General features: G+C 36.2%; 6 protein-coding genes across 10 annotated transcripts; 3 read left to right on the top strand and 3 right to left on the bottom strand.

Moving 5' to 3' along the window:
• Positions 1-18,802: 18,802 nt before the first annotated feature.
• Positions 18,803-29,447, bottom strand: LOC106073723 (mitochondrial fission regulator 2-like). The gene is made up of 9 exons (XM_013234356.2): positions 29,294-29,447; positions 27,293-27,424; positions 26,854-26,961; positions 26,612-26,736; positions 25,125-25,366; positions 23,635-23,942; positions 22,502-22,623; positions 21,100-21,268; positions 18,803-20,271 (listed from the first exon to the last, which is right to left on the bottom strand). The coding sequence occupies exons 2-9, from the start codon at positions 27,368-27,370 to the stop codon at positions 20,185-20,187; spliced, it is 1,239 nt and encodes a 412-aa protein (XP_013089810.2). The 5' UTR covers positions 27,371-27,424; positions 29,294-29,447; the 3' UTR covers positions 18,803-20,184.
• A 6,161-nt stretch (positions 29,448-35,608) lies between these two features.
• LOC106073722 (pikachurin-like) lies at positions 35,609-73,930 on the top strand. 3 transcript variants are annotated; one of them, XM_056028957.1, is made up of 15 exons: positions 35,609-35,720; positions 40,620-40,832; positions 45,650-45,772; positions 56,773-57,180; positions 58,068-58,269; positions 59,085-59,229; positions 59,901-60,093; positions 60,720-60,845; positions 61,709-61,946; positions 62,787-63,015; positions 64,049-64,229; positions 65,100-65,178; positions 65,704-65,937; positions 66,193-66,296; positions 66,745-73,930. In XM_056028957.1, the coding sequence occupies exons 2-15, from the start codon at positions 40,727-40,729 to the stop codon at positions 66,888-66,890; spliced, it is 2,514 nt and encodes an 837-aa protein (XP_055884932.1). In that variant the 5' UTR covers positions 35,609-35,720; positions 40,620-40,726; the 3' UTR covers positions 66,891-73,930. The 3 variants fall into 3 exon arrangements, with proteins under 3 accessions (XP_055884932.1, XP_055884931.1, XP_055884934.1); XM_056028956.1 differs by having other exon boundaries at positions 35,672-35,817; XM_056028959.1 differs by lacking the exon at positions 35,609-35,720 and adding an exon at positions 36,016-36,034.
• Positions 73,931-74,229: 299 nt separating this feature from the next.
• Positions 74,230-76,136, bottom strand: LOC106073719 (histone H2A). The gene has a single exon (XM_013234351.2). The coding sequence runs from the start codon at positions 76,052-76,054 to the stop codon at positions 75,617-75,619; it is 438 nt and encodes a 145-aa protein (XP_013089805.1). The 5' UTR covers positions 76,055-76,136; the 3' UTR covers positions 74,230-75,616.
• A 1,804-nt stretch (positions 76,137-77,940) lies between these two features.
• LOC106073721 (uncharacterized) lies at positions 77,941-92,074 on the top strand. Of its 2 annotated transcripts, XM_056028568.1 has the most exons (9): positions 79,435-79,705; positions 79,925-80,108; positions 80,841-81,009; positions 84,545-84,628; positions 84,747-84,830; positions 85,128-85,211; positions 87,431-87,638; positions 88,195-88,348; positions 89,316-92,074. In XM_056028568.1, the coding sequence occupies exons 2-9, from the start codon at positions 80,029-80,031 to the stop codon at positions 89,728-89,730; spliced, it is 1,278 nt and encodes a 425-aa protein (XP_055884543.1). In that variant the 5' UTR covers positions 79,435-79,705; positions 79,925-80,028; the 3' UTR covers positions 89,731-92,074. The 2 variants fall into 2 exon arrangements, with proteins under 2 accessions (XP_055884544.1, XP_055884543.1); XM_056028569.1 differs by lacking the exons at positions 79,435-79,705; positions 79,925-80,108 and adding an exon at positions 77,941-78,068.
• Positions 92,075-95,426: 3,352 nt separating this feature from the next.
• On the bottom strand, positions 95,427-110,896 carry LOC106073720 (galectin-4-like; the record flags this gene model as incomplete). The annotated part of the gene is given in 7 exon segments (NM_001311283.1): positions 95,427-95,543; positions 96,984-97,203; positions 97,552-97,640; positions 100,260-100,271; positions 101,522-101,638; positions 107,444-107,645; positions 110,805-110,896. Coding segments are annotated over 7 exon segments (849 nt in total), but the record flags the coding sequence as incomplete, so codon positions are not given.
• A 1,968-nt stretch (positions 110,897-112,864) lies between these two features.
• LOC129926186 (uncharacterized) lies at positions 112,865-120,357 on the top strand. Of its 2 annotated transcripts, none has more exons than XR_008777841.1 (2): positions 112,865-118,902; positions 119,679-120,356. XR_008777841.1 is itself a non-coding variant. In XM_056028567.1 (2 exons), exon 2 carries the CDS (start codon positions 115,220-115,222, stop codon positions 118,121-118,123), a length of 2,904 nt encoding a protein of 967 aa, XP_055884542.1. In that variant the 5' UTR covers positions 112,865-113,508; positions 114,285-115,219; the 3' UTR covers positions 118,124-120,357. The 2 variants fall into 2 exon arrangements, 1 of the variants encoding a protein (XP_055884542.1); XM_056028567.1 differs by having other exon boundaries at positions 112,865-113,508; positions 114,285-120,357.
• The last annotated feature ends 9,987 nt before the right edge of the window (positions 120,358-130,344 follow it).

Genomic DNA, 130,344 nt, shown 5'->3' with positions numbered 1-130,344 from the left:
AACAAACAGCTCTAAGCTAAGACAAACAGCAATTTAACAAACAGCATAAGCTAAGACAAACAACAATTTAACAAACAGCTCTAAACTAAGACAAACAACAACAAACACCTCTAAGCTAAGACAAACAAATACAAACAGCTCTAAGCTAAGACAAACAACAACAAACACCTCTAAGCTAAGACAAACAACAATTTAACAAACAGCTCTAAGCTAAGACAAACATCAATTTAACAAACAGCTCTAAACTTAGACAAACAACTATAAACAGCTCTAAGCTAAGACAAACAACTATAAACAGCTCTAAGCTAAGACAAACAACAGCAAACTACTCTAAACTAGGACAAACAACAACAAACAGCTCTAAGCTAGTAGGCCTACAACTACAACAACTATCTAAGCTAAAGAGTCTAAGCTAAAAAATACCAAACTCACATGCAAACCATAATTGCATATCATACATACATGTTTTACTTTCATATATTCCCATACATATAAACTGCCCTAAGCTAAGACAAACAACAATCTAGAGACAGAGTCTAAGCTAAAAAAAAAAAACATACAAAACACACATGCATATCAAACATACTTGTATTACTTACAGATATTCCCTTTCATACAAACATACATACTGTATTACTTACATATATTCCCATTCATACTTGTATTACTTACAGATATTCCCTTTCATACAGACAGTCTAAGCTAAAAAACAACATACAAAACACACATGTATAGCATACATACTTGTATTAATTACTTTCATACATTCCCATATATACAAACATTCATACATGTATTATTTACTTTCATACATCATACACACTCAAACCAAACATATATAGACAAAACAACACAAAACTAATAGGCCTACTAACAACATTCTAAGCTACACAGACTACAACACTAAAGATGAGCTACGTTTGGGCCCTAAGGTGAACATTTATCTGGGTCTGAATTGTTTTGCAAGACCATATTTAATTGTCCGTTGCATCGGGTATAATAGTTTGAGATGCCTGCATCGATTGGTTTTTTATCACCCCCCACAACCCCTAGACTAATTAGTTTTCCAGCGCGTTAAAATAAAAACATGGCGCGAACTTCCGAGAAGCATTGCTTTTTTTTTTATTCACGCTGAAATACGCGTTCATTTGAGCTAAGTTCTCTTTTTGGTGCACTCTGAAATACGCGTACATTAGAGCTAAGTTCTCTTTTTGGTGCATGCATTTCAAATGAGTATTTGTGTGTAAATCATAGCCATAGACATAAATAAATATAGACTGGCCGATTAAAGAGTTTTATGAAACGAAAATTTGTGACTTGCAATTTAAGTGTACTTTATTATACAGCATTTATGAGCAGTATAAAAGTTAAGTATTCATTTCTATTTCAGCCACACACCTATATATATTGTAAATAAGGAGGCAGTGTAGTTTTATTTAATCTCTAAGAATGAAGATCATGGAAATTTTCATAATTCGGAAATCCGAATACAATAGATATACATGTTTTCAAGTTACATGAAGTTACTTCCAGTCTATATTTATTTATGTCTATGATCATAGCCTCAGCTCACTCTAAATATCTTGTTAACTATGATATAAAAAAAAAGTTACAAAAAAACAGTTATGCTTGCTGTAGCCAGAGTTACAGTAATATTATATTTGATAGGATTATGTTTGATGCTTTTAGATTTTAACTGGCCATGCAGAAAACAGGAAGAAATTGTATATCTGTAACACTCATCAATTTAAACTAATCTAACCATAGTTCTTTGCCTACATTTTAATTTTTGTGCTAGATATTTCAAAACAAAATACACTAAATTACTCAGCCTCTTCTATATTCTTTGTAACAGATCATTAATAAAATGAGTTATTAGGCGCTTCTACGCTGTGTCTTATGCAGATAAATCAAACGGAGGTAACACTCAAATAACGAAATGCAATACCGCAGGCAAAAGGCCAACACTAGAAGATGCTGAGAGTGAATAGGGAACTATCGATTGTCGTCAAGCTAAATTTTACATCCATAAAAACTGTTGTCTTTTTTTAAATTCAACTTTTAAAGTGTTAAATTTGAAACAACAAAACTAGTTTAAATTTAAATTACAGTACAAAGTATTAGGCCAAAAATATAACAGAATTATTATCAGGTTTAAGGCTTACATTATATTCTTTGTCTTGAGTAGTAACAATTTAGAGTTGGCAACAGCATCCCTTATGATCATATAACTTTAGTGGTCGGATATTAAATCTTATAAAATAAATTATTTTTGGTACAGAAAATCTAACTTTTAGTTGTTATTATCCAAATGTAATACAATTTTTAAAAAACGTGTAGATTTAAAGAATTAAAACATTCCCAACTTCCCCCAGCTCTATATTTTGATCCAGCATTTAGTAGTAAAGTTTCCCCTTTCAGACCTTGCGATCTATGGGGCAGATGATGTAAAGATCATCTTTTTCTGTGACCCACGGTTAACAAGCGTGTCAAACAACCGGCCTTTACTTTCCCTAACTAATGCCATGTACCCATTAGAGCTGGGTAGACTCAGAGGCTACCAAAGATACCGAAATTAAAAATCCCTGTCTTCACCAGGATTCGAACCCGGGACCTCGATTCGGAAGCCAAGCGATTTAAGGTATAGCCACCGCGCCTCCGATCCAGCATTTGCTCTATAAACTATTGTATTTAAAAAAAAGTTCTTTAACTAAATAAAAAGTTAACCACGTTTAGCAATATTTTCTAACAAGTTCAAAACCAAATTTAAAAAAAAAAAAAAAAAAAAGCCTAGTCCATCTCTATTTGGGATGCATGTTTTGTTTTGGACGTATGAAATGTTGCAGTGTTTTTGTAAAGTGCAAACTTGAGCATAGCTACGAGTAGAATTATGTTGGTGGAATGTTTGGTTGTAGGACTAGGTTTTGTGACTAACAGCTCTAGGACAAACAGCACAAACAACTCTAAGCTAAGACAAAACAACAATAAACAGCTCTAAGCTAACACAAACAACAACAAACAGCTCTAAGCTAAAACAAACAGCAACAAACAGCTCTAAGCTAAGACAAACAGCAATTTAACAAACAGCACTAAGCTAAGACAAACAACAACAAACAGCTCTAAACTAAGACAACACCAAACAGCTCTAAGCTAAGACAAACAGCAACAAACAGCTCTAAGCTAAGACAAACAGCAACAAACAGCTCTAAGCTAAGACAAACAGCAATTTAACAAACAGCATAAGCTAAGACAAACAACAATTTAACAAACAGCTCTAAACTAAGACAAACAACAACAAACACCTCTAAGCTAAGACAAACAAATACAAACAGCTCTAAGCTAAGACAAACAACAACAAACACCTCTAAGCTAAGACAAACAACAATTTAACAAACAGCTCTAAGCTAAGACAAACATCAATTTAACAAACAGCTCTAAACTTAGACAAACAACTATAAACAGCTCTAAGCTAAGACAAACAACTATAAACAGCTCTAAGCTAAGACAAACAACAGCAAACTACTCTAAACTAGGACAAACAACAACAAACAGCTCTAAGCTAGTAGGCCTACAACTACAACAACTATCTAAGCTAAAGAGTCTAAGCTAAAAAATACCAAACTCACATGCAAACCATAATTGCATATCATACATACATGTTTTACTTTCATATATTCCCATACATATAAACTGCCCTAAGCTAAGACAAACAACAATCTAGAGACAGAGTCTAAGCTAAAAAAAAAAAACATACAAAACACACATGCATATCAAACATACTTGTATTACTTACAGATATTCCCTTTCATACAAACATACATACTGTATTACTTACATATATTCCCATTCATACTTGTATTACTTACAGATATTCCCTTTCATACAGACAGTCTAAGCTAAAAAACAACATACAAAACACACATGTATAGCATACATACTTGTATTAATTACTTTCATACATTCCCATATATACAAACATTCATACATGTATTATTTACTTTCATACATCATACACACTCAAACCAAACATATATAGACAAAACAACACAAAACTAATAGGCCTACTAACAACATTCTAAGCTACACAGACTACAACACTAAAGATGAGCTACGTTTGGGCCCTAAGGTGAACATTTATCTGGGTCTGAATTGTTTTGCAAGACCATATTTAATTGTCCGTTGCATCGGGTATAATAGTTTGAGATGCCTGCATCGATTGGTTTTTTATCACCCCCCACAACCCCTAGACTAATTAGTTTTCCAGCGCGTTAAAATAAAAACATGGCGCGAACTTCCGAGAAGCATTGCTTTTTTTTTTATTCACGCTGAAATACGCGTTCATTTGAGCTAAGTTCTCTTTTTGGTGCACTCTGAAATACGCGTACATTAGAGCTAAGTTCTCTTTTTGGTGCATGCATTTCAAATGAGTATTTGTGTGTAAATCATAGCCATAGACATAAATAAATATAGACTGGCCGATTAAAGAGTTTTATGAAACGAAAATTTGTGACTTGCAATTTAAGTGTACTTTATTATACAGCATTTATGAGCAGTATAAAAGTTAAGTATTCATTTCTATTTCAGCCACACACCTATATATATTGTAAATAAGGAGGCAGTGTAGTTTTATTTAATCTCTAAGAATGAAGATCATGGAAATTTTCATAATTCGGAAATCCGAATACAATAGATATACATGTTTTCAAGTTACATGAAGTTACTTCCAGTCTATATTTATTTATGTCTATGATCATAGCCTCAGCTCACTCTAAATATCTTGTTAACTATGATATAAAAAAAAAGTTACAAAAAACAGTTATGCTTGCTGTAGCCAGAGTTACAGTAATATTATATTTGATAGGATTATGTTTGATGCTTTTAGATTTTAACTGGCCATGCAGAAAACAGGAAGAAATTGTATATCTGTAACACTCATCAATTTAAACTAATCTAACCATAGTTCTTTGCCTACATTTTAATTTTTGTGCTAGATATTTCAAAACAAAATACACTAAATTACTCAGCCTCTTCTATATTCTTTGTAACAGATCATTAATAAAATGAGTTATTAGGCGCTTCTACGCTGTGTCTTATGCAGATAAATCAAACGGAGGTAACACTCAAATAACGAAATGCAATACCGCAGGCAAAAGGCCAACACTAGAAGATGCTGAGAGTGAATAGGGAACTATCGATTGTCGTCAAGCTAAATTTTACATCCATAAAAACTGTTGTCTTTTTTTAAATTCAACTTTTAAAGTGTTAAATTTGAAACAACAAAACTAGTTTAAATTTAAATTACAGTACAAAGTATTAGGCCAAAAATATAACAGAATTATTATCAGGTTTAAGGCTTACATTATATTCTTTGTCTTGAGTAGTAACAATTTAGAGTTGGCAACAGCATCCCTTATGATCATATAACTTTAGTGGTCGGATATTAAATCTTATAAAATAAATTATTTTTGGTACAGAAAATCTAACTTTTAGTTGTTATTATCCAAATGTAATACAATTTTTAAAAAACGTGTAGATTTAAAGAATTAAAACATTCCCAACTTCCCCCAGCTCTATATTTTGATCCAGCATTTAGTAGTAAAGTTTCCCCTTTCAGACCTTGCGATCTATGGGGCAGATGATGTAAAGATCATCTTTTTCTGTGACCCACGGTTAACAAGCGTGTCAAACAACCGGCCTTTACTTTCCCTAACTAATGCCATGTACCCATTAGAGCTGGGTAGACTCAGAGGCTACCAAAGATACCGAAATTAAAAATCCCTGTCTTCACCAGGATTCGAACCCGGGACCTCGATTCGGAAGCCAAGCGATTTAAGGTATAGCCACCGCGCCTCCGATCCAGCATTTGCTCTATAAACTATTGTATTTAAAAAAAAGTTCTTTAACTAAATAAAAAGTTAACCACGTTTAGCAATATTTTCTAACAAGTTCAAAACCAAATTTAAAAAAAAAAAAAAAAAAAGCCTAGTCCATCTCTATTTGGGATGCATGTTTTGTTTTGGACGTATGAAATGTTGCAGTGTTTTTGTAAAGTGCAAACTTGAGCATAGCTACGAGTAGAATTATGTTGGTGGAATGTTTGGTTGTAGGACTAGGTTTTGTGACTAACAGCTCTAGGACAAACAGCACAAACAACTCTAAGCTAAGACAAAACAACAATAAACAGCTCTAAGCTAACACAAACAACAACAAACAGCTCTAAGCTAAAACAAACAGCAACAAACAGCTCTAAGCTAAGACAAACAGCAATTTAACAAACAGCACTAAGCTAAGACAAACAACAACAAACAGCTCTAAACTAAGACAACACCAAACAGCTCTAAGCTAAGACAAACAGCAACAAACACCTCTAAGCTAAGACAAACAGCAACAAACAGCTCTAAGCTAAGACAAACAGCAATTTAACAAACAGCATAAGCTAAGACAAACAACAATTTAACAAACAGCTCTAAACTAAGACAAACAACAACAAACACCTCTAAGCTAAGACAAACAAATACAAACAGCTCTAAGCTAAGACAAACAACAACAAACACCTCTAAGCTAAGACAAACAACAATTTAACAAACAGCTCTAAGCTAAGACAAACATCAATTTAACAAACAGCTCTAAACTTAGACAAACAACTATAAACAGCTCTAAGCTAAGACAAACAACTATAAACAGCTCTAAGCTAAGACAAACAACAGCAAACTACTCTAAACTAGGACAAACAACAACAAACAGCTCTAAGCTAGTAGGCCTACAACTACAACAACTATCTAAGCTAAAGAGTCTAAGCTAAAAAATACCAAACTCACATGCAAACCATAATTGCATATCATACATACATGTTTTACTTTCATATATTCCCATACATATAAACTGCCCTAAGCTAAGACAAACAACAATCTAGAGACAGAGTCTAAGCTAAAAAAAAAAAACATACAAAACACACATGCATATCAAACATACTTGTATTACTTACAGATATTCCCTTTCATACAAACATACATACTGTATTACTTACATATATTCCCATTCATACTTGTATTACTTACAGATATTCCCTTTCATACAGACAGTCTAAGCTAAAAAACAACATACAAAACACACATGTATAGCATACATACTTGTATTAATTACTTTCATACATTCCCATATATACAAACATTCATACATGTATTATTTACTTTCATACATCATACACACTCAAACCAAACATATATAGACAAAACAACACAAAACTAATAGGCCTACTAACAACATTCTAAGCTACACAGACTACAACACTAAAGATGAGCTACGTTTGGGCCCTAAGGTGAACATTTATCTGGGTCTGAATTGTTTTGCAAGACCATATTTAATTGTCCGTTGCATCGGGTATAATAGTTTGAGATGCCTGCATCGATTGGTTTTTTATCACCCCCCACAACCCCTAGACTAATTAGTTTTCCAGCGCGTTAAAATAAAAACATGGCGCGAACTTCCGAGAAGCATTGCTTTTTTTTTTATTCACGCTGAAATACGCGTTCATTTGAGCTAAGTTCTCTTTTTGGTGCACTCTGAAATACGCGTACATTAGAGCTAAGTTCTCTTTTTGGTGCATGCATTTCAAATGAGTATTTGTGTGTAAATCATAGCCATAGACATAAATAAATATAGACTGGCCGATTAAAGAGTTTTATGAAACGAAAATTTGTGACTTGCAATTTAAGTGTACTTTATTATACAGCATTTATGAGCAGTATAAAAGTTAAGTATTCATTTCTATTTCAGCCACACACCTATATATATTGTAAATAAGGAGGCAGTGTAGTTTTATTTAATCTCTAAGAATGAAGATCATGGAAATGTTCATAATTCGGAAATCCGAATACAATAGATATACATGTTTTCAAGTTACATGAAGTTACTTCCAGTCTATATTTATTTATGTCTATGATCATAGCCTCAGCTCACTCTAAATATCTTGTTAACTATGATATAAAAAAAAAGTTACAAAAAACAGTTATGCTTGCTGTAGCCAGAGTTACAGTAATATTATATTTGATAGGATTATGTTTGATGCTTTTAGATTTTAACTGGCCATGCAGAAAACAGGAAGAAATTGTATATCTGTAACACTCATCAATTTAAACTAATCTAACCATAGTTCTTTGCCTACATTTTAATTTTTGTGCTAGATATTTCAAAACAAAATACACTAAATTACTCAGCCTCTTCTATATTCTTTGTAACAGATCATTAATAAAATGAGTTATTAGGCGCTTCTACGCTGTGTCTTATGCAGATAAATCAAACGGAGGTAACACTCAAATAACGAAATGCAATACCGCAGGCAAAAGGCCAACACTAGAAGATGCTGAGAGTGAATAGGGAACTATCGATTGTCGTCAAGCTAAATTTTACATCCATAAAAACTGTTGTCTTTTTTTAAATTCAACTTTTAAAGTGTTAAATTTGAAACAACAAAACTAGTTTAAATTTAAATTACAGTACAAAGTATTAGGCCAAAAATATAACAGAATTATTATCAGGTTTAAGGCACTGGCGGATCCAGGGGGGGGGGGCGGTAGGGGCGATCGCCCCCCCCCACTCGGCCGCCCCCCCCCCCCGAAGGGGGGGGCGGACGAATTTTAGTATAGAAGTCACACAATTTGTATTCGAATTTATTACTTATGTTAATAATATATACTAATTATGTATATTTCAAACTATTTTTAGATTATTTCGCCCCCCCCTCTAGTATGTTGGCCGATTTGGTGGGGTCGGGAGGGGGCGATAGCATCAAGCCGCCCCCCCCCCCAACCATAAACTTTTGAGTGGGGGGCGGTCCAATTTATTTGTAGAAATCACAGCTTGCTAAAAGAATCAATTAAATATCTATATGATTAAAACTTGTTGATATTTTAACCGATCTCTATATTATGTCGTTCCCCTGTTGTCCGATTGGTGGGGGGGGGGGCGAAACCTCTACTGCCCTTCCCACCTAAACCCTTTGAGTGGGGGGGGGCGGTCCTACTTTTAAGGAGAAATCATAGTTTGTGAGCAAGATTAGTTGAATTGATATATAAATTTGATATTATGTCGCTCCCCTTCTGGTATCTTGGCCGATTCCGTGGGGTAAGGGGGAGGGCGATTGCATGTACTGCCCTCCCCGCTCTAGCCCTCTGAGTGGGGAGTGGTCCTATTTTTATGGAGGAATCATAGTTTGTGAACAAAAATAGTTGAATATCTATATAATTGATATGTGAAACCATTTGTATATTATGTCGCACCACACTCTAATCTCAAATTTTATGATTAGTAAATATAAAAGGAAAAAGGTGGGAGGGGCGATACATGCCATCTCCTTTCCCTTATCGGACAAAGCAATAATTTTTCTTTTTGTATTATAGTTAAGAAATTACAAAATGTAAAAAAAAATGAAAATGCAAGAAATTGCTTTTAGCGTCGCGGCCCCGAACTCCACTGATTAATAATGAGCTGTAGATGTCAGGAGAATGCGTTTCTTCAGTGAAAAATGCATGAAAACGCTTTAAGCGTCGGGGCTTCGCCCCGAAACTCACTGATGAATAGTGAGCTGTAGATGTCAGGAGCAGGCGTTTCTGCAGTGAAAAATGCAAGAAAACGCTTTTGGCGTCGGGGCTTCGCCCCGAACTCCACTGATTAATAATGAGCTGCAGATCTCAGGAGAATGCGTTTCTTCAGTGAATAATGCATGAAAACGCTTTAAGCGTCGCCTCGAAAATCACTGATGAATAGTGAGCTGTAGTTGTCAGGAGCAGGCATTTCTGCAGTGAAAAATGCAAGAAAACGCTTCTGGCGTCGGGGCTTCGCCCCGAACTCCAATGATGGATAAAGAGCTTTAGATGTCAGGAGAATGCGTTTCTGCAGTGAAGAATGCAAGAAAACGCTTTTGGCATCGGGGCTACGCCCCGAACTCCACTGATTAATAATGAGCTGTAAACGTCAGGAGAATGCGTTTCTTCAGTGAAAAATGCATGAAAACGCTTTAAGCGTCGGGGCTTCGCCCCGAAATTCACTGATGAATAGTGAGCTGTAGATGTCAGGAGCAGGCATTTCTGCAGTGAAAAATGCAAGAAAACGCTTTTGGCGTCGGGGCTTCGCCCCGAACTCCAATGATGGATGAAGAGCTGTAGATGTCAGGAGAATGCGTTTCTGCAGTGAAGAATGCAAGAAAACGCTTTTGGCGTCGGGGCTACGCCCCGAACTCCACTGATTAATAATGAGCTGTAAACGTCAGGAGAATGCGTTTCTTCAGTGAAAAATGCATGAAAACGCTTTAAGCGACGGGGCTTCGCCCCGAAACTCACTGATGAATAGTGAGCTGTAGATGTCAGGAGCAGGCGTTTCTGCAGTGAAAAATGCAAGAAAACGCTTTTTGGCGTCGGGGCTTCGCCCCGAACTCCACTGATGGATAAAGAGCTTTAGATGTCAGGAGAATGCGTTTCTGCAGTGAAGAATGCAAGAAAATACTGAGAAATACTGCTTATTATTATTATTATTATTATATATATATATATAATATATATATATGCTGTACGCACGTTTATGTATAGGGTTAGGGTTTCCTGGGCGTTAGGGTTAGGGTTTGGAAAAAAATCGCCCCCCCCACTCCAAAGTTCTGGATCCGCTAGTGGTTTAAGGCTTACATTATATTCTTTGTCTTGAGTAGTAACAATTTAGAGTTGGCAACAGCATCCCTTATGATCATATAACTTTAGTGGTCGGATATTAAATCTTATAAAATAAATTATTTTTGGTACAGAAAATCTAACTTTTAGTTGTTATTATCCAAATGTAATACAATTTTTAAAAAACGTGTAGATTTAAAGAATTAAAACATTCCCAACTTCCCCCAGCTCTATATTTTGATCCAGCATTTAGTAGTAAAGTTTCCCCTTTCAGACCTTGCGATCTATGGGGCAGATGATGTAAAGATCATCTTTTTCTGTGACCCACGGTTAACAAGCGTGTCAAACAACCGGCCTTTACTTTCCCTAACTAATGCCATGTACCCATTAGAGCTGGGTAGACTCAGAGGCTACCAAAGATACCGAAATTAAAAATCCCTGTCTTCACCAGGATTCGAACCCGGGACCTCGATTCGGAAGCCAAGCGATTTAAGGTATAGCCACCGCGCCTCCGATCCAGCATTTGCTCTATAAACTATTGTATTTAAAAAAAAAGTTCTTTAACTAAATAAAAAGTTAACCACGTTTAGCAATATTTTCTAACAAGTTCAAAACCAAATTTAAAAAAAAAAAAAAAAAAAAAGCCTAGTCCATCTCTATTTGGGATGCATGTTTTGTTTTGGACGTATGAAATGTTGCAGTGTTTTTGTAAAGTGCAAACTTGAGCATAGCTACGAGTAGAATTATGTTGGTGGAATGTTTGGTTGTAGGACTAGGTTTTGTGACTAACAGCTCTAGGACAAACAGCACAAACAACTCTAAGCTAAGACAAAACAACAATAAACAGCTCTAAGCTAACACAAACAACAACAAACAGCTCTAAGCTAAAACAAACAGCAACAAACAGCTCTAAGCTAAGACAAACAGCAATTTAACAAACAGCACTAAGCTAAGACAAACAACAACAAACAGCTCTAAACTAAGACAACACCAAACAGCTCTAAGCTAAGACAAACAGCAACAAACAGCTCTAAGCTAAGACAAACAGCAACAAACAGCTCTAAGCTAAGACAAACAGCAATTTAACAAACAGCACTAAGCTAAGACAAACAACAATTTAACAAACAGCTCTAAACTAAGACAAACAACAACAAACACCTCTAAGCTAAGACAAACAAATACAAACAGCTCTAAGCTAAGACAAACAACAACAAACACCTCTAAGTTAAGACAAACAACAATTTAACAAACAGCTCTAAACTTAGACAAACATCAATTTAACAAACAGCTCTAAACTTAGACAAACAACTATAAACAGCTCTAAGCTAAGACAAACAACTATAAACAGCTCTAAGCTAAGACAAACAACAGCAAACTACTCTAAACTAGGACAAACAACAACAAACAGCTCTAAGCTAGTAGGCCTACAACTACAACAACTATCTAAGCTAAAGAGTCTAAGCTAAAAAATACCAAACTCACATGCAAACCATAATTGCATATCATACATACATGTTTTACTTTCATATATTCCCATACATATAAACTGCCCTAAGCTAAGACAAACAACAATCTAGAGACAGAGTCTAAGCTAAAAAAAAAACATACAAAACACACATGCATATCAAACATACTTGTATTACTTACAGATATTCCCTTTCATACAAACATACATACTGTATTACTTACATATATTCCCATTCATACTTGTATTACTTACAGATATTCCCTTTCATACAGACAGTCTAAGCTAAAAAACAACATACAAAACACACATGTATAGCATACATACTTGTATTAATTACTTTCATACATTCCCATATATACAAACATTCATACATGTATTATTTACTTTCATACATCATACACACTCAAACCAAACATATATAGACAAAACAACACAAAACTAATAGGCCTACTAACAACATTCTAAGCTACACAGACTACAACACTAAAGATGAGCTACGTTTGGGCCCTAAGGTGAACATTTATCTGGGTCTGAATTGTTTTGCAAGACCATATTTAATTGTCCGTTGCATCGGGTATAATAGTTTGAGATGCCTGCATCGATTGGTTTTTTATCACCCCCCACAACCCCTAGACTAATTAGTTTTCCAGCTCGTTAAAATAAAAACATGGCGCGAACTTCCGAGAAGCATTGTTTTTTTTGTTTTTTTTATTCACGCTGAAATACGCGTTCATTAGAGCTAAGTTCTCTTTTTGGTGCACTCTGAAATACGCGTACATTAGAGCCAAGTTCTCTTTTTGGTGCACTCTGAAATACGCGTACATTAGAGCCAAGTTCTCTTTTTGTTGCACGCTGAAATACGCGTACATTAGAGCCAAGTTCTCTTTTTGGTGCACGCTGAAATACGCGTACATTAGAGCCAAGTTCTCTTTTTGGTGCACGCTGAAATACGCGTACATTAGAGCCAAGTTCTCTTTTTGGTGCACGCTGAAATACGCGTACATTAGAGCCAAGTTCTCTTTTTGGTGCACGCTGAAATACGCGTACATTAGAGCCAAGTTCTCTTTTTGGTGCACGCTGAAATACGCGTACATTAGAGCCAAGTTCTCTTTTTGGTGCACGCTGAAATACGCGTACATTAGAGCCAAGTTCTCTTTTTGGTGCATGCTGAAATATGCGTACATTAGAGCCAAGTTCTCTTTTTGGTGCACGCTGAAATACGCGTACATTAGAGCCAAGTTCTCTTTTTGGTGCACGCTGAAATACGCGTACATTAGAGCCAAGTTCTCTTTTTGGTGCACGCTGGGCAGGGCACGTATCTGATGGGGTTCGTATCTGCCAAAGCCTTTTTAGTGTGCTGAAGGGTGTTCTGCGTAACAGAGGTGCTCCATGGAAACGCGTCTTTAAAATACTGATGCTTATAAGTCACTTAGGAAAAATGCGCCATTTTACTTTGTTACAAAGTGTATGTTACAAGGTAGAGATTTTGCATCACTTAATGTGCCGTACTAAACCTATTATTATGTAACCTACTAATTGCAACATTAAATGCCTGAATGTAACCATTTGAGAAGTTACATTGCGAAGACTATCTACCAAGCCAATTTAGGCCAATAATCTTACGCAAAACGCAAAAGGCGCTGCACTGTGGCGACATTCAATTTGTGCTTTCAAATTATTGCTTTGATGGATGTATTTTGGATGTTCATTTGTTATTAATTATGTATATGAAGACTTCTGTTTTCAAGGTGGGCTCCACAATGAGTATTTACATTAAATGTGTTACTAGATCTAGATTTTTTCAACTTTGGTTATTCTAATATAAATAAAAGAAGAAAATGGCGACCCAAGATGGCGGCCGATCTAGTCCTAGATCTATTCATTAAGGTAGAGACCAACTCCTCAAACTTCGTTGAAAGAGGAAGCCTCTTCCACCATGTTATGCACATATAAATTGTCTCTACCCTTGCTCTGTTATTACAAGGAAAAGAGGGGGGAAAAAGGAGGACTACGGATTATTCTAGCTAACGTCCGCTCAATAAGAAACAAAGTGGATGAGATCTGTGCCCATGTACGCTACGACCACGTTTTTAGGGAAAGTTGTTTATTGTCTTTTACTGAGACATGGTTAGAGGAGGATGACAACGACAACCTGATTGCTATTGATGGTTTCTCTTGCGTGAGATCTGACAGAACGGCTGAGTCTAAGAAGAAGAAAGGCGGGAGGCTGTGTGTGTACATCAACATCAAATACTGTACCAACTGCACGGTTAAAAAGAGATAGTGCTGTCCGGATCTAGAACTACTGGCGCTCTCATTGAGACCTTTTTATTTGCCACGAGACTTTGGTGTTATTTACATAGTCCTGGTTTATGTTCCACCTACAGCCAAGACGGAAGTCGCAGCTGCAATCATCGCTGACGTAGTGCATGAGTTTCAGACAAGGTCACCGGACGCACCAGTATTTATACTGGGTGATTTTAATAAATGCACCTTGAAGGTTGACCTACCCACCTTCTATCAACACATCTCATGTCCGACAAGAGAAAACAGAACTCAGGACTTATGTTACTGTAACATCAAAGGAGCATTTACATCTCGTGAAAAGCCACCACTAGGATCATCGGACCACAAAACAGTACAACTGCTGCCTAATTACCGCACAAAACTTAAAGAAGGCAGTCATTCATAAAACCGTACAAGAGTGGACTCAAGACAACATTCTTAAACTACAGGGTTGTCGAGACTGTGCCGACTGGAAATTGTTTAAAGAATAATCTTGGTAGTAATTTGGACCTTTTACAATTTGCTAACCAAAAGGGTAAAGGTGTAGACCAGTGGTTCCCAAACTTTTTTGTCTCGTAGACCCCTTGCCATGTTTTCTGGTTTTCGGTAGACCCCCTGCTTAACTTGTATTGCAATTTTTGCAGATTCATAAACTCATTTTTAAAACTAATTTCTAACTGTATTGAGTCGAAGAGTGAAACAGTAATTGAAAGCTACAGCAAAAGTTACAGAAATCTTTTTTGACTGATAAAATATAAACCAAAAAAAAAAAAAATATGTATTGCTGGAATCACCAAACACACTAGAAATGTTTTTGTTTTTTTGCATGTTCATCATTCGTTATTATGGTTATTATGTTTCATATAGAAATTTTTTGTTCTATGAAGTAGTCCTTCAAACATTAAATATTAATTAATTAATCAATTTGCCTTAATATCGTTTTAAAAGTTTTCGAAAAGAGCAGTTTCTAGTGTATTTCTTGATTTTTCACATCTGGCCCAAATATTGGGCCCGCGGAGCTGTTTTCACTAACATGAGAAGGGTCAAAGACGAGTTACTGGTGCCTAAATCAGTAAGCTTTGGCAGGATGGACTCATTAGCCTTGGCTTGCAGCCCACCAAGCCAAAGGAAAACAGAATTCAATAATCTGCAGCTTTGCAGCTATACTCAAACATCGGAAGGGTTTCGTGGGTCAGCCCTGGGGATAAATATGGAGCAGAAGACCATTAGGCAGTTTGCAGCTTTAATGCTCATCCCACCGATGTGCCCTTGAACTATAGTGTTTCTTATAGAAATTTGTTGCATAATAACAGATTTACGTTTATGTAAAACAGTTTTTAAAACTACTTCAATGGCTGGTAAAATCAATGTTTTAATTATAGTGTTTTCCATATTTGGCTATAGGTAAAGAGATCTTATAAGACACTCACAAATCACCATCTTTTCTATATGATGTTGAAGAAAGATTGTGTGGGTTTATTCCGAACTTTATTTTTGAGTTTTTGAAATTTTTTATCACCTTTATTTTTTTAACGAGGGTAGCATCGTCTCAAATAATCCTCCAGTGTAATTGGTTTCATATGGTCATAAAAAGGCACTTAGACAACCGCTTATTTAACCAAGGAAATAAATAATCTATGATGTAAAATCTAGATTTATTTTTGTTAAACATTAGTTACATGTAGACAAAAGTAACTATTTACATAAGTATTGAAATTAAATACAACAATTTTACATTTCAATAGCAGGACAAATATTTATAACTAAATTACAAATTATTTATACGTGCTTGAAATAGTTACATTAACGGAGTGTGAAAATTAAAGTTATAACTTGCTTAAATGAAATCCACCACCGTAGACCCCCATGGACATCTCATAGACCCCCAATTTACTTTTTCACTTTCATGGACCCCCTGGAGGTCTTCGTAGACCCCTGGGGGTCTATATAGACCACTTTGGGAATCACTGGTGTAGACGATGCCATCCTAAATATTTTAAATTGTGTCTACAAACATCTGGACTTACCAAACACTTCTGTATGATTGTTCTTTATTGATTTCTCATCAGCTTTTAATACCATACAACTTCATTTACTTATTGAAAAGATGAAAGCGTTGAAGATTAGTCCATATATAATTCTATGGGCTAATGAATTTTTGGCCCAGAGATCTTAGAGGGTTATGGTAAACAATGTTATATCAAATGAACGCATAGTTAACACAGGGGCGCCCTAGGGTGCTGTGACATCGCCATTGTGGTTCATTTTGTACATCAATGACTTTCAATCCGATAGTCCTTTTTACTCCTTCACAAAATTCGCTGATGATGCGGCTCTACTTGCCCTGCTCTCAGAGAGCTCAGACGAAAATGAGTATTTCAGAGAAATAGAACACATTTAAAAATACTATTAAGTTAATTTTTATTATTAAATGTTAAAAAAAATAGAAAAGATCGATTTTCGTAGGGAAAAAAGGAAAATGATATTGTTTCTGTAGCTGGAGATATTATTGAAATAGTGCAAACTTTTAAATACCTTGGTACTATCCTAGACTAGACAATAAACTAATTATTTTTTTTTTAGCAAATACTGATTATATCAGCAAAAAAGGGCAGCAAAGATTACGATTACTGAGAAAACTGTCCTTGTTTTATGTTAGCGAAAAGGCCTTGGCTATGTTTTATCACGCTCACATCTGCAATATTTTAAGTTTTAGTATTACTGCCTGGTATGGCAATCTGAGCATTAAAAATTTTAAAAAAAATTATAGAGTCCTAAATGCTGCTGGTAAAATCATTGGCAAAAAACAAACACAATTTGAGCAGCTGTTTGAGACAAACATCTATAATAAAGCTAAAAAGATTCTAGATATAAAAAATCAGCCTTTGGGTCAGGATTTTGTGATTTTACCATCACAAAAGAGATACAAGACACTGATATCAAAGGCAAACAGATACAAACAATCTTTTATTTCCCTGGCAATCAAATCATTAAATAGAAACAATCTGATTTAAACTTTTCGCATGTAAATTATGAGTGAGTCTGGTGTGAATGTACACTTTGGTTTGTTATATTTCTCAATCATTAAGTTTTTTGTTTGGTGTAATGCACAAACTGTAAGACAAATTTCCGTACGGACAATACAAAATTATTATTATTATTATTATTAAAAGATTTACTGTGAGCTGTGGTTTTTCTAGAATATGGGTAGACTTTAGAGACTTTCTATTCGAATCGCCATGTACAATGTTATTCAGAACTAAAAGAACACAAAAGCAACACTTTGGATTTTTACCCGTTCGCTCATTTTCGCCATTACAAAAAAAGTTTCTAAAATAAGTTTAGGTAGATATTTTTCATAAACAAATTATTCATCCGAGCGAGGCTTGCACTGTTTATGTTTGTAAACGAGAGCGTTATTAACTGTTTATGTTTATATTATATTGTGCATGGCAGTTCACGTGTATATTATAACACTGCTTTTTAATTGTTGTTAAAAAATATATTCGACTTATTTGCATAGATTTTACTCTTTTTAAACAAAAGTTAACATTTTGTCCACCCAACTCTAATGGGTACATGACTTAAGTTGGGGAAAGTAAAGGCGGTTGGTCGTTGTGCTGGTCACATGACACCCTGCTCGTTAACTGTTGGTCATAGAAACAGATGACCTTAACATCATCTGCCTATTAAATCGCAAGGTCTGAAAGGGAAACTTTACTTTACTTCATACATTTTCAATTCCTTTTCTAGTTTTTGAGATCTAAATGGGACGGACGGACAGACATATACCACACAAACCTAATAATGACAAGCTAATGCAAAAAGGTTTTGAACAGACTGTGATTTAAATAGCAAAACTTGTCATGGGCACTAATCTTTTAATTCCCACTCAAAATGTTTTGTTTGTAAAATGTTCTACATGTTTCGGATGTTGAAGATAGTTTACTTCTTAGTCCAAACCTCCCGCAGGACGACGGGGATGGGAGCAGGCAGGGTTTGAACCCGGGACCTTCAATAAATCCAAATGACAGTCCAGCGCGCAAACCGCACGACCAGGCAGAGATGTGTTTGCTGAGCACACAAAAACAGATACCCCCCTCCCCCATAGGCCACTGAGAATGCTATAAGCATGAAACTTGTCCTATACAAAAGCAATTGAAAGAAGTAAAGAGCTGCCTATATAAAACTAAGAGCAAAACCAAAACACTTTGAAAGTTCAGAATTTCTGTTACTTCAAGTAAATAAAACCTTTTGAAACAAGAAAAAAAGACTCCGGTATAACTGTATCACACTTATTGTTAACATTTTCAAAAATACAGACATGACCTAAGAACACAGAAAAAACATTTAAAGACAAAAAATTTTTAATAAAAGAACATAAAGCATATTAATTAGCGAATCAAGAGTTTTTATTTGCATAATGCTTATTGGGTCCTACTGGTAATGTACAATTCATTTAGTCTTATCAGAGCTTATTTCTCTGTGGACAACAAAAACAAAGAAATAAATGCTGAGAGTAACATGAAAAATGTTGTCAGCAATGACAAGAGATGAAAACTGTCGGTGCTTGTATAACTCTAGAGTGTGTGTCTACTGTCCTGACATGTTAGGAATCAACAGCAGTTGACTTTGTGTCTGGCAGTGCAGGCTGGCAGACAATGTGGACTCGTTCAGGACTTAAAAATGTGAGCACCATTTCATGACATCCTACATTCTAGACTCTTTTCTCCTAACATGGATCAAACAATGCAAGTAGATGTACACTCGATGACCTAAAATTTTTAAATAACAATCTGACTGGATGCTACTGATGTCAAATGGAATGATTATTGAATGATTAAAGAAGTTTTTTAAAAAAAATGTTGTATAGCTTTTCACAACTCTCCCCCCCCCCCCCCCCCCCCCCCCGCCCCTAAATGTCATCAGGTATAGTAATGGGAAACCATGGAATAGAAATTCAGAATATTTTTTAGATGACAGAAGAGTTTGACCACATGAATGGGTGAATGGCTAGGTTTTTGAATTAAGTAAGGCTACATTGGTTATGCAGAACAGGTAACACATTTTTAAGCTGTGACAATCACTGATTGATCTAGTACACTTTATTACTTGTATAATAAGAAATGTACTATTCTTGACACTTTGCAGTTAAAATAGTTTATGCTAAGAATGTCAAAACAAAGTTAATCAAATAATACTCAGCCTCTTGAGTATTCTTTAAAACAGATCATCATTAACTATAAAATCACATTTCATAAAGATGTGCAAACCTCTAGAAAAGAAAAGAACTTTTATATTTGGTTAAGGAAACATAACTGAAACCTCCAGAAACAAGGGAAGGTAATTAATTAATTTCAATAGTTATATCAAACCAGAACCTCTTTAAAAAAAAATAAATCACAAAATACAATGTAGACAAATCAAAATTTAAAAAAAAAAAAAAACAAGGGCTCTAATTAAACAAGTATGATGTTTACTCAACAAACTAGGGCTGAGATCTTCAAACAAGTTGTTTTAGTCAACAAGAATTATTTCTATTGTGAAATACAGCTTTGATCAATTATGCTGGAGTCTCCAAGGCACAGACATATGCAATGTGAGGCAAAATAATCCTCTTACAACAAATGAATCTAAGAAAACATGCAGAGTAAAGTCAATTGATTCACACAAATCAATCTTTTTTGGACAGCGGGACGAAATCCAATCAATTTCATATGAAGCCTAGCCAGCGTTACAGTTTCTCCTTCAATGACTTTGTATCATTCTTTGTTATCTGTACAGTTTTAGTGGCGATGTTGCAGGGCTCCAGCCGTCTGATGTGTTGTCAATACTCAACCGTCTCTTGGACTCTCCTGTCTGAAAGAAAATTTTAATTAAAATTGACAACAGGTTATAATTTCATATACAAATTATTAGATCTTAAATAGTTCCATTACCAAGACTCTAATTGCATTCAAATATTTCCACTATCAAGATGTATTCACTAAAAAAGGACAATGTTAAGAGCAATTTTATCTTAACCAAGGGGTATAGAGTTTGAATGTGAATTTCAGGATTTTTAGCGCAGCCAACTTTAAATGGTCCCTGACATTAGTTAAGGATTGTAAATGTGGTTGGTCATTATGCTGGCCACTTGATACCCTTGATAATGCCAACCATATGAACTTTACATCATCTGCCCCATAAATCGCAGAAAGTAGGAGTAAACCTTAAGCCTGGTAGATAATTTAGAGCATTCCCAAATTCACCAATTTATAATATAAATGCAACATTAGATGGAACCCTAGCTCCTTGCTGATCATATATATATATATATATATATATATATATATTTAGTTGACTTAGTTAAATTCTATTTATGAGGTAATTTGATAATTCTCTTTAATTTCAATGGTATAAAATAAACAACAACCGTAGAAGAAAAAAATGATTGATCTAAAGGTACAGAGCATGATTTCAACTTTCATGCACTGTACTAAATGAAATTAAATTACAATTTAAGCATAATTTCATCCTAAAAATATTCACACTATAGTATACATTAATTGAGTTGGCTCCACCTTGGATTACTGAGTGTGTTGGATTATGAAGTGTCAGACACTATCATGAGTCAATTGTGAATTCCTTTACTCCAGACCAAAGGAAAACTCTCCAATGTTATTGTCAAAAGGTAATAAAGCTTACCAAACTGTTCTGATCTTGTCTAAAAGAATGGCTATCATTTTCCAGATCAGAGTCAGAGCTGTAGCCTTTGTGACTGGCAAATTTCTTCTTCAGTGCTTGAGCAATGATTGAAGCAGGATCAGAAGGAACAGAGAGAGGTTTCCTTCTCATGGGGGTACCCCCTGGTGACCTACAAGATTACAACAAGCTAGTGATAAAATACTAACTTTATTCCATTGAATTTCACAGGACTTTAATAGAGGACTGACTCGATTCAAGAAAACCTATGTTCTAAATGTTGCCTCCCACCATAAAAAAAAGAGCAGTAGTCAATTTGATTTGGAATTATGTTCTTAACATTGGTTTAGCACACATTATTTCAATTTCAATTATTAAAACACATTTCTTTCTTAAAAAAAAAAAAAGTGGGGGGGGGCAATATTTTGTGTTTCCGGGAAATGTAAGAGCTGCAGATAAAACATGCTATTTTGACTTAATACCTTTCAATCTAATTGACATTAAGTCATATAACAGAATGTGTTGCTGTTATGTTGGCTGGAGAGTTTTATCTTTTCAACAATTCAATTGGGTACAAAATATAGTACCACAACATTTCTATTATAATAATTAATAATACAAAAACAAAATTTAATAAAATACTCTGAAAGACACAAAGATAAAGGCACATTCCTCGTCCCATATGCTAGGACAAATTTGTACAAATACTCTTTCTTCCCTAGAGCTATTAGAGCTAGCCAGGAAAACCAGTGACTTGGCAGAATTTAAGTCATTGGTTAATATGCATGACTAAATGCATGACGCGTAGGATGTAATCATCTTCTTTTTTGAAGTAACGTCTGTATTATATTAGATAAGATAATTATCTAACTGATGCATTTAATTAGAATATAATATCTAAAAGCTATCTATTATTGTCACAGAGTATCTCTATTGTTCTAGACATGGTCTATTTCTACTAGATTACAACTAGGTCTTTAAAATTAATATTATGCCCATAATAATACCATAGAAACCAACTTGGATCAATTCAGTTTCATTCTTGCTTTAAGACCAAATTGTTTCTCAAGAGAACTAATGATGGCTCACAGGACTTGTTTAAATAAAGTCAAAAGTGAGACTTACAACAATGCTGAAGCAGTTCTTTAAATAAATAAATCCAAGGGCAGGTTTTGTGTGTTCTTTATTATGTCCTAATAGTTCATTGTTGTTTTTTTTAATTCCACCAAAACAGGCCAAATGTTGGACATTTTGCTAAATACAAACAATTTTGGTCATAATATATGAAACAATAAAACATGAATTATCAAACACTGATGTCAATCTTGTTACATTTCATTTTTTTTTTTACTAATGACCTAGATTTTATTCTAAAAAGATTTGAGTACACCAATAATTGCCTCACCTCTGTACAGCTTTCAGCTTGACATTACTTAAATCCTTTAACACATGGGCCATTACGTTAGGTCTGTGTACACTTTGGCTGTCACCTTTGAACTGATGGCAGGTATTGACTGTAGTCTTACTCTGTTGTAGGACACGAACATATAAAGTGATGGTAGGTACATAATAGACACAATCAACAGAACACTGTGGCAGCCAGTACCACATTTTAGGGGGTGAGATTAACTTATAAAAACTTAAATGGGTATATGATATTAGTCATAGAAAACTAATGTTTTAGGTCATTGTGCTGATCACATGAGACCCACATTAACATTGGCTTTATATCTTCTCCAATGAACCAAAAGGAAACAAGTTATTTATGCCTCATGCAGTTCACATCTATGTCAAAGATAAAAAACAAGATACAAATCTGCTTAATTGACTCTAACAGGCCATTTTTTTTAAGTAGCTTTTTTTTATATAGCCCAACTTTCATTTCTTATAGCATGCTTAGAGCACAAAGGTCCAATCTCATTTGTGGACCAGTGAGGGGAAAGGGGTAATTGAAAGATGGTTTTCTATGCTTTCTATTGAGGCTCAGTAAGCTCAACTCTGAATGAGTGAGATGTCAAACCTAGAGCCCCGCTTGATAGGTGGCCATGCCAAGGTGAAGCATACTTAGCCTCTCCGCCACACATCCCACTTTGTCAGTATTTAGCAAGCAAATGACTTACAAGCCAAAGAATGTAAACTTTATAGTGTTGAATATTTATACAGCATAAGAGATCCAGTGTGGTTTCTAAACAGAGAGATCTCAGGCTTGACTATTGGACAAGACTGGCATTATGAATTATGGGATTTTTAGGACACCTCTGAGTCAACACAACTCTAATGGGTTCCTAACATTTCCTAAGGAAAATAACTGTACACCATTTATAACTGTCAGCTATAGAAATAGAAGATTTTTACATTATCTGCACCACTGATCACAATACTTTTCTTAGAGGCATATATTCAGTCATAAGTCTGACAGTCATGGTTGAAAGTTAAACATGCATCTGAAACAGTTTAAATTTGATGCAAGTGGAAACCCAAAATGATGCTTTTGTTGTGCTCTTCAATCAAGGAAATAAAATATGCAAGCTCAATTACCTGTGACTTGACAGATGTAAGCGATGAAATATTTGAAGGCTTTGGTGGCAAGGGTGGTGGGGGAGGTGGTGGCGCCACACTGCAATGAGAAAAGCAGCCGGCCAAATCATCTCTGCTGGCCTGGGTGTTGGCATTGTAACTTTGATTCCCTGGGTGGTACGCCACAATGTTGGTAGTGCTGCGCTGCCAAGCTGACTTGGGTAGATTCTCACTCTCACAGCCCGAGTCTTCCAGTGATGTGTCAGTGGAGTGAGGCAGCTCAGTGCCCACAGCTTGTTCAGTGTAACTCACTGCTGGTCTAGCTTCATCTAAAAATAAAAACAGAATTAAGAAATAAGAACAAAAAAAAGTGAAGAAGTTTGTTTTTTAGTTAATGTTTGTTAAATGCTAAAACAAATAATGAAATATAGAATTGATAATTATTTATTAGTTTTTTTTTCAATTTCAGTTAATGTTTGTTAGTTTCTGAAACAAATGTCAAATTAACATGAAAAACAAACAATTATTTCAGAACATTGTTCAACCAAGACAACTCACTTATGTACCTTTACCTAAATTCTACTATATTTAGAATGGAAGTAGCCAATGAGCATAACCTCACAAGTATTACTGTATACCTTTTTGTACAATGTTCAAGATATCAGACAAAATATTTGTAAGAAATACTACTTTATGGAGCAGAGACCTGGAGAACCACCATCACCACCATGAAAAAAAATCCAGGTATTCATCAATGAGGAAGATTCTTATGATCCGCTGGCCAGACAAGATCTCGAATAAGGAACTGTGGCAAAGAACAAAGCAGCAGCCCATCAAAGTAGATATCCTTCAGAGACGCTGGAGATGGATAGGTCACACCCTTCGCAAGCCTGCATCCAACATAACAAGGCAAGACCTAACCTGGAACCCCCCAAGGAAAGAGGGGATGGCCTAGGAATACATGGCACCTTGATCTGGAGGCAGATGCCAAGCAAATGGACAAGACGTGGGGACGGTTGAAGAGACTCGCCCAGAACCGAGATGTCTGGAGGAAGCTGGTTGGTGGCCTATGCCCCAGAATGGACAACAGGCAGAGATGAGATATTTGTAAGAAACCAACCTAAATACACTGTTTTGACAGTGTAGCCTATGAGATAGTATTGCATGTAATGGTGAGTTAGAGATACATGTCAGAGTTGAGAAATACAAAATATTTTTCATCAAAACAATTTAATGTACTAATAATTTTAAATACTAAAGTAAATTTGTAAAATATATTTCATGAAAATGTGAGAATGAACAAGATGATGTATATTGAAAGGATAAAAAAATGAAGATGCCTGACTAGTCCCAATGTGACCAACCCTACAAAATCACTATTACATATAGTATTTTAAAACTATACTGCAGAAAAAAAAAATTGCATACACATTTTTTTTTTATGTTCTTATGAGTTTTGAAAGACTTTATAGGATTCAAAAATGTAAATATTTTGAGCAAATAATAACAACCTGTTTGCGTCTGGCTTACAGGTGTTAACTCTTGAGCCATCACCAACATTGCTATTTGTTTACGAAGAACTGCAAGCTCGTCTTCCATTTCAGCTAGTTTCAAGTTGGCAGTCAAATCGTTGGTCATCTGACTCGAGCATGATGATGCATTCATGTTTGGTGTGGACGTCAGGCGATCTTGGCTGTAGCGTACAAACTGTGGCTCCTCAAAACTGTCAGAATCTTCATTGTCTTGACCTCTCCTGACATAGGGGAAAAAAAACAACATAAGTACATTTCTGTACTAACAATAACTCCACTTTTCAACTCTTCAGTGTGACATATATCATGCTTGTTATGGATATAATTTCTTATTCTGAAAATAAATTCACTAAATTTTTGTTTTCAATTATCCACATTGCTATGTTTTTAATAGGTTCAACTCACTCTGTCTACTATTATAAATGTGAATATTTTACTGCTATTATTTGGTTTAGATGTTTCACTGCTATTATAAAGTTTTAATGTTTTATTGTCATAATAAAGTTTGAATGTTTCACTACCATTATAAAGTTTAAATGTTTTACTGCTATTAATTGGTTTAGTTGTTAAGCGGAGAGGGCATTCTGGCTGTAGATTCTGTTTGTGCTAGTTTTCACTCAAAAGTACATAAGTACAGAAATGCATCAATCAGGTTGATTTTCAGTACGGATGTCATAATTAACGACATCGCTACATCTAAGTTATTCTTTGTTTCAGGGGCTACGATGGAGTACATGGTTTTTAAGCTTGCACTTGGAGCTGTGACTGACCCTTGATAAGTTGGAGCCCTGTAGTATTTGAAGAGGTGTGTTCATTTGTACAATTAATAATGCATTAACCTATCACATGATAAGTACATATTCTGTATTTGGTATGAAATTTTTTTACTATTCAACTATCATCAACCACTTATTTACAGTTTGGATATTATGCAACCTGGTTTGCAGTTGTTCTTTAATTAATACATTAGTCTGGCAAGGAGATGAACCTGGTTCATTATATCATCCCCTAGCTATACCCGTAAAACCCACCTTGACAATATCTAGGGCTGGTTTGATTTTTTTTTTCTAGAAAAAGAAAGTTCCATAGTTTTATAGTATATTGCACGCCAGCAGATCTAACTTCATCTGATTACAGTTATTTTGTTTACATTTTTGACAAAAGTGAAAGTATGGAATTAGCGCTTGTACCATAATTTATTAAATAACTTCCTGTCTTTGTTTAATTTTGACTTATTATTAAATTATAGTTGTTCAAAAGCTGAAAAGTCTAAAAGACAAAAATTGTATTTATGGCAAGTGAAAAAATATAAAAATCCAATAGCCACAATCAGTTGGACTGGCTTTTACCATCAAGTTATTTCTTTTAGAAGTAATTTTGCCTGCAATCTTGCATCAACACATTATCACTGACCAAGTCTGCTTTCAATTGTGATTACACTATTACTACATGACTAATTCTCTAACCTGAATCTAACAAAATTGTTGCCCAGATTTTCTTGAATGACCTCATTTAAACTGACAAATGATTCCACTGAAAGCAGACTACCACAGCTTGCCCATCTGTCCAGCCGGTCAGGTTGCAGATCAGACTGTCAAAGAACACAAATTTTAAAAAAGCTACAAATAGGAGACACTTACGTAAGGATATAACATTATAAAATTGCTATACATAAAAGTTAACATACTACACAATTCTACTACCACACCAGTAATTTCAGTCTTGGATCCCTTGGCTTTGGCATAAAGACAGATATCCATCTGACCAAAGTCCTTCGGTTTAAAGGTCGATGTTGATTTTGGAGTATCCGCTGATGCTAAAAGAAAAATAGATAATTAATGTAGACATGTAATCTGCAATTATAATGAACTATGTAAATAGCTGTTAAACATGCAATGCACAGCTGTGTAACATGTGTAATACGCAATGTATAGATTGTATAACATGCAATGTGTATCCGTGTAACATGCAATGTACAGTTGAAATGTAACATATGTCACATGGAATGTGTATCTGCGGAACATGCAATGTACAGTTGAAATGTAACATATGTCACATGGAATGTGTATCTGCGTAACAAGCAATGTACAGTTGAAAGGTAACATTTGTAACATGAAATGTGTAGCTGTGTAACAAGGAATACTAACTATTTCATTGAGGATCCAGCCAAGGCAATTTATAGCTCTAGCAAGCAGTATCTCCAAATCTTCTATAACGTCAGTCATTCTTGACAATGTTCAAACACTTTCATTGCCATCTGATGTATCACATCTAGAATGCTGAAAGAAAAAAAAAAGTGGAGATATATGAAATGTTGAAATGCCTGAAGAGGTTTCTTTTCAGAACTTAAGGGCAAGTTGGCAAAAGTTAGCTCATGGTTAATGTGGGTGTAGTGTGGCCAGCACAAATGTTTGACAGCATGATTAGGGAGGGAACTCATGTCCCTTATATTATCCTCTACATTGTCTATGATCAGATCTGAAATGATCAGGACATTGACAGGGTGACAGAAAGTTAAAAAATTGAAATTGGAATAAATACGCGAGAGATTTTCATTCATGTCACCAACATACAATAGTGGAGAGAGAGTTTTTATTTCTCAATTTCTCATATTGGCTTTACTTTCAGTGTTTCACTCAATTTAAATCTAGACTGTCTATAGATCCTAACTAGACTTAGTCTCTACAGCATCTAACTATTCTAATCTATTATACATAGATTTAGACCTACTTTTATAGCCTACTGGAGTGTTGCGTTTACTAGTCAAGTTTTATTTTTTTAAAGATTCTTGTTTCATTTTAGGTCAAGGACCAGGCTTGAGTCAGGAAAGTTGAGGCTATTGCCTATTATATTATTATAGTCTAGATTTCTAGATTAAATACTATATAGATATTCTTTTCTTATATTATATTACAGACGTTACTTCAAAAAAAAAAAAGAAGATAATTACATTGTACCCATTTCATGTGTCAATCTAGTCATATTAATGACTTAAACTCTGATAAATCGATGATTTTCCTGGTTGATTCAAGCAACCCATTCCATTCTCTAATGGCTAGTAATGGCACTATATCTAGATCTAAATCTAGGGAAGGCAGAGAACTTTTGTATAAATTTGTTCAAGCATATATGAATATATGGAATAAGAAATGTGCCTCTAGATCCTTGTGTGTCTTTCTGAGTATTTCATAGGGTTTTGTTTTTCTTTTAAGTTATGGTTTAGTGTTTTACGTATTATATTAATATAGATTATAGATCTAGACTCTAGTATTTATTTTATAGTATTATACTTATTATAGCTAATTTTTTTTATTCTTCTGTCAAGAAGTAAGAAGTGTCCGTCTGTAACTCTAACTTAACTAATCTACATGGTTTTACCAACTACTCTAACTCTAGTGATTTTACTAATGAATGGTGTTTCTAGATAGTAGACTAAATCTAGTTCTAGGCTCTAGGGAATCTAGTACTAGTTACTAGATCTAGATATCTAGGTCTAGGAGTAGTAGGAGTATGCATGGGACTACAGTAGTCAGTACATCTATCACTATGATTATGATTTATATAACCTATCTAGATCTATTCTAGATCTACTACTAGTTATTCTAGACCTAGTAAGCCTAGTAGATTATTGCCTGATATTGATATTAGATCTAGAATAATCTAGCTAGAATAATCTAGAAAATCTAGAGATAGGATATTAGGATCGACTTAAAACAAAAGGGCCGAAGCGGCGAAGGCTTAAGTTTAACTAGATCTAGATGTACTACTACTAGATCTAGATCTAGTTAAATCTAGTAGTAGTAGTAGTACTAGATTTAGATTAAGTAGTCTGTAGATCTAGAGATAGATCATCTAGATCTAGATCTACTCGTCTACAGCCACTGCTGGTTGGAGTCGAGTGGTTTCTATTTAGATTTTAGATCTTTAGCATTTTCATTCATTAATTGTCTGTATTAATTGTCATTACTTTAGTTTTTAGTGAAAAATGAGTCGAAGTGGGGTCAGTCAGTGACTCGACTACTGAGTCACTGACTGAAGATTAAACTATTCTAGACACCGTGAGTCGTAACCGTAGATGCGTTGATCTAAATTAGCCTAGAATCCTCTTGATTTAGATGTATTATAATACGCAAGCTTCTTTATCTAACCTGAGTTAGGATACAGTCTTACAGTGATCATGAGTGATCATACACTGGATACAGCCATATTTATTTTGAAATTCCCTCGGATCACAATCACATGAATCGCGAATCGAATCCTGACCCTCTTTGCCAAAGAATAGAAGAAAAGTTGCATGCCAGATTTTCTTTCGTACCTAGAGTCTAGATTTTAGTCATAAAAATTACATATTAGGGTGGGAAGGAAGAGGGTAACAAGGATGTAATTAGATCTATTAAAAATAAAATAAACATTCAAGGGCGAATCACAATATCATTTATCTACACATAAAGATGAGTACAATTTTTTTTTCGTATACAAAGATGAGCAAAATCTCATTTTCTAAATCAGTGATGCCCAAAATATCACCTGCGGACCAGATCCGGCCTCCGACATGGTGTTATACGGCCCACTTAAACATTTGTCCAAAGTCACACACACACACACACACACACAAAGGTGGAAAATGTATCTGTCCCTAAGCTAGAGCTCTCACTCTTTCTTCAATGGATTTCATGCTTTGCTATTCTAATATTCATTTAATTATTATTAATGTTTGTTTTCTTGTTAAAAAAAAAAAAGCTTTTGTTTTAATTTTTTGGCGACATGAATCTTCTGTTACTATGCTTCTGTTATGTTTTAATCATAGACATAAATAAATATATATATGTCTATGGTTTTAATTCTTTGAAATTTCCGCTGCTGTTTTGAGCTAGCCTTGTACTTGATATAGGTCTATTGTGCGTTTAGCCCAGGGCATCATTTTCGCATCATTTTGTGTTGTCTTTTGATATCATCGCAAGTGGTACTGTACCATTTAATATGTGTGCGTTAGTGAAGTGGGAGATCCCCATATTGATGAAACTATTAAAAATAAAACAAAGCATTAGGGTCATAGACATAAATAAATATAGACTGGAAGTAGGAAGTTATTTTTATTTGGGGGGAGTCAATATGTTTTATGTACTATATCTATGTGAAAAAAAAATGGCGGCGATTGAGCTATAAATTCTAGGACTAACATTTCAGCCAATATATACCTTTGATCTTTAGTTTTGAAAAGTGCAAAACTGCCATATTCCCAATATTTTGTCTTTGTTTTATAATCATAGACATAGGCAAAGATATATAGGTTTGTGATGTGGATCTACAAACTGATCTTTTCCCAAATATTTCCGATAATAATTTGTTCTTTATCGTCCAGTCTATATATATATGTCTATGATTAGGGTTTATTAAAAGAAATTTTTATAAATCAAATAAAAACAAACTAAAATGTTATTTAACCTTGTTTAGGCCAACAATAGAATATGCATTCTCTGTTTGGGGCCTCAACTAAAGAAAACATTAAGAAACTGGAACAGACACAAAGTAGAGCAGTGAGATTTATAACAAACGAATATTCACATTTGACTAGAGACTAAGACTAAGACTGCTTTATTGATCCTTACGGAAATTTGTTGTGATTACAAGGACTCGTTTCTCATATAAAGACAACACAACAGAAAAATACACATAAATACAACAGACAACATAAAGAGTTCATTCAGCGACTACACACAGGTATCTTGGTGCATTTCATGTTCCCTGATCAATGAGTGGCGGTGATAGATAAATTTGGAAAGCCTTCAGGATAGTTCGGAGACTTAAATTTAAAGTAGAGTAGCAATTTTACATAAAACACTGAACCATACTCTTCAAATACAAAACCAAAACCTAATAAAATACTCAGAAAGACTCAGACGCTTAGGACGTAGGCCTAATCATATTTGTTTTTTGTTTGAAGTAACGTCTGTATTTAATAATAATAATAATAATCTTTATTATCCGTAAGGAAATTTGTCTTACAATTTGTGCATTACACCAAACAAAAAACATTATAACTATAAGAAACCAGAGTGTACATTCACACCAGACTCACTCATAATTTACATGTGACAAAGTTTGTACCAGATTGTTCTTATTTAATGATTTGATTGCCAGGGGAACAAAAGAGTGTTTGTGTCTGTTTGTCTTTGCTATCGGTGTCTTGTATCTCTTTTGTGATGGTAAAATCACAAAATCCTGACACAAAGGGTGATTCTTTATTTCGAGGATCTTTTTAGCTTTTTTTATAGATGTTTGTCTCAAACAACTGCCCAAATGGGGTTTGTTTTTTGCCAATGATTTCGCCAGCAGCATTTAGGATTCTATTAAGTTTATTTTTATTTTTAATGCTCAGATTGCCATACCATAAGATAAGATCCATAGAAAAAAATTAGAATTAAAAAAGTGGAAACGTAGGCCGATGGTTGAATGTCACAACGGACTTGAAGCAAGAGTTATCAGAAAAGCTCATTTTGTTTCTTTTCGTTGATGTAGCCCGCGACATGAGTGTCAGAAATTAAAATGGCCCGCGAGTCTATCTGGGTTAAGTATCACTGTTTTAAATCCACGAAGATCACTGCAAAGTCAATCTTCAATGTAGGAATCCGATTACATTCCAGGAACATGTATTTAAGCCCGTCTTTCGTTTTTCAAAACCAGAAACTTTTTTAAAATTCCCGTAACCCAAAATCTTGAAACCGGCATGCGTAATAAAGATAAGATGTTCGTCCTTAATTCATAAAAATTAAATGAATGATCCCGCTACAATTTGTCCAGACTTCTTCTTCTAGCCATAGCCTGCCAAGTCAAAGAAAACAACAACATGAAACTAGATTGCATTCGGTATCCCAGACTGACTGACGGACCTGCACTTTGCAGACGATATAGCATTACCCAGTAATACAATCAAATGTAGCCTATACAAGAGATGACGATAGAGACGCACTCAGAATCAGCCTCCGGACAAGCCTTGACAAATCCAAAATTATGCATATGTCTACACTCTACAAGTCAACAAGTATCCACGTCAAGGTCAACATTGGGCATAGGCTACACAAATTGAACCTATTTAGGCAAAATTATCGCATGCGATGGCGATGCATATCAAGATGTTGCTTAAGGATAGGGAAATCAGGTCCCATATGCCAAAAACTACAGCATATCTGGGCAAGCAATTCAATCAGCCTGGAGATCAGGATTCACATCATCAATAAAAGCATCGTCCCGACGGCCACATACCACTGCGAGACGTGGAAGCAGTAGCGGCCTTAGGGGGTGGCAAGTGGGGCAACAGCCCCAGGCCCCGCGCCTAAAAAGGGGGGGGGGGGCGGGATAGGAGATTTCATTTCAACAACTTCGAAAATTAAATCAGTTCTCATAAACTATGACTTGTTACTCAATATTTTCTCAATATCTTACTATACTAATTACCATTTAAGCTCTTCATAGACACTTTTGGTTTCGAAATACCGTTCACTTTCGATAAAGACAGCATCTTGCGAACTGCTGATTCTAAGAGGGTATCATCGTTTAACAGTTCACCTTGGCATCAATAAAAACACGTTGGAGAAAGCAACCAATCCAAATAGTGTATTTCGTAGGCCTATATAAACATAGACGTTTTATTAGTAAAATGTGTAGTCATTGAGTTTGCAGTTTCTTCAGAATTATGAAAAATTGTTTATGAGTCATTTATAAGATTTGTAGTAGCATAAATGTAGCTTTTGAAAATTTGATTTTTTTGAATAAAATTTAATAAACAAATATACAGTGTTTTATTGACTTTGGTGGGTGAAAAGTTTTAAGACCGCAGGAAAGGTCAAATTTTCTCAGTATTTAATTTCACATACGTATACTACTTTTGGATATAAGCAGTATCACGTGACATCCCCAAACACTTAAAACCTCTAGATAATCATTTCCCTTTCCATTAACTTTTACAAATGTGTCATACAGCACTGTTATGTCGCATTATCGTATAAAAAGAATTGTTACGTTTTGTGGACATATCAGATCCAAAAGTAAAGGTGCTGCTGGAACACGTCATCGAAGTTCTAGATGTTGACAATAGGAAGAGTTTGTCAGAGGCTCTTCTAGCCGTGCTGGAGAACCTTGGTCTAGACGGCGCCAATCGCCGTGGCAAGGGATACGACATTGGTGCAAACATGAAGGAAAAGCACCAAGGAGTTCATGAACAGTTGAGCTTTTTACTCTCCTTAAGACTACTATAATCTTAACCTTGTTTTAGGAGACAAGGCTTAATCATATTAATGCAACTCTCAAGCATTGACCTTTTTGGTGTCATACAGAGTCACCATACATGCAGCCTCACCTGCAAGGTGGAACATTTTGGAAGAAGCTGTGCCTTTCATGACAACAAAATCCCTGTCAGAAACACGTTAGGAGTGCCGCCTCGAAAGTTGAAAAGCTATACGCTATCGGAACAGGATATTTCTTAGCGATAGCAGATCAAGCAGTTACCTCAATGAAAAAAAGATTCGAACACTTATGGGATGCTTCAATCATTGGATTTCTGAACAACTTGAAGAATCTACGGGCTTTGAACTACGATGAATTGTTGAAGTGCTGCTGGGATTCGGGCGAAATTTTACTTGGGTGCAGAATTGAAGATTTTTCATTCCACGCAATTGACGAATGTCCGTGCGAGAAAGAAATTCTCTATAGGTGACATATGATATCGGTGAATTATTCATAGGATCGGATCCTTCGCAATCATTGCTGTTGAGCCACGTTTAGTGGGGGTCGTATATTATAGCCGCTATATGATGTCAGCGGGACATATATTTTTTATGGTCTCATGGTCTCCAAAGTCATTACAACGACCTCTCCATTTTTTTTTTCATAGACCATTTGCTACCAGCAGCTTTCCTCTTTGACAGTGTCGACAATCTACAAACATTTTTTTTATTAAATGCTACTGTTCTTCGATCAAAATCTAGTCAATCCTTCAATTTTATTTTTTTTTGTGTTAGGCTGATTCATATTTTAGTATAGTGTCTAGATCTAGACCTTCACATTATGGTAAAACTTTACATCGATTAAAAAAAGAGTTGAATCATATCTAGATATTATAGAAATCTAGACATATTACACCTATTATATCTATACTACACTGTAGCACCTACACTGTTCAGTATCATGTTCTCCGCTATGCTGACAGATGCATTCACAAATAGAGAAAACAACGGGATAAATATATCATACAGATTTGATGGTGGCCTATTCAACCCGAGCCGGCTTAAAGCAAAATCAAAAACAAATGCAGCAGTAATTAGAGACTTGCTATTTGCTGATGACTGTGCCCTAAATGCCTGCTCTGAAAACGATCTGCAGAGCATCGTCAGTGACTTCTCAAGAGCATGCTCAGACTTTGGCCTTACCATCAATACGAACAAGACTGAAGTCTTATATCTACCTGCTCCTGGGAAAGCCTACTCGGATCCAAGCATTACTATAAATGGACAGGATATAAACGCAGTGGACAAATTCACATATCTTGGCAACACACTCTCCAGAAATGGAAAAATCGATAGTGAAATCGACCTGCGTATCGCCAAGGCCAGTGCATCCTATGGCAGACTGTCAAAAAATGTCTGGAACAGACGTGGTATCACCACAAACACCAAGCTAGGGGTCTATAGAGCCGTCATCCTCCCTACATTGCTCTATGCCTCAGAAACATGGACAGTGTACAGTAAACAGGCAAAGAGACTAAACCGCTTCCACATGACATGTCTGAGAAAAATACTAAATGTCAAATGGCAAGAAAAAATACCAGATACAGAAGTCCTTCGAAGAGCGTGTCTGCAAATTTAAGCATCCACACAATCCTGATGCAGTCCCAGCTGCGATGGGCAGGTCACGTCTACAGAATGGAAGACCACCGCATCCCAAAACGACTCTTGTATGGCCAACTAAGCGAAGGAAAGCGCTCGCAAGGTGGGCAAAGAAAGCGCTTCAGGGACACCCTCAAAGCTTCTCTGAAGGCGTTCAGCATAGACCCTGGCACCTGGGAGACAGAGGCACACGACATAGCATCATGGCGTCACGCTGTGAAAACTGGCGCACAGGTTGCTGAGGAAAAAAGAACAACGCAGGCAGAAGAAAAACGTCAGAAAAGAAAAGCAAGACAAACGACACTAGCTCCAGCTGGAATAACCTGCCCAGTGTGCAGCCGAACATTCCGAGCTCACATAGGTCTCACCAGCCACATGAGGAGGCATAAAACCCCACCAGTGCAAAACCCTCAGCCCCCTGGATGACTAAGTGGTCATCATCGAACCACGATGGACGAACTATATATATATATATTATATCTATACTATATAAAATCTAGATCTAGCCCTAGGTATTCAAGTCAAGTATAGAGTCTAGATCTATATAGAATAATATAGATCTACAGGCCTAGTACGTTCTGCCTATTTGGATCTAGATTTAGATCTAGAATCTATATTTAGATTGTCTCCTCTTGTATGTTTCTGACAACAACAAATGTCCGAAAAGCGGAAATGGAAACCGTCATTATCCACAGTAAGCTTCAGCAACACAGTCACAGTGCCAAGAACAGAGCACGGATGAATTTAGACTAGATTCATTTAGATCTAAACTATTTTACACTCTAATAGATGTAATTGAAACGTAGACTAGATCTAGAAATATAGAATCATAGATCTATATAATATATGATAATATAGATCTAGATCTACATCTAAAAATGATCTATTCTAAAAATAATTCTTATTGAAGTTAGATCTATATCTATAACTGAAACTGTTATCAGTGTTATTCACTGTTATTCTATCATATTCTATGACTATCAGTATCATTGACTATGATCTACTGCAGTGAGACTACTGATCTAGATTATATAATATACTAATACTTATACGACTTAGACTTATACTTATATTTATATTATAGTCTATTAGATATGATCTATTCAGACTATTCTCAGTCTCTATCTATATCTATCAATATTTTCATTCATTCATTCAGAATTTCAAGAATTACCATTCATTCTAATATATAATTATTATAATAGTACTATTAATACCGTAATATGTAATAAAACATTAAAACTTTTTAACTTATACTGCTGTAATTAATATTAATATAGTATAGATTAGATTCTAGATCTAGTAGACTTGAAGACTTACTAGAGCAGGCATGTCAAACTCATTATAATCATTTTTTTATTAAGTTGATTAAGGTGTTTGGGCCGCATAAAAACTTAGTATGACCTGAGGGGACGCAACCAAAAATCAGTTGCAAAACAGCCTACTAGGTTTATGTAAATTAGAAACAATACAATAGAATACAATAATTAATGGCATACCTGTCCCTTAGCTAAATTTGTAGTACTATTTAGTAATTAAAAATTAATATGATTACATTACGCATTATTTTCTTTGTTCTGATGCTTGAAATCTTTTATAGGATACAAGCTTATTAATGTCATGTTGAAGTTTGTTTTCCACTGACACTTTCATCACTGATGACAAATATTGATGAGATAATCTCGAACGGTGAGGTTCCTTACACGTTGAGAAGTGAACAAGATTTTCTCGTCATATTTGGTTAATCCACACTCGTAATTTTGCTTGTAAGCACTTCACACGATTACACGCAGTTGTGACAATTTTGTCTTTACTTTGAAGTTTCAAATTCAAGTCTAGCAGGTGACCAGTGAGATCAACTGCTAATGCCTAATCCCGAACCCATTCATCAGTTTGGAAATGTTCAACAGGTTCACCTTTCATATTGAGAAACAATATAATTTCCTCACACAGTGCAAAAAAGCTCAATACTTTATGATATGAGAGCCAGCGGACTTCTGTGTAGTAGGGAACACAATCTAATTCGCGTCCAATGCCATCCAGAAACATTGAAAATTGGCGATGATTTAATTAAACTAAGGGCACGAATAAAATTGAGAGCGACTGAAAACGGTCTTATGACATGTTGGAACTTTAATTATTTTGCGCAGAAGGTTTCTTGGTGAATGATGCACTGAAAATGAGGAAATTTAAACTTAGCATCAGTCTCTCTTATTTTTTGCAAGTAACTTTGCATCAAAACCATTTCATTTCATGGTTGGTGCGCCATCCATTGTTAGACTAGCTAGCTTTACCAAAGATAAATTGTAGCCTACTGCAATATCACCTCCTCTAATTTCTCAAAAACATCCTCACTTGTTGTGGTGTTATGCATAGAACAGAGCTCAAGTAGCTCCTCGTGGATATCAAAATTCCCGTCACAGGCCCTTATGACTATAGCCAACTGTGCTACACACGTTACATCAGTTGACTCATGGAGAGCCAATGAAAATAATTCAAAATCTTTAACTGTTTTTAGCAAGCTGACTGACATGTCATTTATTCTATCTGCCACAGTGTTCCTAGTTAACGCTATTTCCTAAATGCTTTCACCTTTTCTAGGCAAATTACTTTGGCTTAGACTCCTTCATAAAATCACATTCACTAAATGATTTGCCATGGCTGAAATTAAATTTGACAAAATGTAATTTAATTAAATCGCTTTCACTGCAGACTCACTCTCGTTGTTCAGTTTAACAAATACTATTTTTCGATTCAAGTAGCTTGTCATCTCTTATTTTCCAGTGTAACAGTTCAACATTATTTTGATAATTTTTAGGTGGCTAAGCGGGCTGCACACAAAGTGGTCGCGGGTTGCATGCGGCCGCTGAACGCAGTGTTTGACATGCCTGTACTAGAGTAACTTTTAACTAGACCAACTAGATTAACTAGATTTATTATAAATCTATATTATATAATTATTATTATAATTATATTATATAGAATAATATTATAATAGATCTACTAGAATTAGTAGTATTGAGTACTAAATTCTAGTTAAGTCTAGTCTAGTTAGATCTTAAAGATTATCATCTAGAATTCTACTATAAATTCTAGATCTATCATCTAGTAGACTAGACACTATGACTATACCTAGTCGTCCTAGTAGTAGATTATAGACATAGATAATCTACTGTCTACTCTACAACTGTAGTGTAACTTCACTCATAACTGTCTATTTTAGATACTTATTAATATTTATATTAAATATAGTTACAATCAATATAGTATTTTACTCAATACTGTCTACTGTCTGTAGTACTACTAGAGTAACTAGACTCTAGTAATAACTAGACTTACTAAGGACTTACTAGACTTTCACTGTACTATAAATATAACTAATAAACTATAGATGTCTATAGTTATAGTATAGATAATATAATTTAATAATGAATAATGGCTAAGTGGCTAGATACTGTTTGCCACTTTGAGTCGGCGGCGTTGACGTGTAGGATGTAATCATCTTCTTTTTTGAAGCAACGTCTGTATTATATAAGATAAGATACTCTCTATATTAAATAGAATTATAATAGATTAGTCAAAATAGTCAAATCGAGAAATAATTTAATTAGACTAAATAGATCTTCTAGTAATACTTCAATACTAGACTAGTACTAGTAATACTAAATACTTCTAATCTAGCTAGATCTAAAAGTATTCAACGATAAGTTACTACAAGACTATAGACTAGAGTCTATGGATATTAACTTATATATATATCAATTCTAGATCTAGACTAGAGATCTTAAAGGGTAACTCCGATGGTTTTGACAATTTTTGATATAATATGTGTTTTGATTTATAGATAATGAATATATTATTCTTTTTTTTTTATTTGCAAGAATAACTTAGTAATTGATGTTTTTGTGACATAATTTTTCTGCGCATCCAAAACAGTCAGATTTTCACGGAATTTCTGTGTGACGTCACGACGGTGCACTCAAATCCTATTGATACTCATTGATAGGGAGGCGAAAAAGAAATTATCTTTGATAAAAAAAAAAATTTCGTTATTACATCATTAAAATACTTTTAAAAAAATTTCTAATGGTGTATAAATTATGACTGTATGTTTGACCGTAAGAAAATTATGATTTTTTTGTGCTGTTTCGACCTAACATTGGTTGACATGGAAAAAGTGATGAGAGAGCTTGACGCTGGCTCAGCCGGCGAGACACACCCCCAAGGTCAAAAGTTAAAAAGTTGGAATTGAGTTTCGTAGACGATAGATCTACTTATTAAATAAGAAATTTAATAGTAGATCTAGTATTCGTAGTAAATTTCTAGCTCACAAATCTGATTTCATTTATATTTATGAACTTCAGTTGTTTAAAATGTCTCAGTAGTATCATTAATTGAATTCTTTGGCCTGGAAATCCAATGTATTGTTGGTACTGCACCTGGTATTAACTTCAATTTTTTTTTTAAATCCCATTTCCACAGTCCACAGCAATGAAGTTGCTGAAACAGCTTCTCTCAAAATGGTTTGAGCATAAACAGGAATTAGCTAATGCCTTTGTAAAATATTTGCTCTTCAGGCAAATAAATTTTCCCTTTAAAACTTCATCTCTTGGAAACAAATGAAAAGAGACACTAATTTCTGTATCAGCATACTTGCTGATTTTATCTTTGTGATTGGAACTACTGCAACAAGCTGAAGAACAATATTTAATTTTCTTCAAGTAGAAATAGAGGTTTATAAACAATGACCGATTATAAATCAACGTGGAGACTAGATCTAGCTGTGAAGCGTAACAATAAATGCGATCCGATAGGTCTAGATCTAGACTAGAGAGTTTATCGGTTATATAGGTCTAGATCTATATTTAGCCAGCACCTTTGTGACGTCACGTTTTTAAAAACTAAAAACATCTCGCAGAACCCCGTTTTTTGGGGGGCGTGGAGAATTTTTTGTCTAATTTATTAAATATAAAATTTTCCGAGCATTTAAATAAAAAATGATATAATGTTTACTATTACAACTTTTTACGCAGAATTTAAATATGTCAATAACTAAAATTTGAAAAACTATCGGAGTTTCCCTTTAAGAGTCTGTAAATTTACTAGTAACTAGATCTACAACTACATTCTATATCTCTCTAGAATTTAGAGATAAAAATATAAAAATAATTTGGAAATATAGATAGATTAGATTTTACTATAATAATAATTAATAATGAGTAAATCATTAGATTTAGATTTTAGAGTAAGTAGGCTTAATTAGATCAAGATCTTGATCTAGTAATCTAGTATACATTTATTAATTTTTATACTGATATTAAGCTTTTTTATCTATAACAGTAAATCTACTTCTATTAAGATTTAAAATCTAGTGGTGAAGAAATTCTAGATTTTAAATTATAAAGATTATTATGTTATATTTTAATTATAATTTAAAAAATTTTATAACAATTTTTGATTATGTAAAATTCTTAATGCCTGTGTTCCTAATGCCTTGATATCTAATTGTTTACAATGTGACCAATTACAAAAGTTATTTATAGAAAGGTAGAAGCTCTGTCTCATTTTTTCAATCTGTTTCAACTAATTGTAGATTAATTCACTGTGGATGTTTCACAACATTTGCCTCATGGTGCTGTAGTGACATACTGGATATTTATAAAAGGAACTGACATAAAGAAGCACATCTAGACAAGGATCATGCCATCACAAATGACTCTCTCTATCAAATTGTACTTGGCTGTTTTGTCCATATGGTCTGTCTCTGCTGGACAAAGTCGCGGAAAAATTGTGGCATTTTTTCAGAGTAAGTTTATTGTACTATTATATTAATTTACGTTTTATTTTGTAGATGTCTAGTATTTTAGTACAAGTTATTCATTAAGCTTAGCTTAGCTTCCAAACTGAGTGTGTCTTGGGTTTGAATCTTGGTGAAGACTGCAATTTTGTATTTTTGGGATTTTTAGGATGTCATGAGTCTAATGGGTACCTGAGATAACTTGGGGAAAGGAAAGGCGGTTGGTAGTTGTGCTCACCACATGACATCCTCATTAACTGTTGGTCATAGAAACAAATGAACTTTACACCATCTGCTCTATAGATTGCAAGGTCTGAAAGGGGTTCTTTACTGTACTGATTTATAAAAACCTTCAGCATTTATATGTCATACGTTTATAAAAAGGGGTAATGTAGTGCTGACTTGTTTGAAGAGCTTGATTGTCTAGCTGGAACAGAGAGATTTGACATTGAGTCCCTGTAGGCTTGGGATTTTAAGTTGTTTCTGGGTCCACTGTATTCAAGTGCATATCAGAATCATATTTGGTAGGGAAAGTAATTATTGCTGGGAATTTTCGCTGGTGACAGAGTTGACCATTTGGATTTTTTTTCTCTTATTGTGATGATGAGTTGCCTGAATGCATGTTTTCAATTTTAAATTATGTCAGAAGACTATTACGAACATTTATGTGTCCCTTTAAATGGCTTGCTCTCCTCAGAGATCATTTCCATTTAAAATACATATTCGCACCGCTCTACCTTCATAGCTCTTGAAACTAAGTGCACAAAACTACTCTCTTATAAACAGATTATCACGCCCAAGCTGCTAACTCAACTGACAGTGAATAACTTTTGAAAACTAATTTTAATAAAGTTTCTGTCTGCACATTTGGCAGTAATTGATTAGAAAATCAAACATCACAAATAATTTGTAAACTTGTTAACAGGCAACATGACTACAAAATGTGTTTACAGATAAGCTAAAGTAACAATGAAAATCTTGTTCAAACAGGCCAAATGCATTAAATGCAAAGAAAAATGAATACATCCGCTTTGTGTTTCCACCAAATACTGTGCTGGACTCTTCAGCTATTAATGTCTTCGAAGCTGCTTTCGTATTACTTTTCTTGAATTTCGGGTGTTGGACATCTTCCTTGATGCCTAAAGAAATCAATCCACACTGACTGCTTAAACAATCTAATGAACCAAAGGAGGGAAACAAAAAAGTGTAATAAGCAAAACATGGCTGCAGCTTATGATTAATTTCATTTATATCTAGACAATGTAGGCTCAGGGAACTTTGAGACTTAAATGATATAACACAAACTAATTGAAACGAGTTTTGAACAGGTAAATTTTAATGTTATGGGAAGTGTGTTCTGATCTCAATGGAAAGCAAGTTCTAAGCTTCTTTGTTGTTTGTAGGTATGGTCACATCTGGCCTGCTTATCTAGGCATGGGCAGATAGAGATCCTTGTAAAGCTGGCCTATGTGTGGATCAAATGAGACAGTTACAAAACAAAATTAACATTATTATTAGTGCTCAATTGTTAGTTTGTAGCTCCAAACAGCTAGTACAACATAGCTGATGAAGGTGTACTATACTTTTAATATAGACCTTCAAATAAACTTGAACAAACTTTTTGACTGAATACAACTGAATGTAGTTTTTATTAACAATTTACACAGTTTCAACTTGAAAGTAGATGAATTTGGAAAAAAGTGAAAAGATAATGAAAACAAGAAATAACTCCCTTCAAATACACATCTTTTCTGTCTCACTTCTCTGGTTAGTCTCCTCTTCAACTTTCCCATCAGTTTTATTTCCTGAAATTTGTTTTGTGGACTATTGTAACAATATTTACGTTATTCTGCTAACATTAGTTTTGAAGATGTATTATTAATGGTGTTATCAGGGTATATCAAATTGTAAAAGGAATGTAACAATGAGATTCAATGCGAAATGTTATACATTTATGGATTGCTTGTTGAATTCAAACTAAGTTAAAATTGATAGCAAAACAAATTAAATATTAAACCTTGAAATTCATTTTAAAAGATCTCTAAATAATAATACCACAGAGCTTATTGTAATAATTTTTTAATTTTTAGTAAAAAAAAGATCCCCCCCCCCCCCACTTTCTTTTTCTAGTGCATTTTTTTTTTAGAGGAAGGGGAGATAAACAAGACTACTAAAAGATTTTTTTTTATTGCCAGCTATCAGTTGTTTTAATTTAGAATCCCAATTAATCAATAACTGACTCTGGTGCTAGTAAGCACTCTAGCAAGACGAACTCCACAAACTCAAACCAAGATGAATTGCAACTTGGCATTTAAAGGTTTCTCAGTGGGACTACATCAAATTATAATTCTATTTCTCATCTACGTCAAAACTATCTCTCTGCTGGGATATAGATTATGTCTGATGTGAAATGTGATCTGTAGGAAGACAAATCACAATAAATAGTTTACATCATTTGTTTCCTATTCTTTGTTGTCGTTTTTTTTTTTCCTGTATGTGCTTTGGACGCACAAGTCAAGAAAATTTGCTTGATTATTGAAGTAGACATTGAGATGGCTCTGTCTATACCATGTATAAATTATTAGTGTTTTTGTTGAAACAAGAATGCAATCTTATCTTGTAAATTAAGTTCTACATGTGTTGATGTGTTAAACTAGTCATGCATGTTAATTAGAGACTTAAACTCTGCTAAGTGGTTTTCCTCGCTGATTCATACTACTCATTCTAAGCTCAATGTGGAAGCAGAAGCACTTGTACTCATGTGTCCTAGCGTGTATGGAAAAAGAAATGTTTTTATTTTGTGTGTGTGTGTGTGTTTTTTTTTTATAGTATTTTGAAACATTTTTTATTATTTATTGATCTCAGATAAATTCTGTGTAAGTTGTATTATAATTAACAATATATACATTTTTACATAAACTTTACTAGAAAACAATTTTTTTTTATCAGAATCTAAATTTGTGTGCACCCACCCCCATCACATTTCTAATTACTATTCTAGTTTTCATGTGCAGTTGTTTTTTGTTTTTTTTTAAATATTATTCAGTGCTCTGTTTATTTGAGTGAAAATAATGTCTTTCATGCCTTCAGGCAGCACAACTCTGCAGAGTTATCCCTCTTGTGTTTGTCTTGGCCCTGACTTGGTGGAGGGTCATAATTCCCATAGACCCAAGCCACACAGTTTACTTGATCTGGTACACATGTTGTCTGCTGGACACCAGATCAATAAGTGACCTCCTGGGTGGAGCTGTTGAGTCATCTAGACTTTTTGTCTGGTGCACAGATTATTGCAATGGGCTTGCATCTAATAGCCCCCCCCCCCTTATTAGGCACAAAAACCTATTGAGTGAAGGTCTTATATTAAACCATTGTTCTTTTCCCAAGACATGATTTCTTTTTGTTGAATGTGTGTGTGTTAGCTTCTTCTTTACAGCCTTATTCTATTTCCATATAATCTATATATGTCGTGAATTTGCTTATTTGGTTGTCACCCCTTAGTGTTTGTTTACATTTGTTAGCCTGTGTACTCACTGTATTCCGTGTTGTGATCTCTACTATGTGTGTAGTTGTTTGTCATTCATTGAAATAAAGCTTTGAATGTAACATGGTATTGTTATTATTAAGTACAACAATATATATATATTTTTTTTTTTTTACATTTCAACCATTTCTAACTTTTATTAGAATTTTCATTTTTGGTAAATAATCATCTCTTACATATTTATCTTACAATCAGATATATATATATATATATATATATATATATATATATATATATATATATATATATATAAGAAAAGATAATTTTTGTTTGGTCCAATGAAATGGAAATTAAAGTGGAAGGTTATCACATATATATTTATATATATATTGATCTTATTCTTAAACAAATAAAAGCAAGAATTATTTTTAGCATCAATGTTAATATCAATTTCTTATTAACATTAGCAGTGACATTGACATTTTTGCTAATTTATTTTTTATATAAGTGTTTAAAAAAAAGCCAGTTATTGTTTCTTCTTATCATGATTACTAACAAGTTCAGATTATCAGATTCTCATTCCATGGTTCAGTGACACATGGTTTCAAGAGCCCTTGTATGTTGTTTGTCTTGGACAATTGAACAAGAATTTGTTTTTCATCTTTGTGCTTCTTTGAAAGTTTTTTTTTTTTAATGGGTCACCAAAAAAATTATTATTGAAAATTTTATGAAAGAATGTTAACTTGTTATAATATTGATGCAAAATAATTGAATCCACAGAATATACTATCATTATATAAAGTCCAACATCAAGACTGTTAGAAATATTATGTTTTATTTTTTTTTAAAGTATTAAGTCACATACTAACTTTGTAACTTCACTTGTACCATGGTCATATCACTGAGTCCACTACTTGGCTTCACAACACTTTTTTTATCAACTTAATTTGTCACATGAATTCCAACTTAATCCTAACATTAATTACTTCATCAACTGACTTGTTACAACTTCTTGACTTCATCAAGTCATTTCCCCACTTGTTCTAGAGACTGAACTACTTGACTTGCTACAACTAATTGCTTACTGCATCATCATTTTACCTCTTTGACTTGCTACCACTACTGACCAGACTCTTGATCTCTCATACGACCTTACTTCCTGTCATACATGACCCATGTTCTCTTTTTACATTTTCATGATAGTATGATTGGCGTGTGTGTGTGTGTGTGTGGGGGGGGGGGCTCTCTGAGTTTGTGGTATAACACAAACTCCTTTTGTCATTTTATCTGTGACACTTGTTGCAACTGAATCTCTATGTGTGTACTCTGTTTGATCTCTGTCCAGCTTCTTGTGCTACAGCCGCCCCTAATCCCTGTGAACAAGTGTGTACAGACATCAGAAGTGGTGGTTTCTACTGCGAGTGTAATGATGGGTACACTATTAACACTGATGGCATGACTTGCACTGGTAAGTAGCTGGTTCATTCGTGTACATTTGTTGATTCCCCCTTCCCCCTATTCTTTCAATGAGGGCTAAGTAGTAAAGTGCTTGGCTTCCAAACCATTTAGGTTTACAACACTTTGAGATAATGATTAATGTCAGGTCACTGTGTTGTAGAGAAAGTTGGTATTGCAACTTTGCTTTCTCTTGGTGCCTTAAGACCTTCAGGCTTCATCTAGAGAAAGTTGTTACAGGCTTCATCTAGAGAAAGTTGTTACAGGCTTCATCTAGAGAAAGTTGTTACAGGCTTCATCTAGAGAAAGTTGTTACAGGCTTTATCTAGAGAAAGTTGTTACAGGCTTCATCTAGAGAAAGTTGTTACAGGCTTCATCTAAAGAAAGTTGTTACAGGCTTCATCTAGAGAAAGTTGTTACAGGCTTCATCTAGAGAAAGTTGTTACACATCAGTGTGTGAATTCATTGTTCCAAACTGTCACAGTCTTAGTTGACATTGCATGATCTTAAGTTCACGTCATGTTAATAGTTTAAAAGACACGTGGAATTCCTGATGTAGAAAACAGGAAGTAGAATGAAAAGTTGACTTTGAGTTCAGTCAAAATCAAGTAAGTAAGGTCTTGCTCCCGGTACAGGAAGGTTGGACGTTCCCTCCTGGACTGGTGGATATGTATGCATATAGCATGAGAGTCGAAGGACTAGTCATTGTTGATTAATAATATTTGAGAGTTGACTTCATTATGTGCTTATTGAATATTAAGGTATTATTCGTATTTCAATGGATATCTATAGTTGAAGCTCCAGTGTCACTAGTAGTAATTGTTCTTATTGTTACCCGCTGAGATGCGGACGTGATTTGTTGTTAACGTATTGGATACTTTTGATACCGCTGTTATGCGGATATGATTATTATTTCTTGACTTGTAGCACTAACAAGGAGTGCAGTATATTATTATTATGTTGTAAATAAAATCTTCATGTTGTCTGCTGAACGGACTTGAGTCAGTCGTATAGTGTTTGTCTCGTCACGTGTCTAGAGCACTTCAGGAAGTAAGAACCCAGTATTACACCATTCAATCAGTCTCTGGTATTCGTCATGTCATTCATTGACATTTTTGGTGGCCAGTATGTTGTGTGCTAGACACGCACGGACTCAACTCAAACACCACTCAAGCGAAACCAGTCACAAGTATTCAAGTAGATCATCATTGAACTAACCTGAGCCTGCACTTTTTCACCGGTTGACCTGACCCGTATTTACTAGAGTCCACTTTATCATTGACCAATTCGAACTTAACATCAATAGCGTGTATATTTTAAAGCTGGTCAATGCTTATTTCTCCACTATTGTCGACATCTTGAGATTTAGCACGGCGTGACATCACCATCGGCAGAAACCGAAGACAGTTGATACATTTGTGTGGATGAAAAACTGAAGGCGTCGCTCGAAGACAGCTGATACATTTGTGTGGGTGAAAAACTCAAGGCGTCGCTCGAAGACAGTTGATACATTTGTGTGGGTGAAAAATTCAAGGCGTCGCCTGAAGACAGATGATACATCGTTTCCACGTGAGCGCTCGTCACCAACGTTTGACACGCTCTTGCATTGTCGAGGTCTCACCTTACATTGCTATACAGAAGGTCCTCCATTTAGACCTCTGTTCACTTATGGTCATTCTGTTTTTTCAGAGACGTTACATATTTGGATTATCTAAGCTGAAGTCTTCCACTTAAGTACTGTTGGATTTATTGGATTATTTATACGAATGTTCAAGTACTTTTGGATTATTGATCTTTGACGTTGAAGTTGGACTAACTTGTACCTATTGGCGCTCTCCTAGTCATCGTTGTACACCGAAGAAACACGTGCCTGCATTACTACACTTAACTCTTGGATTATCTTATTGGATTATTTGGATTACCTGTTGGACTTGTGTTAATTGTAAAGGTCAAGAGAAAATATTTTTTGACATTACTTGAGCATTTGAGCCATCTTATGGCATATGACTGGATTATTTTACTACTACTTTGATGCTCACATTGATGTGTATTCTCAATCGGATTACTTAGTTACCTTACCCATGGATTATTATGGAACTACTCAAGCTGTATTTGTATTTGACAAGCTACAAAAGAAAGAATCTGTAAGTTATAATTAAGAATTGGATATATGATTAATAAAGTACATTGATTTTGCTGTGGTATAGCAGTAATTGAAGTTGATTATATAGAGAGTTAGTGATAGATAACTCTTGGAACCATATTAAACTGATTTTCATTTTTTATATTTGTTACCTTAAAGGGCGGTCGGCGTGGGTCTGTCTTATGTTTTGAGACTGAAGCGGCACAATTTATTTGTTCCGTTCCATTTCACTTCATCTGATAGGGATCTTTAGGGATTTTCTTTTCATTCTCCTAGTCCTAATAAGGTCCGAGTAGACCAGCCTTGTTCGGTAGGGACTTCTAGATCATTTAGAAATTTTTCGTTTAGTCGTATATAGTTATGTTTGTACAATCGTAGTGTAATTTCTCTTCGCATTCATATTGTTTGTTTGTGTAAGTCTTGTATTTACATATTTGTGATTCTCCTGTCAAAGTCTTCTATTTATTGATTTCTTTTAAAGCAGACTGTATTGTTATCTATATTGTTTTTGTGTTCGTCACTTATCCTTTAATTTATCTCTTTATTCTCTCATTAATTTTTTTTTTTCATTTTTTCACTGCACATATAACATGTTACAAAGATATATTTGAAGTAATAATATTGTGTACATATATACTATCACTTGAATTAGAGCTTCATTTTTTCAGCTCTTGTACCTATTTTGTATTGATACATTTCTCATACTATGATCACATTTTGTGTTGATACATTTTGACGCAACACTTGTTACTATTGACTAATTTGTACATTACATCTAGCACAAATTAACAACAAGGTTTACTTTGTTTTGTTACATTTTTTGAACTTGATTATTTTGTGAATATAATTTTGGCACAGCATTTGTCACTATTAATTATTTAGTACATTGTATTTGGCACACATTGATTACAAACTCAACACATTTATTGGCCATCTATTATTTAAATATCAAAGATACATGCAAAGTGAGACATTATTATTTGTATTTTGATAACTAAGCACTCACTACACAGTTAATACTACATACAGATTGGAATCCTATATATTTGTTGACTTTATACACGTTGAAGATTATTTAATATTTATTGACATTATACACACTTGAAGCCTAAGCCCATACCTATCAACAATGTCTACCTATGATAAAATCTTGGAGTTGGCCAGAGAAATGGAAGGGTGAAAAGAAAAGAGAATTTATCGAAAGAGAATTGGATGAATTAAAGAAGAAAGAACGTGAAGTAGCGGAACGAGAGGAACGAGCGGCAGAAAGAGCGCATCAGAAAGAAATGAAAGAAATAGAGGGAAAAGTTGAGTTAGCTAAACTGGAAGCTGCAAAAGTGAATCCGAACGTATTACAACTGACACAGCAAGCCAAACCATACGTTTCAAAGTTCCATAAGTTCAATGAGAAAAATGAAACTCTTGAAAACTACATCGTGCAATTTGAGCACATAGCCTCAACGTATGACATGTCTCCCAGAGATATGGCCAAGCACCTACTCGCCAATCTCGCAGGTGAACCGCTGAACATAATAGCCACCCTGACACCTGAACAAAAGACTGACTACAAGGCTGTGAAAAACAGACTCCTCGAACACTTTGGCAAATCCGAGGACCATTACAGAAAACTCTTCCGAGACATCAGATTGCAAAAGAACGGTGATTACAACAGAATTATTTTCGAAATTAAGCAAAATATCTTAAAGTGGCTCGAACTCTCCAACTGTGACATGAAGAAACCAGACCAAATCATTGATATGTTCTTAATTGACAGTGTACTATTGAATGTTACAGACAACGTTTTCACTTTCCTGAAAGAGAAGAAAATTAAAAACGAAACAGAACTCATAACTAACCTGAATTTATTCAAAGACAGCCATCCTAATCACACCATCGACAGAAGAGACCATCAAATAGCTGCCACCATTAACACTGATTCAAGTAAATTCAAGTACAGCAACAATAAAACCTGCTTTAACTGCGGCATAAAGGGTCACATAAAGAGCCAATGTAGATCAATCAACAGAAGCACTTTCCAATATCGAAGTGGCACATATCGGGACAATAAACATGACAACAGAAGAAACAGCAGAGCAACCCAGAGTTACAGCCCTAATGATAGAAGAAGGCAATACAACACCAACAACGATAATTACAACTTCCAGAACTATCAAAGAAGACAGCAATACAATACCAACAACTTTCAGAACTATCACAGACAGTCCAGACGTGATGGCCACGAACGAAACAGATACAACAGAAATACTTCAAACAGATGGCAAAGTAACAGCAACAATAGAATCCATAGCAGTTATGACAACTCAGCCGCAACTCTTAGAACTAATAGACAGGAACAAGTAGCGTTCATGAACTCATCCATGTCAAAGCTAAATTTTTATCCTGCATTTGTAAATGGAATGGTTACGAACTCACTACGAGACAGTGGAGCTTCATGCATAGTAATCAATGCAAAATTTTTGAAGCCAGGCCAGAAACTTAAAGACAAAATCAAGATCACATACGCAAACAAAGAAAAATTTGACATCTGTGAAACGGCCATTGTTCACATTGACTCACCATGGATCACTGGTGAAAGAAAGGTGATAGTTATGGACACACCAGCACAGGACCTCATTATAGGGAATGTGGATGGTGTAAGAGACATTAGTGATAAAGAAATAATGGATTGGCTGGAAAATAAACGTAACCAATTGGAAACATGCCAACCAATGACAACAAACATGTATTATACTGACGCCAAACAGAAAGAAAATATGTATACCCAAGCCTCACAAACTGATTCCCTCAATGAACTCATCAATTCAGAACCAGAGAGAGACACTGAAATAGCAGCAGTGCTAACAAGAGGTCAAATCAAAAGAATGAATAATCAGGACAGTCATATACACCCTGAAGTACTCAATATCTCAGAAGTCGGTGTAAGTAGAGAGGAACTAATCGAGGCACAACACAAGGATCCTCTGATTCCAATTCTATTAAAAAATAGGAAGAATGGAAAGAACAGCCATGACTGCATTAACGGTGTAGCTGTACGCCATAACACCACAAGGAATCAGAGCAAACTACAAATTATCATTCCACAAGTATTGAAAGGAAAAATATTAGCAATGGCACATGATGACCCCTTGGCTGGTCACATGGGAAAAAGAAAAACATATGACAGGATCATTGATAGATTCTTCTGGCCCAAGATGAAAAAAGATGTACAACACCACATCAACAGTTGCACGAAATGTGCACAACAAAGGACCGCAACCAAAGCACCACTACAAAAGTCAGACGCATCAAGACATTTCTGGGACAAGATTGCGATAGATATAGTTGGCCCATTGAACATTAGCAGCAAGGGAAACAGATACATCCTCACAGTCATTGACATGTACACCAGATGGGCAGAAGCGTACCCCCTGAAAGACATCAGCGCAGACACTATTTGCTCAACACTTCGACACCTGTTTTTAAGATTTTCGTTCCCAAACAAGTTGTTATCCGACAATGCCTCCAACTTCACATCTCAATTGAACAAGGCATTTGCCGAAATGTGCAACATAAGGTTGATACACAGCACGGTCTACAATCCGCAGTCTAATGGTTGCATAGAATGCTGGAATAAAACAATGAAAGAAATGGTCAGAAAGCTGCAAAATGAGAGTATGGACAACTGGGATGAAGTCCTGGAATATATCACATCGGCCTACAGAACAACACGGCATGAAACCATAGGATTCTCGCCTTACGAGCTGGTCTTCGGAACAATACCAAAAGGTCCACTCCAACTATGGGCTGAAAATATGCTGAACCTAAGCGACAGGAAAACATCACACCCGTGGATAGTTGAAACAAAGGAGAACCTTAGACACGCCCTAAAAACAGCAGAAATAAATATGCAACGTAACCTAGACAGACATAGAGAAATCAAAAATAGGAACAGAAAATTAAAACAGGAGATTTGGTTTTCGCAAAGGTGGAAGGTATAGGTAGCAAATTGAAATCTGATGGTCCATACACTGTCGTTGAGAGGACTGGAAAGAAAACATACAAAGTCAAGAAAGACGACAAAGAAAAGCTTCTGAGTGTAGACAAACTAACAAAATTCGAACAAAGGAATGTGGAAGTAAACAGTATGCTAGTCGAAATTGTAACCCAAGATGACATAGAAACACAAGGGAACCCCGTTAATAACCTAATTTGTGCCATATACGACGAAGACAAACAGTATAAAATGAGCTTGGATAACTTCACCACTAAATTTCAGGATGTCATCACTGACAAGCTGGGTACAACAGACATCATCACACATAGGATAAAACTATGCACAAGCCTGCCAAAAAAGAACAAAGCCTACGAGATACCTCTGGCATACGAAGAACAAGTGAGAAAAGAGATGAATGATCTAATAGAGACAGGCAAGATCGAAAGATATGAATACAGCCCATACGCCTCTCCCATGGTTATAGTCAAGAAGAAGACAGGTGGTGTACGTGTTTGTTGCGACTACAGAGAGCTGAATAGTTGCACTGTTATTGATGCCGAACCTCTGCCTAATCCAGATAACATCCTTACCACACTCAGCAAAGCATCCATTTTTACAACAATGGATCTGAACCGGGGATTCTGGCAGATCAAAATGGACGATTGTTCAAAACATTACACAGCTTTCCAGTGTACTTTATCAGGCATAGAAGGACTGTACATCTGGAACGTGATGCCCTTCGGCCTAGTCAATAGCACAGCCACTTTCCAGAAATGCATGGGCAAGCTGCTACAAGGCATCCCACATGTGCTGTCGTACGTAGATGATATCTGTATCTACACTAATAGATGGGCGAAACACCTAGAGACACTTGAAACAGTATTGCTAAGACTCAGATCACATAACATGACACTAGCACCTAGCAAGTTAAACATAGGCCAGAATAAAATAGAATTTTTAGGGTACAATGTAGCACATAATACCATCACACCAACATCAGCAAATATCACCAAGATAGCTAAGATTAAAGAACCCAAGTCAAAAAAGGATATCAAATCAATTTTAGGCCTGTGCAATTTCTATAGGAGATTTGTACCAAAGTATTCTAGCATTGTACAACCTTTAGTAGAACTAACTAAGAAAAAGTATAGGGGAAATAAAATTAATCTAGATGACAACAGTAGGAAAGCACTAGATAGACTTAAAGAGATATTCACTGAGAAGCTAGAGTTAACTACCCCTGACATGAGCCAAAACTTTATTCTATACACAGACGCATCTGATACAGGGATAGGAGCCTGTCTGTTTCAACAAGTAAATTCACTACTTAAACCCATCACTCACATCAGCAGATCACTAACTGAGACAGAAATAAGGTACTCGGTAATAGAAAAAGAATGCCTTGCCATAGTGTGGGCAGTAGTTAAGCTAAAGAGGTATTTACTTGGGAGATTTTTTACAATCAAAACTGACCACAAACCTTTGATAGCTACTAAGTCCAAAAGGTCTGCAAACAATCGAATAAACAGATGGATGTTAACTCTGTTAGACTACAAATTCAATATAGAGAGTATACCAGGTCATGAGAATGCAATTGCTGATTATTTGTCAAGATACACTGTTCATGCCAATGACGCATTTGAAAACAATGACATTGTTCACATAAGTCAATAACTATAATTATCACACTATTTTACATAACACTAGCACCGTTAAGGACTCATTAGCCAGTACAAGTGTAATTCATTGAATCTGTTGATGCCATATTCTACATATAACTTTAATTGTATTAGTACAGATGACACTTTAAAAGGTCATATGTGTCCAAATTTTTGAAAATATGTAAATTATTTTTTCATAGTCCATTTGAACAGAACTCAGTCATATTGGAACCTGAATATGTGACACTATTTATTGAAATGTATTTTTCATTTTTTTCAAATGTACATAACCTTTGTAAATTGTATAGATTTGATTGTGACATTGATCTTCACTGATGAATTTATTTTCCCACATATCAGTTTTGAAGACTATTTGAGCTTAATCTATGGCTTGAAACGATATACTTGATGATATGTAATGCAAACAATGATTTTTTTTAAAAGAATATTGTATTTAATTAGTGAGATCTATTTGAGCATTATTGATGGCTCGTGAAGCAATACATTTGATGTGTGTCGTAGACACTGACTTTTTGAGAAGATTGTATTTAATATGAGAAAATTATTGGAGCATTATTGATGGCTCGTGAAGTAATATATTTGATGATGTGTGATGTAGACACTGATATTTTTTGAGGAGAAGATTGCATTTAATGACAAAACTTTTGGAGCATTATTGATGGCTCAAGCAGTATATTTTATATTATGTGATGATAACACTAATTTTGAGAAGAATATTGTATGGATATGAGAAAACTATCGAAGCATGATTAATGGCTCGAAGTAATATACTTGATTTTTGAAAGAACATTGTACTTGATTCATGAAGACTATTGGAGCACTATTAATGGCTCAAAGTAATATATTTGATTTTTGAATAGAACATTGTATTTGAGTGATGAAGACTATTAGAGCACTACTAATGGCTCGAAGTAATATATTTGATGTTACATAATGTGAAAAGCTGATTCATTTTTTTGAGAGAAGATTGTAACTTATACATATGTTAAAGCAACTTGAGTTCACAGTAAGACATATGAGCCAAATGAATATCAGGATAACGACCTTCACGCTTTAGTATGCTTATGACTTTGATGATTTAAATATGTTCTTCATAAATCATTATTGAAGAATATATTTTCTTGACTTTCATGATTTAGTTGCATTGTCAAAACATTGTCATTATTTTCGTACACAAACCATTGAGACAACATACATAGTTATTATAGAGATATTTCACTTGCATTGATTTATTTTAAAGAACATTGTCAATATTTTTTCATTTGACCATGTAACCATTGTCAATATTTTTCATTTGATTATGTAACCTGATTGGATAAACTAAGTATATTAGTATACGATCATTTTTCACGGCTGCTCTCACTCTGTTGTAAAATTAATATTGAAAGCATTCTATTGATGAATTGAGAATTTACTTTGAAATTTTGTGTAAAAAAAACAAAAACAAGACAACTTGCTTTTTTCAAATAATGTTGACAACTATAGTATAGTCTACACAGACAAATATTTTTTTTCAAATATTGTAAAGCCAAATGAGACCACAAATAGTCTCATCAAAATTTTTGATAGCATGATAAGACATGTGCAAGAGATTATAGCACATATTGTACATTTGTATATATTATTTTTTCTCTCAAAAGATGTGACTATACATTTAATAGTATTATTACTTAAATTTTTTAAAAGATTTTTACAAAATCTTTTTTTGAGGGAAAGGGCGTAATGTCACAGTCTTAGTTGACATTGCATGATCTTAAGTTCACGTCATGTTAATAGTTTAAAAGACACGTGGAATTCCTGATGTAGAAAACAGGAAGTAGAATGAAAAGTTGACTTTGAGTTCAGTCAAAATCAAGTAAGTAAGGTCTTGCTCCCGGTACAGGAAGGTTGGACGTTCCCTCCTGGACTGGTGGATATGTATGCATATAGCATGAGAGTCGAAGGACTAGTCATTGTTGATTAATAATATTTGAGAGTTGACTTCATTATGTGCTTATTGAATATTAAGGTATTATTCGTATTTCAATGGATATCTATAGTTGAAGCTCCAGTGTCACTAGTAGTAATTGTTCTTATTGTTACCCGCTGAGATGCGGACGTGATTTGTTGTTAACGTATTGGATACTTTTGATACCGCTGTTATGCGGATATGATTATTATTTCTTGACTTGTAGCACTAACAAGGAGTGCAGTATATTATTATTATGTTGTAAATAAAATCTTCATGTTGTCTGCTGAACGGACTTGAGTCAGTCGTATAGTGTTTGTCTCGTCACGTGTCTAGAGCACTTCAGGAAGTAAGAACCCAGTATTACACCATTCAATCAGTCTCTGGTATTCGTCATGTCATTCATTGACACAAACACAGAATTAGGATTTTTACCTTTACCTATCCCTTAGTCTGTTGGACCGTTAGGGCACCAAGCAAGACTCGTGGACCGTCTTTCTGCATTCCTCCCTGTGTTTAGCCTTGTTTAAAACCTTTTTCAATGGCAGGCCCATCCATTCTTGAATGTTGTCCTCCCATCGCTTTCTCTGTCTGCCTCTTCTTCTTTTTTCTTGGTACTGTTCCCTGAAGTAAGGTCTTTGCGAGTCCCACAGATACTGAGCATAAATTATTAGGAGAAAACATATCTTATATTTAAAAAAAAAATCATAAAGTAAATATATTTCCTATTTCTAACCCTAAAACAAATAGCCTAAAAGAATTCAACCATTGTTGTGGCCAGGGACATAGCTGGCTAGTGAGTGTGAGGGGTTCAAAGGTCCAGATTTACTCCTTTTTTTTTTAACTCTGATATCTGAGAGGTGGCTATAAATGGTAAACAAAAAGTCATGTGGCCAGTGGTCATTTTTGACAGACTGTTTATACTTCTTCAAACATATGTCAGGTGTCCATTTGGGTCTTGTGAACTTCATAATGTTCTAAATCCATACATACATATCAGAATCTAATCCAGAACTAGCTTGCTGGTCTTAGTCAAACTGAGGCTGCATACGCCATACTATATTTGTCAATTGTTTTACATGCTACAGATGTTCCTTCAGAATTGAAGATTATACATCTTAGCCCAAACCTCCTGGAGGATCGTGGGGGATGCCAGTCCAGAGCGCATATCACGTGACTTAAATTTTTTTTTCTGTTGTTGTTTATTTGTAGATGAAATAGTTATTTTGTGCTTCTGTTTTGTCAGGTCCTGCTAAACTTAACAAGCCAGGTGATAAGGCTGTCAGCGACAACGACATTGTCCAGGTGAAAAGTGTCGACTTGACCAAAGGTTTGCCTCCTTTGCAGTCCAGCGCCCACACGATGTGGCTCAAGTCAGACAGTAGCCTTGTACTGGACAGAAACACATACAAAGGGGGCTCCTCTATTTATAACATTCCAGAAGGAGGCAGCAGCAAGCTGGACTCGTACATGGACTATGACATCAAGGAGGGTGGGGATTATATTGAGGATTTGAACCAACCGCCGGAGCAGAAGAGCCCCATGACATCCTGTCATGGCATTGTGTGCCAGAACAATGGGACCTGTACTAGTGTCGATTCTAAAGGCGCATGTCTTTGTCCCTTAGGAACATATGGAACATACTGTGAGAGTGGTCAGTATTTGTGTTAGATACTTGGGCGGTCTTTACTTTTCTTTTGCTTTTTTTTTTTTAATTAACATAATCCCTTTAGTAGGATACAAATGGAAAAAGGTTCCTCAAAATTGAAGGCATTGCCATTGATAGTCTGATACATATTCTAAGGGATGATTTTTTAAGTAAGTGGAAGTTGTCCAGGAAAGTCATACTGAATTTATTTGCTTTTATATATATTAACAAAATTTTTGTTTAAGATATTATTTGTTTTGACAGCATATTAATAAAGGTTTTACACTACAGTCGGCAGACAGCGCGATTAAACTATAAATAATTAATATGCTAATAAACGATTTAAATAGATCAATCAAATTAAATAGGTCTTTAATAATTAAAGCTTTTATATAGTGCTACTTTCATGCTTATAGCATACTCAGAGCGCTATGGTCTAATCTCATTTGTAGACCAGGGGGGAGAGACGATATCTGGGAGAAGGTTTGCTGTGCTGCCTTTAGGCGCTCAGTAAACACAACTCTGCTCTAGTTGGGTGTCGAACCTCGAGCCTCCTTCATAGGTAGCCAAGACAAGCCAAGTTCAAGCGTACTTAGCCTCTCGACCACACTTCAACTCTAATTGATACTTGGCCTGTATTAAATAACATAATGGTAGTTAGTCATTGTGAATACAAGAGGAATATTATTATACTTGTTGTTCACTAAATTGAGTGAACATTCTTCCATATACCATTAAACCACATACATGCTATTAGAAGAATTTTGCAGGTAATTGAGTGCTTATATCCATTAACATTTCTGGCCATACAGAAGCATTGGAATATAGGTTGTGGTAAATAAATTTAGTACTGCTGCTGTGTCATATTTTAAAACTTGCTGTCTGTGTTTCAGAGATTGAAATTAAATACCCCAAGTTTACTGGTGATGGCTATTTAGCTTTGCCACTTCTCCGCAATGCTCACAGAGAGTTTCAAGTTGAACTCATCTTTCGTCCAGAGTCCTACGACGGGCTGGTGTTATTCAGTGCTGAAACTTCCAATGCAGAGAAAGATTTCTTTTCTGTTGTCTTGAGTGGTGGCTTTGTGACCTTCAGGTTAGTAACATTAGAGCCTTTCCCACATGTTTTTAACTTAAATCTATGTTGTTTGTTTAATATAATTTATAATATAGTTTAACAAAGTCTAAGACTGATGTGTATCTGGTACTTCTTCTTCTTCTTCTAGCCAGCTTTATTGCTGCTGAGCTGTGAGCTCTTTTGCAGATTGTGCCAAGGAAAAATAGTGTGCTGTTTTCTTCAGTTGTTCAGCACTGCCGTACAGGGTGTTGGTTATGTTGGGCTGTAGTGGAAGTAGGGTCTGCCTAAGGTGGATTTGGGAGGGGCATTCAAAGAGGATATGGTTTAAGGTTTCATAAGGGTGGGCGCAGTGTCTGCAAAGGGGGAGTTGTGTGGAGTTTATTTTGTTCAGATGGTAATTTAATAGAGGTGTGTGTCCTGTTCTTAATTGGAAAATTGTAGATTGTTCTTTGTGGGGGAGGAAGTTAATACTGTCCAGTTTGTTAGGCATAGTCATTTCTTTGTACATGGCTCTGCCTGTGTTTTCTGATGCCCATTGGTTGAGCCACTCCTCTTTGTGATTGTTGACTAACATTTGGTACTTTTAGATTAACTCTCTTTTAAGTCATTTCAATCAATTTGTTACATTTGGGTAATGTATTGAGTCCTTAAAAATTTGCAATTTTGCAATTTTCTTATAATTTTCTCAAATTTTTAATTATTTGGAGGGATTAAGGAATAAGCCGCCCTGCTAGTTTTATTTGATAAAGGTTTGTCACAGCTGGTGGCATGTTGGATTAAACCTTTTTAATTTTGTATCTACAGTTTTGCTTTTTATTTATTTCTGATGTTAGATTTGACTGTGGAACAGGACATGCTGAACTAAAGTCAACAACACAAGTGAAGCTAAATGCTTGGAACAGACTGGTCATTACTAGAGTAGACAATAAAGGCAAGCTAAAGCTGAACGAGGATCCTGTGACTGAAGGTGCTTCACAGGTACTAAGACAAAAAAATGTCATTCTACTTTCTACAAATAATCTCAAATGAAAAAGACTATTTGATCCACGTTATATCGATTTTTAAACTTTTTATGTGAATAGCCATGAAGCAGTCTAGTTGACATCTGCTTCATATTGTTTTTGAAATTAATAATGCATTAAGGTAAATTAAAATGTAGTATCATTTTTTCTTGTTTTAAAAAATTCAGTAAAACAATCAATAATTGATTGAAAAGAAGAAAAATATAGTCATGATGTTCATGTTCCCAATAATATTTGATTCTTAAAGTAAAATTATTTTTTAAAAGTTTCTTTGTAAAATTTAAGGTCAAACAGAACAAAAATTGCTTTATACTTTTCAAATGAACTCTAATTCAACATTGATTTGTCAATAATTATATAAATTTTAAGTGTAAATTTGAATATATTTTTTAAAATAACTTAATAGCTCTGTTAAATGTTTGCAATAATAATAATGATTTTTTTTTCTTTAACTCTGTAGGCACTATGTGCCATTTGAGATGTTTCTGAACAACTAAAATTGTATCAAGTCGTTACTTTATAGTGAACAATGAACATAAGCTTTTTTTTTTTTTTTTAGTTTCATGTTGCATTAGAAATATTTTGAATTTAACAAATCACTCTTTTGTTATCTTTTGGTGACTTCAGGGAGAATACACCAGAATAACTTTACGTCTGAACTTGTATGTGGGAGGTTACAGTGATATGACATCTGTGTCAGAACGTGTCGGGACGACACACCAGTTTGTTGGGTGCTTACAAGAATTACGTCTGAATGGTAGAAGAGTGGACTTTAGGAAACGGAATATTTTAGGGGAATCTGAATTTGGAGTCAACGTTAGTGAGTATGAAGTCAGGGGCGTCTGGTTTATTGTGATCCCTGCTGTATTTACTGGTATTTTCACAGTTGTAGTTATAGATATAGATTCTGTTAGTATTGTAGATTTTGATCCCTAATTTACTTTATAGATCATTAGGATATTTGTAAGATTTCTGAGTGTTTATGGATTTTGCATTCAGAAACTATATTTTTTTTTTAGTTTTGGTTTGATTTGAAATAAAATTTGATCTGAATAGCTAACTGTTGTGTCAAGAAAAAAAGTTATATATATTTATATTATTATCATTAAGCCTTTATCAAATGCTAATAGTTCTATCATTTTTTTTTTCTTTTATTCAGCTTTGCACATCATTATTGAAAAAAGTCTATATTACAATATAAGGATGAGATCAAATTACAGCATTTTATGATTTATAGTTTTTGTTGGTAAATTTGTATAACTTTTTTTTTATTGACACTTTCTTAAAGCCTCCCCATTCCAATTCTTTTAGGTTTATGGTTTGTAAAATATATTTCAGTCACGCTGTTTCCTCTTCAGATGGGCTCGGATTATCCGTATAATCAACATGTACATTTAATCAGGCTTATACATTCTCTTACATCATGTTTTTTTTTTTTATGTACAGGGGAATGCAGCGCCAATGTGTGTGACAATGTCTTCTGTGAAAATGGAGGAACTTGTACTGCCAGATCAGCTGACCAGTCCATTTGCTTGTGTCCCCTGGGCTTTTTTGGCGACTCCTGTACTGAAAGTAAGTTTAAATAGGTGGTTACACACCTTCTTGGTACTTGTATGAAACGTTAGAAACATTGCAGAATAGTTTTAGAGCCACTGATGATTGGTATTATTATGTCATTTAGGAGTTTATTTTAGTTTTAACTAATAACACATTGGGCCACAAATACCAAAATACATCAAATGTTTAGTATTTTGCTAAATTGCCATTTTTACAACTTAACAAAATAACAACATCTATTCTGTCTGCATTCTCATCATTTTTGTGTCACATCAAAGCATTTGTGTCTTGCTGCCTCATTAAACAGCAGAAAATGGCATTAAAAAAAGTGCAAGTTTGGGATGATTCTCATAATTCCTTTACAATTGAATTTATACTGAAATCATACTTGCAACAGAATCCTCTTCATTTTCTTTTAGAAACTGGCTCCTAGGTGAACTTATATTTTATTAATCATACTTGTAATTTATACATTTAAAAAAAAAAAAAACGAATTGATATAGTAATTTATTTTTGCATGTTAATTATTACAGGCCTTGGCAGCCTGGACCAGACTGTCTGAGAGAAAGCTTTGCTAAACCTAAAAATAATTCCTATTTAGAATTTAGAGAATTTTATTTGGCTTTGCAAACTAAATAACTATACAAGTCTTCCATGGCTTCTTACTCCATGTAAAAATCTTGCAGGCTTCTTGTGATCTGTTTAAAGTTTATCTTGTTTTAAAAAAAATTGTATAATGCAATGGGAAAACTGTCAGAAGATATCAAAGCAATAAAATTCATTGGTAAAAAAATTTAGACATTGAAAGTTTCCTGAAACAGAAGATTTTGTGATTTCACTAATACATTCCTTTTGTTTTCTATCTGCTTAACCTACAGGTCAACCTGTGCATGTACCTCAGTTTTCTGGCCACTCCTATTTAGAGTTCCCTGGACTACAGAGGTCAGTATTGTCCTACACTGACATTGAGATCACCTTCAAGCCCACAAGCTCCGATGGAACTTTGTTCTACAACGGCTTCTCCAGGGACAGGAAGGGAGATTTTCTTTCTCTCTCTCTGCAGGGCGGCTTTTTAGAGTTTAGATTTGATCTAGGCACTGGACCAGCTATTTTAAGGTAATACCCTATAGCAACTCTATGAAGAGCCATTTATATCGACGGAAATGTGAAAGAGAGATGAGAGATGAAAATAGTTTACTGACAAAAAAAACAAACACAAAATATGTGACCCCAAAGATGACTTGACAATGTAGCGACAGAAATTTAGACATGAAAATGAAAAGTTTGCTGGGATAGATTGATCATTATGCAAGCTACTGTCCACCTTTCTAAACTCTTGGATACTAAAAAATGAGAACCCAATTTTTGCCAAAGAAATTTATGAATTCTTCATATATAAATATATCATCTTATTATTTTTGTGCAGACAACTTAATTTACAACATTCAATAAGAAAATTAAGACCTATCTGTTCAAAACCTTTTTAGAGAAGTTTGTCATTTTACCTCTCATGTTTATGTTTGTAATGTTATCAGAGCGCCTTGAGCCAACATCATGTTTGTTAACAGCGCTCTATAAATTAAATTATTATTAGTAGTAGTACTATGCTAATAAAAATAAAGAAAATGTTGCTGATATAATAATAACTTCTAAATATAAAATTATTAATTCATCTCAAATTAAATGACTTAGTGAAAAAAAAGGTCAAGTCATAAGATATTTTATATAAGACCTTTTTTTTTTAAGTGAGTTCAGTGTTTTATTAAAATGTTTTACAATTATTTTTTTTATTTGGCTTTATTTTTAACAATTTAAATTGATTCTTACTTACTACTTATCTTATTTTTTCAAGTGATTTTCATTTTGTATTTAGATTTTTTAAAACGTTTGTAAACTTGTATTTCATGATTTGTATTTAGTTTCCACTCAAAGAAATATATTTTTTTTTGTTTGTAGAAGTATGGAAACACTTACCATGAACAGCTGGCATATCGTTAGAGCTTCTCGCACAGGGCTTATGGGGACTTTGAATGTAGATGATCAGCCGCAGGTATCTGGCCAGTCAGAGGGAGCATTCACTCAACTCTCTCTCTTTGATGGGCTCTATCTGGGTGGTCACCCCAACTTTGATCAGACGTCTGTGCTGTCCAATGCCACCCAGGCTTTCTCTGGATGTCTTCAAAAGGTAAGGGTTTAGAAATGCTTTGGGATTGAATATCACTTAAGTTGGTAAAATGTAACGAAGTTGGTAAAATGTAACGCTGTAAAACAGGTTCTTTTGAAGTATAAATTACATACCTTAAAAATAATACAAGTGTCTACAAATTTTATGCCATTTTTATGTTAGCTTTGGTTACAGCAATAGCTATGGAGAAATAAGGATATAAATATACAAGAATGTAAAAAAAAACTGGTTAAAGTTGTGTGTTTTTGTCTACTATTAACCTACACTCTCTTCATGAATGAGTGGAAGGAAAAAGCTGGTCAAAACTGGCAGAAAAGTTGATAGTGTGCTAAACATAAATGAATAGCAGCACCAGGGACTAAGTTTTTTTAAGAGAGAAATTAGTGAATTAAATGCTACAAAAATAAGGGACTGCGCCGACCAAGGCTCGAACCAGTGACCCTGGAAACCCTGGAAATCTTCAGCACCTAGCTTCAACTCTATAATTGTGTTGTGCTAATAATGTGAATGTCATGGATTTGGACCCCATACTGTCTGATTTTTAGATTACCATCTGATCAGATAGGAATTTTCAAATGTATAATAGGATTTGATTATTTTTTCTAATAACATATTAGCTTCTACCAAAAGGAGGAGGCACAGTGGCTGAGTGGTAAAGTATTTGGCTTCTGAACCGGGTTCCAGGTTTGAATCCTCATGAAGTCTGTGATTTTTTTTATTTCAGGATCTTAAGTAGCTTCTGAGTCCACCCAATGGGTACCTGACATTAGTTAGGGTAAAGTAAATGCGGATGGTCATAGTGCTGGCCACATGACATCTTCATTAATCATAGGCCACAGAAACAGATGACCTTTACATCATCTGCCCTATAGATTGCAAGGTCTGAAAGGGGGAACTTTATTTTTCTATCATAAGAAAATATAATATACATGTCTGGGTTACATATCTGTGTTATAATTAGTTAATTGGTAGGTTGTTATTTTGATTTAATTCTTCAAGCTTTGTTAAGGCTTATCATTTTCTTGTTGCCCAGGTCATCATCAACAAGAGAACGCTGGACCTAGTAGGGGGCGCCACTTATGGTGTCAACGTAAGCCCATGCTCACACCCCTGCGCAGGTGAGCCATGTTTGAATGGAGGGGAGTGCAGGCCTAACCTGGACATGTTCACCTGTCTCTGTCCCCTGGGCTACACCAACACTAACTGTGAAGAGCGTAAGTTTGCTGTCAATACTAACAACTAATAGTTACACGTTTGTACAGTTCAGTGTTATGTCCCTGTTTAGGTCATCTACTTTTTGTTTTATTTATGTCTTTTTTTTTACCTGTGACTTTATTGGGGTTGACCATAAAAGCTTTTGTAAAAATAATACTGGGTTCTTATAATCCTAAAATTCCAATAGCACCATATTAGTGGCATCCAACCTTTTAATTTTAGCACCATATTTTTTATGTGACACATGGGGAAGGTAGTTTTATCATAAGAAAGAGTAAGACTTGTCCATTTCAGACCTTACAATCTGTGGGGGAAGATGATGGTCATCTGTTTCTTTGGTCAACGGCTAGTGAGAGAAGAACAACGAGTTAGGCCCTAAGGACCAACAGCCCTGACGTATGTCAGGTACCCATCAGAGTTGGGTGGAATCAGGAGCGTCCTTAAAATCCTGAAACTTAGAATTCACCCCTCGAGACCCTTTGGTTCGGAAGCCAAGCACTTTTGCACAATGCCACCATGACCCTACTTTTATTGATATGAAATGTTGTAAGTTGTATTGAATGGACTAAGAAGTTTATTTCTTTTATCTTAATATTGCAAGAAGTCTTAGAAGTTGAAGTGTGCAAGTCTGTCTTGATGTAGCACTGTCAGATAGTCCTATGAAGTGCATTATACACAAGAGCGCACTTAATGTGCAATAAAAACAAAAGGGGATTTTACACAGTCACAAAAGTAAAAACAGACATTCAAAAAAAAATTTGTTGGTGGGGGGGGGGGGATGTGCTAGACTGACTATTGGACTACCAACACCAATGTGGCTCTGACCAATTATGTTACGTAATATGTTCTCATTGAATGTTTCTAATCAGCCCAAGAGCAGCTTCCTACCTTACCAATGTTCAGTGGAGATAGTTACTTGATGTACAATGACAGTCGCATTGTGAGAAGGTTGGTCTACCTAAATTAGAACTTGATCAGTTATACATTAAGTACTTATGTAGGAACATAACTTGCAATTAATATCACTCTGAAACACACTCAAAGGCATTAGCCATATAGAACAAATTACATAAAATGCAAAATTTTTGTGAAAAGGGCACTAACCTTTAGCATGAACATCTCCAAATAGAATTAACTTATATTCTTTTTTACTTATAGCAGAATATAGCGCTATATATTTTGGCAGACATATTGATATTTGTTAAAGCTTTGATTACAAAACCAGAAAAAAAAAATGTAATTTATTTTCTGTTATATACTTTTAACTTTCTATAATGGAAGAGAATTTTTTTTTCACATTTAAATGTATACACTAATCAAGAGAAAAAATAAGGTAAGTTAATTATGAGTTTTACAAATCTTGCCTCTCCTCCCCCCCCCTCCCCCCTCCCCCAATGCAAAATTTATCGCAATAATTGGGATCACTATTTTCTTAACTAACCATTGATACATTTTTTCCTGTGTATCACTTAGAGTTGTCGGAGGCAAGATGGATTTACAGCTGACCATTCGACCGACAGATCCTGATGGTCTGTTGTTTTGGAGTGGAGAAGACTTGGGTCAAAGGTCCTCAAGAGATTTCTTTGCTCTCGGCTTCCATGCCAGGAGCCTGCAGCTGAGTTTTAACCTCGGCAGCGGGGAAGCGCTCATTATTTATAATGAGACCGATCTCTTTGATGGTCAGTGGCATTTCATCCGCGTACAGAGGTGAGTCTAGATAAACACAGACAGATGTAGTTTTGAAATTTGTTTATGTACGGCTTCGTTTTTTTCATTTTTCACTATGTTGAAATACAAGCTGCTACAAAATGAGCTAATGTTTCAATCAGCAGCAGTTTCTTTGAAATTTTTCAGAGAATGATCTATTTATGATTTAAATGACAATGCTTGGCTGTATATGTATTGAAGAGTATTTTGGCTTCGTCTTCTTTGTCTAATCACAATTTTTTGTGTATTGTACAGGAGTAAACAAGATGCCTACCTGGAGGTAGACAAGAAAGACATTGTAGAGGGAAGTTCTCCTGGAAGTTATACAAATCTGAACACTGATTCTACAGTTTATCTAGGTCAGTTCAATTGCATTATTAATATTTTAAACATTTCTTCTGGTTTCTTATGGTGTATCATCAAATTTTTTTTTACATTCAGTTTGAAAATAGTTTTTAATATTTTTGGCATTTTTATTGTTCACCCACTTATCACATTGCAGATCAATGGAGAAACTCCAATACATTGTTTAGCTACTTACTTAATTAATAAACAACAAGCCTTTACATGGATCCTAGGTCTACATGTTCACAACATATAACTCAATAACAACTACATTCTTAGAAATCATGTTTACCAACAACAATAGTAGCCCAGCTAGTTATTTTGTCAATACTAATGCTAGTCCTACTCATGAAAGTCAGCTGGTATACACACGTCTGTCAAACTGTTGCAGTTTTAGCCTCTTTAAAAAACAAAAAAAATATTAAGACTACATTAACACCCAGTTGTTTCTTTTCTACTTAGGTGGAATTCCTGACGTCCTTGAAAAAACAGCAGGTCGTTACCGCAGAGGATTCGGAGGTTGCATCTCAGACCTTAAACTCGCTACGGACTATGATGTTAAACTTGTGCCGCAGGCTTACACTGGCAGAAATATTGGGCAGTGCTAATTTGTCTCCCCTGAACATTATTGAGATGAAACACTTAACACTGGTAGTCTTGCTGAAAAATTTCAAACTTGACAGCAAATGAGCTTTGTGCTCAGATCTTCTTGCAAAGCTCTTGGGAACAATTGACGCATAGGAACAGTAAAACAGAGATGCGCAGTAAAATACCGCTTGCAAGAATTCAACTCTTTGTTGGGAAACAAATAAGATATTTATGTTAATATATATGTAATATAATATATATGTATATTTGATAATACTTAAAAAGTACTTAAGCAAAAGTTGTCAGTGCTTGGTATTACGACATAGGCTTTTTCATTCATTTGTTATTCATTCATTTGAAATATCTTGAGTTTTAAAAACTCTATTCTTAGTTTTGTAGTGTGCTTGTTAATTTATTACAATGAAGTGAACACGTGTGTACTGTGTATACTCAATCTAAAATAAAGGGGGGGGGGATCAAAGACTAGAAATAAAACACAAGTAATGGAAGAACAATTTCAAGGTACTATTTAACAGGCCCCAAATATTAAAAATTGCCAAACTTATTTCTATAAAATAATGTAAAAAAAATAATTTATACTAAGAGCATCCAATGCTTTTAAGGTTTGGCTGTGTTTTTAAAACTTAAGGTACGTTTGTCAATTTTGCTCACTTTTTTCAGAGTCTTACTCTTCTTAGTGGTTATAGTTAACTGAAAATCAGTGCTGCATTTTGTCAGAGCATTTGACTACAGCCTATTTTTCATATAGAATGTCTGGCGTAAGAATTAATCTTAAAGGTAGTGAGTAAAGTTTCTATAGAAAACTTCAATAGTGAAACTTCAATAGTGTTCATTTAGATTGTGAAATTTTAGGTTAGAGATATTAAAGATTTTTTATCTTTTCTGATTTATATTTTGACTAGATGTATTTCTAGTCCTTGACCCTCTGGATTTGGTTAGGCTTCATTAATTCTTCACACCTTTTATAAGAGTACAGTCAATATGATGTTAGGTTTTTACAGCAGAATATACTTGTAGATATACCCGTAGTTGTAGAACTAAGGCTACTTTTCATTTGTCTTGAGATTACAGGTCAACATGACATGGCTTAAAATGACAGCAGACTTAACATGACAACTCATAGCAGACAGTTCTAGAACTAAAGCCTAAACTTTGACTATTTAAGCTGTGCCCACAATTACCTTTTTTACCTCACGTTTCTATATCATTGTAAAAAAAAATATTTTTTTTTGTGATAGCTCTAAAAATTAAAAATATATTACAAGATCTGACTTCAAAAAAGAAGATAATTACGTCCTACGCATTTCATGTGTCATTGTAGATGTGCATGTTAATCAATGACTTAAACTCTGCTTAGTCGTTGGTTTTCCTGGCTGATTCAGGCAACCCATTCCATTCTCCATTTTCATTATTTAAGTTTTTTTTTGTTTTTAAATCTGATAAAGAAGGTATAACTTACTCTTGCATAACATCTTTCTGTGTTGGTTTGTGCCCTCATGAAGTGTTAGTTGATATAAGGGGGACGGCTAGGAAACACATTTTATTAGATTGAGTGTACACAGGTGCATGCTATTATCCTGACGAAGATTGCTAATATATTGTTATCTTGTTTGCATATTCTGTTTCTGATGTATGCATAATAAGATTAAGTATTTCATTCTTGTGTGTAAAAAGATCATTTTTGTTTGTAGTGAAGTCGTTGTTGGGCTGCCCTACATTCATGTTGTTTGAACTAGGGATTATTTAAAAAAATGTTTCTATTTTCGTTGTCTAATGAAGGCGTTAGATAGGATTGTCTTACTTCTCCTTGAATTCTCTCCCTTGCCATCTCCACAGCAGTCTGTCAACATTGTGTTATAGTAGAATTAACGGTTCTTACCGATACATGGTTTTCAGATCTGCCACTGTCCGTTACATTATTTATTGCATTATTTTTTTTTTCTTGCTAAATGCTGACTAGAATATGACCAGCCACACCCATGTGTTTTTAATCACCAAATGTCTTTATCATTCCATGATTATTTGTTCCACTAATTAATTTTTTTTATACCTTTCACATTCCTATAATAGTTAATGACTATTCCAGTAAAATTTTTAGTGTGATTTGTATATGTTCAGAGTTAAAAAAAAATTTTTTTATTTCTCTTTTATTTACATTCCTTTACACAATAATTATTATTTGCCGTTATTGTAATTTTTTTTTTTTTTTTTTTTTAAACTGTTGTATATACTCTAGTGAGAATTTCAACCAAGAAAAATTACTTTATGAACCCAGTTTTTGTTTGTTTTCTTTTGTGAATTGTTAATCCAACACTTGTAAGACATTTACACAGCTACTACTTATAATGGAACAAAATGTAAAACTCAATATGCCAAGAAAAGAAAACGTTCTTTTTACGTGTAGCATTTGTAAGGTGGCTTCCATTCATTTCAATTTTAAAATTTAACCATTTGAAACAAAATAAATATAGTTTCAGAGTTTGAAGTTTTAAATCCGTATTTTCTAAATGTTGATGTTTTTCACTTACCTAGTCCAAATCTGTTTCACATTTGGTACATCAGATGTGCATTTTTGTTTTCCAAAGGATGTACAAATCACATTTTCACTGTACTCTCTATTTGCGCTGATTATTTTTGTTTGCTGTGTTTAATTTAGACATGGTACTCTAGATTTAGAGACACATAGAGCTTGGTTTCTCAACCTTGACTTTTGCTTACCCAGGGTGATGGGGGGAAAAATGGTATGGCCTTCTCAGTGAGTGCTTTTAGAAAGACATTTTGGTCACAGGGTGAGATAAGGGGTGCTTGGGATTGAAAAATCTATGCAGTTGGTTCCTTGGAGAAAAATAAAATGTTGAGAACCACTGATATAAAGAGACAGTGTAGACTGTCAATGTTTATGTAGCAGCTCTTTAGCCAGAATGTTTGGATGTTGTCTTTATGTTGTCTTGATGTTGTTTGTCTGCAAATAAACACTTGACAAACAGTGAGTTCAAATCAAAACCATTGACTTTTGTAAAGTATTTTGTAAATTATTTAATCATTGGAATGACCGAGCCCTACTTGTAAGACCAGACAAATGTGTCTGTTAGCCAGACACTCTTGTTGGTCCATTTTTTCTTTAATACTTTTGATCACTTGTGATGCTGTTTGCAGATATTTTTGTAAACTGGTTGATGGTTGTGTTGCTATTGCTTGGTACTGTGGATGTTATTTATCAATTTTTTTAACCCTGTCTGTCATTTATCTTTTACGAGTTTGATTTTATAGAATTCGGGCATCCTTTTATTGAAGAATAGGAATTGCATAATATACACATACAAATTATTTGCAGTTAGATAGCATATGATAATAGATGATTGTATAGCCCAATTTTCAACGGATTGTATAGCCCAATTTTCAATGGATTGTATTGTAGAGAGTACTTACAAGAACTTATACAAAATGTTTTATTCTTTTTTTTTTTTTGTACATTTTTTTTAAACATTAACTTAGTTGTGTGATGTTAGATTCACTTGCACATTTGATGACTACTTGGTATACAGAAAAGCTCTTACAAATTTTCCCTGGACTGAATCATATTTATTTATAACATCTTATATCCATGTACAAGATAAAAGTTGTGAATCTACCCAAATCTTAAGGTTACCTTACATCTGTTTGCCAAACTAGTGGTGGCATTTGTTTCTGTGTGTGCTGGCCACATGGTTTTCCTTGTTGAACTATTGGCCACATGAGGGTAAAATTTTATGTTATAGTGGGAAGCGTGGTCGAGAGGCCAAGTGCGCTTGAACTTGGTTACCTAGAAGGGGGCTCGAGTTTCGACACCTGACTCGGGCAGAGTTGTGTTTCCTGGGCGCCTAAAGGCAGCATGGAAAACCAACTCCTAGATACCCCCCCCCCCCCCCACCCCACACTGGTCCACAAATGAGATTGGACCATGAGCATGCTATAAGCATGAAAGTAGCGCTATATAAAAGCTATAATAATAATAATAATTCCTATTATGGACTTCTGGGCCTTTAAGGAAAAATTACTGGTTCTTGGCATTCAGTAAGTTTCATAGTTAATGTCCGTGAGCACTTCTTTCCTTTTTTTTCAGCATTCACAAATAAAGTTTCCCTTTCAGACTTTAGTTATTATAGGGCAGATGGTGTAAAGGTCATCTTTTTCTGTGGCCCAGGTAATGAGGGTGTTGTGTGACCAGCTCAACAACCAGCTGCTTTTACTTTTCCTCTACTGTCAGTTACCCATTAGAGCTGGGTGGACTCGTTTCGCCCTAAAAGTCCTGATATCATATATTGTATTAGCATTGACAATTGAGCACAGCCTTGTTGAACCCATGTAAGGTCTGCAGAGTCCAATTTTAGCCTTGAAATGCCAATGACATGAGCAGGTTGCTTCTAATTTAGCATAGCTTTTGTTTACACTAGCTCTTGAGACTTTTCCTCTATTGTCAGTTACCCATTAGAGCTGGGTGGACTCAATGCGTCCTAAAAGTCCTGATATCATGTATTGTATTGATTATCATTGACAATTGAGCACAATCTTGTTGAACTATGTAAGGGCTGCAGATTCCAATTTTAGCCTTGAAATGCCAATGACATTTAGGGCATGAGCAGGTTGCTTCTAATTTAGCATAGCTTTTGTTTAGACTAGCTCTTGAGATTTTGTTCACTCTGCTTGCAATTTGAAGTTTGTATATAAAATAGTAACACTTGTAATCTTGAACATAAATTAGAAAGTACTTGTTAATGTAGTACCAGGAAAGTGACAAGCTTGTGATGACATTGTATACAGAACACAAAACCATGTATGGTGCCATACTTATGCAGTCCGTGGAATTTGATTTATAATTGTTTTTTTACTTTTTTTTTTTCTATATAGTAACAGTTTTGTCATCTACTTCTTTGTATGTAGGTATTGTTTAAAATGACACTGCATCAATGTATTTTATAAAAAGTCAATGTTCCTATTATTCTAAGTGCATCTATTGTTAAAAGAGTGTAATGTAATAAGCCTTGAGTATCTTTCTATTACCAGAACATAGTATGTTGTTCTTTGGTTGTTGTTGTTTTTGTAACACTGCATTGTAATTAAAAGTTGGTTGGCATTACAGAGGGTTACAATACAAAGTGTTTAAAAATGAATGTGGCTAAACCATTGTACTCTATTTCAGAAATTAAAAAAAATAAATAACTAGATGAACACAAGTGTTGTATCTAACTTTTAAGTTTTTATTTCATGCTTAACAAGTGCTCAATGTGACCTTAACCACAGTCGGCACTGACATCAATCCCAATATGAAAATTCCTCCCAAACTCTCTTTAAGATGTCCCCGTCCACTGTGTTCATCGATCTTTCATGTCATTGATATATATTGTCAAGAGTGGAACAAACAACTTTGTCTTAAACTTACTCCCATAGGAAAAAGTTGCAGTGAATTCGGGGGACCTGGTAGGACAAGCGCAGAGTTTAAGGTCTTTATCACCTATTCTATGAATTCACAGCTGATACGAGTATTGAGGGTAACAAACCAGTTATTTTTCTAAATAGACAAATTGAAATTCACACCCAGTTCAGCAAGGGTAACTCCTGCATCCAATGTCTATTAATTCAGTCCATTACAATGCTTTCGAAATGAATAAATGTGTGATGATTTGGGCACATTCCTTTTTGAATCAGCCTGTATTCTATTCCACTGTCCTGTCCAATTAACATTCTTGGGTTCTTAGATCAGCATTGTTGTGTTCTTTCTATTAGACAGATCTAGTTAATAAGTGTTGACATTTAAACCTCACCACTTAATCATTTCAAATAGTTCTGTTCCTCTGTGTACTAATGGTCAGCTCTGGTAGCTTTTAAAATGTTTACATGTTTAATAGTACAAAATAACAATTAAAATGTTTACATGTTTAATAGTACAAAATAACAATCTTGCAGCAGATGACTGATATCGTCTTGATGTGTAAGAGCAGTGTCACATTAAATGGTGGAGAAAAGACAAGGAGTGTGGGTATAGCTATTACCCTTCCAACAAAGTAGCCTACATCTGTTGGTCATGATCAGTTTTTGTTCAGGGTTTTCATTTTTTTTTTAAAATCAGATTGATAAATTCATTTGTTTATTTATTAAATAGTTAAGTCTTGTTTTGTTTTTTGGCTGACAAGCTTTTTTGTTCTCATTGCAGTTAGGCATTTGTCTTCTAAGTAAGTCTTATTTAGTAAGGCATTAAAGTATGACTTTTTACAATTATGATTATGGGTTGTTAAATTTACTGAGTAACTTAACACTGCTCCTAGAGTCAGAAGTTAGTCATAGAACAACTTTCCACACATTCACATAGAAATGGTTCTATTTATTTCATTTTTTAATATATTTTTTTTAAATTTTGTGTACAAATAAGTAATTACTTCCTGACACCAAACTTGCTGTCATCTGGTTATTTCAGAGTGCATCCAGGCTTAGCCTTTCTTGTACTGGTCATTGGAATGTGTAGACAGTTGTGTGGGTCATGACGATGTCAGTTTAAACAAGACTTTAGATAAATGTACTTTTTGTCTCCTCCAATTTTACAGGACATTGAAAGCTACTAGATCTATATTTTATTGATCATTTTTAAGTCTCCTTATGTTGATCTAAAGGGACATTGGCAATAATATATCAAACTTTGTATTTTCAGTGTACCGGTAGTTATCTCTCTTTTAAAGGAATGCACCCAGTATTTAATTTACAAGATAAGTGCTACATGGATTGATACTGAATGATAAGTGCTACATGGATTGATACTGAATGATAAGCGCTACATGGAATGAGACCAACTTTAGACAAGGGTGTATGATCTTCTTTCTATGTGGAAATTTTGTGTGGATTGAATTTATTGATCAGATGTATATGTTGTTTTTTTCTTTTAAGTTAAACTTGTTTAATTTTGTTCTTTTCCTTATAAAGTTGAACATTGGATTCAAGGCTTTAGATTTAAATATTGTTCTTCATGGCTGTCATGTGTTACAATAAATATTTGTGCAATAAAAGCAAATTTGTAATTTTGTATTTGTAATACTAATAAGAGTTCAGGAAACAGGACTTGTGTATCAGTGAACTAATAATTATTTTTAATTGGGGAAAAAAAAGGGACTGAGGTATGTTTCTTTTTTTTTTACAGTCACAAACAGCAAAGTGTGACTAATACTTTATTTCATGACATAAAATCCCTGAAGTCTAGACTCTTTCTTTTGGACAATGACTTTTTTATGAAGCCTTTCCAGTTGTCAGAAACACACTTCTGGTCACTATCACTGGCAGAAGGTGTCTTCACTTAACTCTTGCTATAATGCTAAGTACACTAGTTAACTGCTTCCATGTTCAGTAACATTGAACACAACCTGAGGCTACTTTGCAAAATTTCAAAACTTGTTTATTCATTCTAGATCTTTTATTTCATAAAATTTATGATTAAATATAAATTTTACAAAAAAAGAATGTCATTACTATGCATGTTAGATCATCATGATCTAGAATAGACATACTACCAGTACTATTAGGTACCTTACTGGTACTTAGTGTGGTATCATAAAGCATTTAGAGTAAGTCCATGGGATACCATTAACCACACCATTCTACTACCAGTACTATTAAGCACTGGTACTTGTTACTATGGTATAACAAAGCATTAGGATTAAAGACCATAGGATACTATTAACCACACAATAAAAAGGCTCAAATTTGCAGGCCATTGTTTAATATTTGAAGCATGTTCTACGTGCAGTTTTTTGGTTTATATGTGTAGCAATTTTACTTAAGAAGCATTTAAAAATTGGTTCTGTTAGTCAAGCTTTCACAGTTTAAGTGGAAATTCATACACTGGTTAAAAAAATAAGGACCAAGTAAGGGAAACCTACATGCTTATCCAGTAGATCTATACTGTATAAATCTAGGTTACACTTTTGGTTCAGGTTAGCTCTAACCATATATATTTAGAATAGTTTGCCCAGAAACTGAAACTAACCAGTGAAATCCTCTACTTCAGCGATGCCCAAACTACAAGCTGCTAAGTGCTGCTATCTGGCACCTTTGTGCCCCAGTGATCCATGAAGTTTGCACTATACCAATTTTAAACAACCACATGCCAGTTACAAGAAAATCTGGGCACAAAAAATAGCAATTTCTTTATTAATGCTAAGCATAAACATTTTCGCTAGATCTAAAAGTCTAAATAAAACGACAGCAACTGCAGATTGAAGGGATATAAGATTAAAAGACCTGTACACCTAAATAGCAGTCAGAAGATTTAGACAAGTGAAGTTCAGAAGTCTGCGTTCTATCTTCATATAGAATCTAGACTTGTCCGAGTGCTAATAATAGATCTAAAATATAAATATTTTGACTACCTTAAGACAGTACCCTATGAATATGAATCAAGATCTTAAATACAAAGCCTTTATCACTAAGGCATAGAATCTCAATAGATACTTTAAATACATTAAGCCAGAAATAATCTGAAAGATTAGTGGCTTTGAGTATAGATCTATTGCTATACTTAATGTTTAAAAAAAAAACTAAAAAAGCCTTACCAACATTAAGAGTAAAAAGTGATAAAGATAGATCTAGACTAAGTAATCTAGATCATTTTGGTTATATTATAGTCATGAAACTATCTTCGAGAAGACTGGGGTGGCCCTCAAAAGGGCCGTTTACTTTTTTCTTCTAGTGTTGCTCAGCGATCTTAGAATTCCTGGGACTGTGAGGTCTGTGATCCCTTCTTGCCTTTGGAAGGTGCGCTTCCAGAGCCTGATGAAGTGCTGGTCTTCTTGGGCAGCAGAACAGCCTGGATGTTAGGAAGAACACCACCTTGAGCAATAGTGACTCCAGAGAGAAGCTTGTTCAATTCTTCGTCATTTCTGATGGCTAGTTGCAGATGGCGTGGAATAATTCTTGTCTTCTTGTTATCTCTGGCAGCATTTCCCGCCAACTCCAAGACTTCAGCAGCTAAGTATTCCAAAACTGCTGCAAGATACACAGGAGCACCGGCACCAACTCTTTCTGCGTAGTTACCCTTGCGAAGAAGACGATGGATTCTTCCGACAGGGAATTGAAGACCGGCACGGCTTGAACGGGACTTAGCCTTGGCTTTAGCTTTACCGCCTTTTCCTCTTCCAGTCATGTTGTCAGGCTTGCTTGAAAGTTTTCACTTGCTTTGAAATGTGTGATAAATAAATTTGGCGCACTTACCCTGCCTTTTATACTAACGAAATTTGGTCAACGAGCGGAAGTTGTCTTTCGACCAATCAATGTGGCAAACTCAAAAACACCCAATGAAAAGATAAGAGATAAAGCTCGCAGAGTACATTCCCTTGAATTTAAAAAGTGTAACTGATTTAGAAAACAAAATGAGTCTTTTTAATGATTCGATCATTCGACAACTCATTTCATAAAAAAAAAAAATATATGTTCAAATGGGTTCATTGTTGTTCATATGTCTATATTGAAAAAAAGCTTCATATTTTTAAAAATTGAAATTTCAATTAAAGAGCTTTAAAAGATTTAATAGAGCATTAGCGATTTCATTTCATGTCATTTTTTTTTTTTAGTCTAAAAGAAACCCAATAACACAAGATAGATCTACCATTTTGGTTGGTCTGTGAGTGATAGGTAAAGTAGAGGAGATTGAAATTTCGACATTATTTTTTTTTAGTGATATGTAAAATAAGTACAAAGATTTTTTTTTTTGTTTTTGTTTTTTACATTGAGCTTCATGGGTCTATCCGTTTCCGTTTTTCAAATATCCCAGTAGTGAGTTACAGTAAACTCAGCGACTATGGTGCATGTTGGGTGACTACATGTTCATATGTTATCGGAAATATACTATAGGCCTACTGTTTTCGAGGGTCCCAATGGTATGCTCTTACTCGGACTGCGTCACTTGTGGTCCAAGTTCAAAACCTGTCCTCCATCATCCTCATTTATCTATGACGTAAAATAGTTAAAATTGACAGAGAAAAAAAATAATGCAGCGTTTAAGATTAACTAAAGCTACTAAAGTCAAATCCTAACAATAGGCCTATCTTTCAATATATAGGCTAACTGAGGCAACTGGACATTATTTACAAAAACAGAATCATATTACAAATTTTAAAAACCTTTTAAAATACTAAACAACATATAATAATAACAAAAAATACTTTTCAAAAATAAAAATTAAAATGGAATGACCTTTCTAAAAACACAAAGCTTTACCTATTTTCAAATACATAAATAGGCCTAATTAAAACCACAATATAAAGATCAGTTTGTGGGTGCGATTTTCGTTACTGCCGCTGAAGAATCTCGTGGGATTGTAACTAGCAGGAGTCTTTGTGAAAGTACACTCGCTGATTTACCTATATGCAACACAAGTTATATACAGGGTGAATGCGCCGGAATCATCACGCGTTTATTCATTTTGAAAGCATTAATGTGCTGAATTGGTGGTCATTTGATGCAGAAGTTATCCGTGCTTAACTGGGTGTCAATATCAACTTGTCTTATCTTATATAATACAGACGTACGTTACTTCAAAAAAGAAGATGACAATTTTAATTTGTCTTTGTAGGACTCAAAGTGACAACTCCTGAGCAGAAGGATCGGTAGAAGAGCTGCTAAGACATTGCTCTCTACGCTTGGCCTGCCAGGTCCCGTGTCTTAACTGTGTGCAATTTTTTCACATTGGGGTACGTTAAAGATAAAGTTTTGTCCCACTAGATAGATAGATAATAGATATCAATGACATGAAAGATCCAATAACAGTTGCAATCAACACAGTGGACGGGGGCGTGTTTGGGTTAAATGTTCATATATGCTTGATGTTCGTTGCGTCGGTGGTGTTCATATTACCCAATGGTTTTAGAGCATTTTTTTTTATCACTCTGTACATGTATAATATAGCTTTGGACTCTCGAAATATCGAGAGTGGTGGAGTGGATACTTGTTCAGGCCACACCGGCCACCACGATTTCCACATGACCCCTTTCTCCTAGATGGCGTCTTGTGTTCACGCATAAAAGGCAAAACAATGTGGACACTGTCCACTCTGCCGGCATCTCTTATGGCACTGTAGTGACTGTGCGTTACCGGACCCACTTCACCTCCACTCCCTTTTTGTGCCTTGTTCTACACCACGTGTTTTCGTAGGGCTGCAGGTAAATACATTTTACTGTTTCTTAGATTATAATTTTATTGAGTAGGCCTATTTATGTATAATATCTCTACTCCGTTTTTCAGCCACGTTGTTGAACTATCCTTATTTTTAGAAAAACAGCATGTCAATTAATTCATTTATTGAAATGCGTACCTGTAGCTAATCGACAGGCCGCTACTAATATAGAATCTTAAGTTGTTAACTGTCCATCTTATAAATGAATTTTTACAACCTGTGTTTAGATACAGACTTTTAAGAATTAGGTTTGTGTATAGATTTATTCTATGTAATTGTTAGTCTTTTTTTTGTATGGAAAGGAAACGAGCGAATCTGAAAACAATCATATGTAGGCCTATATGTTTGTAAGATGTAGAACAAGTAATTGATTTCTATATTATAGGAATACTCGAATACTTTATATATGTAATTAATTTGTATAATGTTTCTGAAGTTCCATATCTCTCTTATGTGATGATTGATTTCGGTATCTAGTGTTTAGATTTCGATGTTATTTTGATTGCCATATGTTTGTAAGATGTAGAACAAGTAATTGATTTCTATATTATAGAAATACTCGAATACTTTATATATGTAATTAATTTGTATAATGTTTCTGAAGTTCCATATATCTCTCTTATGTGATGATTGATTTCGGTATCTAGTGTTTAGATTTCGATGTTATTTTGATTGCCATATGTGCAGGTCTTAATTAGTGTACAATATAAACAGATCGAAACCAGCATACGTCATTTATTTCTTTTGTGCCAAACCCACCACATTTATATCTTATTCTAGGCTTTAACAAAATATTATAGTAAATATAATTATGTACCATAGAATATTTCATACTTTTATAGAATTGTAAACCTATATTATAGTGTAAATATATATATAGAGAGAGAGAGTCTAGTAGGGCAGTAGGCCATCAATTCCCGATTAGCCTATTCCAGTTTAAAAAAAAAATAAAAGCATCCTTACTACTGTACTACATGTTAAGCTGCTACTTAGAAGAAGTTTATTGATCTGTTGTAAAACAAATTGGCTAAATTTTGGCTACTCATAATCCAAGGCGACCAAGGGGTGCAGGTACATTCGCGCCAGCAATTCCTGATAATGTGATATAAGACTTGGTTAGTCCGTTAGTCTACTACACTTCAACTGTGCAATTTGCAGGTGCAAAACAAAAATTAAAATAAAATTTGTCAAGAATTAGGCTACTCGGAATCCAAGGCTCCACCTTATAGGAGCCATGCTGAGAAAAGTTTTGAGTAGAGGGATATTCTTAGCAGTATTATTAGGAGACATTTTGTAATAAATCAAATAAATGTCAAGGTCGATTAATCCAACTTTTTTAAAGACCACTCTTCTCACTTTATAGATCTAGTTTCGATTGTCTAGAAATACTATTCTAGAATCTAGATATCTAAGAGTAGAGTGTAATCTAGACTTAGATTCCACTGGGGAGAATAATATAATTATAAACTACCATACTTTTTAAAAAATTATTAAATAAGAATCTATAACTTTACTACTCATTTAACTCATCTAGTGAGACTAGAGACTAGTATCTACTGACACTACTGTCCTGAAAAACTAGGGTCCTTCGATGTAAAGTTTTACCGGCCCGTCTAGACTAGGGTAGTCTTATCAATAAATACTATCATTACATTAGACTTCGTTAGTCATAGTCATTAGATGATGACTACCTAGGCCTAGTCGGCCTAGATACTACTTTTACTAGTACTAGTAGTAGACTAGTAATAGTTAGTAGATCAAATAATTATATATTAAGAAAAAATCTAATGATTCTAATGACTAATCTAATATTCTAATATATTACAATGAATATATACTTAGATCTAGCTTAGCTACCTAGTCTAAGTCTAGAGTGATACTCTGAACTCTGAAGTGATACTCACATACCTGATAGACTAGTAGATCTAGAGAGTGTAGCACTGAAAATGACGAGAGCATGCTCTCACGTTCGTTGTCCGGTTGTTCGAATGAAACATTATAGAATTCAAGGAATAACTTTTTTCAGGTTATAACTTATATATATATTTTTAAATACTAAAATAGATTATAGATCTACTATTTAGTTCTTTATAGATCTGTAATCTGTTTAATAATTAAATATTAACATAGAATATCAATATAGGTCTATCATCTAGGCTAGAGTAATATTATAAATATAGACATTATTATTCATTATAGCAAAATAGAATATATATAGTGTATTTAATACAAAATATACTTATAAAGTTTTAATTTCTTATAATAATTAATATTTATTTTTTATAAGTAGGCCTATATAAATATTATTTCTATAGTATCTTCTGAGAGTGTGGTGGCTGAGTGGTTAAGCGCTTCTGAACATCTGTATCTGGATTCAAATCCCGGTGAAGACTAGGATTTTGAATTTCAAGATTTATATGGCGCCCTGAGTCCACCCAACACTAATGGGTACCTGACTTTAGTTGGGGAAGGTAAAGGCGGTATGTCATTATGCCGACCACATGACACCCTGCTTGTTAACCGTTGGCTAAAGATGACCTAAATGTCTATCTGCCCTATAGATTGCAAGCTTAAATTATCTAAATCTGAATATATTGTGATAAATTTTTTTTTTTATAAACAACAACTGTTGAGGCTTTTATTAAAAATTTATGCCCAACTTTAATCTTGACAGCCATTTACACATTACATAAAGTGAATAGTTAAACAAAGGAGAAATACATATGAACAATATAATTTAAAAAATATTTTATTACAGATTTCCCCACAATCTTGACATTCGGCAAAAGTGGATAAAAGCCATGGAAAGGGGAGAAGAATGGAACCCTGATGCATATGATTTTGTTGACAGTACACATTTTACAGATGAAGATTTTGATGAAATGCATAATCTAAAGCCCCAGGCGATTCCTACAATTTTTGGCAGGGTACCCATCTTGTAATAATTTTATTTTCAAATTTAGTAATAGTTTACAGGTTTTAAGTTGACCATTACTATTGTGGTAATAGCCCAATAAGATTTTCCTAACAAGTTAAAAATAACCTTGATTATCTTGTTTCTTGCTAATGACACATATTTTGTATGTACATATAAACTATCAATTCTACCTTTTGTCTCTTAAAGTAATCCAACATCGACAGGATGGCAGGTACCTCTAGTAATATACTGACTAAACACAGTGTTGAATACAATATTACTTGAGTTTAATTAATATCTTCAAACTCAATTCAGTAAAATTATTACTCCAGTGACAAACAAAACATTAATCACTTGTAGTACAAATAGGTAGTAATCCTTAGAAAAAATTATGGCGCCATACTTGAGGAAACCGGATGGAGGATTCGCACCATCCAAGAAATATACCAACTATATGAAGACCCCTTCATAGTGATGGAAATAAAAGGGAACAGATTATTTTGGGCAGGTCACCTCGAAAGAATGCCAGAGAACAGCTTACGTTGGGCAGGGTCACCTCGAAAGAATGCCAGAGAACAGCTTACGTTGGGCAGGTCACCTCGAAAGAATGCCAGAGAACAGCTTACATTGGGCAGGTCACCTCAAAAGAATGCCAGAGAACAGCTTACGTTGGGCAGGGTCACCTCGAAAGAATGCCAGAGAACAGCTTACGTTGGGCAGGGTCACCTCGAAAGAATGCCAGAGAACAGAGGAACAAAGATTGTCCACTGGCAAAAACCAAAACACAGGCACCCCAAAAGCAGACGAGTATGGTGGCTTGATGAGGTGGAGGCTAGAGATGGGAATCGAACCCAACTTTTAAAGTTCGGGTTCGGTTCGGTCAGATTTAAGTTCGAGTTCGGTTCGGTTCGATGACGAGTATAGTTCCGGTTCAGTTCGGTCAGGTCTAAAGTTCGGGTTCGGCTCGGTTCGATGCTATGAAATTATGTAATAGCAAAATTAAGTTATAAGGTTTAATGCAATTTATTAGTTAAAACTTTTTTATTTGAGTTTTTACATGAAACAAATACTTTGCAGTATATAATAGGCCTATGGGCAATACTTTTTCCAAAATAATGTTGCCTAAATACATTAAAAGCGTTGTAAAAATTCCTTAATGGAGATAGAAATGAAGATGATGCAGGTTTTCGCTCAAGTCGGCCAATGGTTTAATTCAGGGCGTGACTAGGCGCTAAGCGAATTTTTTAAAAAGGCTAATATCGATGTGCTTTCTTTCAGAACGCACTATTCATCTTAATAAAAAAAAAGTCGAGGGCCATATTAAATCTAATAATAAAGAGGCAGACCTGGCCAATAGAATTATGCAAAGAAATATTCTTTGTGTAAAGACGTCTCTATTGAGGATTTTTTTTCACACATAAGTCGTCACTATTATAAATTGCAATATACGGAAGAAATTCGACTATTCTGAGACAAAAAAAATGCAGAAGAATCACACTAGCGGAGATGTTTTAAAATGTTTTCTTCAAAACGTTTTGACCCATATTGTGCATACGCGCCTCGCAAAAAGCTGTCTTCAGTTGACAAGGTGTTATTAGAAGATAAAATGACATCTCCACTTAATATATTTTAATTTTAAACATGTAATTATACTAATATTCAGATAAGTTACACTAAAAATAAAACTTTTTTTTTCGATGCCCCCTCTCTTTGTTAGTTGGTCGTTGGTTTGTCGCTTACAAACAGCTCGTACAATTGAACCAATATAGGCGTTTTATATTTTTACCGGTAAGGATAGTATAGATGGACTTCTTATGGTCCGACAGTTATGCTGGGCAGGGCACGTATCCCGTATGGGAGACGAACGTATGCCAAAGGCAGTCTTTTTATTTTGGTGAGCTAAAAGGTGGTCGACGTTACAGAGGCGCCCCACGAAAACGCTTCAAAGACCAGCTTAGGCGTCAACTTTGCTTAGCTGACATAGAAGAGAGCACCTGGTTGCATGCGGCCTTAGAACGAGTCAGTTGGAATTCACTCCCGAAGGCCGCGGGATACACATTTGAGACCAAAAGAAAATCCGCTGCCGAGGACAAACGCAGACGCGAAAAGAAAAACTAAATTGACCACCTGCGAACAATGGTTATGCTTGCCCTGGATGTGGAAAAATATGTAGGTCACAGCTGGGCAAGCGCAGCCATGGGAAAAACTGCATTCCTCACTAATCTTCGGACTCGAAGACAAGCCTTATAATAATATATAAACTTAATAAACTTTAAAATAAAGTTTTTATGTGAACAACTCAATATAGCCTAACTCACTAACTGTTATTACAATATTCACATTTAATTTGAGATAGAGATGTAATATTAATGAAATATACTGATATTTAAACAAAATCTAGGTCACCACAAAACAACGTCTTTACTCTTTCATGTCTCAAGATTGTTTGCCGTTTCACATTTGCATTACGCTAATTTCAACATCTTTAATGCATAAACACCAATCAATCGCTTAACCTCTTCTTACCGCCACCAGAAAACACACACACACACTCTATGACACCCCTTTTTGTCAAGAAGTTGCGTCTCCCCATCCCCCAATTCAAGGTACTAACCATCCTCACCCACGGGAGAGGACCCAAAGTTTGAGAAACGCTGCATTAAAAATACTGATGATCAATAATGCAAAACAGAATAATAGTAAAAATATTCAGGGGCGTAGATAGGAATTTTTCATCATTTGGGGGCCCGGGAGGGGCTGGACCTCTTTGGGGGCCCCTGCATTTTGCGTAATATTGAATATTTATTGTAAAAAAAACATTCAAAGTATAATGGAATCATTAGAATTTAAATAAAATATTTAAGTAATTATTTTTTTTAAACACAAAATATAAAAAAGGGATGCAAAAATTGAAAAATTAGTTCGGTTAAGAAAAGGAGGGTTCGTTCGGTTCGGTTCGTACCCAGCAGTTTCAAAGTTCGGGTTCGGTTCGGTCATAAGTGAAGTTCGGTTCGGGTTCGGTTCGTTTCCCATCTCTAGTGGAGGCAGATCTACAAGACTCGGGAGTGGAGACGTAAGCACAGGGTAGATCAGAATGGAGATATGTGCTAAAGCAAGCTGGGGCCTTCCATGGGCTGTATAGTCACTGGGATGGATGGACAAATAAGAAGTAGTAGAAAAGGTTTACTGGCAAAATGTTACTGCTAAATACAGTACTGCAAAGAAAGAATAATCAGTGAACAAAAGACAATGAAGTATAACCAATGATTGGTTTACCAAAACATCTCTTCAAGGACTTCCTAAAGAATCTGGTCGCTACACCAACTAAGAATCTTGACCCCAATTTACTACATGTCTCTTTCTAGCAACTGATCAATTTTGCTTTGGAGTGAGCTGTACAAACACACACACATATGCACACACAGATACATATAGAGAGCTTGTCTTATTTATTTGTAAAAAAATTGATTTTTTTTGTTTAATGTGAATGAAAGGCTTTAATAAAAAAGAAATTTACTCTACAACCTATTTATTTCTGTTTCTAGATTACCAATGTCAGAACTGTATTATACTACCCAATTGAACCTAGACCTGCTGCCACTGCTGATGATAATGAAACTTTAAATAAGGTAAAATTTATACTGTAAAATACCATTCAAATTTTTTATTTTACCTAAGAAAAAATAGTGTTAATGAAAGGCTTTCACAAAACTTTTTACTCTACAACCTATCTATTTCTGTTCCTAGGTTAACCATGTCACAACTGAAATAGTCTACCCAAGTGAAAATAGAACTACTTCCACTGCTGATGATAAGGGAGCTCCAGATAAGGTAAAATTTCTGCTGTAAAATATGGCCTCTTCCCATAAATGCTACAGCTCATGGAGGGCTCTGGCATACTTCAACATATCTTTCATTCAGATTTGTCTTTACCATGTCGGAACTGAAATATACTATCCAATTGTACCTAGACCTGCTGGTGATAATGAATTTCTAGATAGCGTAAAATTTATTCTATTAAAAATATATGAAGCATTTTTTTTAAATTATATTTTACCAGAAATGTTATTTTTAATGAAAGGCTTTCATAAAATTTTTACTCTACAACCTATCTACTTCTGTTCCTAGGTTAACCATGTCACAACTGAAATAGTCCACCCAAGTGAAAATAGAACTACTTCCACTGCTGATGATAAGGAAGCTCTAGATAAGGTAAAATTTCTGCTATACAATATGACCTCTTCCCATCGGTGTTACGGCTCATGTAGGGCTCTGGCCTGCTTCAGCATATCTTTCATTCAGATTTTTCTAGACTTTTTCATCAGCATTCCCGAACTATAAGTTCTTGTACATCTGTTTCCACATCATCCGTCGTATTTGTGGTTTTCCATTTGGTTGCTTGGTTTTTGTTTTTTTGTCAGTATACTATTTTTGCTTCTTTGTTCTTTGACACTCTTTCGAGATGACCTGCCCAACTTAATCACTTCTCTTTTAGGTTTGTCACAATAGAGGGGTTGTATCATTGCTATATCTCCTGGTTAGGTTGTGTCCACCATCCAGTTTCATCATGGATTTTTTCTAAGAATTTTCCTTTCCCTAAGTATTTATTTAGCAGATTTTCTGTTGTTTTGTCCAGGTCTCACTTGCATACATTTCTGCTGGCCTTGTTATAGTTTTCTTTGTTCTTTGTTTTTCTTGATATTGTTTTGCTTACTAAGTAAATGATTGGCGCTACAGAAGGCTCTGGTTCCTCCTGCTATTTGTTCCTTTAGTTCCCTCAGTTGGTTAGTTTTGGAATTGATCAAACTTCAGAGAAATTTTATTGTTTCAACATTTTTAAACTTGTGGTCAGAAATTTTAATACAATGTTCCTTTGCTTGATTATGTCTTGTGCCACTAACAGCCACTTTATTGGTTTTCCGGTGGTTGTGCTGTCATGTTGGATGGCTTTCGACAGGAAGATATGCCATTGGAGATATTTAGTTCACAAAGCACTATGGTACTCATTGAAGAGAATCTACTGGATCAGACATTTAATAATGTATTTATGAAATAACTGAACATATGCACATCAAATAGGTTCCAGCAGAGATGTAGTGGTGGGGGGGGGGGAGCAAGGGGAACACAATGCCCAGGGCACATTTTCAGATAGAACTAATTACTTACTGCATTACTTGATCCATCTTATAAATTATCATTATGCTTATTATAATTCTATAAGAGACCCACTCACGTTAAATCTGATGTGTTCGCCAAGTTGCATACAATCCACCATGTTTATGACAATTTATTAATTGGCATCTACTATGCTATGGGTGATGACAGTCAATAGACAATTGAAATGCATAGTACCATTCCTCCACTGAATTGTTTGTCCGTGGTAGATAGTCTTGTACTTGAGCTCTAAGATTCCATAATGCTTTAGAATTGTAGTCAAACTGAATTTCCATTTGATTGGATCAATAAAAATGATCTTATCTTAAATCTTGGAGTCACTCTGCGGTTTCGTCTCTGGCAACCAATATAATTGTCATCCCAATAGTCATACAAATGTTCCACAAGCATCATTTACTTCTTTGAAGGCATTATTTGTGGATAAGAAATGTGATCGCAAGCTTAACTAACCATGACACACCTAATAGTTTACCTTTTGTTTTATCGAAATAACATTAAATAAGAAATTAAAAGAAAAATCTTATATTAAGCATAGTTGTATCAATTAGTTTTGATGTCATATAATTAAATTTGTAATAGATCTAGATTAACAATAATAAATCTGTGCTATTATAAATATTTTTACCAATTGTTTTTTGTTTAACGCAATTCCATACTAAGCTTTCTCAATAGGATATTACCATATCACTTGTCTGGGCCAGTTTGGAAAGGGTTGGCGGGGGGGGGGGGGGGGGGGGCCGAAAGAAAGGGGTATCTGGGTTAATATTACCATTATAGCTTTCTAAATGCATTTATTAAAAAAAAAAAGAAAGAAAGTGGTCTAGCCTCCTCTATCAAACATGGTAACCACTGAACTTATGAAGTGCTTATGAAAATAGGTATCATAGTGATGTATTGATAGTTTCAACTTTAAAGTAAAGTATAAAGGGGGCTAATTCAACTTATACCATCACATTAGTCATGAACAATTTCTTTCCCTTGTTTGATACCAAACATAATGATTAATTACCAATAGTTAATTAACTAATTGGTTATTTTTTTAATTGATTCTAGTGTTGTTCTAAGAAAATAGACCAAGTCACTACAATATCCATTTAAATCCTCTTTTCCTATTTCATTCAATAGTCTGAATTTGGATTGTCTAGTTCTAATGATAGTTATTCTAATCATAATAATGCCCATAAAAAAACACACTACAATTGATATTTATAACTATTTTTCATTGTTTTTTTTAATTTAAATTATTTTTTTTTCAGTGCCATGACTATGCAGCTGCTTGCCCACAAATTCTTAAGCATAAACTTGAGATTGCTAATAATAAAGTTGCAGGTCTGAGAAGAAAGTTAAGAAGCTCAAAGGGGATTCAGGTTTATTACAAGCGCAAAGCTGTTTCCTTGAAAAAGGATTTAAAAGAAAAGAATAAGCTAATAAAAGAGTTAAAAACCCAACTTGAACAATTTAAAGGTACATTTTATTGCTATATCATCATAAAATGTTGTCCCAGATGATTTCTACATCATTTATCTTGTTAATTATAGCCATGAATAATACTTGGCTCACATTCATATATTTTAATAGAAATTAAATGCTCTTTCACTATTCCCCAATTTTTTAAGACTTTCCTTATGTATCTACATCTATTGTAATGACACAATAGCAAGATGCGTAGAAGTTGGGGTTCAATCGGGTATTTCCTTAGTGACTCGACAGATCATTTTAAAAGTTAGAACGGAAATAAGAACAAAAAAGATTAACGGATGAACGACAATGAAGAAGACTGGCTTGTAGTATAGAGATGACGTAGACTGTGCCCCATTTTGTAATAAACTGTTGTTCAAGTTAATAGCTGGATTTCTTCAATATATATATATATATATATTGTTTCTTGTTCAGTTGGAGGCTGCATATAACATCTACACTCAGCTATAATATTTATCAACCAACCACATCAACCATCAACACTATTCAACTAGATTTCAGACTTTCCCATGCATCTATTCACTGTTCTCCAATGTTTCAGACTTTCCCATGCACTTGTTTACGAAGCCATCAAGAAGCAGCACGTACAGCAATGAACAAATGTCCTTTGCCTTAACTTTACACTCTCACAGCCCCAAGGCTTATGACTACTTGGCAACCTTATTGAATCTTCCTGCAACCAGAACATTGAGAAGGTATGTGTGTTGGTGTATTATTATGATTTTGAGCGTTTGGTTTTATTTACTGCCGCAACAGTTAATTTTAGCGGCGTATTGATTTTCCCGTAAACACAACAAAACTCAGAGATGAGTGGCAGTACAAACCAAAGAAAAAAAAATCTGAATTCTTTGGATGGCTGCCTGGTCGTGCGGTTTGTGCGCTGGACTGTCGTTCGGATTTATAGACCGTCGAGGGTTCAAATCCTGCCCGCTCCCATCCCCCGTCGTCCTGCTGGAGGTTTGGACTAGGAAGTAAACTATCTTCAACTCTGAAGGAACATCCGAAACATGTAAAACATTAAACAAACATTAAACAAAATAAATAAATAAATTTCTTATTAATAAATAAAACAAGAACAATCTTACAAGTTTAAATTACATTTTTGAATATATTTGCATATGTTTGTTAAGCTAAGCTAGTAGCGTCAGTTGAATGAAAGGACTTCTCTTATATTTGTATTTTGGGTGGCTGAGTGGTAAAGCAATTAGATTCTGAGCCGGATGGTACGGTTTGAATCATGGTGAAGACTGGGATTTTAACTTTGGGAATTTTTAAGATGCTCTGGTGCATCCAACTCTAATCGTCCCTGACATTAGATGGCGAAAGTAAAGGCGGTTGGCCCCATGAAATCCTCATTAACTCTCATTGAAAGAAGCAGATGAGCTAGACATCATCTCCCTCATAGATCTTCCAGGTCTGAAAGGAAACTTTTTTTTTTTTTGATAATATTTACAAACCCTAGTGAATCTTGAACAGAATCTACTGGTCTGGTCTTGATTAATTCTAGAGGGAGCACTAGACAATCATATGATTTGCAAATGAAATACAAATCTTTTAAAATTCTTAATTGATCTAACACATTGGTCAAACTTGTATCCCTTTGTGTATTTTGTTTTTATATGAAAAGCAGTTGGATAAGAAAAATTTACTTTATTTCTTCAGGAGACGAGCCAAAAATGATGTCTGTCCAGTATCAGTTAATGATGACGCTTCAGTATCAACTAATAATGGCTCTTCATTATCAACTAATAATGGCTCTTCAGTATCAACTAATAATGGCTCTTCAGTATCAACTAATAATGGCTCCTCAGTATCAACTAATGATGGCTCTTCAACATCAGTTAATGATGGCTCTTCAGTATCAGTTAATCATGGCTCTCCATTGATAATAAATGATGTTTTTTCATTGTTAACTAATGATGGTTCTCCAGTATTAACTAATGTTACTCCAGTATTAACTAATGATGGCTCTCCAAGATTAATTAATTATGGCTCTCTAGTATTTACTAATGATGGCTCTCTATTGTTAAATAATGATGGCACTCCAGTTTTAAGTATTGATGGCTTGCATTTTTAACTAACTGTGGCTCTCCAGTAGAAACTAATGCTTCGTGGAAGCATTCAAGGAATTTCAAAAGTATAAAGCCATGTCATAAAGCATTATTTCTAGTGATGGAATCATGGCACATAAATTTGAAGCATTCAAGGAATTTCAAAAGTATAAAGCCATGTCATAAAGCATTATTTCTAGTGATGGAATCATGGCACATAAATTTGAATTCTCCAAGAAAATTATCAGTCCATCGGCAAGAAACTCACTTCAAGACATACAGTCAAAAAAGAATTTGAGGTTCGCACTGATGTGAAAGAAATAACGGCTTCTGTACCTGATGCCTTGTTTTGTTTACGGTTGTTACCTTATAGCACTAACTGCTGGTAGACAACTAATTTGAAGTAGGCGTGTTTATCTCAACTAATAAAACTTCAAATAATTTGAATAACTTCTTTGTGAACAATACTAAATATAACTTTTGTTATAATATAGACATAATCAACTTGATATGAAATAAAATAAATGTAGAAGACTTTAGTAATAATATTTCTTAAAATCTAATTCAACACAATAGCACAACCTCTTGTCTCAAGTTCTTGGGTGGTCTAAGACCAATGATGCCACCTATCTTGCATCATTCACAACCAATGGCTAACCTCTTCCCACCATCACCATACTAACACAAAATTTAAGGCACACTCCCTAACACTGTTAGACTATCTATTTGAAACTGGAAAATCTGAAACAGTCTATTTTATTTTTTTTATAAAGTGATGCCAACTGTACAGTTCAAAGCAGGGCTAATTGAGGAATCATTTTTTTTTATCTTAGTAACTTGTTAACAAAAAAACATTTGATTGGTATATTATTATCCAGATGGGTACTAAGCACAACAATGAATCTGTAAATAAGTCTCTAAAAAATCATGTTACAATTTGTAAAACACTAAAGCATGTGTGTTAAACCACAAAATTCTCATTCAAGTTATTATTAATTACTGACTTAAAAATAAAAGCTGTTTTAAAAGACGCCATCGAATGGCATTGTAATTGTACGCCTGTCTGCTAATAATACATTTAAGGTCTATAGTATACTAATGTGCTGTAAGTTCTTAAGTCTTTATACTAACTTTTTTTTAGCTTCTGTCAGTCTAATGACTTTTCATTGTGGGGGGTTGTGTGATAGTTTGCATAACCAAATTCCCTTCATTTTTCCGTCAGCAGCTCTTCTTAGTAGGATATCAAGAGCTTTTCTTTGGACGAGTCTTTCTTCGCGCTCTGTTTTAAGTCAATAATTGTCTACATTTATTGTATTTAAGGGTTAGTAATTTGCATTGTATCTTCTTTGTTAAGAAGATTGGATGTTGCGGTATATATTTTCTATTTGAACTGTGACGACATGGTCTAAATTGTGCCGATGTGCCAAAAACTCAAACAATTTAAACTGTTAATATATAACAAATCAGACAATGACAAGAATATAGTTTTGTCTTTATGCTTGTAAATATTATTATTGTTTTTTGTTTTTTTTAAAACTTTTTCATCAAATAATTTTATTATCATTCATCAAAGATTCACACTTCTTTTATGCAATGTGCAATGCTATGAAATTACATACCTCCACATGTTGTATATTGAGATGTCAGGAAATAAAATTGGTTTAGTAAATAAGACTAGCAGAGCTATTGTCCTTTCACTGAAGAAATATTTTAGAAGTTAGTTGTTTTTTTTTTTTTGTTTTAAATATCAAATAAATATATATACTATTTCTTAATTGTTCTCATCATCAAGTAGGACGGTTCAGATAATCTATGATCATTGGTGCAGAGATTTCCAGATCAGGCAGTTTTGCATATATCCTGAAGGGAGTGTTCTGGGGCCTGTATCTTTTTTTTTTTTTTGGGGGGGCTTCTTTATAAAAGGATAAATATACCGATGATCAATGCTTGTAATTGTTTGATTACTTGTAGATGTAATGTGAATGATCTAAATATCCATATTGATGTTCTCATCAATCTTGTTAATGCAAAGACAGAAATGGCTGCCTGGTGATGGAGTGTGAGCGCTGGACTGTCGTTTGGACTTATTGTTGAATGTTTTGCTTTCAAAATGACCTGAAAGCTTGAGAAAGTGTGTCAACTAATAAGTTGGTGATGAAGTTGTGATGCATTAAAATATTTGAATGACTTTTTTGTTTGTAATTAAATTGTCAAGAATACATTCCTGTTCTACCTAGCCATCATTGCGCTGTACATTTGTACATGATATAATGGTGCTCTGTGTTTCCAATAGACTGCAACTCCAATAGCATCCATACCAGAAGTTTATAAAACGATGTGAAGAAATATCCCAATAAATTGTTGACTATTTGCACATTGTTGTTTTTTTTTTTTTGTCATGTCAATTTATATGTACATTTATTGTGTATGGTAATCAGATACAATATTTTTTTTCTTGTAAATACTTTTTTAATTTTTGAATTCCCACAAAAAAAAAAAGGTTTTTGTGGACAGAATTTAACAAATTTGTAACTAAAAAACCCTTAGCTTTGATGAGCTAGGTCTAAAAATATTTTTTTTTTTACAAGGCTTAGGCAGCTCAGCAAACACAACTCTGCTTTTGTTTTCTAATTTGAATGGTGAGGCGCTACTTTGTATGCTATTCAGAGTTGTAAAACAAATAAAATATTTTGTTTAATTAAAGTATGCTTATAATATCATGAAACTAGTTCGTTCAGTACGCATTTTATATTTCCGGTCCGGTTAAGCTGTAAGCTAAAAATATCTTACTATAAATATGCTGATACAAAAAATATTTCAGGAGTATTTTTTTAACCAAAGAATACAATTCTTTTATAAATAAAAATTTAACTATTATTAATCAGCCATGCTGAAAGGGTGCCTTTACTGGATTGGGTTATAGATAATAACAATGGAATGGGTCCATATTTTGTATATACCATGGCTTCATAACAAGTGCAAGACTATTCACATTCATAACCTGGAGGGGGTACATAAACAAGGGGATATAACTATCATACCAAAATATCAAAGTAACATATTCACTCTCGTTATACCTCCCCCTTGACACTTGGCATGTGTCTGGATATAAAAAAAAAAGGTGATGGAGTGTGAAATAGAGAGAAAGATGGTGGTCGTAGCGTTAGGCTAGTGTAAGTAGGGGTGGGTGGAGAATTAATTTATTGTGTATAGTAATCAGATACAATTTTTTTTTTCTAATTTCTTTTTAAAATTTTCAAATCTTATTAAACCTAGTCTGAGAAAAAAAAGTTAATAGGGATTGTTCTCACATGAAAAAAAAAAGTTTTTTTTGTGGACAAAGTTTAACAAAATTGTAACTGAAAAAAAAACTTAACTTTGATGAGCTAGGTCTAAAATTATTTTTTTTTTACAAGTTCTGTAGCTAGTTAAAAACGATGTCTAACTGGAGTGCAGGCAGGCATGTCATTCAAACATTTTCTTTACATCATATCAATGATATTGTAAAAACTTAAGTGAGGCAACTCAACGAGGACATTAGACGTTTATTTACATAGAGACATGACAAACACAAAGGGCATCTGCCTTGAGTACAGCATCTCCATATTGGCTCTCTACTTGGGCGGAAATCGTTAGTCTCTTATGTCAACATCCGACTTGTCTGGTTACTGATAGTGCGCACCTTCTTTCTGCACTATCTTGGATGGCGGTGCGCATGGCAAAGTCATAACAATATCATTTAGGCCTAATAAGAAGTTAGTCATTCCCAAAATGTAATTTTTGTGCATACAGTTACTTGATTACTTTCATTAGATTTACTTGGCTGCGTGGTGTGATGTGCTTGTTCAGGCTGTCTTGAGGTCAACTCTAGATGACTTGAATTTCAATTAATTACTCTGCAAGCGTTTGAGTTTTATTGTTCGGGTGTATTCAGTGTAGTTGATCAACAATAGAGAATAAACAAGACATCGGTTTTAACAAGTAAAGAGATGTAGTCAACGCTGACGAACAATTTATCCTATGTTTATTCTAAGAAAAAGGCCACAGTAAAAGTCTCTGTCAACTAAACAAGTCGTTACCCTAGAGGATTCTATCGCTAACTGATTTTCCGGTCTCTAACCCAACATATCCCAAACGTCACTAGTCCCGTTCAATATGCGTCTTCTTTGGTGCGTTGCTAAATAACTAAACTATAACTAAGGTGTCTAACAGTGGTCAACTGGTATTGGCTCTGGACTTGCCACCATCCTGCGTAAGGTTTGGTCTAGGATGTAAAAGTACAGTAAAGTTCCCCTTTCAGGCCTTGTGGTCAATAGGGCAGATGATGTAAAGGTAATCTTTTTCTGTGGCCTATATTCACGTCCAGCACAAAGACCAACCGCCTTTACTTTCCCCCAACTAATATCAGGTACCCATTAGAGCTGGGTGTACTCAGAAGTGCCCAAAGGTCCCAAAATTAAAAATCTAAGTCTTCAGGATTCGACCCGGGGAATCCCAGTTTGGAAGCCAAGCGCTTTACCGCTCAGCCACCGCACCTTCCGCGCTAAGATGTAACTCATCTTCAAATGTGAATGGACGTCCAAAGCATGTGAAACTTTTGTTGTTTTTCTGTCATTTATCGATAAGAATATATTCCTCAAGTGTTTCAAATATACAGTCCTAGAAATCATTATGTTGCCATTTTAACTCTTTCCCTCCTAATCGACGATACCATCGTTGATTTTAGCCTCATTAAATTAAATCGATGTTTACTTTTTTAAACTTGTCTTTGAACTATATAAAAAGAGCATTCTTCGTTTGATTAAGGGTAACCAAAAGTTAATTAATTAATTCATAATTGGTTTTTTTTTTTTATTTTTTCTTGTGTTGTTAGGAAAAGAATTAATTGTGCATTATTTCAGCTTGATATAAGCTTTGTAAAAATATTTCTAATTGCACAGATTTTTTTGTTGTTGGTCTAAAATCCCTAGAGCTATTACAAATTTAATAACTTGATTGATCCAAACTAATAATTACAATTACACTTCGTATAAGCTTTGTTTTTAAAAAAAAGTATTTAAAAAAATATTTTTCATTATTTTTGATCTTAGTATCTCGAGTCTACATTATGTTCAATTATTATATTTCCAAATAATACTTTTTTATGCAGCAAAATGTGTCCTTACCATTGAGAAGTTGAAATATAGGCTTATGTTTTCTGTGGATAATTTTTCTAAGAATATCGTTTTAATTTGTAAGATTCATATTAAACACTTTTACTTAAGACATGAAATAAATAAAAATGTGTGTCAACTTGAAGTTCATTCTCTGTCACAGACGCACACACACAAAAACGTTAGCCTGTTAAAAATACACATTTAATTCTAAATAATTGTACATTGTATTAAAATATAAAACGTTATTACCATTTATATAAATATTTTCTTAGCTGTAATATTTCTCCAATGGATGGACAGTGCGATTTAAAACTGCAACTAACTGCATTACTTTTGTTTAAAGCGAATCAATAAAGCAATAATTTAAAACTGAATACATTTAAATTATATTTAAACTATTAAAAATATAAATCACCACATTGGCAGTATACTAGCTGATTAATAGAATGGAATGTCAATTGTCCGCTTTATTATATAGGCTTGTGTATATACTATCAGTCGATAGTTTAGACTTGTATATTTTGTATTGGTCTATTGTCCGCTGCTGGATCAGGTCAGTGTGACATTTATTGAATGCTGACTTGACTCAAGTTGACATCACCCTGGATGTTCAAGTGAGACACACGCTGAACTGGGTGAATGCGGTGATTGAACTCAGTGAAGTGCTGATTGTTCACAGTCACCTGAAAAAAAAAGGTCATTCGGTCATGCTTCATAGTTAAACCAATACACCGCAAGGAAAGATGTTCCTTTTTTTATGCTTACTAAATCTAGATTTAAATCTACCTTTAAAAAAAAAAGATATTTTATTTGTATCAAGAGTTATCTTTTTTCTAGACCAGGGGGTCTCAAACGTTTTTGACCCCGGGACACCTTTATATAAGCCAAACCTGCTGATGGACCAATAAAGTGATCAAGCTACAAAAGTGTATAGTATGTAAGCTAAAAATGTAAGCAAAAAGAAAGTCACTTTAATGTTTATTGAGATTATAACTTGTTTCTAATACATTAAAAAAAAAAAACTTAGGTGAGGAGGATGATATTTTATGAGTGTTTTTATGTCCGGCTCAATATGTTAGTAAAAAAAGTAAATGTAGGCGCGCACAGTTGAAGTCGATGTCTTTGATTCTTGATGAGATTCATTATGGCAATGATTCCAAGTTGTACCAAGACGGGAAAGCAGTCAACAACTTGTGTACAGCAGTCAACATCTTGTGTACAGCAGTCAACATCTTGTGTACAGCAGTCAACATCTTGTGTACAGCAGTCAACAACTTGTGTACAGCAGTCAACATCTTGTGTACAAATAAGCCCATAATTTAGACTATAACAGTGGAATTTGTTGTGGGTTTTTTTTTAAACTCAAGGGGAGAGAGAGAGAAAGGAGAGAGAGAGGGGAGAGAGAGAGAAGAGAGAAAGGAGAGAGAGAAAGGAGAGAGAGAAAGGAGAGAGAGAAAGGAGAGGGAGAGAAAGTAGAGAGAGAGAGAGAGAAAGGAGAGAGAGAGAAAGGAGAGAGAGAAAGGTGAAGGAGGGAGAGAAAGGACAGAGAGAAAGGAGAGAGAGAGAAGAGAGAAAGGAGAGAGAGAGAAAGGAGAGAGGGAGAGAGAGAAAGAAGAGATAGAGAAAGAAGAGAGAGAAAAGAGAGAGAGAAAGGAGAGGGAGAGAGAGAAAGGAGAGAGAGAGAAGAGAGAGAGAGAGAGAGAAAGGAGAGAGAGAGAGAGAGAGAGAAAGAAGAGAGAGAAAGGAGAGATAGAAAAAGGAGTGAGAGATTCGGGGTCTCCTTGTTCAGACTTTTGTTTAAGTTCTTCGTTTGTAAAAGTAAACAAAGTTCCCCTTACCGACCTTGTGGTCTATAGGGCAGATGATGTAAAGTTCACCTGTTTTTATAGCCGAAGGTTAACTAGGGTGTCATGTGGTCAGCACAACGACCTTTACTTTCCTCAACTAATGCTAGGTACTCGTTAGAGTTAGGTGGACTCAGGAGCGTCCTAAGAATCCCAAAATTCAAAACCCCTGTCTTTACTGAGATTCAAACTCGAGAATTCTCGGTTCAAAGGTCAAGGGCTATCCCACTCTGCCCCCCCCCCCAACGATTATAAAATAATCTTAATTAATCAACTTACCCTATAGCCATGGTGTTCTACGTATATTCTAATCTCGAACGGGGTGTTGCAAGAGAAGGGGAAAAAATTTGCATGGGTTTCCTCCCCTCCCCAACTTCCAGAAGATTTATGGTTCCTGACGACAGTGTTATGACAGCTCCCAAAGTTGAACCTAGCGTCAAAGTGGAGTGCCACGTCGCAACCATCAAAGCTTGGACCACACACCAAGTTGACGTTAAATCTAAAGAGAAAAGTGAATAGCATACATTGATATTGTTGGTGCCACATTTCATTTGTTAATGATTCATTTGTACGGTAAACAATAATATTAGATGAACCAAAAGGAAATCGCCGATTAGATTAAACATAAAGCCAGATCATTGTAGTAATATAGTATTAAACGCAGGAAAGTAAATAGTACTACCTAAATCACACTTACATTTACCTATTAGCAGTTATATATATCTATATCTATCTCTCTCTCTCTCTCTCTCTATATATATATATATATATATATATAAAATTTATTTTAAAGCAAAGGGAACTAACCAATATATTTTTAGTAACAATTGAAAAAGAAGTTGCCTACCTTTGTGCACCGTGTCGAGGAACACCTTGAATCACGATCTGCTTACCATGTTGCAGTGCACCGCTGATTGGCAAGGTCAAGGGCACTGCCTGTGTTCATACATGAGAATAAGATAACAATATGTGTCTTATGTTTTAACATCAATGATAGAGATACACGGTAACATTGCCATATCTATGAACTGGTATGAACTATCGAAGACAGATTATTGACTATATTGTTATCGGTCTGTAGATTGTAGCACAATCATTGTATTATTTCGTAGATTGTAGCACAGTCATTATATTGTTGTAACTCTAGGTTAAGGCACTCAACGAATAGGCATGCAACTCAACACAGTGTAACAGGAAATAAAGACAGGTGTTTATTCACTAGGGCAAACACATAGCATCCTTCAGCTTCCTCAGAGTCTTCCTACTAATTTACCAGTCCTTTAGACAGCAACCCGAATGTGGACCAACGACAGCCTCCCCGCTTCGCTCCAGGTCCCTTCTACAACCTTCAGGCAGCACCAAAAGCTGGCTTCTTAGTTTCCCAAACATTCAGACTCTTCACAATCCCTGATGCACTGTTATTCTCTCCATTCTAGTGTCTTCCTGTTTACGTTCACTAGTGCGCTAGTGCGCACCTCAAGCACTGGTGCAAGGCAGGGTTACAACACTACCCCCACCTTAGTCTTTTCGTCCCGAAAAGACATATGTTCACGGTTGATCAATGCAGGTGGAGGTCGGTCAGTGGGAGTCACAGATTGCATGGAGCGTGCTCCCCACAAAGCGATCCACACTGCTCTCTGCAGGTGCCGTTTTCTCCTTCTCCAGTTGACCAAGTTTCTTTCGACACGATGTCGCAAACGTGGCCTCTCCATCCTGACGGTTGTCGCTGGCATCAGCCACCTGACACATCGAGTGGTAGTGAAAGCTCTTGTTGTTGTTAATGCAGTTGATTCAGAACTGCGCTTCATCAGACCCTTTCTAAGGATGACTCGCGAAAGAGCTGTAGACCCACATGAAGCCACGCTGTTTAACAAACTGTCAGCCTCAACCGTCTCAGGGAGAATTGTCTGTAAGGCACCTTTACAACGTTTAAGGTGCAAAAGTTCATCAGCTGCAGGGTTCTTCTGACCACCTTCAGGGCCTCTCTCGCTGGTGAAAATAGAAGTATCGAAGTCTACTGGTTTCAGACCCTGTTGATGGGTTTCTTGACATTTGCACTCCCTTCGTGAAGCACCGCATGTACAGTTGTTGCTTACCGCCTGAATGCAGCAATCAAAATTCAAGTTCCCCTCGTAGGCACTGGCAGATCGACAGGGGTCCATAAGGTCCAAAGTGACAGGCTCTAACGCAGGCTCAAAGTTTTCCTGCTCCGTCCAGGTCGTTGCTGCACTCAAAGCTGTTACAGCAAAAGTTTCAGTCGCGTAGCAGACTTCTTCTATTGCTTCGACTGTCTCTTTCTGTTCATCTGCGTTTTTCTTGTTAAGATTGACGCATTCTTTGTAACTATCAGTACAGCCACAGTCTTGAATGAGTAACGGTTCATTGTTGTTGAATGATGTTAGATTCCTCTCTCTTACAGGGTTGATCTGGCCTTGCACGTTACGTATCAGTTTGTCCATAGAATGATTCATCGAATCCTGGAAGGTACAAAGTTCACTTCTTAACCAGTTCTGCATGGTGTTCAGCACCTCACCAATATCTGGTTCTATCTCAAACATGTATATTTCCGGATCCTCCCCTTCATCAACAAGAGCCTGCCAAAGACTGGCTCTCATTTTTTCTTTGGCACAGAAGATCCTCAGCTCCCTGGCTCGGAGCTCCTCTTTTAACTGTTTACAGCTAAGTTCATCTAGCTTCCTCAGCATTGTCATTGTTTCCTTTCGTTGAGCTGCCTAAATCCCACTTCTGATACCAATTGTTGTAACTCTAGGTTAAGGCACTCAACGAATAGGCATGCAACTCAACACAGTGTAACAGGAAATAAAGACAGGTGTTTATTCACTAGGGCAAACACATAGCATCCTTCAGCTTCCTCAGAGTCTTCCTACTAATTTACCAGTCCTTTAGACAGCAACCCGAATGTGGACCAACGACAGCCTCCCCGCTTCGCTCCAGGTCCCTTCTACAACCTTCAGGCAGCACCAAAAGCTGGCTTCTTAGTTTCCCAAACATTCAGACTCTTCACAATCCCTGATGCACTGTTATTCTCTCCATTCTAGTGTCTTCCTGTTTACGTTCACTAGTGCGCTAGTGCGCACCTCAAGCACTGGTGCAAGGCAGGGTTACAACAATATTATTTCCTAATCAGAGGCCAATCACTAATTGATCCCTAATTGAGATCTACATGGCTCTGGATACATTTCTGGGTCTTAATTAAAAGGTGGCCCATGCATTATAGTTTCTCTCTGTCTGTCTGTCTGTCTGTCTCTCTGTATCTCGATACTGCTGGTGTGATCCCAAGAAATGCTTTGGCATCAACTCCATTTTCAGCATCTGTTGAGGGTAATGCCTTAGTTGATAGTCCCAACGCTAAAGGAACTCTCCTTTGATGTTGACTCATTAAGCCTTAAGGCAGCGTAGGCTTAAAATCAAAGTATCCCTCTAATCGATGAATAGCCCTTGATCCAGGAATATATCTATATATATATATACAGGAACGTATTTATATAGGGATATATCACCAGATAAATATATTAGTTAGTTTTAGTTACTCACCGGGTTAATAATCTGAAAAAGAAAAAAAAAACAGTCTTTGAAGTATAAACTATGTGAGTCTTTACCCTATTTTACTAGCTCTATTTATCATTTATTTATGTACAAATAGACACTATAGAATGTAGACTTTTCTAGACTATGTCAATCAGAGATTTTTATAAAACCTTTGTAGTACTAGAACTATAAATAGCTAGTGGTTTGGTGTATCCGGTGTAAAGAGTAAAGGAAGTTTTTTTTTTTTTTTTTTTTATTCACTTTTCAGCACTGCAGAGTCCAAGTTTCTTAGCACTTCCCACGGACCTATATATTATATGTCTGTGGCTCTTCCATCAGTAGCTCAATTTTGTTGTATTTGGTTGGAAACATTAATTCAATTAGCGTCCTTGACATTGGTTAGTTTAACGTGAATGGTAGAATAGTCGAGTGATCTGAATTTTTTTTTTTTTTTTTCGTGACATCTCAGGTTTATTTCACAGCGACTAATTCAGGTTTGAACAGCGAACTTATCTAGTGTTCTTGATAAAGCTTTCGTTTACGAACATTGCGTGACACCCAAACAAACACACAGACTCCAGATGTTTCTGTATTAATAATGTCTACTCTGGTGGTCTGAAGAATGTCTGATAGGTTTCAATTAAAATAAATTTTAGAACATATTCAAGTAATCTTCCGTTGTTTTTAACGACAAAGAGTAATGCTACTAAATCTAAGTATAGCCTAGAGATACTACAAAGTATCATAGAGGAAAGTAGCTGGCAGCAGATGGCCTCTGAAAGAAACAGTTGAAGAGCTCTCACAAAGGCTACGGGAATAACATTTGAGACTCAAAGTTCAAAGTAAAGTCATTATTGAAGACAGGCGCAGATGACGGGGAAAACAATTAAATAGACCGCTAGCGGACAACGGCTTTCTCTGCATAAAATGCGGGAAAATATACAGGTCACAACTGGGTTTGCGTAGTCATACTTAATCCTGCACTCATCTTTAATATTCGGAATCGAAAACCTTTGCCATAATAATTTATTTATTCAAATCTTTACTTAAAAAAAAAAAACACACACATTTGAGTCGATTGCGGGAATTCCCGATGAAAGCGTGTTAAAAATAGCCAAATTAAAATGATAGTGGTTTTAAAATATACAACATTCAAACCAGAGCTTTCACTGAATGGCCAATGCTCTTGTATTTGTAGGAAGATTGAGGCACGAATATAAGAGACGGAAACACGCGTGACCCTGTCACGGATCATGTCAATAACCTACCACATCAGAGAAAGCAATCCTGTTGATGCTGACGTCGCCAGCGATGTACAAGTAGCGAACAGCCTCCTTTGCCAAGCGGTGATTGAAGTCAGTGAAGTAATTGTTGTTGACATAAATCTGGCACAAAATGTAAAAACAGATAAATAGATTTAGATTTAGCATACAAAACAACAACAACGTATCTACAATGGGACTGAAATCACTTAGGTCAGAGCCGGTTTTATGGGGTTGTGGGTGAGGCAAACGCCCCAGGCCACGCGCCTGAAGGGGAGGGGGCGTGATAAGATTCTCCTGTCACCTTCAACATTGGAAACTAGGTCAGTTCTTATAAATGAGCACTTGTTACTAGGTGTTTTGGAAGCCTCCCCGGAATCAATACGACACCAATTACCTTTTACCATGAAAACTCTTTTCTCTATGGTTTTAGTTTCGAAATACAGTATTGCCAGTACCTTGTTTTGTAACAATAATAAGGTCTAGAGCAGAGTCTCCCAAACTGTGTTCCGCTGAACCCTATCGTTCCGCGAGGCCTGAATAGGAGCTCCACGAACTACTGGAATAATTAACTAGTGGGCTACCACGTGAATTAATCACTCTAAAAACAAAATAAGCAAAGTGTTCCGCTAAATGCTTAGGATGTGCAATGTGTTCCGTAAAGGAAAAAAGTTTGGGAAACACTATTCTAGAACATTTGAGTCAGAAGAGCGGATCAGGTTGATGTGTTACGGTATATAGAGTTTACGATTACAGTTCCCGAGTATGATACTCGCCCTGGGCCCGCGTACTGCTGAGGCCGCCTCTGTATAGGTTTACCATGAAAATAGTAGGCTACACTATAGATGAACTTATAAATGTAAGCCTACTATGAAAGGTGAAAAATATAAGAGTTTAGAACATAAATACAAATAAAATTTATGTTGAAACATTGGCGTACATTGGCGTACATTATCAACGCACTACAATATTTATAGATGTGTGCCACTGAATGCAGGGGAGTAGCTAGGAATTTGCAATCATTTGGGGGCTCGGGGGGGGGGGCTTGACATCCGTGGGGGCCCCTGCATTTTACATAATATTTAATATTCAATGTAAAAACACTCATTTGGGACCCTCTTCAAGTGGGGGCCCGGGGGATGGGTCAAATTCTCCCCCTCCCTCCCCCACCCTATCTACGCCACTGACTGAATGGTAAAATATTCAGTTATTGTTTGATTTGAAGGTCTCGGGTTTGAATCTAAATGGATATGACTCATCCAGCTTTAGTCGATACTAGACATTTGATCGAGAGGAAGAGGTCTTCTGGTGTCTAGTCTATCTGTTTATCGTTTCCGGCAAAATCATGTCTTGCTTATCTACTCTTGGATTATTAAATCTAGAAAGTAATTTCTATTTACATATTGAAAAGATTTATGTTTCTTTTTCTTCTTCATTCTAAGTTTTTTTTTTTCTCCTTCGTTGTTCCATACCATTTTATTTTATCAGACTCAAAACAAACCATTTATTGATTAAATTTTAGGCCCAAAGTACTCAAATTCTAGGAGATTGTTTTCTGTTTGCCTTCAGTAGATCCAGCAGATTTACGCTATACAAGTTCAAACCAAAACTTGGAGGTTAAGTTTATTTATTTTGGTCTAGTACGAACTTGGTGTAAATGGTTCCGTTAGGGTTAATGGTCCCTGACGTTTCATTGTAGTTCTTACTATTCCTTTGTTAACAGCGAGAGAGAAAAGAGAGAGTGGATAGAAAGAGAAAGAAAGAGAGTGACAGAGAGAAAGAAAAAGAAAGAAAAGAGAGAAAGCTGCAACAGTGAGAGAAAGAAAGAGAGAATATAAAAAGAAAGACAGAGAGAGATAGAGAGAACAAGACAGAAAGAAAGTGAAACATCGCTGATTAAGAAATAAATTATAAAAATACGGTTTTAAGAGAGGGAGAGAGAGAGAGAGAGAGAGAGAAAGGAGAGAGAGAAAGGAGAGAGAGAAAGGAGAGAGAGAAAGGAGAGAGAGAGGGGGGAGAGAGAGGGGGGAGAGAGAGAAAGAGAGAGGGGGGAGGGAGAGAGGAGGAGAGAGAGAGAAAGGAGAGAGAGAGAGACAGAGAGAGAGAGAGGGGAGAGAGAGGGAGAGAAAAGGAGAGAAAGCGAGAGAGAGAAATTCAGTGGAATAATGAGGCTGTAAAGTAGCAAGTGCTTGTGTGTGTGTTTAGGGAGCGGGAGTCACGAAGTTTAAGAGAAAGGCTGACCATCAGAACAACAGTGTAACGGACACAAATGTATTCCATTGGTTCCAAAATAATCTACATGCAAAACTTTAAATGTGCATGGAACTCATTGCATACTACATACATACCAAGTTTTATATTATACACACACCGAATGCGCTTTGAATCCTTTCCAAGATGTAGCACTAGGTTTCAAATTAAGGTAAGGCGCCACCTGCTGACAATTGGCTAGGTATCACATTGCACATGCCATACCCTGTAAGAGTGACGGTCAATCCACCAGCTTCGAAAGCCGGAAGCTATGCCCTAGTATAAGGATATGACAAAGTCCTCCCCCCCCCCCAATTTCCCCCCAAAAAAATTTAATGGAGTAATGGTGATTCTTTCAGATTAAGCTAGAACGCGACTCTATACCTTACACCAGTAAAACTAAAACTACAACCCGCGGGCCATGTTCGGCCCTTGACGCTAACTTTTGCCCACAGCTCTCTACGTTTATTTTATTTTATTTTTTTGTTGGTGCTGGGGCCTGCGACACGTGTCAGAAATTTATGTTGAACCATTGCCTCACACCTAGCGTCTGATCGTCCACTGCATCCTTCCGCGACACCTGAAAAATGTTAAGTAGGCCCAGACGTTTCTGAAGATGTATGTAGAACAAGTAAGCAACTGAAGTATTTGTGGAGTTATGGCGGTTGTGTGTGCAGCAAATCTCGATAATGATATAACTCTGGACAGCAGAAAAACTAAATACGCACGAAGTTTAAGAATCGCGCTGTCCCATATGGTACTGCCTTGTACAAACACAGATTCGAGCACAAAGAGAAGGCGCATTTAGCTGAATGGTTGCTCCAAGTGGCGATGTCTCGCGTTGTCCAACATTATATCCGTAGTCTGCGTTAGTATTTGGCTCCTGCTTCAGTTTGACATACACCCATGTGCGGGTGGTGCGGGCCGCACGGGGCATCAAGCACCCTAGCTACGCCACTGTACACCCCTATTGAGTTCCTCGTCTTTCTAGCTTCCACATACAAGAGGGATGTGATGGTCTTAAAAAACGAGTGTTTGGATATAAAATAATCGTGTATACAACATTTCCTATGCTAGTGCAAGAACAGTTAGTAAAGGGCCTTCTGTGAGACACTTAGTATTATTAGTTTGTATAGAGACGCACCATAGTTGACAGACTTTAAACGCGACTTAAGTGACCTCACGACTTGGGTTAGAGATGATTTTATGTAAATATAGTCAGTTTGGTGTTAGGGCTTCGTAGGGACAATGTGATTTATAGAAAGGGACTCGACTGTGGCCTTTTCGGTATTAAAACATCATCTGTGTTGTAGAGCGGTTTGGACTTTGCCTTTTCTATTTGTTAATTGTGTGGGCTTTGTTCTTGTTAGTTAGTTAAATTGAATATACCCGTACAGGAAACTCAGACATCTACAGAGTAATCTGTCGAAGTCAGACAGGCATTGACAACTACAAGGCAAGGCCTATCATACTTCATAATAAACCTAAACAAGAATCACAACAGGGCCGGCCTTAGGCACTGGCAAACTTCATTTGGGGCCAGCACTCTTACGTCGCTTAGGGCCTAGGGCCTCCAATCATCCAAGGCCGGCTCTGATCACAATCACCTTTAAGCATTACCAATCATGAAGTCAGCCGTGGGCCTCCCATCCCATGATAATTAATGAGGGTGCTAGTGGAGTAGCAAGTTACCTGTGGAATTGGGTTCAAAAATATGTTGTTCCCCCCCCCCCATCAAACAAATTTAGTGTGTGACCAAAAAAATAAAGTAGTCTATATGAGACATTTTACGGCGCTACTGTACAAAATCTGCTAACATACGGAATAAGTTGTTGGCAAGGCAACGCCTCATCTAAACTGTTGCAACGTCTAGAAAACATCATTAAAAAAGCACAAAAACAACTCAACTCACAAAATTACCACATTTAAAGGAACTTTTTGAACAAACGTGCCTAAGAAAAATCGAAAAAATCTTGGAAGGCAACGGCCGCCCGCTCCATCAGAACTACGCCAGGTCGTCGTGAAGTGGGTGACTGCTGTCAATCAAAACAAGAACGGAGCGGTACAAAAACTCGTTCGTACCTCACTCGGTCAGACTCTATCACCGCCACTCATTGATCAGGGAACATGAAATGCACCAAGATACCTGTGTGTAGTCGCTGAATGAACTCTTTATGTTGTCTGTTGTATTTATGTGTATTTTTCTGTTGTGTTGTCTTTATATGAGAAACGAGTCCTTGTAATCACAACAAATTTCCTTAAGGATCAATAAAGCAGTCTTAGTCTTAGTCTTAGACTAATAGACATCCCAATGCCAGTAGTTTTAAATCGGTTTTTATAAAAAAAAAGACTCATGGGAGCCCCATATGGGCCCAAACGCAAAGAAATCCCCCACTAGCCATGGCGTAATAAGTTGTGGGCCCCCAACGTTTGTGGGTCCGGGTTCATTGAACCCTTTCGAGTCATATACGCTACGCCACTGGAGGGCGCAGTATTTTACGTGGATTTTCAACTATTAAACAACTTGTTACCAGTAAAATAGATCTTTTTGTATTCGCTAACTTGCTCTTCTGTGTGTAGGAGTGTGGTCTAGTATATTGCAAAACGCTTTGATTCATTTTATCTTGCAAACTATGGCTTTTTAAAAATCATTCCGTTCAGCAAGATAGATAACACAATATCTTTGCCATACAAATGTATTTATCTCCCCCTGTTTTTTGGACTAGTTGATAACACGTCTTAGGTAGGGCTGAAGTATAGTACGTTCAACTTGACAGGTGAGCAAACATTATGACAAAGATTTAGTACTAGAATGGTTAAATGTGCAACTCAACGCCTGACTTTATAACCCATGTTAATGGTTATATTGTAGTCCAGTTTAAAGTGTCATGTAGGTCTATATGTAATACGCCTACAATAATAATACTTGTCAATTTATATAGCTTACAGTTTAAAAGCTGTTAGATGATTTTATATAGTTAGGCTCAAGCCATGTTGTTTTTAAGTAAAAAAAAACAGTTGGGTTTATTTGGGTATTTATATAGGCATCACTTCAACACAAACACTGCAGTAACACTGTAGGAACAAAAGACGTCAATTAAACCGAATTTTTAAAACTTGAGGCTTTGTTGTCGACGGTCGTTGACTTGTAGCACCAAACTGCTGGTTGACAGCTAAACCGATGTAGAGGCATTATATTTTAACTTGTAAAACTTTAAATAACTTGAATAACTTGAAATGAAATAAATGTAGTCGACTTTAGTAATAATATAAAACATATTTTGAACAAGATCTAACTTACTACAAAAAACACGTCTTTTCACTCTGGCAATCTGGAGTCGTCTGTCCTATCCATGACAGCTTACGTCAATGCCGCTTATCTTGCATCATTTACACTGCATAGCCACCAACCAATCGCAAGCTTCTTTTTTTTACCATCACCATAGAAACACACACACGCACACTCTCCATTAGGATTTAAACTCGACTCTTTACTAAGATTCTAACACGACTCCATAAGGGTTCTAACTCTAGACCATCTGTTCTGCTACTTTGTGTTTTTCCACACAGCCATCAAGTACCAATCAATTCAACAAAAGCTGGTCACATTTTTAAAAAATGTTTTGTTTGAATGTGTAGTGTAAATGCTGCGTGAGAAAGTGCTTAGGGAGCCTTTACCTGGAAAGCATGATGCCTAACCACGATCTTCAACTGGAAAGCGGCGCCCCTGTAGAAAGGGAAACCACCGTGCTTCTCCTCGGGTCCCCAGTTGCCACACTTGTGAGTCCTGACGACCTCGTTCTGCTCAAACCTCGGGTTGAAATGAAGGGCAGCGTCAGAGTTGTCAAAGGTGGGCCCAGCGCACAGGTTGATGCTAAATCTGGGAGATAGAAAAGACCAAATATTAAAACAAGACCTTTTTTTTTTACAAATCTTATATCAAATCACTCTGTCTGTCTTGTCTGGTTAAAAGTTTGCACACGTTATTTCTCCAACACCCAATGTCGGATCAAGCTGAAATTTTGCAATATTATTTATTTTACCTGACAACACAAGAATCAATTAAAAAATTAAGCAATTAATTAATTAATTAAAAAAATTGGTAATTAATTATTTTATTTGGTATCTCGAATAAGGGAAAGAAATTGTACTTGACTGATAAGGAAGTATAAGTTGAATAAGTCCCCTTTATACTTTGTAGGTCGTCACATTAAAACTTGAAGCTAACAATAGATAACAATAAAACCTTCTGTTTTTATAAGCGCGTCTCTGGCATAGTGGTTAGTACATTGTCTTGATGAGGCTTTAGCCCAAGTGTTCGAAGTCAGATTGTCACCTTTTTTTTTATAGTTGCATTTAAAAGCGATCACCCAGACACCCCATTTCCCCCCATCCTTTTCCAACTTGTCCAGACAAGTGATAGGATCATAGCGTATTAAGAAAGCTAAAAGCATGAAATAGCGCTAAACAAAAAACAGTTGGTAAAAATCTTTCAAATCGCGCAGATTTATTGTTGTTAGTGCAAATCTATTACAAATTTAATTACATGCCTGATCCAAACTAATTGATACAACTACGCTTAATATAGGCTTTGTTGTTTTTTTTAAGTATTTTTTTTTATTTTATTTTTTTTTTTTTAAATATAAAGCCTTTATTGAAAAAAAAAAAGTGTTTTCTCTATGAAGACACGAATTTCAGTTTTAAGCCAAGTGTCAAATATTCCAGAAATACATTTAAAAAAAAAGAGATACAACAGTATGAATACCCTAACAGTTGGCCTATTTACAAAGTTTATAGCAACGACCGCTGCCTGTCTGCTACACATTTTGAAGACCTTATTTTTTTTTCATTTCCCATTCGCGGATTAAGTAAAACTTTTGCACAATTATTCATTGTCCTTAAGAAAATATGAATCAATAAAAAAAAATAAACCCATTAATTAAATAATGCTAATTAATAAACTTTTTTTTACATCGAAAAAGAGAAATACATCTTACAGTTTTGATATATGACTGTAAATATGGAGTAATTCCCCTTACATGAGCTGCTTTTAAACATTCTTTTTTTCTTCTTCATATTTTTCCTTGTTCAGTCCCATGCCTGGGCCAAGCAAGGTCAATCTATCAGCAGATGTGAGGGTAAAGACGTTAGGCTCATTTCAGCATCTGCTTGTGCGTCACGTGGAAACGCTATCTTACTGATTTTATTTTCTTTTTTGACGGTTTAAATAAATCGATTGATTGCATCCGAATTCGACCTTGACATTGAGCCGAAGGCCCATTATTGTCATTGATTACGCCTGTCTCATTACATTGGCTGAGGAAATGTATTGAACGGTATATCACATCGCATACGATATGATTTATGAAATGTTACAAGGAGAATGAGCTTTACTTTTACAACGAAAGCACACTCTAACTTAAGAAGTATTGCAAGGAGGTCAACGGATGTGTCCAACACTATAAGTGTCTAGTACGAGGGAAACACTACATTTAAAAGTGTGCACTTAGCAAGCGCGTTTCTGTTATATAAACCAGGGGTTCTCACCCTGCGGTTCGCGACCCCCTGGGGGGGGGGGGTCGATTGACAATTTATCAGGGGTCGATAAAGACCATCGAAAATATGAAATATGGAAAACATGGAATATCCTATTTTTATTGTTAGATGTTGCAGACAACTGAATCAGAATTGATTTTAAAACTTTTAATTGTCGCAGCAAAATATTTTTAACGCTTTGAAGTTAATTCGCATCAACGCATAACGTATCGTTTCGCCTGGTCGTGCCTTTTTAAATCTCTGTACTGTCGTCAGTAAGGTCAAGAGTCAATGTTAATATTAAGGTCCTTTTTTTTTCTTTTTTTTAATGCTACATCAGTTTTCGCTCATCTGTTGTCTACATTAGCGAAAACATAGTTACTTATACTCATGAATGAAAAAAAATTACTGGATCGGGGGTGGGTGGGGGGTCGCGGCGTTGCGAGAAATTGAAAAAATGGGTCGCCGAGCAAAAAAGGTTGAGAATTGCTGAAATTTATAAACAATGGCGTTACTGGTAGGGGGTGTGTGAAGAGAGGATCACACCGGGTGACACTGACCTTGGCTACGTTGCTGCTTATTTACCTTTACCTATCACCTAGTCTTTTGGAACATCGGGGCACCATGCAAGTTTCGTTGATCGAATTTCTTCAACCCTCTTTGTCTTTTGCCTTAGTTAGAACCTCTTTCAATGGCAGGACCGTCCATTCTTTTATGTTGTCCTCCAATCGCTTTCTCTTGTCTGCCTCTTCTTCTTTTTCCTGGTACTGTTCCCTGAAGAAAGGTCTTTGCGAGCCCCGAAGATCTTGTAATATGGACATATAGTTTTAGCTTGCGTTTTTTTTTTTTTACGATACTTAGCAGGTCATCATGGGGTCCAATAGCTGCAGTAACCCTGTCTCTAATCTCTTGGTTTGTGATGCAGTCTTTAAATGTGATACCTAGGATCCTTCTGTAGCATCTCAATTTCATTGCTAGGATCATCCTCTCTAGCTCTGCGTCCATAACTGCCACAAATTGTGTTGCATTTACATTTTTTTTTTCTAAATAAGCTTAAGTTAGATTTAGGTAAATTTGAGAATATATGATTTGAACTGGAGACAGAAAGGTTTGAGAATCTCCTGGTCTTAAAATAAATAAGATCCTGGTTTTTAATGTGAAATGCAGCTCTTTAAAAAAATAATCTAATGGGAAATATAAAACCCGGCATTATAATAAAAAACAGAGCTTAACAGTAAATGCAGTGCAGTATCTTTGTCACAATCTAAGCATGTCAAAGTCGTTCTTGCTAGTAATGAAAATATTGCTGTAGGCTTATAACTTAAGATGTATATTTAGAGTTTAGAGACATCTAACGGGGTGGAATGTACCATTTTCTTCCTTGCTCTATATTTAGAAACAAAAGAAAGCTAAAACAATGCATTATTTACAGAAAATAACAGAAGGAAACGAACGCCAATAGTATTACACTCATGCTGATAAACAAACTTATTCATACACCTACCTACTACAATAAGGGGCCACAACTCCATCAATTATTATTTCTTTGCCGTCTGCCAAAGTAAATGGTAAAGGAGCAGAGTAAGGTACAGGATACTGAAAATGTAACAAGAAAAAAATATAGAAAATAGCTTTTTTAAAAAACAAAGCTTATATTGAACGTAATTGTGTCATTTAGTTTGGATCCGTCATGTAATTATACGTATGATCGACTTTTACATAATAAATCTGTGCGATTAGAAATATTTTTACCAACTGTTTTGTTTGGCTTTTATCTTTCGTAATACGCTAAGATCCTATCACGTGACTGGACCAGTTCAGAAAGAGGGAGGGAAGAAGGGGGAATCTTGGTGAATGTTTACATGATCGTTTTTTAAACGCATAAAAAAATGTTCACTCATGGCTCAAGAGTCCGCAATGGGACTAATTCAGCTGATACCGCCACATCTGTCAAGTACGATTTCTTTCCCTTGTTCAAGATACCAAACAAAATAATTAATTACCAAGAGTTAATTAACTAATTGATTTTGTTTTTATTCATGTCTTGTCAGGTAAAAGAAATAGCTGTGCGAAATTTCAGCTTAATCCGAGCTTAATGTGTACAAACTTTTTGTAAAGATAATGCATAATATATCAACTTTATAATTGTTGTTGTTTAATAACAACTAGATACATGAATTAGGGGCGCAACTAGTGGTCCTAAAATAAAAACCTTTTACATGAACCAGACAATATGAGGAAAGATAAACATGCAGACGTTTTAATTTCGTGGGAGGGTGAGGCTGTTTGAGAGAAAGGAAGTGGCGTCGCCTTTCAACCTAGCTCCGCCCCCCTCCTCGAATCCGCCATTGGTATAGTAAATATAAATGTTTGAAACAAAAAGAAATATAACGAATGTATTATCTTGGTAGGTACAATTAGAGCAACTAGAGCAATAAACTACGCTGGGTGACAAGCACACACGCACACAACGGAACAAGCACGCATACACACGCACACGTGATCAATCTCACAATGACTCACATATATACGTGAATAAACACACACACACATACACACATACACTCACGCGCGCACAGAGAAAGACAAAATAATTTTGTATCACCTATTCTTAAACACTTATGTTTGAAATAAAAGTAAATTAACAACTGCTCTTGGTTTCCAATATGTATGCCGCAATTAGAATATATCAATACATGTATTTATCCTTCACATAGTTAGCGAATGCTTGTTTCCGAGAAATGGCTAGCTGGAATTTGGAAAGGAGGATGCAGCGCCCCCCCCCCATCTCACTTTGGGGGGGGGGTGAAGTTAGAAGCGGATATTGTTCAGTAGTTGGGCTTGGTCATTTAAATTTTTTTTTCTTACGTTGTTCTACACTTTGCATGCAAAATCAATAAATAAGAGTAAATCAAGACATATATTAAATGAATAAGTGCATTAAATAAACTTTAATTTTAAAAAATTATACCTTTAACCTTCTCTCCCCCCCCCCCTTTAAATTGAACAAATAACGTATGCCAAGGCATTTAAAAAAGAAACACTATATATTTGTACATATTTAAATGCGTAGTATAGTACACGGTAAGACATATCCATTCTCCCCTTATTAATTTCATAAAGATGGGAATATAATGGGTGGGGGGAGGGCTAAATTTTCCGGCCAGACATATATTTAAAAAAAAAGGTTTATTATGGTTTCAGTTTTTAAAAAAATTATTGTCTAACCCTGTTGTTTTATGAAAACTGCAACATTTTGTTTTAGCTTATTCACCTGTTTTTTATTCTTATCTGTGCATGTGTTATGCTAATTAAAAAAACAAATACATGGTACACTCACTGGCTGCTTGATTAACTTGCCTTTTTTTAAACACGATTTTAGTCTACTATAAGCCACTACTTCATTTAGAGCGCATGTATCTGCTTAATTAGATTGGAACCTAGGGTCTTTTAAAAAAAGTACTATGCGTCCTGGTGTCTGCTATTCAGTTAAACATGGATCCCTGTGACGAAACGCGTCCCTTCTCAATACAGAACTGACCAGTGCGGAACTAACCCCCCCCCCCTCTTAACCACTAGTTAACATTGTATAGCCCCTTTTTACACTAAACTGACCAGGGTAGAACACAAACAATCTATTACACCAAGGTTAGATCCAACCCCCAAATTATAGGCCATAAACACACATCCCAAGTTACACCCAGACGTCGAAACAAACGTACGCAGCCGTTCAGTTCAGGAACATTAAAATTGAAAGTTACGCCCCAAACGCCGAAACAAAAGCACGCAACCGTAAAGTCCAGGGACATTAAAATTTGGTGTCCACGTACATCCCTTTGAGTCGACAATCCTAACGCCCAGGGCTATTCAAATCGTTTCCGTCCGCTGTACCGTCGAGCGATTGTCCAGCCTGATAATTATGGTATGGTTCCGCTTTCATCCTCCTTCGTCCCCCCCCCCCCCCGGGTCGCGGGTTAAAGAAGTCAGGTGAATGAGCCCCAAATGAAAAGATTGGTCCAATTTAACAATTCTAAACTCAAAAGACTCGCTGGCCATTGGATCATCACTACTCTTAACATACCGTTCGGTAACCTATAAAAGCCGGAGACGAAAGTTTCAGGTTAATGCCATTCTAGATCAGAATCACTGAGAAGTCAGAAGACTCTCAAGTCAACGATTCATTTGGGAACTTGTGTAAGGCAAAGCGGGTGAGTTGGAAAAACTTTATCATTATTATTTAGTGTGTCTTCGCCTGTAACATTTAGGTTCATGTATCATTACCATGTTAACCCTTGTTTGCTTCCAAACATTACATTTGTAAATATCTTTGAGTATGTGTTCCTCGTTTACTCGTCAATGTTGACTGTAGTCCCAACGGTGGACATCCACCTTGCGATTCAGTTAATCCTAATGTTTATTTATGCATTTGTTATTTATTCATATCCATATTCATCTGGACCTACTCGCGTCTAGATCATTTTCTTACCTGTGCATATGTACCTGTATATGTGCACATATATATACATTACGATTTTGTTTGTTTTGGTTATGCACATACTGTGCTGTTACCATGCATCCTTAGGCCCGAGAATCAGTCTCGCGTGTCTACCCCACTATTTTCAGCTTGTCGACCTGCATAGTTATGTGCCCTTTTGCACCCCCTCCCTTCTTCTTGTCACGGTCCTCTGGTCACGAGTGACCGTGGACTTGTTTACCTGTGGGTCAATGAGGTCACAGGGGCTACAACCCTGTAATATGGTCCCCCTGTTTCCCTCCTCATTTATGCCCCTGCCTTGTACATTTATATTTGTATTTGTATTATTATTATTGTATTATTTGTACAGCATTGTTACTAGGCCTAGTGAAATGTTGTTGACAAGTATCGTAGTTAGCCTGAGGGAGACGCTCCTATCAAGGATGCGCCCCTCGCCGACCAGCCTGTATGGTTTAATAATTCAGGCTCCTCTCATGTCTCATTTCATAGCCTCCTACACCAGGGCTGGCGTGTTTTGTTGCCTGAAGGCAGACCTCAGCAGCTCTCCACACATTCCCGTTGAGGGTGAGTCACTCATCACCCTCGACCCGAACCGAAGGCATTCCAGGCTGACGTCCCAGGACCGGTCTGCAACTACCACAGGAGTAAGCCCACCGCGTGGCATCCTCATATTCCTCACACTAGCGCCTGCCTACCTGCAGGGCACCAACAACTGGCTAAAACACAACGGAGCTTCAACTTACCCCACCCCGAAGGAGAACCTTGCATAGCAGATAAGTGAGAGACAGCCGAATAAGCAAACCATACACGAATCTTTATGAGCAATATCCCAGTGATGATATTATCTTAAACGTTATCATAAATCTTCCTGTACATCCCCCCCCCTCACTCACTGATTGTATTTCCTCTCAATTAATCTTTATTAAATATTTGTTCCTTTACGAAATCATTAAGCTTTACGTTTTGCTTGCGCCTGTCTATGTGCCTATATAATACCAACAAAATATTTACCACGTTGTGGCTCTAAGACTTTACCCCTAGGAGTCGCAGGCCATCGTCCCCATCGGGAAGTGCAAACGGACCGATCGGCGGACTTATTCCACCACAACGGGGGTAAACTGTGACGCCTAGTCCGGGATCACAAAACCCTAACCCATTCAGTATAGGCACAAGGCAATAAGCAGAACGTTCACAAATTTCCACCCACTAGACCCTATAAATATATATTGATAACACAGAACTACATATTGCTCAGTATGGTTTGATTATGTCAATGCTGTATAGTATATTATATTAACTATATACTTGTTGTATCATATTTAGATAATAACACAGGTGAAGACATAATTAAATAAATATTCAGTTAGCCTCCTCACCCGCTTCAGCTTCTGAGCATACTTCCCCATCACTTCTATCCCACAAACATGGCTGAAGGCACTAGATCAAAAGCCGAATCAGCTAAATCTATCAAAATTCGCGAGCTCAACGAGCTAGCAGAGCAAATAGGTATCAGACCTGATGATCGACCAACGTTCGTCCTGGCTAAGTTCGAGGAGTGGGAAAATAGAGAGAGGGAAAAAGAAAAAATAGATAGAGAGAGGGAAAAAGAAAAAATAGATAGAGAGAGGGAAAAGGAAGCTCACGCGTTCCGTATGAAAGAAAAGGAAATAGAGTTAGAAAAATTAAAAGCTAACGACGAATCCCGCATCACAATTGCTGCCGATCAAAACTCCCCTAATTGTCAAACCCCTCACTTCAACTTAGAACCTTTTGATGAAACCAAAGAAAGTATAGAGACTTTCTTAGAAAGGTTTCAAAACGTGGCTACCAACAACCAGTTACCAATGGGCAAATGGTCATTTAGAGTGTCACAAGCTCTTCGGGGTAAGGCCTACGAGGTGTATGCTAAGCTCCCCTCATCTAGTCAAAACGACTACTCAGCGCTCAAGAACGCACTGCTAGTCCAGTTCGACTTGACCGCCAGCTCCTACCACAAGAAGTTTAGGAACTCTCGCCTCGAAAGGCGCGAGATGTATTCCAGTCTCTTTACTAGACTAGAGAAATACTTGGATAAATGGTTATCCTTAAGTCCCTTCATTCAAAATTATGAAGGCCTAAAAGACCTTATTCTGGTAGAACAGCTCCGCGAATGTATGACCCCTGACCTTCGCATCTTCATAGATGAAAGCGGTGTCACAACACCACAAGAAATAGTCAGTTACTCTGATAGATTTCTAGCAGCCCACAGGGAGCAGAAAACTAAAACATCAGACCAAAGCCCATCGATAGCGAAGGTAGATAAGCAGCCCGACCCTCCAAGTAGCAGCAATAACAATAACAACAAACAAACACGCCAGCCCAACAACCAAGCACCCCGCCACCCCATTCCTCCCAACCCGCCGAGGCCGCAAAAGAAGTGGTGCAGCTTCCATAACTCTCCTACCCATGACTCCAGCGAGTGTCACAATAGAAGTCGCCCTTACTCAGCCCAACCACTGATGGTGATAACGCAAGCAACTCCCGTCCTAGACTCATCACCGAGTAACCATCCCCCTACGGTCGAAAAGGTATTAGTGAACGGAATATCCTCTAATTGTCTATACGATTCCGGGTGTTCCTTTTCGGCAATCGTCAGGAAATCATTGGTAAAGCCCCGCTACATTAGCAACAAATGGGTCACCATACAAGGCGCAGACTTGAACTCTCCCCCATTCACCCTTCCGATCGCCCGAATAAAGGTGAGATCTAGATATGTCAACGGTAGGATAGAGGCGGCCGTCATGGACAATCCATGCTTTGATCTAACGCTTGGTGATAAATACGTGTTCCTGGGAACTCCTACAGGCCCAAGGTTCACTACCTCAGAGGTCACTCCGGTGAACCCCAATACAAATAACCCCTCGGTCCCTGAAACGGACCACATCAGCGCATTCCCTGTGATTACTGGAGCCCAGGCTCCACAGGATGGCGCAAGGGAAACCCTTAACTCTCTCCGCAGAGGATACAAGGAATACCCACGAAGCTACCTATCGTCTGCAAAGATTTTCGTTCCTGTGAAAAGGGATAAGTCGAAAATCCATAGGCGCCCAATAGCTCACAAACCGGGCCTCCCACAGCACCATTCGGGCGGGGAGGGAGGCGCACGAAGTCACGCGGCCCGATCCCAGCGCTTCGGCCCTCAAACCCAGCAAACTGGCCAACCCAACTCCCAGAACTCTAAACAGAGCCGAGGAGTAAAGGCCGAGAATCCCACCAGCAGTTCTATCACGAAGAACGCTGACTCTAGCGGCACGAATGTTGTCATGCAGGCCGCCAATCTCAACGCTCTCGCCATCGAGCGAAGCACCCATTCTGCCAGCGCACCCATCAATGCACAGGGCACCGGCACTGCCGCCATCGTCCTTCTGCAGGACACTGGCATCGACAGCGTAATGGACATCGCATCCAGCGCCACCATGATTGCTCCTGATATCGTGCGAGGCATCAAACCCCTTGGTGCCGCCTTCAACTCACGGTCCACCGAAACCCACCCCAGGCCACTCAACACGAGAAGCGCCTGTACAAACAGTTATGAGACAAGACAATGTCTCCCCCTCGAGCCGCCTGGTAAGGTATCTCTGTCCCCCACTTTACCCATTTCTGCACCCCTCCTCAACTCCGAGGGCCTAAAACCACATCCGCCCTTAAACATCATAGATGAGCTACCCGCTAACCCCGCCGAGGTCATTCTGGGTGAAAACGACCCGCCACCCAGCCAACTATCAAACTTGCAACTTAGCTCGGCTAATAAACGAGAAGACCGCAAAATCTGTCTAAAGTTTCTATGTCTAGTAGTCTCGTTAATGTTTCTTGCACATCACTATGGTTCAAACCCTAAAGCATCACATGGGCCCTCACACGATGGTTCAACTCTCCATGTGCTTCCCAAACCAGTACTGGTGGTAACACTTATGCTCACTACATTCTTGCTAGGCTATCTATCTGATAGAATAGGGTGGCCACACTTTTGCAGCCGGCGTAAGGTGTTTCTTGCCACGCCTAAGTTCTCGAAGGGCCTTCTGCAGTTTCAACACAATGAAAACAAGCTGAACACCCAGTCCCGGCTACTACTATTTAGCCACTCTCTTGCCCGTAATGGCAGTCACAAAGAGGGAGTAACTCCCGCCTTCCTTGATTGGTGCACAAGTGAGTCTGCCAATACATCAAACCCAGATCCTGTGGTGGAGTTTGATGTCCACCATAGCATCCCAGCTCACGCTGGACCTGATGACGTGGTCAGTGAATGCACGCTCCTACGTAGGGGCCCCGCTTGTCCCTCTATCATCTAGGCAACCTCTCACAGGTCAGTTCAGAATTTCGAAATTAATAATGCCTTTACAATGCATTATCTTTGGCGGAGGGGTGTGTGACGAAACGCGTCCCTTCTCAATACAGAACTGACCAGTGCGGAACTAACCCCCCCCCCTCTTAACCACTAGTTAACATTGTATAGCCCCTTTTTACACTAAACTGACCAGGGTAGAACACAAACAATCTATTACACCAAGGTTAGATCCAACCCCCAAATTATAGGCCATAAACACACATCCCAAGTTACACCCAGACGTCGAAACAAACGTACGCAGCCGTTCAGTTCAGGAACATTAAAATTGAAAGTTACGCCCCAAACGCCGAAACAAAAGCACGCAACCGTAAAGTCCAGGGACATTAAAATTTGGTGTCCACGTACATCCCTTTGAGTCGACAATCCTAACGCCCAGGGCTATTCAAATCGTTTCCGTCCGCTGTACCGTCGAGCGATTGTCCAGCCTGATAATTATGGTATGGTTCCGCTTTCATCCTCCTTCGTCCCCCCCCCCCCCCGGGTCGCGGGTTAAAGAAGTCAGGTGAATGAGCCCCAAATGAAAAGATTGGTCCAATTTAACAATTCTAAACTCAAAAGACTCGCTGGCCATTGGATCATCACTACTCTTAACATACCGTTCGGTAACCTATAAAAGCCGGAGACGAAAGTTTCAGGTTAATGCCATTCTAGATCAGAATCACTGAGAAGTCAGAAGACTCTCAAGTCAACGATTCATTTGGGAACTTGTGTAAGGCAAAGCGGGTGAGTTGGAAAAACTTTATCATTATTATTTAGTGTGTCTTCGCCTGTAACATTTAGGTTCATGTATCATTACCATGTTAACCCTTGTTTGCTTCCAAACATTACATTTGTAAATATCTTTGAGTATGTGTTCCTCGTTTACTCGTCAATGTTGACTGTAGTCCCAACGGTGGACATCCACCTTGCGATTCAGTTAATCCTAATGTTTATTTATGCATTTGTTATTTATTCATATCCATATTCATCTGGACCTACTCGCGTCTAGATCATTTTCTTACCTGTGCATATGTACCTGTATATGTGCACATATATATACATTACGATTTTGTTTGTTTTGGTTATGCACATACTGTGCTGTTACCATGCATCCTTAGGCCCGAGAATCAGTCTCGCGTGTCTACCCCACTATTTTCAGCTTGTCGACCTGCATAGTTATGTGCCCTTTTGCACCCCCTCCCTTCTTCTTGTCACGGTCCTCTGGTCACGAGTGACCGTGGACTTGTTTACCTGTGGGTCAATGAGGTCACAGGGGCTACAACCCTGTAATATGGTCCCCCTGTTTCCCTCCTCATTTATGCCCCTGCCTTGTACATTTATATTTGTATTTGTATTATTATTATTGTATTATTTGTACAGCATTGTTACTAGGCCTAGTGAAATGTTGTTGACAAGTATCGTAGTTAGCCTGAGGGAGACGCTCCTATCAAGGATGCGCCCCTCGCCGACCAGCCTGTATGGTTTAATAATTCAGGCTCCTCTCATGTCTCATTTCATAGCCTCCTACACCAGGGCTGGCGTGTTTTGTTGCCTGAAGGCAGACCTCAGCAGCTCTCCACACATTCCCGTTGAGGGTGAGTCACTCATCACCCTCGACCCGAACCGAAGGCATTCCAGGCTGACGTCCCAGGACCGGTCTGCAACTACCACAGGAGTAAGCCCACCGCGTGGCATCCTCATATTCCTCACACTAGCGCCTGCCTACCTGCAGGGCACCAACAACTGGCTAAAACACAACGGAGCTTCAACTTACCCCACCCCGAAGGAGAACCTTGCATAGCAGATAAGTGAGAGACAGCCGAATAAGCAAACCATACACGAATCTTTATGAGCAATATCCCAGTGATGATATTATCTTAAACGTTATCATAAATCTTCCTGTACATCCCCCCCCTCACTCACTGATTGTATTTCCTCTCAATTAATCTTTATTAAATATTTGTTCCTTTACGAAATCATTAAGCTTTACGTTTTGCTTGCGCCTGTCTATGTGCCTATATAATACCAACAAAATATTTACCACGTTGTGGCTCTAAGACTTTACCCCTAGGAGTCGCAGGCCATCGTCCCCATCGGGAAGTGCAAACGGACCGATCGGCGGACTTATTCCACCACAACGGGGATCCCACACATTTTATGTCTAAGAATGAGAAATAGTTTGTTTTTTTTTTCATCGTGGGCTAATATTTAAAATAAAATTCTTTAAAAAAACAGCTGCAGAAAATAAAATGTGTACTAGAAAAAAAAAAAGAGATAGCTAATTAAACTTACTGCCATTTTGTTCTAGTAGTAGTTGGTGTATAAAAGGAAAACAAGAGTAGGTAATCACTGCCACACACAACGATAACTCCACGAGTTTCTCCCCACAATGAATTAAAACCGAAAGCCACTGAGTACCGGGAAAGAGAGTCTATTTATACATTGATACCAGTAAGACAATCCTAGCCTAGACACACCATACTTTTGTGTGTTATCTACACTGACAGCGGCTCTCAGAACTGCAAAGCTCACGTGTTGAAAGTCGATGTGTAAGCGTTATTATCACTTCCCTTATAACTGCTTCTTGTAGCACATGCATTAATGAGCATATTAAACATTGTGCTGACCTTTGACTTTCGACCTGCAGACGCGACGAAAGTGGGAAAAAAGGGGTGGGAAGGACTTTTAGTGCCCAATAAGGGTCCACATTTGCTCACGTTATCATGCCTTAAGGGTCTAAGGTTATTATGCTCTATGTGAAGTAAAGAGAGATCTATTAAGCAGCCTTTTGGATAAAACATTGCCCGATCGTTTGAGGGACAGCACCAGTGTGTGTGTTGGTTGGGGTGGTTGGGGGGGGGGTGAACCCATAAAAATAAAATAAAAAAAAAACAGGGCAGGTGAAGTAGAAGCAATGTTTCTGTGGCCCACGGTTAACGAGGTTGTCATTTGTCATGTGTAGACTACCGCTTTTACTTTTCCCCAATTAATGTTAGGCACTCATTAGTTAGAGTCAGGAGCGCCATAAAAAATCCCGAAATTAAATCTGTCTTCACGGGGATTCGAATCCAAGCCAAACACTTCTCCACCCAGCCAAAGGCCCCGCATATAAATAAAACAAGTGTTCAATGGGTTTAAAAAATATAATCGTCGAGCTTCTGCGGTTTCACTCCTCACCGCGTGCCGGGGTTTCGTGGGTCCGGATAGCACAGGCCGGATATGGCTCTCGGGCCGTAGGGTGGGTAACATGATATGAGAACCACTGAAGGGTCGTAAAGTTGAGCACTATTTCTCTCTCCTATGCATGAAGTCTTTACCTATCCAATCGCGACTAAGAGAGACAACAAGTATGTGTGGGATTTCAACCTAGGACAACCAAGATCCACAAAACACATTAATGTATTTTCCCTATTATCCTGGAATGTATTTCTGGGTTCCATATGGTAGGCGATCTTCAGTTTGTTTGAGACTTAAGGCACTCCTCTTTTTAGTTTTGTTGTTGAATGCTCATAAAAATGGCTGCTAAGTTGATTGATGGGGGGTCGGTCAGGTGTGTTCTTACTATTTGCCCTGACTTCTCCTTTTTTTGTGTATGTTTAGTAGCAACATATGGTCTGGTATGGTTCGTATCCCAATGCTGCAAATGACACATAAGCGTTGCATATTTCTTTATATTTCACTCTCTACCCACCTCCCCATTGGAAAACTGTGTCTACACCTCTGTACGTGAAGTGCAGCTAAGGGAAATAAGAGAGTTTAATTATGTTTCAATTTCATTATTTAATTAATATTTTAAAAAATACTATTTAATAAAAACAAAAACAAAAGCTTATTTACGGGGAAAACCCGAAAAATCACTACCATATCTCTCAATACTGCAAGGTTTAATTCTTTTTTTCCTTTATAAAACTAAATTAATTAATTACCACTAATTGATAAACTTTTTATCGGCCCTCGAAAGTGGAAAAGACGCTATTAGTTCTGTATGGAATGTCCGTCCGTCCGTCCCGTTTAGATCTCGTAAACTAGAAAAGATAGAAGAAATCCGACATAATATTTTAGACCATTCAAAGTTCTTATACAACGGCTACTTTTTTTCTTTTGTGAAAGCGAAAAAAAAACTATTTTTAAAAATCACATATGCAAGCAGTTTTTTTCATAAACACTTTTACAAGAAATATGGTTATCTGGAGCACTAAAGGGCTGTACAATAACTGGTTTTAATCTTTGACGTCTGCTAGCTAGTTTGCTTTTTTATAGCCTTTTAAAAAAATCTCTTGTCTTTTCTACACCCGTAAACAACAGGCTTAATATTTTAACCATAGGCACCGCATGATTATGTATCTGTGTTCTTGTATCCAACGCGAGTGTGTAACAATGGAGCACATTATAAAGGGAATGGGGAACCCATGTGACCAGGGCGCTGCAGGGAAGTACTTTGAAATCTTTCTACTTCCTAGATTTCAATCTCCTTGTTTTAAACGTAATTCTAATTTCCTGGCAAATATTTCAATACAGGACACTGGACATTTTCTTTTCCCCGGGAGTTTTTTTCTGGAAAAAACGATGTATGTGTGTTGTCGCTGTTGTGTCGCCGTGTGTGTGTGCGCACGTATCGCTGTGTGTGTGTGTTTGTGGAGTGGGGTGATAGTGAATGTCTTTTCCTGCATGATGAACTTTTGTTCTCTAATGTGACCCCAATAGTGTCAAGGACATGACCAAACAATGTGTTATTCTATCCGCATCTCTTCTTCTCTTTCAGTGTCTAGACCATTCGTTATAGGACGCCTCAACACTGACCTGCAACGTCACAACCTGTGGGCAGTTTAGACCAATAGCTCGTTGGCACGTCGTACAGACGTTCATTCCTGAACTCCAGTAGAGTATAGTCCCTTTGATGTCAAAACTCTAACACAGGCCGAAGTCACATGTCCTTAAGCTTCAAAAGGGAGCGCGGTGGCTGAGTTGTTAAGCGCTTGGCTTCCGAACCTGGGGTCCTGGGTTCGAAGACTGGGATTTTGAATTCCTGGTAAAAAAATATGAAAAATCCCCAAAAAATAAAAAAAAAATAAATTCCTACTTGGAGATAATGGACTAAAATGATTAAACTCCCAAACCCGATTTAGACAGACCACTTGACACAGAAGACGTTCCTGAGATTTTGAATTTATATAAGGAAATTCTTGTGGTCAATCAGTTGGCCGGCCTGGTACATCATCGAAAAAATCCTCAGTTGACATTGTTAAAGGGGGGCTACAATTCATGAACCCGGTCCCATGAGTACCTTGCTACGCCACTGATGTCAAAGTAACGTTAGTTTGAAGAGCGTTGACTTGATGTAACGGAAGAGATGACATACCGGAAGTAATGACCCACTTCACAATACAGCAAATTAGGCTAAATGAGACACTAGGGAAAACAAAACTACAGCTTCAAAATTTGGAGAAAAAAAAAACAACGAAACAACCGATTATACAATTAAAAAGAAACAGAAATATAAAATTTAAAAAAAAATCAAATAATATAACACTAAAAGTGATTAGATTTGTCTTTGTAAGAAAACTAAAAAGAGAAAAATGACCAGTAAGGAGATCGAACGAGAGAGAGAGAGATAGAGAGAGAAAGAGAGAGATAGAGAGAGAGAGAGAGAGAAAAGGAGAGAGAGAGGAGCGAAAAAGAGAGAACACTTAATTGTTTCATAGAAAGCCAGACCTTACAAATGATGTTATCTAAATCAGTTATGCAAGTGAGGCCCAATTAGATTTACGGTACATGAGCTGTGGGCCGATTCGATCCTTTTCATATGTATTTTTTCCTGGTGTAAGTGAAATCCGATATTTAATATATTGACCCTATATGCATTTATATGTTATCTTTATGTCGGTTATCTGTCTGTTTGAAATAGAGTTATTGAACTCCTAGAGGAGAAATCATAAAAAATAATTAAATAGGCCTACACACTATTGACAGAATGTAATTTAATTTCAATAACAGATTCACAAAAGCCGGCCGCATACGTGGCATGGGTAGGTTGCAGATAGGCCTGCTTCTTCTCTCAGCTTTTTCACCCTGGCTGTCAGGACTGAGTTCTGGTCAGCCTGGGTCTCCTGTTTACTGTAGAGGAGAAGAGGGGGGGGGGGGGCAATTCAGGTTGTTGACTTCAAAACTGTTATTGTTTTGGATTGTTTTTACTTAGTGAGATGTTTTTGTTGAATATTATGCAACTCATAATAAGCCAGTGTGGTTTTGTTCCTAGTCCAGGACAGTTGGACTTTTGGATATAGATATAGTCGAAGTGTAGACTCTTCTTGCTTCAAATCTCAAGACTCCGAGACTCACAGCTTCACGCCATGAGGAGCGATCGAGAGCTAGTGCTTCACAGCAATGAATGTCGATATCACACTCCTTGAAGGAGCTCTTGAGAGTGTCTTTATCATGAAGCTTAAAACTTATTGACCGATCTCGCTTATTGTCTTTCCTTAATACCCTCTCTAAAAATAGCTTCTCTAATAGACATGAAAGAACCCTAATCTTCCAATGAAAAGATCCCTCTTTATTTTTAACTTCCTTGGTTATTTTTAGTTTTATTGGAAAATTACCGTTGTTTCGCGAGATGTAAACACGTATATATTGTTTATAGAATTAACTCTTTTTCTCCTAATTGACGATGCCAACGTTGATTTGACCCCATTAAACTAAATTAATTTTTGGATTTATAAACTTTAATTTGTATTGTATAAAAAAAAAAGCATGATACCCCATAATTCGATACCAAATATAACTTTCTCTGATAACAAACGAAAAAGTTATTGAAGTTTAATAATAACAGAATAGTGAAATATAAATGAGCAAAATGAATAATTCTATCAGAACGAAGAAAATAATTACGGAGAGAAAGATTTAAAACAACCATTACGCCCAAAGCTTCGTGTCAGGACAAAAAGATCCACTTCACGGGCCGGTTCGGTTTGCTGGTCGTGGTTTGTTTCCCCTTTGGTCTGCAATAATGAGAAAATTAGCTCCCCCCTCCCCATTTTATATGTACATGCATACAAATATTTATTTCTAATTTACGCTAAGCCAGAGATGGGCAAAATAGATCCAGGCTGCTTGCAATCCTTCGACTATGTTACGCAGCCCGCAGACACGAACAAGATCTAAGGTCAGTGTTAATTTTCTTCGATCAGAATTGTGGAGTTCTGCCTCAAACAATGAATTGCTTTACAAAGAGGACACAGCTAGAGCCTTGATAACATTTTTCACCAAAACAATTACATTTGACAAGCTTTTGTGATATTCTTTTATCTTGCATGATTTAGTTTGGCTAGCATTCTACACTGTTTTGAAATCATAGGGCTATATGATTTTATATAAACTTATACCTCTTGTAGTTGATGTTTATAAATTGTAACTTACTTCGTATTTACATGGTAAAATGTATTATTAATAATTTAGAGTCATGCACGATACGAAAGACCAATTTCAAAACGGAGATAATTTAGTCCACTTTCATAATACATGCACTACGTAATTTCACCAACAGTTTACCATCTGTTCTCCTTACGAAAGTCTCCCCACTAAAAGTGACGATTTGTGAAAATATACAACTAGCCTCCCAACCTCTAGAGATCTCTTGAAAGCTCACCATTGAAACTAGTCCCTTGACTTATCTCATCTTAACCTGCGGAGTAGGCCTACTGTGCTCTCGCTGTGCATGCTGTATCGTTTCCGCGGCCAGTAAGCAATGCCGCTATAGTAAGTCAAAGTTTTTGATTCTAGCAAGCTCGCGATCGTGACTTGTTCGTTACTGTCTAGTTGCCCTCACTCACTCAAGCTGTTTGGGGTCTCTTAGGTTCATCCACACTTTTCGGCCTTTGTTTAAAAACAAAACATTACCAGCTTTTGCATCACTTTCATCTGCTACACTAATTGCTACACTGTACACTAATTGCTACACTGTACACTAATTGCTACACTGTACACTAATTGCATCTGCCATCTCGAAGGTTTGTGCATATGGGTCCAGGAGTGTTCTTAGCTCAATCATTAGTCAGCACTTTACCAACTATCCCGACATGCGACGGTACGTATGGAAAATTTACCTGATGTCGTGACTTGAAGTGACACTCGCCTGGGTTTTCGCTAGTGGTTTTGGGCATGCATCTGCTGAGCTTTCAACGGTATGTTGGCACTTGGCAGAATATTTAAACCTTGAAAAGAACGACCTCCGATGGTAGCCAATTTCTCTTCCATTTTTTTCCTTAAAGTACTCTTTTGTGTTTTGAATAGCTTCCATTTCTGTAACATAGTTGCTGGCTCCTGCACACTGGCTCCTGCACACTGGCTCCTACACACTGGCTCCTACACACTGGCTCCTGCACACTGGCTCCTGCACCATGGCTCCTGCACCCTGGCTCCTGCACACTGGCTCCTGCACACTGGCTCCTGTTCACTTAATCGAATCGCCGCACCATGTCCGTAGTTCGGTAATGAATCAGTGACCTTAGTTGAACCGTTCCTATACACCGTTATGCGATACTCCTGATACTGAACGATGGTTTTCTAAGCCGTGCTACATACAGCCGTTAGTATATTTTTTTTATACCCAACATAACGGCACGCTCCCTTCGCTGCATCTTAGGGAGGGGGGGGGGGTAAGTTTGGACACGATTTCACCAGCGGCAATCGATCATGTTAAAAATGCATCACAAAAAAGCCTTGTGGATTGTTTCTGGACAGCGCCTAAGAAAGTAGAGACATTTGCGTAGCGTAGCGTAGGCCTGTACCATGTCTGGGCTGTCACTGAACAGATATAGAGAACACTTAAAACGTTTGCTTCTGTTCCCCTCCTGTGACCGTCTTGATTGAGTCGGCCTTACCTCCCCTCGTCGTAGGCATTGGCTTTACTCTATTTAGACTTTCTGATGCTTTTTCTCGTGATTTCCTCACATATTCAATCATGCCCAGCTTATGGTCAGGGATCATTCATAAGTACTTTGATCGCGCTTCAGCTTTAAGTGGAGTCACACCGATTGTGATGGCAAATTGCCAGTATAGGGTTCCTGATATCACTTCCATAAAGTGAACACAGTGTGTTGACAGTTTTCTTATGCCAACTCTGTGTGCCTATTTCTATTCTTATGCTACATCTATGTGCCTATTTCTATTCTTATGCTACATCTATGTGCCTATTTCTATTCTTATGTTCTCTTTGTGTGCCTATTTCTATTCTTATGCTCTCTTTGTGTGCCTATTTCTATTCTTATGCTCTCTTTGTGTGCCTATTTCTATTTTTATGCTTTGTGTAGCTTTTTAAATTTCTATGCTCTTTTCACTTTAACATTCATATGCTTCGCTTTTACTTATTTCCCCATGACCATTCTTGCTACTACACAGAGTTGCGGTTAATCAATTGAAATGTTTATCAGCGACTCCTGGGCCACTAAAATCGATAGATAATGAGTAGAAATAACAATAGGCTTTGTCCAGTTATCAACAGACAATGCATTTCTTTATCAATGACAAGATTCTCAACTCGTAGAATATATTGATAATTATCAAGGATGATATCATTTCTCGATATTTGATTACGGTTTGAATGTATGTTGAAATGATTTTGAAATTAAATATATGGCATAATTAAAATTTTCCAATTTAAAGAGGGAAACAAATCATAATGGTAAAAGTACGTATAGGGTTAGTAACATATCAGCTTTACTATTTGACAAGAACTGATCTGTTTTATATGTGTCAATGTTTCTTCTTCCAGAATGTCTTGCAAGAAGGCGCGGGGATTACGGCGGCAGTGTTCAAACCTGGGATCGTCAAGATGATAGTACAGATAACACAACACACGACCAGGCAACCATCCTGACCCAGGGACTTACAAGGAGCGCTAGCATTCATCTCGATATTGCCTGATCAGAACATAAAAAGTAAGTAAAGTTCCCCTTTCAGACCCTGTGGTCTAGAGGGCAGATGCTGCTGTGGCCTACGGTTAACGAGGGTTTAACTAGCAGAACCACAGCGACCAACCGCATTTACTTTTCCCCAGCAATTGTCATGTACCAATTAGAGCTGGCTGGACTCAGAGGCGCCCAAAGATCCTGAAATTAAACAAAAATCCCAGTCTTCAACAGGATTCGACATGATTCGAACCCGTAACCACCGGTTCGGAAGCTCAGCCACAGCGCCTGCTGATCAGCATATGGAAGCTTTAGTTTTACAGAAGAAAAAAAACCCTCAAAAAATTGGATTTTCGCCGATATGAACTCTCGTTGCTTGCAAAGCTTTTTAACTTTCAGAATAAATAAAAATTTAATTTAAACAATGTTTTTTTTTGTTTTTGTGTGTTTTGTGTAATGTAATGTTGTTAAAATTATCTGTTTCTTTGGCCAACATTTAACTAGCAGGGTGTCATGTGACCAGCACGACAACCAACCGCTTTTTCTTTCCCCAGCTATATTCAGGTACCCCCCCCCCCCTCCTTCCAGCATTGTCACCAATTGGAGTTCATCTCAGGTACCCATTAGAGTTGGATGGACTCAGCGGCACCCTAAAAATCTCGAAATTCAAAATCTCAGTCTTCGTCGAGATTCAAGCCAAACGCTTGACCACTCTGCCACTGCCCCCCCCCCCCAGCTGCCTAAGAAGACCCAGCAAATAAGAGCCCCAAATGATTTAAATCCTGTCTTTGGCACTGAAAAATATGCCCAGTTTGTTTCCTCGGCGTAGAAAGAGCACAAATACGATTCTCAGTAACGGGGGTCCATTTGACTTTCAAGAAACCTAGGGCTCTCTTTTACCATTTATAGCTCTGTAGATATAAACTTAGGAGGCAGGAGCGGACTGGGTATCAAAATCGGCCCGGGCATTACCATATAAACCGGCCCACAAAATGAACTGCATGTCATATCATGGACGTAGCCAGGATTTTTCCGGTGGAGGGGATTTTTGTCTACCTCCTTCTGCAATGTATATGATGTAATTAATCTTCATTACATTCTGACCTTTTATTCTTTCTGACGTTTTTTTAAGCCTAGATTAGGTTCTTTTAATTAGTGGAAAGACAGTACACACCACCAAGGACAGCTAGGGAGTCTGGGGGAGCTCGCAGACCCCGGACCAAGCATTATTTCCCGAAGCCCCGGACCCAAGCATTATTTCCGTTATTTTAAGCTTTAAAAATGAATATTCTGAGGTATCTACAGTGCAATTAGTTTGCTAATCTTCCGCTAAAAATAAAATAAAAAAAAATAAAAAAAAAAAAACCAAATCTGCTATTCACTGCACTTAATTATTGGAGTCCAGCGACTGGTAAAAAAAATGGTAACTTTATTTTGCTTTAGTTTTTTTTTTAGGAGGGGGAGGATAACCATAAAACTCCATTTGGCTACGCTTAGGAAATTCGGTGACTGTAGTTTTCTTAAGTTGGATTCACTGGGGCATTAAGTAAAGTCTCCTTCTCAAACAATGAGGTCTGAGGCAAGTGATGAATTGAACCCCTTCCCGGCTACGCCCATGTGTCATATTATAGGAGTAAGCCTAATTCTTTTCAAAATATATTCAGTTTGATAATGTATCGAAAACTGGATATATGTTAGCGTAGGATTACATAGTGTATTTTCTATATACATGTATGTAGTCTGAAAACTATAACATTACAATAGCAGCCTTACTGAAACAGGGGGGGGGGGGGGGGGGCTGGACATAACTCCTTTGTTTGCACTTTTACACTTGCCTGCTGCTCATTCATCAGCGGCAAGCAACCAGTACCCTTGGCCATCCCTCTTAGGAGCTGTATGTTCACTCGGCGACTACGATGAGGTTGTACTGGAAAGACACACTCGCCAAGAGTGGGAGAACAATCTCACAATTAAACATTGCACTCTATCCAGAAGAAATGAAGAAACTAATAGTAAATGAAATAAATGAGAAATGGACAAGCTCTCATCCCAATCACAAGAAAAATTATGCCTATTATGAGCTATAACGACAAGATCAACGTCTCATCTTTCGACACAAGTCCGGACACAACAGAATGAGATATGTCCTTCAAAACTGTTCTCTTTACCAAGAGGCCTGAACAAGACACTGGCCCCAAAACACCCCAATAGAAAGAAAACTATTTGGAGAGCTCCCTGATTTAGAAACCACTGCACAATTCATCTTATATATTGGTCTAGT

Source organism: Biomphalaria glabrata, chromosome 5 (genome assembly GCF_947242115.1).
Source record: "Biomphalaria glabrata chromosome 5, xgBioGlab47.1, whole genome shotgun sequence".
Classification (NCBI taxonomy): Eukaryota; Metazoa; Mollusca; class Gastropoda; family Planorbidae; genus Biomphalaria; species Biomphalaria glabrata.
Note: the sequence above shows the minus strand (reverse complement) of the source record. Positions and strands in the feature narration are given on the sequence as shown.

Coding starts and splice junctions, on each gene's coding strand:
- LOC129926186 (XM_056028567.1), top strand. CDS start 115,220: ATGGCTGAAGGCACTAGATCAAAAGCCGAATCAGCTAAATCTATCAAA.
- LOC106073721 (XM_056028568.1), top strand. CDS start 80,029: ATGACGAGAGCATGCTCTCACGTTCGTTGTCCGGTTGTTCGAATGAAA. Junction 81,010..84,544: donor TTCCTACAATTTTTGGCAGG/GTACCCATCTTG, acceptor TTCTGTTTCTAG/ATTACCAATGTCAGAACTGT. Junction 85,212..87,430: donor ATAAGGAAGCTCTAGATAAG/GTAAAATTTCTG, acceptor TTTTTTTTTCAG/TGCCATGACTATGCAGCTGC.
- LOC106073719 (XM_013234351.2), bottom strand. CDS start 76,054: ATGACTGGAAGAGGAAAAGGCGGTAAAGCTAAAGCCAAGGCTAAGTCC.
- LOC106073722 (XM_056028957.1), top strand. CDS start 40,727: ATGCCATCACAAATGACTCTCTCTATCAAATTGTACTTGGCTGTTTTG. Junction 45,773..56,772: donor TGATGGCATGACTTGCACTG/GTAAGTAGCTGG, acceptor CTGTTTTGTCAG/GTCCTGCTAAACTTAACAAG. Junction 66,297..66,744: donor TGATTCTACAGTTTATCTAG/GTCAGTTCAATT, acceptor TTTTCTACTTAG/GTGGAATTCCTGACGTCCTT.
- LOC106073723 (XM_013234356.2), bottom strand. CDS start 27,370: ATGACTGACGTTATAGAAGATTTGGAGATACTGCTTGCTAGAGCTATA. Junction 25,367..26,611: donor AACAATTTTGTTAGATTCAG/GTTAGAGAATTA, acceptor CCCCTATGTCAG/GAGAGGTCAAGACAATGAAG. Junction 21,269..22,501: donor AAGCTGAAAGCTGTACAGAG/GTGAGGCAATTA, acceptor GTAATCTTGTAG/GTCACCAGGGGGTACCCCCA.